This window comes from Cervus elaphus, chromosome 1 (assembly GCF_910594005.1).
Source record: "Cervus elaphus chromosome 1, mCerEla1.1, whole genome shotgun sequence".
Taxonomy (NCBI): Eukaryota; Metazoa; Chordata; class Mammalia; order Artiodactyla; family Cervidae; genus Cervus; species Cervus elaphus.
The window spans coordinates 7,370,852-7,515,030 of record NC_057815.1 but is presented as its reverse complement, the minus strand read 5'-3'; the positions used below and the strand labels follow the sequence as shown (position 1 = coordinate 7,515,030).

The window sequence follows — 144,179 nt, the reverse complement described above, 5'->3', positions numbered from 1 at the left end:
TCACCGCAGCACTCTTCACAAAAGCCAAGACATGTCAATGGATGCCCATCAACAGAGGAATGAATAAAGAAGATGCAGGGTGTGTGTGTGTGTGTGTGTGTGTGTGTGTGCGCGCGCGCACGCGTGTGGACACACAGTGGAGTACTACTCAGCCCTAAAAAAGAATGAAATAATGCCACTTGCAGCAACATGGATGGACCTAGAGATGATCGTCCTAAGTGAAGTAAGTCAGACAGAGAAAGATACCACACAATATCACTTACATGTGAAATCTAAAGTTGAACACAAATGCACACACCTACAAAACAGAAATTGACTCACAGACATAGACAAAAAACTGGCGGTTCCCGAGGGGGAGGCATGGTATGGGAGGGACGGATTGGGAGTCTGGGATTAGCAGATGCAAACTGCTATATACAGAATGGACACCGAGATACAGCTGTGTAGCTCAGGGACCTATATTCAATAACCTGTGATAAGCCATAATGAAAAAGAATACCCCAGAAAAGAATGTGTGTGTACATATATATATATATATAAACACACATATATATGTACACACACATATATATATATAACTGAATCACTTCACTGTACGGCAGAAATTAACACAGCATTGTAAATCAAGTATATTTCAATAAGCTTTCTTTAAAGGAAGAAAGGGAAAAGAACGAGGCAGAGAAGCAAGAGTGGGAGATGAGAATTTCTCTCTTAGCTGGGGTTTATTGAAAAGACCCTGAACTGGAACCTCTTTATTTACATTCTGGTAAAAGGGAATACAGTGTGAGATCTGCAGGGAGAGAGGGTGGTTTCCTATTTGGCCATTGCTCCTGTTTGTTTAACACATATTTGTTTTGTATTAGCTAGAACTTAGCTTGCATGAAGGTATTCCCTTATACTTGTACAAAATGCAAACTTTTTTTAGAGCTAGATGGTAACAACAGTAGATGACTGGGCTGAACTGGGTGACGCAAGCTGCCTGGAACGGTAAGAACCGGCCGCTATTAATGAAGCAGCTTTCTTCTGGTTGTCACTCGGTGCCCTGCTTTGAAGCGTCCTCTGTGGAATGGTTTTAAACAAGCTCAGACAGAACTTGTCACAGTATCATATAACTGCTATTGAACAGTTCTGAGCTTTGAATCAGCCGTGTATCCTCTGTATTAAAAAAAGAAAACGAATCTGTCATAAAAGTGCATGAAAGTTGACAAGACTTTCTCTAATAGCTATATTCTGGGAATACATATTTATGAACATTTTTTTCAACACTAGCTTGGAAAACACATACTACTATGCTCAGATTGTTTAAAATATGAACCCCTGACGTTAACAATCATAACAGCTTACTTTGCAGCTAAACCTGTGGTTTATTCTGACCCTCAAGCTGCCTGTAATGTCCTCCATTAAAGAAAGAGGCTGTGTTTGTATTTCCTTTCAGGGTTTTAAGTTATGATTAAGTATAGACATTATTCAAAATAACTGTCTCAACTTGTCTTAATGTTTATATAATTTCTTTTCAGTATTTTAATTTATGAGTGGATACAGACATTAGTCAAAATAACTGTCTCAATGTGTCTTGTTTGTAAAAATTTCCAAACTATATCAATTATTCTCTAATATTTTCTCATTAAGGGGTTCCTGGTGGCTCAGATGGTAAAGAATCTGCCTGAAATCCAGGAGACCCATGTTTGATCCCTGGGTTAGGAAGATCTCTAGGAGAAGGGAATGGCTTTCCACTCCAGTATTCTTGCCTGGAGAATTCCATGGACAGAAGAGCCTGGTGGGCTACAGTTCATGGGGCCACAAAGAGTTGGACACAACAAAGTGACTAACACTTTCACTTTCTAGAATAAATTGTATCATTGTTTCATTTATGACAGGGTTTATTTCAGGATTCCCAATATGAGAATACACAGACATCTAGAAAAACACTCCACTATGTTATATCCTTAACAAACAGTTATACAATTCCAAGAGTGGCTTTCACATAAAAGACAACCATCAATGTTACCACTGTCCTTTGTGTTATTTGCATAGCCTTCACAATCACATCTACAGTCTTCTTTGTTTTCCCTCCAAATAACACTATTGCCTTTTAACCAGGGTCATCGGGGCGTCCCAGGTAGGTCAGTGGTGAAGAATCCACCTGCCAATGTAGGAGACTCAAGTTTGATCCCTAGGTCGGGAAGATCTCTTGGAGGAGGAAATGGCAACCCACTCCAGTATTCCTCCCTGGAGAATCCCATGGACAGAGGAGCTTGGCGGGTCACATGGGGTCACAAAGAGTCAGACATGACTTAGTGACTAAACAATAACAACATCTGAGGCAAAATGATCTGAAGATAACTTTGCCATCAATTAAGTTTCACTTCCCTGGTAGCTCAGCTGGTAAAGAATCTGCCTGCAATGCAGGAGACCTCGGTTCAATTCCTGGGTCGGGAAGATCCTCTGGAGAAGGGATAGGCTACCCACTCCAGTATTCTTAGGCTTCCCTGGTGGCTGAGATGCTAAAGAATCCGCCTGCAACACGGGACACCTGGGTTTGATCCCTGGGTTGGGAAAATCCCCTGGAGGAGGGCATGGCAACCCACTCTAGTATTCTTGCCTGGAGAATCCCATGGACAGAGGAGCCTGGCGGGCTATGGTGCATGGGGTCACAAAGGGTCAGACACGACTGAGCAAGTAAGCATACAATCTAAGGTTCACTGTAATTCATGAGTTTCTAATTCTTGTACTTAACACTCTGTTTCCTCCCATCTCTGCTTGTGACATTTATTTCAAATGAGACCTAAATACCAAGATTAGCTTACAAATTAAGACCAGAGTCAAATGTATTAGAACATAAAAACATAGATAAGAAACTAGAGAATTTTTGAGCTGATGAAAATGTTAAAAATAATGTATCCAACATTTTAAAAGAAACCGAAGTCCAAGGATGTGAAAAGACTTTCCAAATCTTGCATAGCTAGTTGGGGCCATGAAGCTAGTTGTGAGAATAAGTAGAAAGCAGGCTAGGTACACTTCATAAGAAAATAAACAAAGTCTTGGCAGAAGCTGAAGCTCCAATCCTTTGGCCACCTGATGCGAAGAGTGGACTCATTGGAAAAGACCCTGATGCTGGGAAAGATTGAAAGCAGGAGGAGAAGGAGATGACAGAGGATGAGATGGTTGGATGGCATCACTGACTCAATGGACATGTGTTTAAGCGAGGTTGGGGAGATGGTGAAGGACAGGGAAGCCTGGCGTGCCGCAGTCCATGGGGTCACAAAGAGCTGAACACAACTGAGTTACTGAACAACAGCAACAGCTTTTCACAGTATTCCCAGGGGGTAGCCTCGTCCAGGGAGCAATGCCCGTGAGATCTTCTAGCACCGTTGTGGGCTGTAATGCCCGCTCAACTGCCAAGGCAGCTCCTTCGCCACAAGCCAGAGCCCACAGGTTGTTTTTTTTTTTTAATTTCAGCATCACTTTGAATATATGATCTGTCCCCAAACTCCACAAACAGCATCTACACGGAACTACTAGAGTTAGAACTACTAGACTCCTAAATGTTTTGTCAACAGAAAATACCAAGCTTCCATCAAATGCATGAAGAAAATGTTTTAAATCACGAAGTCCATTCCCTGGTGTTTCTTTAATGAGTCAGGAAGCAGAAGGGGGAGGAAGGACATGTCAGCGAGAGCACCACCTCTGTGACTAAGAAGAGGGGAAAACCTGCTGGTCAGCAAAGTGAAAATCCCCTTCTATTTTAAGGAACACTCTCTCACTGGAACCAATCACTCCAACGAGTAATTCGGGTTGGATCATATCCTCTTGGGAGTGCTAACTTTCCAAAGAATAAGCCTTTGATGCATCAATGAAAAGCGAAAAATGTTCTCTGATAGCTGAGGGGATCACTTGTTTCCAAATGGCCTATGTGTTCTGCTGGTGCGGTGCCGGGAGCAGACGACCCGGCGCTCAGCCAGCTCCCGGCTCAGCTCGGGGAAAAAGCCTCCAGCACAGCTCTCAGCCCCAGCCTCCTCGGGGACTTTTCCCCCGCTGGCCTCACAAGGCCTCCGCTGGCCTCGTCGTGGGGCAGAGGAGTAGATCCGATGGTGCTCTGAAGACTTGGTCAGCTTTCCGGGTGAAATCATGATGGTGCAGTGAATTCAGGCTGGACCGAGACATTCATGAGTAGTTGCTGTTTGACGGCTCACCCATCTCGAGTGCAAACGACCACAGTCTACACTGCAGACATCCTCATTATCCACTCTGCTGCTATTTTTTGCTACGCTCATCCTCTCCTCCATGTCTCTGAATTTATTCTACCACGTAACCCTACTTATGAAAACTCCTACTTGTTTCTTAAATAATTGTGTTGTATATATTTAAAGAGTTGAACTAAAAAAAATAAACCCTTTTCCCAAGGAATGAGGAGAACAGATCTTCATTTCCATATCCCCAAAGACAGTTATAGAGAAACAAACTAACCATAACATCAAGTGGCAGACAACCTATTCATGAAGCTCCGCTGATGGCTCCGTGGAGACAAAGGGGCCCAGCTTTCCTTGAGAGGAGGGGCAACATCACGTCTATCTGGAGTCTAAAACTAATAATAAAAATGTCCTTATTTATCAAACAGACTCCCAGACTTAGAAAACAAATTTATGGTTACCAAAGGGGAAAGGATGGGGGAGGGCTGAATGAGGAGTCTGGCATTAACAAATACACGCTGCTGTATATGAAACAGACAGTGAGGACCTCCTGCGTAGCGCAGGGAACTCTACTCAATATCCTGTGATAAGCTACATGGGGAAATAACCTGAAAAAGAATGGATGTATGATAAGCATAACTGCTTCACTTTGTTGTACAGCTGAAACTAACACAACATTGTAAATCAGCTATACTCCAATCAAATAAATTTTAAAATAGTGCAAGTGAGGATAGGTTGAGAGCAGGACCCTAAAGAGAGGAATTAAAGTTCCTTGATTAGGGCCTAACTCCCTGCCAGGAGATGACTTAATTCAATTTTCTTGCACCTGGAGGAACACACACACACACACACACACACACAGAGTCCCTCTCTGCATAAAGGAGAAGCCCTTTTCCTGGCCAGAAGCCTTGGGGTCTGCCTCGCGGCAGAGTGGGTCCCTTCCCCACCTCCAGCAGCGGCCTCCCTCGGTGCCCCTGACCAGCACAAACCAGATCCCTTCGAGTTGGCTGTTTCATTTCCTTAATCCTCACCTCCTTGTCTATTAAGTGGGCTCTCACGTTCGTCCTGCCTTCTGGACTTACAGGGAGGAGCCAGAAGCCACAAGACTTGCCATGTGCACATACAGTGAACGTTTGGCAAACAGCTTTCTCTATTATTAAAACAGGGAATGTGGAGGAGAGAGGGAAGTTGGTTTTTATTTTTGAAGGGGTTGGGGGTGGGGAAGAGTGGGTGGTTGTAACCGTGTTGAGTTTGAGCATCTTCTAGACCAGTTTCATTTCTTGTGGAGAGAATTGGAAGTGTTAAGTCTGGACTCCACTGGGGGGTCAGGTCGAAAGGATAAATAAAATGAACCTGGAGCAAAATCAATTATTTTTCTGACAACTGGCAGCTATGAACAGAGAAAGACAGGTGAGCTCAGGGGTCAGGTGGGAACTCATGAATAAAAGTTCATGAACTAAAGCTGAGGTTCTCAAAGTCTAGCATTTACCAGAATTGCCTGCAGGCCTTGCTTAAACAGACTGTGGGGTCCCACCCTGAGATTTTTGAACTGGGTCCCAGATGGAGTGCTTGAGGATTTGCATTTCGAACCAATTCCCAGGTGACGCTGATGCTGGGCCAGAGAATCAAGAATGGAGCTGCTGGTTTTGGTTAGCATCCACAGCAGCTTTTATTATTATTCATTTGTTTGGCCGTGCCTGACTGCATGTGGGATCTTAGTTCCTCAACCAGGGATCGAACCTGTGCCTCCTGCATTGAAAGCACAGAGTCTTAACTACTGGACCACCAGGAAGTCCCAGGGCAGCTTTAAAAGGGGGGAAGAAAATTAATTGTTAAGTACCTACTACGTGCCAGGAGGTTCACAGGCCGCATTTAATCTCATGGGCTCAGCACCCATGAGAAGTGAGAGTTATCACCCAAGTTTTCAGATAGAGAAACTGCAACTCTGGGAGCTGAGGGACTTGCCCAAAGCCACCTGATGAGGAGAGCAGGGCACAGCGCTGATTCAGAGCGGTCGGCTCCAAAGCCTGTGTCCTTTCCAAATGCGTCATGCTCTCAGCTTCTCTTTGCAAGGAAGGTCAGGAGGGTTATAGGAAGCTTGTTTGGTAAGAAAGACCTTATCAAACATAAGGAAGTTTCCAGTGAGGTTGCAATTACCATCTAGATGGTAACAACTCGGGAATCTGTCTTTACAGGCCAGACCTATTTCCTGAAACCGAGAGCTCAGCTGTCCACCCGTCATCTCCGACTGCCTCCCCGGGCGGTCAGCGTTCTCCTGAAAGGGGCGCCCTCCCCAGTTTTGCCTTCGCAAGCCCACGGCCGCTCTATCCTTGCAAACGCTCAGCCATGCATCCTTTAATGCGTGGTCTTTACTGGAGGGTAGGTCGCTTTACAGTCTCGTGTTAGTCACTTCTGTACGGCAGAGCGGATCAGTTGTATGTGCACACGTCCCCTTTTTGCGGGATTTCCTTCCCGTTTAGGTCACTGCAGAGCAAGGAGTAGAGTTCCCTGTGCCGTCCAGTGGGTTCTCACTAATTATCTGTTTTATACATAGTGGTGTCTATGTGTCAATCCCCACCTCCCAGTTCATCCAACATCTTTCACCTCCTTGGTGTCCATATATCTGTTCTCTATGACTCTATTCTGCTCTGCAAGTAGGTTCGTCTGTACCATTTTTCTAGATTCCACATACATGGTATTTGTTAACACATGATATTTGTTTTTCTTTTTCCGACTTATTTCACCCTGTATGACAGTCTCTAGGTCCATCCACGTCTCTACAAATGACCCAGTTTTGCTGCTTTTTATGGCTCAGTAATATTCCATTGTATATATGTCCCACATCTTCTTTATCCATTCCTCTGTTGATGCACAGCTTGTTGCTTCCATGTCCTGGCTACTGTAAACACTAATGCAACAAACACTGAAGCGTGTGTGCGCATGTGTCTGTTAGGTTACGGTTTTCTCAGGGCATACTCCCAGTAGTGGAATCTCTGGGTCAGATGGTAGTTCTGGGCTTCCCTAGTGACTCAGCAGTAAAGAACCCACCTGCTTGTAGGAGACTCGGGAAATGCAGGCTTGATCCCTGGGTGGGGAGATCCCCTGGAGGAGGGCATGGCAACCAACACCGGTATTCTTGCCTGGAGGATCTCATGGACAGAGGAGCCTGGTGGGCAGACACGACAGCACGCGCGCATGGTCGTTCTATTTTTCAGTCTTGTTCCACAATGTTCTCCATAGAGGATGTACCAATTTACATTCCCACCAACAGTGTAGGCAGGTTCCCTTTTCTCCGCACCCTCTCCAGCATTTATTGTTTGTAGATTTTTTGATGATGTTCCTTCTGACCAGTGTGACGTGAATCCTCATTTCTCTAACAATTAGTGATTCTACCTTACTTCTTCCTTGGCTCTTTCTGAGCTGTCCCACATCTAATCTGTCAGCAAATCTGATGGTGCAGTCTTTGCTTTTTTAATTCTATCTGTTTTATTGCACTTCACAGGCACTGTGTTTTTTACACATTGAAGGCCTCTGGCAACACCGCATCAAGCAAGTCTCCTGACACCAGGTTCCAACAACATTTGCTCACTCTGGGTCTCTGCCTCACATTTTGGTAATTCTGGCAATATTTTTTTAATTTAATTTTTATTTTATATTAGAGGATGGTTGATTTACAATGCTGCGTTAGTTTCAGGGATACAGCAAAGTGATTCCATTATGCATGTGCATGTGTCCATTCTTTTTCAGATTCTTTTCCCTATAGGTCATTACAGAGTATTGACTAGAGTTCCCTGTGGTATACAGTAGGTCCTAGTTGGTTATCTATTTTATATAGAGTAGTGTTGGAGAAGACTCTTGAGAGTCCCTTGGACTGCAAGGAGATCCAACCAGTTCATCCTAAGGGAGATCAGTCCTGGGTGTTCATTGGAAGGACTGATGCTGAAGCTGAAACTCCAATACTTTGGCCACCTCATGCGAAGAGTTGACTCATTGGAAAAGACCCTGATGCTGGGAGGGATTGAGGGCAGGAGGCGAAGGGGACGACAGAGGATGAGATGGCGGGATGGCATCACCAACTCGATGGGCATGAGTTTGAGTAAACTCCGGGAGTTGGTTATGGACAGGGAGGCCTGGCGTGCTGCAGTTCATGGGGTCGCAAAGAGTCAGACACGGCTGAGGGACTGAACTGAACTGACTGAACTGAGTGTTCATATGTCAATCCCAAACCTCCACTGCCCCCACCCTGGTGCGGGCCACCAGCATCTCCGTATCCATCCTTGCCTCTCTGGACCTCATTTTCAACTCCACAGCCAGACTAATCGTTTTCAGATATGAGCCAGATCACACCCCTTTCTGCTTGACGCTCTCCCACGACTTCTCCTCGGCCCACAGTGAGACCCCGCTCTGACGTGATGCTTGTCCGTGAGCTCTCCCCTCCGTGCATCCTCATCTCTTCCCCACGTTCCTCTCTTGCTGCCGCCCTACGACCTCCTCGCCAGACCTGTGTTGCCCTGGGGAACCTGCACTGGCTCCTCACCCTCCTGGGAATCCCTTCCCCAGATCTCCTGGGTGACTCCTTTGTGTCTTTGTTCAAATCTCATTTCCTCAAGTTTACCTGTTTCATTGCAACCGCTCTTATTCCCAGGAATTCTGATCCTTCTTATTGTTTTTTCTGTTCTTGTTTTCCCTACTTTCCCCCTCATCACTAAAATACTATCTAATTTGCCTATTTGTTATGTTTATTACATATGCTGTGTATCCCCAGACAGACTGCAATGTAAGTTCTAGGAGAAAAGAATCTTGGAGTTTTGTTCACTGATGAATTAGACGGGCTGGCACTGGGCTGGTCACATAGTAGATGCTCAGTAAATATTTGTGGAATGAATGCAGACCAAATTGAGTTCAAAGGAAATAAGAAAGTGGAAAAGATGCAAAGTTAGAACAACCACGTCAGCTTTTCTTACCACTGTCCTCAGAAAAGAAATAGAAAGGGAAAATTGGAAAATAATTTTTTGAAAGTGTTCAAAGTTTCACAGTAACCTTAAAAACATGTATCCCTTCTCAAGTCAATGTTTCTTTACCTTAAAGAAGGATGACTAGGACCAGCTTCTGTCCTAGGAACCCCTGTCATTTGCTACCATTGGGCTCTTGCACTATTTCTGCTTGGAGCAGACGAGCAACAGGGAGAACTTCCCAGGCAGCAACAGAAGAGGACCCATCCACTCTAAGCGTAATTCCAGGGCCTGGGAACACAGAACTCTGTGTGTGGGCAGTAACAGAAGAACCAACCAAGGGGAGAAAAGGAAATTTATTGGCTTTTGGAACATAAAAGTCCATGGTTGTGTTGGTTTCAGGTCTGGCATGATCTAGGCCCACAGGGAATGTTATTAAGAATCTGATGTTTTCTAGCAGTAGACTCTGTTTTTCTCTGGCTTGGCATCACTTCTAGACAGGCTTTGCTAAGATAGGACCTGCAGCATTTATGGGTTTACGCTTTGTCATTTTAGCCACCCCATCAGAAAGAGCCTCTTTGGCATCACTTCAAGATACCCTCCAAGCCGATCTCTCTTGGCCTCACTTGTGTCCCTCTCTAAACAAAGGACCACGGCCAGGAGATGCAGTCCTCTAGTGGTCTAGTCCTGGGTCTTGCACATGTCCACTCACGGAGCCAAAAGATGGACCGCACTTTGCATGAATTGACTAAAGAGAGGAATGAGCCTCCAAAAGAAAAACCAAGGCCCTTTTAACAGAAAATGGGAAAAGAATGTTGAGTAAGCGGCAAAAATCTATTAATGGCTCTTTAGGCTTTTACAGGAGAGAACCTTACTGCTTATATAACAGTGATCTCAGGAATGTGAAAGAAGCAAAGGGCAAAAACCATTTCTCTTAATTTAGAAAGTCCATATTTTTGCAAAAGAAGTTATTTTCAGTAACTGCCATGGTTGAGGACAAGCTTCTTTCTTCCCTGTTTTTAAAAAAAAAATAAAACAACCCTAGACTCTGCTGAGACCTGAATCACTCTTCCTCAGCAGATGTCTGTTATTTCCTAGGTTCAATGTTGTGCTGTGCTGTGCTTACTCACTCAGTCATGTCCGACTCTTTGCAACCCCTTGGACTGTAGCCCCCAGGCTCCTCTGTCCACAGGAATTCTCCAGGCAGGAATACTGGAGTGGATTGCCGTGCCCTCCTCCAGGGGATCTTCCCGACCCAGGGATCGAACCTCAGTCTCCTGCATTGCAGGCAGGTTCTTTACCAGCTGAGCTACCAGAGAAGCCCAGGTTCAAGGCCAGGCACCAGGTGAGCACAGACAGAGCCAAAACGCACTGTCCGGGCCACCACGCCCCTGCCTTTCTCCACCTCCCCAGCCTTCTCTTTTGATCCCATCAAATGGCAGCATCTTGAACCACCTGTCCTGGTCCCAGGCTCTCATAGCTGCCTGTCATCCTGTCCAATCCCACTTTCCAGAAATCTCATCCTTTCTGGGACTTCCCAGGTGGCGCTGGTGGTAAAGAGCCTGCCTGCCAATGCAAGAGACAAGAGACGCAGGTTCAGTCCCTGGGTTGGGAAGATCCCCTTGAGGAGGTAATGGCAGCCCACTCCAGTATTCTTGCCTGGGAAAGTCCATGGGCAGAGAAGCCTGGAAGGCTACAGTCCATGGGCCACAAAGAGTTGGACATGACTGAAGAGCTAACAATTCACTTTTTTTTTTTTTTCAAGGACCAACATTAATGAAAACGTATGTATGTCTGTGTCATGTAGTCATTTTGAGGATGACAATTGACTTTGGCTGACCTTGTCAGATCCAGATGATCATCACTGTTTGTCTGTACCTCCCGAGTTTGTCTGGGAGCAGGAGAAGTGGATTGAGTTCTATTCCTTTCTGGTTTTTTTGGCGGTTTTTGCACAGGATTTAGTCTTCAGTTTCTTGGTAGGAATCTACCTGATCCAGTTGTTTATCTTATAATGGTTCAAGTAGATTTATAATGTATGTGAGCAATTAACAGGGCAACTATAACACACCAATCACATCCTTGGAAACATTCAAATAAGCAAAGATGCCACAGTCAATCCTTCCTTCTAAACATACACAGTTCCTGCTCTTGCCCTAAGACCCCCTCCCAAAGACTGCGGGTAGCACTAAAGGTATCAGGTCACTGTGTTCATCACTGTGCCTACATGCTCAGCTGCTCAGTCCTGTCGACTCATTGTGATCCCAAGGACGGTCGCCCGCCAGGCTCCTCTGTCCATGGGATTCTTAAGGAAAGAATACTGGAGCAGGTTGCCACTTCCTTCGCCAGGGGATCTTCCTGACCCAAGGATCGAGCCCACATCTCTTGCATCTCTTGCATGGGCAAGGGAATTCTTTACCACTGCACCACCTGGGAAGGTGAAAGAAAAGGGGAAGTTCTCACATTTCCTGCCCACGTCCTGGGAAGCCTTCTCTCACTTGCTCTGGGAGTGTGCCCACAGCTGAAGACCCCGAGGCCACCCGCCCTCCGCCCTGCAGACCTGCCCCAGCAGTGGCCAGGCCTCCGGCCCCTTCCCTTCTCCGCTCTGACCTCACGGTCCCGCCGCCTCCCCTTCGCCTTCAGACCCCCGGAGGTTCTCAAGGGGCCCACACCGAGGGGCGGCTCTCCCTTTCTAACTTCAAAATGCACAATTCTGTTGACTTTTCCAGGGCAATGGGGGTGAGGAGGGGGAAAGCAAAGTCTCTGTGACTCGACTGGGAGTCAGCTTTTCAAAGGGTCACTAGACAAAGCCGCAGCCAGAGGGCAAGGATCTGCGTGGAGGGGGTGTCCCTGACGGTAGAGGCAGAGCCCTGCAGGATCTAGGCTGGTGAGAGGAGCCGAGTCCTGCCCGGGTTCTAGAAAAGGATGGTTAGCCTTGCGACGCCAAGGACTGCAGCCCACCAGGCTCCTCTGTCCGTGGGATTCTCCAGGCAAGAACACTGGAGTGGGTTAATACTGGAGAAGATCCCCATGCCCTCCTCCGGGGATCTTCCCGACCCAGGGATGGAATCCACGTCTCATGTCTCCTGCATTGACTGGTGGATTCTTGACCACTAGCACCACCGGGAAGCCCTCAGCTGTTTCTTTACTGTTTTTTACTAAGCAGGGAACTTGGCTTAGATTGTAAACTAGAGGCGGTCCTGCAGTGGCAGCAGGACCTTGTCTCAACCTGGCTTCAGCTCTGGTCCCGTCAAAGCTTTTGGACTCTTTTCCACCTCCTGTCTCCCTGAAGCCCTCAGCCCCCTCTTCATTATTAATAGTCCCTTCTGATTCTGGCACGTTGCAAATCCCCTAAGGTTATCTCATGTGATCCTGCTCACCTCTAGGGAAAAACCTTCATCTTTCTCATCTTTCCTAAATAGCATCACTGACTCGAAGAACTTGAGTCTGAGCATACTCCGGGAAGACAGTGGAGGGCAGGGAAGTCAGGCGTGCTGCAGTCCTCGGGGTCCCAAAGAGTCGTACACGACGGAGTGACTGAACCAAAATCCTCCTTTATTCTGAGATTCTTGATCATTCTTTGCATACTCCAGCTTGCTCTAAACCCCCTCCAAAGGCCACCAACGCTCCTCTCCCCGTTTTTGAGGATATTTCTGTAGTTCTCATAGGGAAATGTATCTTAATTCTGAGTCCAGATGTATGCTTCTCCCGTGTCTTTTTCTGTGGATATCCAGTATTTTGGATTGTCTCACACATGCCTGAGATTTCCTGTTTGTTGTTTCATACTGTACTTTCATACCTTTGTGTACATATGTATGAACAAGAATTATGGAAAAATAAATAAGCAGGGGAAGAATAAAAAATAAAAGTACAAGAAATAACACTTTCAGACATGAAATAAAATATTGAGTGATTTTTATAAGTTAAAAAGGGGTAAGAAGAAAAGTGATAATGTGTAATTTTAGCAAATTTTATCACATGCAAAATGTTGTATGACTCCTACTCTATTTTTCCCTTAACCAAATTTAGGTAACAAATGCTATTTCCACACACTAGTGCCAAAATGGATATGAAATGACACTGTATGCAGATATATATATCCCCATAGAATATACATATGTATATATTCTCTATTTAGCTGTGCATTTAATACATGTATTCTCTATTTAGCTGTATATGTACTATATATATAGAGAGAGAATTTATATAGAGTACTTATACAGAGAGAATAGGTAGTCTATATTTAACTGTGTAGAAAATATACGTACTTTCTGTTTAGTCTAGAAAACTCTACCAATCTACTGCATCATTCTCACAGTCCCATCCCGTGTGTGCCAATGTGCCCCGACACACACATACTGACATAATTGTCGCAAACTGTATTCAGCTAAGAATTTTCATGCAATATTCAGTCTACTCAGGCAGGTAGAATTTCCTCCTTAGACACTTACAGTATCTGTCCTACTGGTGTTCATAAAAATTTTCTTAGGCGCATCTGGTGAGCTACTATTTAACTGTCATCTTTCATGTACCAAGTAAATCATGAGTTATTTTTAAATCTTAAAGTTTGTTTTTTAATATAAACTAAAAAGTTGAATCTGCAAACCCAAGTTGCCAGGTGTATCTGTGCATCACAGTTTGTTCTGAGAATAACAGTTTAAGCCATATCGTTTAGTGGAGTCAATTCTTCCACATCCATCGATTTCTTCCTTAAAACATTCTAAAGAATGAGAGGTTAAAATATTATTTCTGTGCAGATCAAAACTGTACAAAACAATGAGGTATCGCATCACTCCAGTCAGAACGGCCCTCATTAAAAAGTCTACAAATCCCAGATGCTGGAGAGGAGGTGGAGAAAAGGGACCCCTCCTGCACTATTGGTGGGACGGTAAACTGGTGCGGCCACTATGGAGGACAGTTTTAGTTTTCAAAAAACTAAAAATGGAGACTTTCCCTGGTGGTCCAGTGGTTAAGATTCCACGCTCCCAATGCAGGGGATCTGGGTTCCACCCCTGGCCGGGGAACTAGATCCCACATGCTGCAGTTAGGACCCAGCACCACCCCCCCCCCACAGAAAATGATGTTGCCATATGGTCCTAGAATCCCTATCCTGGGTACATATCCAGACAAAACTGTAATTCAGGAAGATACATGCACCCCTATGTTCATAGCAGTACTATTTACAATAGCCAATATGTGAAAACAACCTAAATGCTCAATGATAGGTGAACAGATAAATAAGATGCGGCACATATATACAATGGAATATCACTCCACCGTGAAAAAGAATGAAATAATAACATTTGCAGCAACGTGGATGGACCTAGAGATTACCATACTAAGTGAAGGAAGTCAGACAGAGAACGACAGATACCATGCGGTGTCACTTATATGTAGAATCTAAAATATGACACAAATGAGCTTAGCTACAAAACAGAGAGAGACTCACAGCTACAGCGAATGAACCTGTGGTTGCCAAGGGGGCAGGGGCTGGGGGGAAGACGAAGCGAGAGTGTGGGACTGGCAGAGGCAAACCGGTGTGCACAGAATGGGTAGGCAAGGACCCACCGTGTAGCACAAGGAGCTCTATTTGATGCCCTGTGATAAACCAAAATGGAAACGAAAAATACATCATTTCTAGATTATTCTAACCAAACAAATGATACATGAAGAATAAAACCTCTTTCAGAGACAGGAGACACTGTTTCATCTGAGCTTCCAGAACTCTTTTCTTCTTCATAGGATATTTCATTAGTCAAGTAAGATGACCGCAAAACTCAGCTTTCAAAGTCTTTGTACCATTTCAAAGGACCCATGCGGTGCGTGTTGTCTGCAGCCCACAGGATCAGCCTGAAGCCCCTCTCAAGCTGAGGCCACAGCCTTGTTACCTCCTTTCCTTACCCCATCCTGCTTCCGTGAGCCCATCCTTCTGGGAACGCTTCCTCTGTGAATCATCCAAACCAGAATCCCATCCCAGGCTGCATGGATCTGTGCGAGCCCTGAGCAGGATATTTCTCAAAAGGAACCATTACGACCAGGTTGACCTGCGTTAAACCTCAGAAACTGATGCTATCCTGCTCAGTGCTTTTTTTTTTTTTTTTTTTTGCATATTCAATTTACAGCCTTGTCAAATCATTTTTTAATTGAGATATAATTAACATATAACATTATATGAGCTTCAGATGTACACACAGTGGTTTGATATTTGTGTGTTCTGTGAAGTGATCCCCACGGTAAGTCCAGCCATCGCCTTACAGGTACAAGACCCTTGAGTGTGTGTTGAAAGCCTTTGAGGTCTACTCTTTCAGCAGTTTTCAAATCTGCTATACAGTATTATTAATTCTAATCATCATGTTGGACATTACATCCCCTCAACTTGCTCAGGATTTCATATATAACATGCAATATTTATTTAATAACTGTAATATGTACTGCCAATAGTATTATTAAATATCTAAGATATCAGAGAATCTTAATGCAGCAGTGACCTTCTGGAGAAAGCTGTTACTGGCATTTGCAGCAAAATGTGGATGGACCTAGAGAATATTTTGTTTAGGAAATGAAAGTCAGACAGAGAAAGACAAATATTGTATGATGTCATTTATATTGAATCTAAATATATATATATATATATATATATATATATATATATATATATATATATATATATGTAACAAAACAGAAACAGACTCACAGACCCAGAGAACAGACTAGTGGTTCCCAGTGGGGAGGAGGAATGGGGGAGGGGTGAGTTAGGGGCATGGGATTAAGAGACACAAACTCTGTGTATAAAGTAGATAAGCAACAAGGACATACAGTACAGTACAGGGAACTAAAGCCACTATCATTATAATAACTTTAATCAAGTATAATCTGTAAAAATACTGAATCTCTATTCTGTACACTTGAAACTAATATAATATTGTAAATCAACTAAAATTCAATAAAAAAATCAAGTCGCAAAGCTTCCATGCATACATTTAGAAGTGGGCAACTGTGGTGTTGGAGAAGACTCTTGAGAGTCCCCTGGACTGCAAGGAGATCCAACCAGTCCATCCTAAAGGAAATCAGTCCTGAGTATTCACTGGAAGGACTGATGCTGAAGCTGAAGCTCCAATACCTGGGCCACCTGATTCGAAGAACTGACTCATTGGAAAAGACCCTGATGATGGGAAAGATTGAAGGCGGGAGGAGAAGGGGACGACAGAGGATGAGCTAGTTGGATGGCATCACTGACTCAATGGACATGAGTTTGAATAAACTCTGGGAGTTGGTGATGGACAGGGAGCCTTGGCGTGCTGCAGTCCATGGGGTCACAAAGAGTCGGACACGACTAAATGACTGAACTGAAGGTAGAAAGGATGGGCCAATTAAAAATATTCTGCCTTGAGTAGCAATTAGACTGTATACAAGAGCAAGAATTCAGCTGCTGACAGAGGATCAAAAATAAATCTCCACAAATTTGTAGACAACAGTAATGGTTTCCTAGGCTGTTCTTTCAGTCTCCAGTAGCTTCCAGCTGTATGCTAGCTGTACAGAAACGTAGTGATGGTGTCTGGCCAAGCCAGAAAAATCAGGATGATAATTAATCACCTCAACCTGGACTGAATTTTCAATGTTGTTTTAATGGCCCAGCCTTCCTCTGAGCTATCAAATCCTTCTCCAGAAAGAAAGAAATATGTGTAACCAACTCGACTATTCATGTCACAGATGCATACTGAGTTCTGGTTTTGCTGTGCGTATAGCACTTTGCTAGGCGCCCTGCAGAGCCCGAGAAGGGAGTGATGGGGGGAGCCCAAGGGGGTGCAGAGCGAGCGGCGGGCGCTTGGCTGCAGCGCGCCAGGCCCAGGGGACCCCGACCCACACCCACCTGCCAACAGTCGACCTTCTCTGAGTCCCCGTCCCCTTCAGTTCCATGCTGTCTCACACGTTACCTTCTTGTTCATTTGTTTTACCCTCTCTGCCAAATTAGAGAAACGTGGCTTCTTAAAAAGGCAGCCTGAATTCCTGCTTCTGCTTTCATTCTACGCTTCCTCTCCCTGAGACCCCAACCTCTTCTCTTCCTCCTGTGCTCCCCGGGGCACAAGAGAATATAAATAGAAAGCTATTTGGTCGAAAAAGCCACCATGGATTGTCCAGCCAGGGTGAAATGTGCTACGGCCTCGATGCAGTGAAAAATCACCCATCTGCAAGAAAGCCAAACATTTCTTTTTTTAATTTATTTTATTCAAGTCTAATTGATTTAAAATGTGTTAACTTTTGTTATACAGCAAAGTGATGCTAATATATACACACACACACACACACACACACATATATTTATATTCTTTTCCATTATGATTTGTCCTGAAAGGGAAGTGAATGTGAAAGTCGCTCAGTCCTGTCTGACTCTTTGCTACCCAGGGACTGTAGCCCGCCAGGCTTCCCTGTCCATGGAACTCTCCAGGCAAGAATCCTGGAGTGGGTAGCTGTTCTCTTCTCCAGGGGATCTTCCCAACCCAGGGATTGAATTTCAGGTCTCCCCGTATTGCTGGCAGATTCTTTACCATCTGAGCCAGCAGGGAAGCCCAAGAATACTTGGGTGGGCAGCCTATTCCTTCTCCAGGGGCTATTCCGAGCCCAGGAGTTGACCAGGGTCTCCTGCGTTGCAGGTGGATTCTTTACCAGTTGAGCTACCAGGGAAGCCCAGGGTCTATCCTAGGACCCTGTGCTGTACAGTATCTCTCATTGTTTAACCGTTTTCTGTGTAGCAGTTTGCATCTACTAATCCCAAACTCCCAATACGCCCCTCCTTTCCCTCTCCCCTTTCAAATGCTTCTTTTTACATCCCTGAACTTGGCAACTGTCAAAGAAGGTTCTAGCTCATTGGCAGAATGAATGAGCCTAGTAATGACCCCTTATATTTACCTAGCGTTACAGAGTTTACAAAATCCTTTCACATACATTACTCTAATTTTCACAACAACCTTAAGAAACTAGCCTGTTCCATCAGAGGAAACTAAGAATCAGAAAGGTTAAGTGTGTCCAAAGTCACCTTGAATCAAGTCTTTCGGCTCCAAGCTTTTCAATTATTCCAGTATCACCTCCCTCAAGCTCGTGAGAACCCTAGATTCCTCTAAGTGTTTTCCCTGCCGCTCCCCTGCTCAACTGCAACCACTACATAAACCAGTAATCCCTCAGAAAGCTGGTCTCTGGGAAATTACAACACATTCCACCCTCTGTACCACCCTTCTCTAAAAATCAGACAGATAACATATGAACCACCATTGTATACCCAGTACTTACATTAACTGCATACCTTTGTCTCTCCACTTGGTGGGTAATAGTGCTGCAAGACACAATATTTTACTGACCAAAATGGTCTATAGACCACTTCAGAATTGAGAAAACTGATGTAAGGCATACCTTGCTGCTAGGACTCATAAAAGGTTTGTTTTTTAAAAAACTCTCCAGTTAAGAGGGAGGAAAGAATTCCTTGCATAATAAGACATGTTTGGTTCTCTGAGTTATTTTGGTATCTATTATTTTGCTATCTCTTCCAAGACTTAACTGTTTCATTTCTCATATGAAAAATGAAGGGGAAGGAGATTAAAGCTTTCAGCTTGGACCAGACATTGGAATGACATGGACATTTTTTTTAGGACAGAGATTTAAAGTATTCACCCACAAGGAGTTTTGTATATTGCATCAATATTCTTATGCACTATTCACCGATGAACAGTGCTAAACCTACTATTACTGATAACTATTGCCTGTATTCATTAACTCATTAGTTACAGGATGATGATATTCTAACTCTAATCTTCCCTCTAACAGTAGTCAAAAAACTGGAAAACTCTGAAAACCCACACAGAAAAATGGTATACATGAAAAGTACGTGCACGCACACTTGCTCCGTTGCTTAGTCGTGTGTGACTCCGTGACCCCATGGACTGCAGCCCACCAGGCTCCTCTGTCCTTTGAATTCTCCAGGCAAGAATGCTGGAGTGGGTTGCCATTTCCTCCACGAGGTGATCTTCCCCACACAGGGATCAAACCCTCGTCTCCTGCATCTCCTGCATTGGTAGGACGATTCTCTATAGGACATAATTCTTTTCTCAATTTTCAACTTCATGTAAACCGGGGGTGGCCAGCATTTTCTGTAAACAGTCAAATGGCAAATGTTTTAAGCTTTACAGGTCACACAGTCCCTGTTGGAATTACTCAGCTCTTTCACTGCAGCTTGAAAGCAGCCACAGACAATGTGTGCGTGATCAAAGTCCTTTATTGTGTTCTCATGAAACTGTATTCACAGAGAGAGGCAACAGGCTGGATTTCACCTGAGGGCCACAGTTGGCTGGCCCCTGAGATAAGCCAAAACCTGTGCATTTTTGAACACAATTGAAAAATGTTTTACTTTTTCTAGTGGGCAATTTCAATCACATAAAAAAAGTTGGAAAATCAGTATAATGACTTGGTATCCATCACTTAGCTTCATCAGGTATCAACTTAGGATGAATCTTGTTTCATCTGACTCCTTACCCACTTCCTTTTATCTGAACTATTTTGGGGATTTTGTTTTTGTTCTGGCCCCGCTGCACAACTGGCAGGATCTTAGTTCCCCGACCGGAGACTGAACCCACGCCTCCTACAGTGGAAGTGGTGGGAGTGCCGGGTCTTGACCATTCTGCCGCCAGGGAATTCCTTCTCTGAATTATTTCAGAGCATATCCTAATGTCTTATTCAGAAATATTTACATTCATTTCACCCATGAATATTTCAATATCTCTTAAAACACATCCATAGCATTATCTCACTTAAAAAATTAGCTATCTATATTATTTAATGTTTGTGATCGAATTAGGAGCCAACCAAGATCCATTTTTAATCGACTTTGTCTCTTAAGTCCCTTTTATTCTATTGGGTTTCCCCTCTATCTTTACTTCTCCTCCATCTTTACTTCCCCTCCTTCAATATATTTGCTGAAAAAACTGGATTATTTGACCTATAGATATTCTCACAGTCTGGATTTTCATTATCGACTCCTAATCCTGTCATTTAGCACATTCCTCTGTGGCTCAGATGGTAAAGAATCCACCTGCAATGCAGGAGACCGGGGTTCGATCCCTGGGTGGGGAAGATCCCCTGGAGAAGGAAATGACAACCCACTCCAATATTCTTGCCTGGAGAATTCCATGGATGGAGGAGCCTGGCGGGCTACAGTCCATGGGGTTGCAAGAGAGTTGGACATGACTGAACAACTAAAGAATGATAACAAACCAGCTGCATTACTGCGGCTTGACACTTGCTCCCGACATCCTGGGCTTGAAATACAAACACAGCACTACTGTACTGTTCACAGTACCGTACATAAAGTACCCCAAAGCACAGCCCCTTAGGGGGGTGCACCCACGTGACCACGTACACCAGATGTGTGAACTTACGTGACTGGGCGTGAGATCACGTGTTCGCCTCTTTGAAAGTTCACAGCTTGGAGGTCCATAAGTAGGAGGCCTTACTGTACGTCCCGTATCCGCGTCATCTTGCTCTGGAAGAGCGGTCCTTTCCTACTTTACAGAGCGTTCATGAAATCAACGATCGTTGCTGGTAACTTGGGGAAAGATGAAAGAGATGTTCACCTTTCGTCAGGGTTTTCACCACCTCTGTGGTCGGGAGATAGAGCCATCCTGAACCAGCCCTTGACTCCGTCTGTCCCACAGAACTTTCCATGGTGATGGACATGTCCTGCTTCCCCTCTAATACAGTCATTATCACCACAGCGGGCTTTGGAGCACTTGCGCTGTGGCCAGTGTGAGTGAGAGATTGATTTAACTTTAATAGAAGCATTTATACTTAAATAGCCATACGTGTCTAGTGGCCACCATCTTTATATTAATTATGACTAATTCTGTAATAGCGCAGCCCTCATCCCTTCCCCGTGGAACCGTGGCATTCTGCCCGCGTCCCAGACTCTCAGTCTCCCTCACGCTTCTTACACCTTTTCAGATCTCTCCTTGACTCACGCTGAGCAGTTTCTTTCTACCATGATGCCTTAGCACCTGAACAGCCAAGACTGGATCTCCGCTCAGACAAAATCCTCAGTCTCTGCACCGCAGACTTGCTGCCTCCGACCTAGGGTTGATAACAGTAACCATCTCATTGATTTACACTGGGAATTAAATGAGCTAATATATATAAAGCGGAAAGCATATCCCAAACAGGCCTAGCATGTGCGTGTCAGTCACTTCAATCATGTCCGACTCCTTGCAACCCCATGGGCTGTAGCCCGCCAGGCTCCTGTGCCCATGGGTTTCCCAGGCAAGAATCCTGGAGTGGGTTGCTATTTCTTCCTCCAGGGGATCTTCCCAACCCAGGAATCAAACGCGCGTCTTACAACTCCTGCACTGGTAGGCGGATTCTTTACCACTAGCGCCACCTGGGAAGCCCAGGCCTAGCATAGGACATCCCAAAGAAAGTCATTTTCATATCTGAAATGAATCCTGAGAGTAAATGCTTAGAAGTAAAGTTCTCACTTGTCGCATAATTGTAAGCTGCAGTAGCCATCTGGCCACATGTAGCTATCTAAATTTAAGTTAATCAAAACAAACGTTTAGTTCGTTAGTTGTACTAGTCACATTTGAAGTGCTCAGTGGCCAGGTGTGCCTAGAGATTGTTGCCCGTAGGAAAGTTTCATTGGACAGTGACAAAACTTTGGCACTCCACATCCAGGAACTCAGGAGAGAAGACTTGCCACAGTAGGTTAGAAAATCAATTCAATTAGGGAAGGCCAATCAGCAGTAGAGTGATCAATCTCTGTCATTCTTGCTACCAAATCTGTATTCCCTGAAGAACGTTTCATTCTCCCCTTTCACCACTTCCTCACCCATCTCGACAGTACTAATGAAATACACTTACTAAATATCAATAAAATACTGTTGACCTAATTTTCAATGTTATCAAGAACATGTTCTTCAGAATTTATTTTCTTCTAAGGCTTCACAGCAGAGGAGATTATGTCTTTCTTTTTATTGATACTCTGTCATATCTGGTAAAACACAGGGCATAATCCTATTCATTTTCTGCAGTCCTAACATGGCTAGTCACAATAGATGAGTTAATGAACGTTTTTTACTTTGTCCCATTTGCTCATAGGTTGACAGAACCCAATAAGGGAGGCAAGGACCCATTGTGTGTGAGTGTGTGTGAGTGTGTGTGTGTGTGTTTACCCAGTGTTCAGCTCCCTGTATATCTTCTGTCATTAACTGCAGTGGACTGCAGCTTGTCTAGGCAGCTAATGAACATTCTCCCCTTAAGCTGTTATTGTCCTGGGCATTTGTTCCCAAGGGAAGGGAAATGTTATCATTAGTACATGATGGAAACTTTCGTCCCGGTTACAGAAGCTTATCCTAAGAGCACTCCGTATTGCTCTGAAAGCAGTTCTGAGTCTTGACTGCCAGAATACACCTGTCTCGATCTTGATGGGAGCACAAACAAAGAGACGTGTGCTTTGTAGAGAAAAGTTCACGTGGTCCACCATCCTGAAGAGTATTTAGTTAGTACTTGTTTTCATTAGGAAAATAAAAGTAAGTAAATAAATATTGTTATATACTATTCAATAATGAAAATAAAAGCAACTCATTACTGATCTTCACAACTAAAACTTAACCAAACATTGTGGGTGTTTTATGCACAAATGGAAAAGAATCCAGATTCAAACTTAGGTGGGGTCAGACTCTCGCTCTTTAGCAGGTTTGTGACCCTGGGCAAGCCACTTCTCAGAGCCATTGTTTGCAGACATCACTAAACCCTGGAGTCCAGGCATTTCTTCTCTCTTTGGGGTGAAGAATGTCTCAGGTCCGCTTCCCCAGGAAACAGGCTTTGAGATAGTTTCCCCACCATGAGTTTTATGGAAGAGTGCCCTTGAGACCACCTGTGGGGACTAAGAAAAGCAGCGTGGGGCAGAGGGAGAGACTGGGTCACAAAGAGTTGCTGCAGAGTCCTCAGCTGACGGGCCAGGAGCTGTGAAATTGGACTAGCTCTGCAGAGGGGTCCCACAGGGAGGCGGGGAGTCTGGCCTTTGAACTCCCACATCGAACAGGACTGCCGTGAGGGCGGGCCTTTGCTTAATGGTGGTTCCCAGAGAAGGACGTGAGCTGCCAGGCTTCCCAGCCGCTGGGGACGTGGGTGCGGGGGGGAGGGGGGGGGGACGTGAGCGTGAGCGGGGGGCGTGGGTGGGCGGGGGGGACGTGGGCGCTCAGGGGGGTGGGTGCACGTGGGTGCGCGAGGGGGGGGCGTGGGTGCGCGCGGGGGGGTTCACGTGGGTGCGCGGGGGGAGGGGGGCGGAGTCGTGCACGTGGGCGCTTGGGCGGGGGGGGGGGGGGGGGGGGGGACGTGAGCGTGAGCGGGGGGCGTGGGTGGGCGGGGGGGACGTGGGCGCTCAGGGGGGTGGGTGCACGTGGGTGCGCGAGGGGGGGGGCGTGGGTGCGCGCGGGGGGGTTCACGTGGGTGCGCGGGGGGGAGGGGGGCGGAGTCGTGCACGTGGGCGCTCGGGCGGGGGGGGACGTGAGCGCTCGGGCAGGGGGGACGTGAGCGCGCACAGGGGCAGGGGCGGGGGCGTGGGGGGGGGACGTGGGCTCTCAGGGGGGTGGGTGCACGTGGGTGCGCGAGGGGGGGGGCGTGCACGTGGGTAGGGGGGGGACGTGGGCCCGCAGGGGGGTGCACGTGGGTGGGGGGGGACGTGGGCCCGCAGGGGGGTGCACGTGGGTGCGCGGGGACGGCGGGGGGGAGACATGGGTGCGGGGGAGGTGTGGGCGTGCGGGGTGGGGGGGAGATAGACGTGCGGGGGGACCTGGGCGTGTGGGTCCTGGAGGAGACATCTGGGCGACCTTCACTCTCCAAAGGAAAGCCCTTCTCCTTTCCTGCTCCAGCGGTGGTCGTCGCTCTAGTCCGCTGTGCAGCCTGCCCCGCAGTGACCCAGGCAAGGGCCCTGACAAGGATCTGCAATGAACTGCTTGTGTGAGGAGAGGTTCCCTAGAGAAAGACCCTGACATGAAGATTTAAGTGATTTGTTAGGAACTGTTCCCAGAGAGCAGGAAAGGAAGGCCAGCACGGTTAGCAAGCCGTGTCGTGCCCCGCTCACTTTGGCTCAGTTCTGCAGGGGAGCTTGGCTGATAGTAGAGGTACTTCGTCAAAGCTGACCCCTCAATGGGCAAGGAAGGAAGCTGTCATAGCTATACCCTCATACCCATCAGGGAAAACTTAAATTCTTAGGCATCCCAACTCCCCAAGTGCAGGCAAATTGAATTCCAGTCACTGGGGCTTCCCTGGTAGCTCAGTTGGTAAAGAATCCGCCTACAATGCAGGAGACCCTGGTTCGATTCCTGGGCCGGGAAGATCCCCTGGAGAAGGGATAGGCTACCCACTCCAGTATTCTTGGGCTTCCCTGGCGGCTCAGCTGGTAAAGAATTCACCTGCAATGTGGCAATGTGGGAGACCGGGGTTCGATCCAGTCTGCATCTGCTGGGTGGGGAAGATCCCCTGGAGAAGGGAAAGGCTACACACTCCTTTCTGGCCTGGAGAATTCCAGGGACTGTAGAGTCCACGGAGTCACAAAGAGTCAGACACCAGAGTCACAAAGAGTCAGACACGACTGAGCAACTTTCACTTTCACTGGGGCAATCTTTCAGCAAAGATAGTGTTGCTGGTTTTACTGGGAACAAAAGCACGCAGGTAGCTCGTGTCCATTAGCACGGTTAGTGGATGGACGAGGCTGTGCATGGAGAACTCAGAGCCGGAAGTCTGGGTCGGTCAGCCTTTAATAAGCTCACGGGGGACTCACTCAGACTGCAGCTGAACCTGACCGCTTCACTGCTTCATCACCGTCTATCCTTCCGTGTGGGAAGGGGAAGTAATCAAACTGGCTAATCACTCCTTTCTCAGCGTGATGACGCGTTCTCTTATAAGCAAATGCTTACAAAAGAACACAGACATTCACCCTTTTCCTGAGGACAAGCAATGATTTTTTTTTGGATCATGACAATCCTAAAGTACCGATAGATGAACAAAACACAGCGTCGTTGTCGTAACGAGAACCAATCCTAGCTTCATCCAACAGTTTTACAGAATGCATCGTCTGAAACACGGCACTTTTAAAACCCACGGATGATGCTATTAGAGAATGTCTCCTAATTCCCATATGCTTATTGGCCCAACATTGGCAAAGTTTCTTTTTAGTTCATCTTGTAAGTGGATGCACTGTAAATGCGTCTCCTCAACGCAATAACTTTATGAATTGCTTTTCAGGGTAATTTTAAAGAGCTTTTACAATGATACCCAATATGAGTATTTGTGGAGTCATACTCCCAGTAATATTAATAGTAATTATTGCAGTGTTAAAAGTATTTATCTTCTTTTAAAATTTTTAGCTTGTTTCATCAGGTGACTCCTGTCAGCATCTAAGGCTCATGTGAAAGAGAATCATTTCAGGCTAACAGCTGATTCCCAAATAGTATTTTTTTGTTCGAAATTTTAAAATTGAGAGCGACCCTCATAATAGGAGAAACACCATTAAGGCCTTGGGTTTTAGGCAATCCCCCCTTTTATGGGCAACAATTTGAGGGTGCAACCCTCCTCTTATAATGGTAAACAAAACAAAAGGAAGCCAAGTTTTATCACACTTAAGTGTTGGTTCCCACACACAGATATGAAGAGGGCGCTGTTAGGCAGACAAATAGCTTTATTACACCTGCTATAAAGAGGCATTCTTCACCTTTTTCTAGGGTCTCCTATAACTTTATTGATCCTGTCTACAAGGATGATACTGAACACATTTCTTTACAAAGGCTAAGGAAAGGGGTTTTTTTTTGTTTTTTTTAGGAAAGGGTTTATTCTCTTCTACCATATGACCATTTTGAAGAAAGGACTTAGGTTATGATACCAAGTAGCAATGTTGATGTCCCACTGAAAATGAAATGCTCTGTTGATTATTCTCTTTATCCTCGTAATTTACTTGAAAAAGAAGTATCTGTGTATTAAGTGTGCAATGTTCTAAGTGTCTAGATAAGAGATCTACATACTTTTTAAAACATTTACTAAAAAATCATAGACCACTTAAAGGCAATTTATAAAGTATTTTGCAAAGACTGTTTTATGAGGCCATCGGGTTAGAAATTATTGATGAACAAACTGTGGGAAGCATAAGTATATTGACATTTGGTCAGGGACCTAGAGTTTAATAGTATTCAGGGATTTTAAAAAAAAGTCACATTCTAAATTGGAAAGTATATAGGATTACCTGTAATCTGTGGCGAATTCACTTTTTGCCTTATTTTGCTAACATTCTGTTATTGGAATATTTGCTTTGTTTTGAAATAGCTTATGACTGTTTATAAATTACTATGATGCACAAAAAGCCTCTAATCACTAAAATACTGCAGTGGGCTCAGCAATTTGACCCTGGTATAACTCAAATTTCTTATCTGTGGAAAGAAGAGACACAATGTCTTATCACCTGTGTTTTATCTGATTTTGACTGGGAATTCCAGCTATGTTTCTCATTCTGTTGAAGCATCCTGAAACCAGACAAAGGATCTCAAGGTAAAGAACAGGAAACGGGTATTGATTTCCTTTATCCACCCAGACTTTTGTATCTTTTTGTTTTGTACTATGATGGATTAGGGGAACAGGCCAGCAAATGCTTCACATTTGCTACAGATTGGATGGGCTTTGGGAAAAAAGGATTTGAGGCACGTGCTAGTAAAGAAAATAAACTCTAAAGCAGGTCTGGGTCAGTGTGATAAGTAGTGGGGTATATGTTTCTATGCCAGGAGACTCCCAACCCCTAACCTCTCTCTCAGCGCATTCAGCATTCTCTCACTATGCATGCGTACACCGGGCAAACATGTACCCTACTGAGATAGACACTGATGCTTTCCTGAATCTACGGTTCCTTTTGGCCATTTTTGTCTTTCCTTCCACTGGAGGGACTACAGTTATCAACATGATGCTTTCTCACAAACATGGTTACCAAAGGGGAAAGGGCTGGGGAATAGATTAGGAGTTTGGAATTAACATATACGTACACTGTGTATGTACTCAGTTGTGTCCAATTCCTTGTGACCCCATGGTTCATCAGGCTTCTCTGACCATGGAATTTTCCAGGCAAGAATACTGGAGTGGGTTGCCATTTCCTTCTCCAGGGGATCTTCCTGACGCAGGGTTCAAACCTGAGTCTCTTGTATCTCCTGCATTGGCAGATGGATTCTTTACCACTGCGCCCCCTGGAAAGCCCTATATACACACTTGTTGATGTTGTTGCTCAGTCGTCCAGCCGTGTCTGACTCTTTGCGACCCCATGGACTGCAGCACGCCAGGCCTCCCTGTCCCTCACCATCTCCCAGAGTTTGCCCCAGTTCATGTTCATTGCATTGGTGTTGCCGTCCAGTCATCTCATCCTCTGACGCCCTCTTCTCCTTCTGCCTTCAATCTTCCCCAGCATCAGGGACTTTTCCAATGAGTCGTCTGTTTGCATCAGATGACCAAACTCCTGGAGCTTCCACTTCAGTATCAGTAACACTGCACTGTATAGAAAATACCCAACAAGGACCTACTGTATAGCACAGGGAACTCTACTCACTATTCAATATTCAATAACCTAAATGGGAACAGAATTTGAAAAAGAATTGGTACATGTTTATGTGTAGCTGAATCACTTTGATGTACACACCTGAAACTAACACGGCATGGTAAATCAACTCCAGTCTAATAGAAAATAAAATTTTTTTAAAAGCTTGCAGATCACTAAAAAAAAAAACAAAGACACTTTCTCATTCTCACCTATAACAGGCCAGGTCAGTGTTTTTCGAAGTATCATCCCCCGAGAAAGTGTATCCAACCATAAAAGGCAGACCCTACATGGGTTGAATCTGCATTTCATCACCAGAGTCTTGTGCACATTTACATTTGATAGCCACGGCTACGGTTTGTTACACAGGATATAAATGCTAAATTAACGACACTGAGGTACAGCCCTTCCCAGAGCTACTGGACACACTCATGAAAAGAAAATAATTACGTCGAGGTGGCAGGCCCGCTCTGGGACCTCTAAGCACCCCAGCCCCCATCTCCCTACCCCTATAAGGACTTTGCATTCTTCTTTCTCAGCAGTAAATTCTTTACAACATAATTAAGCAATTAATCACGTCTGAATGTTTCCGGGCCCCTCACCCTATCCCACCCACCTTTCTGTTTCTCCCTGACCTTCTCCTTCTCATTCCCTTAAAGAGAGTAAGTTCAACAAACGGAAAAAGGAAAGACAAAATAATGCGCATAGAAATGTAGCCATAGAATGAATGACTCTCCAACAGACACCAGCGGGGCAGATATACGGCAGGCAGTCTCTTTTTTTTTTTTTTTTTTTTTTTTTAATTCATTTTGAAGCTGAGCGACTTGCGTGCGGGCTAGGTCACTTCAGTTGTGTCCGACTTTTGGCGATCCTGTGGACTACAGCCCACGGGGTTCCTCTGTCCATGGGATTCTCCAGGCAAGAATACTGGAGTGGGTTGCCATTTCCTCCTCCAGGGGATCCTCCCAACCCAGGGATGGAACCCGTGTCTCCGGCGTCTCCTGCATTGCAGGCAGATTCTTTACCGCTGAGCCACCGGGGAAGCCCTTTTGACAATACACACCTGTACAAATTTCTCCACACTCAAGATACATATGATGACCCCTCGCCCTCAAAATGTCCCTCCTGTCCCCTTTCAGTTAATTTTACCCCACTCCTGATCTTCCAGTCCCAGGAAACCACTGACCTGCTTTTGGCCACTACAGATAAATTTTGCCTGCTCTAGAGCTTCATAGAAATGGACTTATACCACGAATATTTTTTGTGTCTGGCTTTTTTTTCTCTAAATAGAATGCTTTTGATATTTATTGATGTTATTGCATGTAAGGATATTGCCCTATTGAGGGACTTTTCTGCTGTTTCTACTTTGGAAGTATGATGAAGAAAGTTGCTTTTACTGTGTACAATTTTTCTTGGGTGTATATTTTAATTTGGGGAGGAGGCAGGTAAATACCTTGCTTGCTCCTTGGAAGGAAAGCTGTAACAAACCTAGACAACATATTAAAATCAGAGACATCACTTTGCTGACAAAGGTCCATCTAGTCAAAGCTATGGTTTTTCCAGTAGTCATGTATGGAAGTGAGAGTTGGACCATAAAGAAAGCTGAACGCCTAAGAATTGATGCTTTTGAACTGTGTTATTGGAGAAGACTCTTGAGAGTCCCTTAAACAGTAAGGAGATCCAGCCAGTGCATCCTAAGGGAGATCAGTCCTGAATATTCATTGGAAGGACTGATGCTGAAGCTGAAGCTTCATTACTTTGGCCACCTGATGCGAAGAACTGACTCACTGGAAAAGACCCTGATCATGGGAAGACTGAAGGCAAGAGGAGGAAAGGGCAGCAGAAGATGAGATGGTTCGATAGCATCACCAGTTCAATTGACATGAATCTGAGCAAGCTCCAGGAGATAGCGAGAGACAGTGAAGCCTGGCATGCTGTAGCCCATGAGGTTACAAAGAGTCAGACACGACTTAGTGACTGAACAACAACAAATACTTTGGAATGGAATTACTGTGTTTAATTTTACAAGGAGCTGCTGAACGGCTGTCCTAAGTGGTGGTTTCACTGACATTCCTCCCAGCAATGAATGAGCGTCCCGCTTGTCCCACATCCTCGTACACTCTCTTGCCAGTGTTTTCAGTTTTAGTCGTTTGGATAGGTGTATAGCCATGTCTCATGGTGATCTGATTTTGCATTTCTCTCTTGACTAATGATGATGAGCATTTTTTTGTGTGCTTTTTATTCCCATTCATATAGTTTCTTTTCTGAAGTATCTGCTAAAGTCTTTTGCACATTTTAAATAGGTTATTTGTCTTCTTGGGCTTCCCTGGTAGCTCTGCTGGTAAAGAATGCACCTGCAATGCGGGAGACCCCAGTTGACTCCTGGGTTGGGAAGATCCCCTGGAGAAGGGATAGGCTACCCACTCCAGGGCTCTTGGGATTCCCTTGTGGCTCAGTTGGTAAAGAATCCGCCTGCAATGTGGGAGACCTGGGTTTGATCCTTGGGTTGGGAAGGGCATGGCAACCCACTCCAGTATTCTTGCCTGAAGAATCTCCAAGGACAGAGGAGCCTGATGGGCTACAGTCCATGGGGTCGCAAAGAGTTGGACATGACTGAGTGACTAACCATGCATTTGTCTTCTTAAACATATGCGTGTGTGTGCGTGCACACACACACACACACACACAATGCTCCTGATACTGAGCTTAAGGGGTCGATTTTGCTGGTAAGGATCAGACTGAGTGGTAAAGGCTGGAGTCTTGTTTGTGTATGGGACATGGACTTTTGTCCCATCGAAGCTGCAAAGTACTGGAACCTAGGATTAACCCTTCCCTTGCTTTGTTTTGGAACAGCACAGAGATTCGGTGGGTAGGCTGGAGTCAAGCCACGTGGGCTCCAGCACTTACTATATGTATGGCTTTGGACAAGGTGCCAGATTAAGCTGTGACTCAGTTTTCTCTGCTGTTAAATGGGGCAATGCTCACCTCATAGTGTGCTGTGATATTTAAATGAGATTATTTAGAGCCCTCTGAACTGTCCCAGTACAGAGTGAACCCTCAGTAAATATTGGCTATTATCAATCAGGGTGAAGAACCTGAGTAACATCATTAATGTACTCACCCAACCACATTCTTTCCAGAATCCTTATCTATACAGTATCATCTCTGTCCTCCAGACCTCACCTGTGTTTCTACAACTGTTTTCTAGACAAGCAATCTCTGGAGACATTTTCTTTTTGCCTGCAGGTGATTTTCATAAGTGTCGGTAGAGAAGGAGGTAGATTGAAGGTAGGTTTTACCCGATTAGGTTTTAAATTTTATATCAATTTATACCCATTTGCTCCTCGGAAGTCTAATTCTTTTTATAATATTTCAACAAAGACCTGAGATAACTGAAAGTTCAAGAGAGGGAAGAGAAACTAGACTTACCCCAGCAGGAGGCTGGCAGGAACATTTGACAATTAGATTCTTTTATTTCAAGGTAGAAAATTAGTTGCCTCCAAGACAAAGAGAGGAAGTGAAACTTTAACAGCTTTTGGCTTTGAACTTCAGGAAGCCCTAAACATTCCTGATGACACAGAGTAAATGGGGGGAAAAAAGAAAGAATTCTGATGTATTAGATCAATAGAATAAAATGCAAAAACCACATGATCATCTCAATAGACGCAGAAAAAGCATTTGAAAAAAATCCAACATTCCTTCATAACAGAAACTCTGAAACTATGAATAGGACTTCCTCAACCTGATAAAGGACATTATAAAAACCCCACAGCTAACATCACACTTAATGCTAAAATACTGAATGCTTTCCTTCTCCGATCACAAACAAGGCAAGGATGTCTGCTTTTGCCAATGCTATTTAACCTTACACTGGCTTCTATAGTGCAATAAAAATTTTCTTTTTAAGTTAGGGACATCCAGATTGGGAAAAAAAAAGAAGTAAAATTATCTTCATTTGCAGATGGCATGATCCTGTATGAAAATCCAGAACAATCCCCTCAAATTTTACCGGAACTCCTAAAGAACTTTAATAAGATTACAAGAGCAATGAACAAAAATTAATATCTCTATATGCCAGCAATGAAAAATCAGAAATTGAAATTAAGAAAATGATTCCTTCACAATAAAAGCAAAGACAGCAAAATATTTAGGAACAAATTTAACAGAAGAAATGCAAGCCTTGAACCCTGAAAGCTATAAAACATCATTGAAAGAAATTAAAGATCTAAGTAAATAGAGGGCTCCCCTGGTGGGGGTAAGCTCAGACAGTAAAGAATCTGCCTGCAGTGCAGGAGACTTGAATTCAATCCCTGGGTCGGGAAGATCCTCTGGAGAAGGAAATGGCAACCTACTCCAGTGTTCTTGCCTGGAGAATTCCATGGACAGAGGAGCCTGGAGGTCTCTAGTCTGGGGGGTCACAAAGAATCAGACACAACTCTTTGACCAATAGTTTCACAAGTAAATGAAAGGGCGTTTCACGTTCATGGATTGGAAAGCTAAACACTGTCTGGTCAAGACGGCCGTTCTCCTCTTGCTGAACTGTAACTTCAGCATGCTGCTGCCGCTGCTAAGTCACTTCAGTCGTGTCTGACTCTGTGTGACCCCATGGACGCAGCCCACCAGGCTCCCCCATCCCTGGGATTCTCCAGGCAAGAACACTGGAGTGGGCTGCCATTGCCTTCTCCAACTTCAGCATAAGCCCTGTCAAAATCCTGCCAGAGAGGACTGCCTGTGAGCTTGGACAAGGGGGCAGATGGCAGTCCACCACCTGCTCTTTTCTCTTTCCATGAAGGGGGTAGGAGGAGCTGTGTGTGTGTGTCTGTGTCTCTGTGCATATCTGAGTGTGAGTGTGTGTGTGTGTGGTGTGTGTCTGTGTGTATGTGTGTGTCTGCCTGTGTGTGTGTGTGTCTGTGTCTCTGTGTATATCTGAGTGTGAGTGTGTGTATGGTGTGTGTCTGTGTGTATGTGAGTGTCTGTGTCTCTGTGTGTGTGGTGTGTGTCTGTGTGTGTCTGTGTGTCTGTGTGTGTGTGTCTGCCTGTGTGTGTGTGTGTGGTGTGTGTCTGTGTGTCTGTGTGTGTGTGTCTGCCTGTGTGTGTGTGGTATGTGTCTGCCTGTGTGTCTGTGTGTGTGTCTGCCTGTGTGTCTGTGTGTGTGTGTGTGTGTGTCTGTGTCTCTGTGTATAACTGAGTGTGAGTGAGTGTGTGTGTGGTGTGTGTCTGTGTGTATGTGAGTGTCCGTGTGTCTGTGTCCGCCTGTGTGTCTGTGTGTGTGTGTGTGTGGTGTGTGTCTGCCTGTGTGTCTGTGTGTGTGTCTGCCTGTGTGTGTGTGTGTGTGTGTCTGTGTCTCTGTGTATATCTGAGTGTGAGTGAGTGTCTGTGTGGTGTGTGTCTGTGTGTATGTGAGTGTCCGTGTGTCTGTGTCCGCCTGTGTGTGTGTGTGTGTGTGTGTGGTGTGTGTGGTGTGTGTCTGCCTGTGTGTCTGTGTGTGTGTGTGTCTGCCTGTGTGTGTGTGTGTGTGGTGTGTGTCTGTGAGTGTCCGTGTGTCTGTGTCTGCCTGTGTGTCTGTGTGTGTGTGTGTGAGTCCCAGCCCACGGCTATAACTTCCAACCTTTCCTCTCCTCACCCGTCACAGACAGCTTCCCTTTGGCCACCCCTTCAGCCACTAAAAACAAAATCCCCTTTTAGCAGCACAGAGAATAAACAGCTACAGAGGAGAAGCTCCGTCTGAGCCATTTCAGGAGGAAACGGCTCTGCTCCCTGGAGGCAGCGACATGGGCTCCCAGGCCCTCAGAAGGAGCCAGAGGAGTCCTCTGAGACAGCCCCCCAGATTCTAACATGCAGACACGGCACCGGGGATCCTGTTAGAATGTGGATTTAGGGGTCGCGGGGCAGGCGCGTGGCGCGGCCTCCCTGCCAGCATCCCGGTGACGGCTGCGCCGGGGCCGCGGACCACACTGGGGGCGCCGGAGCCGTACACAGGGGCCCAGGTCACCGGCCCGCCGAGGGCCCACGGTCAGAACCCACTGCGGCCCGAACAGGAGACACGGCTCGGCGAGCGGCAGGCCGCCCAGGCCCATGGCGCCTTCACCGGCCGCCGGGCAGCTGGTGAGGGCCGACAGGGGGCCAAGGACCGCTGTTTGCGCTGCTAGTTCCTGAGGGGCTCAGAGTCCCCCGCGCACGTTAGATACAAATAAAGAACTGCGGGGCATTGGACGACGAGGAGCTGTCGGCACGTGTGTGTCGATGACACAGCAGAGGTGAGTGACATCTGGGCAAACCTTGAGGGGTGCACTGGGCTCCGCAGAGAACACAGCGGGAAAGGGGATTCACAACGAAGGGGCTGATGCATCTGTGGTAGACTGCATTTTCCAAAGAAGGCTGCAGCAATATCTCTAGCCTCATAAAACCTTCTAGAAGTTTCCACTCTCCTATCACGATGTGACATTTAATTCCCTTCCCCTTGAACGTGGGTGGATTTATGAATGACTTCCATGAATACAATATGGAGAAATGACACTTAGTGACTTGAGGTTAGATTAAAAACCAGCATTTAGTTTTTGTCTGGTTTTCTTTGGCTGCTTGCTTTCAGAACCAAGCCACGATGCTGTGAGGAAGCTAAGAAGGCCACGGAGACTCTCAGCGGCGCCAAACCGAGGGCCCACCTATGAGTCTTGTTGAGCTCAGAGCCAACAACCAACACCGACTTGCTAGCCACGTGAATGAGGCATCAGGAAAACAAGTGGTCCAGTCTTCAGTCAAATTGCATGGAGCAGAGATAAGCCAATCCCCCAACCCTGGCCAAATTTCAGATTCATGAGCAAAAGAAATGATTTTTGTTGCTTACCAACTTTCAGAGTGGTTTATTTCACAGCAGTACGTTTCAGGAATAACATGCAAAGGTAAAGAAGTGAGAATCATCCTGGTGTTTCAAAACATGACACAAATAAAGGCATGTTTATATATACAACTCAGCTATTAGAAATGGAAACAGAAAAGTATGGGAAATGTTTGGCACGTTGAATTTGTGATGTGGAGGGGGAAAGTTTCATCAACAAAGTGTTAATAGTGTTAGTGTAATACAGTTGTCTTTGCAGTCAGCCACGCTTGGATTAATTATTCATGGCTCTGCCAGAAGATGTTCTGGATGTAAGTGTATTTATCCAACAAATTTTCTTGCTGGTAAAAGCAAATTCTTGTTGAAAAGAAAATAATAATGATCTGCTATTGTGTGTGCTCTGGAGATGAAGCCCAGTGTGACAATTTCAAAAGAAATCAATTTATAGTTTCTACTACTAAAGTGAAAACATGATATTAACATAATTTCAAAAAATTACAATCCTATCTGAAATCTTCTAAGGAGGCTACATCCCCACATTCTTGGGATAAAAGGACATCAGTCCCATTGCTTTTCCTCCTTGCATTTCTAAGATAACCAACCAAGAATCTCTGAAAGAGGTAAAATGTATCACTGTTCTTTAATGCCAAGAATCTTATTTTCTATAACCCTATGGTGGGTGCATGCTAATTGGAGAGAAAAAGATTTAGAATGTACTGAATTGTTTCCTGGGCTGTGGGTGTCCCGAATTAAAAAAAAAGTTTTAAATTCTTTTGACCCTAATCTAGCGTTTAGTTGAAAAAGCAACATCCTCAAGCATCAGAAGAATTTATACTGAGTGTAGGAGTTTGGAAGTGTAGGAGTGTAGGAGTTTGGATTCCTGGGTTACAAATAGCAGATGACATGTACCTTCCTTCTGCTCTCAGCTAAGCAGCCCCTCCTGGGATACTGGGTTCAGTTCCTGACAATATGTTGCAATAGGAACATAGACAAGTCAGGGTGTGTTGGGAGGAGAGGGACTTAAATGGTGGCGGAACATAAACCTGTGTCACAAGATGAAGAACTGGAGAGAACAGGAATGTTTCCGGGGAGGGGAGGAGACAACTCAGCGGGCACGTCGTGTGCTCAGGCGTGCAGTCATGTTCTACTCTTTCCGACCCCATGGACTGTAGCCCACCAGGCTCCTCTGTCCATGAGGTTTCCCAGGCAAGAATGCTGGATGGGTTGCCATTTCCTTCTCCAGGGGAACTTCCTGACCCAGGAACTGAACCCACGTCTCTTGCAGCTCCTGCATTGGCAGGTAGAGTCTTTCCCGCTGCATCACCTGGGGAGCCCATGGGCATGTTGTTGTTCAGTCCCTATGTCGTGTCTGACTCTTCGCGACCGCGTGAACTGCAGCACGCCAGGCTTCCCTGACCTTCACTGTCTCCTGGAGCTTGCTCAAACCCATGTCCACTGAGCTGGGGATGCCATCCAACCATCGCATCCTCTGTCGCCCCCTTCTCCGCCTGCCCTTTATCTTTCTTAGCATCAGGGTCTTTTCCAGTGAGTCGGCTCTTCACATCAGGTGGTCAAAGTAACGGAACTTCAGCTTCAGCATTAGTCCTTCCAATGAATATTCAGGGTTGATTTCCTTTAAGATGGACTGGTTTGATCTCCTTGCAGTCTAAGGGACTCTCAAGAGTATTCTTCAGCACCACAGTTCAAAAGCATCAATTAGACCCTCAGCCTTCTTTATGGTCTAACTCTCATATTCATATTGATTACTGGAAAAACCATAGGTTTGACTATAGGGACCTTTGTCAGCAAGGTGATACCTCTGCTTTTTAATACTGTCTATGTTTGTTATAGCTCTTCTTCCAAGGAGCAAGCATCTTCTAATTTTATGGCGGCATGTTAGCCACTTTTAAATAATGAAAGAGCTTTCTTGCAGGAGAGCTGGTAGCATAGCTCTATAGTCCCAAAAGCACAAGAGAAAAGAATTGGGGAGCAATTTAGGGGTGAAGAGAGTGAAAACTGTCCAAAGATGAAGTTGGCTATGGGGGAGGTAGGAAGTCCCATCTCTAGAGACATTCAAGTAAATTATTTTGAAAGAATTCTAAGTGAGGTAGGAGTTGGATGGGACATCCTGCAAAATCCTCTCCACCACTGAGACTGAGCTGGACCCTGGGGGCTCCTGGGCTCGGGAGCCTTGCTGTGTCCTCTGTTCCTTGTTTGTAAGGAGTAGACTCCATGGCCTTCCCTGAGTTCCAAAGAGCAGGTTCCAACTAAAGCTAATCAGGGAAAGAAGGTGATGTGGAGACCAGGGAGGCACAGTCAAGAAACAATAGTGCAGCCTTGGGGCAGGGCCCTGGTTCCCCTCAAGGGATACGCACAACAGTATCTTTGGGCTCTTTGGAAGAAAAGCTATGACCAACCTAGACTGCATGTTAAAAAGCAGACACATTGCCAACAAAGATCCACATAGTCAAAGCTACTGAAACTCCAAGACTTGGGTCACTTGATGTGAATAACTGACTCATTGGAAAAGACCCTGATGCTGGGAAAGATTGAGGGCAGGAGGAGAAGGGAACGACAGAGGATGAGGTGGTTGGATGGCATCACCAACTCGATGGACATGAGTTTGAACAAGCTCCAGAGGTGGTGATGGACAGGGAGGCCTGGCGCGCTGCGGTCCATGGGGTTGCAGAGTTAGACATGACTAATCAACTAAGCTGAACTGAACTTGAGCTCTTTACAGAACTAAAACCCCCAACAAATGGAAGAGACCACCTGAGGCCAGATTAAAGGAACCAGAAAAGTGTAACAGGAGGTCACGGAATGCAGGCCCTACACACACCCAGATCCTTATCGGTAACCCCACCCTTGAGCCCTTAAACCACTGCTGTAAAACTCCTCACCAAATCCTCCCAGGTGAGGACACACGGTTTTTCAAGGCAGTAGCCCAGTGTGTCCTCCTTTGCCCGGCAAAGCAATAGAGCCATTCTTTTCTACTTCACCCAAAACTTTGTCTCTGAGATTCGGGTCGGTGTTGGTGCAGAGAGGCTGGGTTTTCAGCATCACTATTGCCACGAGCTTTGAGCTGCTTCAGAAGCCCCATCCCATCCTCTCAGGGCATTATCGGGTATGTTCCCACATGTACTCGTAACAGAACCCATTCTTTCTACTTCTGAATCCTGTCAGTGGGACACTTCCTGACGCCTCAAAGCCTATGAAATCCTGGTGGTAATTGATGGTTTACCCCTGCCAGCTCCATGGAGGCCTCCCTGGGCCACAGCTGCCCACTGTGCCAAGCCATCGTCCCGCTGGTCCCACATCCACTGCTCTGACAACTCCCTCAACATGGCAACACCTCCCTCTCTTGCGTTCCACTGTGCAATGGTTGTCAAGCCAGGGTCCCATAGTGTTGAACAGAGTTTATGGGCAAATAGCTGTTCCTGTTTTCTTCCTCTTGGACTTCACTAATAGTTTCCAGAGACTGAGTTGGGATAATCAGAGAGCAACAGATTTTGGTCTGGCTTAAAACTGCCTTTTCCCAGAGGGATGTTCTCATCATCCTTGAGCAGCATTCTAAGTCTCCAAACCCTTTTTCCTTATGGTCAGGTCTTCTTAGGTTGCTCCTTGGTCCTTCGTAGTAATGTCTTCCCCAAGGGCTTGCTTTACCAGCAGGCACACACCAGACATTCTGAATCCTAGGCTGGGCAAATGAGACTCAAGCTGGGGCCTTGTCTTCTTCCCTTTCCCCTATCTTCCTCTATCCTCTGTGATTCTATGAGGTGTGAGAAGAGAGGAAGAAAAAGATAACGGGAACACATGCTTCATGGTAGGGGAAAGGAGAACTATGCGGTGTGGATGGTGTAATTAGAATTCTTTTCTGTTTATTTATTTATATTTTATATTGGAGTGTAAATTGATTTACAATGTATTAGTTTCAGGTGTACAACAAAGTGAATCTGTTATATATATATACACATATATATACAAATGTCCACTCTTATTTCAGATTCTTTTCCCAAATAGTTTATTACAGAGAATTGAGTAGAGTTCCCTGTGCTATACAGTATGTCCTTGCTGGTTATCTATTTTAATATATAGTAGTGTGTATATATTAATCACAACCTCCCAATTTATCCCTCTACCCCATCTTTTTAAGTGAATTAAAAAAATTTCAGTGTGATGTTTATACTACTAAGTAGTGGGACTAAAAGAAGTCCTCATATAATTTAGCAATTTCAAAGTGATTGGTCAACCTGCACAGAATTTCACTGCAGAAAATCTAGTCTATGTCTCAGGGGGGAAAAATACTCAGAAACTTGCTGATAGCATTTGCAAAACAATTTTTATTACTCATCCAATAGTAATTACAAATTTTGAGAGATCAACTAAGAAAAATTTGTATATGCTCTTTATAAAGATATTTATGTACACATCTGTCTCAACTGATACTCTCTAACTTGTGGGTTAAGATATAGGGTGCTGTGAGTTTTCTTGGAAGAGCTATGGATGGTGGAGAAAGAGGATGTCTGCCATTCACTTTGAACAGGCAGAGGAAGAACTCTATTTAGCTCTTCCAACTGAACCTTCCTTACAGGTGAATAACTCGGTTTTGGTACTTGTCAGAAGGGAAAACAAGCCAATTCTTTGAATTCTTACATATTTCTTCAGAGCATCCTTCAGTAGGTCCTTCTCTCTTATCTTTAAAAAAAGGGATGCATGCACAAATCTGTGTTTTTAACACTGGACTCATGCTGAAGTGTCCTGACACTCATTAACTCTGGAGCCAAAGTGCTGATTGCAAATCCCAGCTCTGCTGTGTGATTGGCCGAGTGACTTCACTCCCTACCCTTCGGTGTTCTCATCTGCACAGGGGGGTGAGTGAATGACACCACCCTTACGGGCTGTTTGTGAGCTAGTATATGTATAAAGTGCTGGAATTTTGCCTGGTACCGGTTAAGAACATGTTGCATGTTAACGTTATTAATGAAGAGATTAGAGTAATGCCTATTACACCAGCAACCGAAAGAGGTCAGTTTCATTCTCTCAACCAGTATTATTGAATATATATAGCAATGACCCCCAGCCAATGAAATCCTTCTTCCCAAAGTGCTTATATGAGGAGGGGAGAGGGACAGAGGAGCAGAGGAGGAGGGGAGGACTAAAAGAAATAAGCAAAAAATATATTATTTCATATATTATTTCAGATTTATTATGATGATCTAAAAAATAAAGCAGCCATATTTAAAATGGATAACCAACAAGAACCTACTGTGAGGCACAGGGAAGCCTGCTCACTGTTGTGTGGCAGCCTGGATGGGGGGAGTTTGGGGGAGCAAAGGATACATCTATATATATGGTTGAGTCCCTTTGCTGTTCACCTCAAAGTATCAGAACATTGGTGGTTAATTGGCTATGCTCCAATACAAAATTTAAAACTTTTTTTTAAAAAGAAAAATAAAGCAGAGAAGGAAGATAATAGATGTTGGAGGAGGAAAGAATACGACAGAGCAAACTCTAAGTCAGATGTCTTGAGGTCGGGTAATGTTTGGTGTGGTCCATATGAGCAAGGAGGCCAGAGTGGCCAGAAGGAGAAAAGAGAGGAGGAAGCCACACTTCATGAGGTCGGAGGGGTTCTGGCTGGGGTGGCAGGGAGATCCTGGGGTGGCTTCAGCCACTGTCGCCATCCGTTGACTGGTTTAGGATAAGAAGCCACTGGAGGTTTTGAGAAGAGGAGAGAAATAACCTCACCTATACGGTAAAGGATCACTAGGACTGTTGGGTCGGCCGTGGGGGCTGGGGTGTGTGGGGAAGTGGGTGGGCGAGTGGAAAGATCAAGTCAGAGGCCGTTATTGAGAGATGCTGGTGGCTTGGACCAGGGAATCAGCTGTGGGGAGGGAGATGGCAAGAAGTGAATACTTCCAGGTATATTTTTGAAGGCAGATCTCACCAGAATCTGCCAAGGAATTGAATGCTGTGTGTAAAGGATAGAAAGGCTCTGAGAGGACAGGTATATTTTTCTCTTTTGTTCAACGTCACGTCCCGATCACCTAGATAGTGCCTGGTGCTCGATAAATATGCCTTGAAATCAATGAAAAGGGTAACTCTGATTTGTATTACGATGCCCTCCTTAAACTCAGCGAATAGTAGAAAGCAGCTAAAACATCTACAGACATTTCTCCAGAGAAGACATGCAGATGGCTAAGAGGCACATGAAAAGATGCTCTACATCAATAATTATTAGCGAAATGTGGATCAAAACTACAATGAGGTATCACCTCCCAGCGGTCCCCTGGAGAAGGGAACGGCTACCCACTCCAGTGTTCTTGCCTGGAGAATTCCAAGGACAGAGGAGTCTGGCGGGCTATAGCCCATGGGGTTGCAAAGAACTGGACACGACTGAGTGACTGACACAGATACACATACTTATACACCAGCGTGTGTAAACACATAGCTGGTGGGAAGCTGCTGCTTAGCACAGGAGCTCAGCTTGGTGCTCTGTGATGGCCAAGAGGGATGGGACAGGGGTGGGGCGTGGGAGGGATACTCAAGTGGGAGGTGTGTATACATACAGCTGATTCACTTCCTCCTACAGCAGAAACCAATAGAACATTGTAAAGCAACTATACCCCAATTAAAAAAACAAACTACAGATAAATGAAGTCCTGTAGTAACTACAGTTTCAGCATTTAAGCAACGAAGCCTCTTCCTTGCTTGAAGTTAGAGGTGGTCACTGCTGCATGCCTGGCCCTCAGCTGCCAATGACCAGGACTGAAAAAGGCTTGAGTAACTTTCTGTAATAGAAGAATACTTTATTACAAAATATTCATTGTGAACAAACAGAAACCAACAGGAAATACACCTTCGAGTATAGGAAAGACTAGCTTATTTGGAGAAAACAGAGAGACCTAGGAAGTGGGGATTCTGTCGTGTATCCTCACTAGACAACTGCAAAACATACTGAAACACAGTCAATAAAATGAGAGCATTAATACCCAAGGATTTCATGAGGTAAAATAAGTTATGTACCACATTTCAGACCATCTATGAAATGCCTTATCTAGGTCATATTCTAAATATTAAAAAATACAATGCATTTTATTTCATCTTTTCCTATTAGTATACTGCAGCATGTGAGAGATAGATGGCTACATAATTGATGATAAGCCCAGGATATGGTGATTTCTAATCCCCCAATATACATTTTAGAGTTTAAGGGTAATCAGGTTTGTTGATGTCCTTGAGTGATACATAGAGTTGGTATACAAGAGCACACCCACGTTTTGCTCTGTAGTGATTCATGGAGACTAGAAGCAATCTTCAGGATATTACAAAGTACCTGTCAGTTCTTAAAGATGACATTTGATAAAAGGGTGTTCCGTTCCAGACCTATGTACAGGGAACCTCGACTTTCTCCTGTCCTTCGAGTCACCCCGCGGGGCTGTCTTCAGGTCTGCTGGGCAGGACACTGTCCACAGACAGCTTCAGGGTCTCTATTCAGGAGATGTTTAGGGGCAGCCAACAGCCGTCAGCCCGGAAGAGGGCCTGCGGCGAAGGTGGAGGTGGGGGAATAGTGTGGAAGCAGAGTTTGCACAGCAGACAGAGGTTTGTGCTTTTCTAATGGTTACTCCCCTGGGTCAGGAAGATCCCCTGGAGAAGGAAGTGGCAGCCCACTCCAGTACTCTTGCCTGGAAAATCCCATGGATGAAGGAGACTGGTAGGCTACAGTCCATGGGGTCGCAAAGAGTCGGACACGACTGAGCAACTTCATTCAATGGTTACTCAGGGGACCCAATGACTTCCGTGTGGCTCAGATGGTAAAGAATCTGCCTGCAGTGCAGGGGGCCTGAGTTCGATCCCCGGGTGGGGACGATCCCCTCGAGGAAGAAATGGCAACGCAGTCCAGTATTGTTGCCTGGAGAATCCCACGGACAGAGGGGCCTGGGGGGCTACAGCCTGTGGGGTCGCAGAGTCGGACACGACTGAGTAACACACAAACACACACGCACACACACCCCGTGTCGTGGGGTCACCCACAGCCCCGCTCCTGTTCCCAAAGCTTCCGCCTGCCCCCGCCCCCACCCGCATGGACCCCCCAGCCCCGGCCCCAGGGGCGGAGGGCCCGCCGCGCCGCAGAGCCGGCCGAGGAGCCCGCCTCAGCCCGGGCCGCTTCGCCGGCCGGCGGGAAGTTTTCCACCCCCGGGCGCGCGTGGGCATCGCGCGTCCGGGGTGAGTGCCCCCGGGTTCGCGCCGCAGCCGCCGGGAGAGAGCTCCGAGCCGGGGCGTCGCCAGGGCGGCAGAGGCAGGCGGTGAAGCGCCGCTCCTGCCTTGCCTCAGGGCGAGCCGCACCCGGCAGCGCGTCCCTTTAACGCGCGCGCCCGTCAAGGTGCCCGCGGCCCTCCCGACCGGCCGGCAGCCTCCCTCCCGCGTCTCGCGGGCCCCGGCGCTCCGTCCCGGGGGGCGCCCCTCGCCCGCCCCCGCCGCCGTCCGCTCGCGGGGCTCGGCTGTCACTTCACTTTCCCTCGGCGCCCCGCGGGCGTGCGCGGCGGGGAGGGGGCGGGGCGGCGCGGGGCTCGCGCTCTCTCCCGGGCGCGCGCGCGGACGGCCGGGCGGCGGCGGCGCACGGCGGCGGCGGCGCACGGCGGCGGCGGCGGCTCCACTTTCCAGGACTCAGGGGCGGCGACAGCGCCAGCCGCGGGCAGCAGGCTGGGCAGCCGGAGCTGGAACGGCCGGGCGCGGCGGCGGCGCCGGGGGTGAGTCCGGCCGGCACAGGCGTGGCCGGGCGGTCCGCTGTGCGGGGCGGGGGTGCAGGTTCGGAGACCGGACGGCCCGCGGGGACGCCGACCCCCGGGGCCTAGTCAGCGCCCCTGCCCCCCGCGTCCCCTCAGCGTTCTGTCCCCGGGCTGGGGCTCGATCCCGCGACCGCGCGGACGGCCTCGCTCAGGTGCCCGAAGCCCCGCGCCCCTCCCCCTCCCTCCCCTCCCCCCGGCGCCCCCTCCCCCTTCGGACCTCGCGTCCCGGTCTTTCGCCGCCCGCCGCCCCTTCCCTGTCCAGCGCTCCCGGAACCAAGTCTCCGGGAAAGTGCAGGACGAGTGTCACGGGGAAGTGCCGGCCCGGCCGCACGCGGGGTCCCTGCGGATCTGCCCCCCATCATCGCCGCCCGCGGAGTCCCTGCGGGTCCCTCCTCCACCCGCGGCCGGGGGCCGTGCGGCGTCCGCCCTGCGGCGGGCCGTGTGTTGTCCCCGCTTTGTGAAGCCCGCAGTCCGCGGTCCGAGCCCGTTTTCCTGGTCTCGGTCCTCCGCAGCCCCGCTGGCTCGGTTCGAAGCCGGGTTCCACCCCCAGCGCCCCCCTTCCGTCTACTCCCGCCGTATCTCCTCGCTCTCTGGGTTTTCATCCTCTTGCCCTTTACTATTTCTAATGAAGATGAAGCGGAGCTTCTTGTGGCTTCGCCCCCCGCCCCCCCACGACCGACCAGAAATGTCCAATCCATCTTCTCTTAAGGAAATTAAGGCCGCTCTGCAAGGACCCCGTCCTGGCTCGGTGGCTGTTAGACCCATTTGCATGTTGCCCAGATTCACCGTTTTGCATTGTGTATTCTTGAGCGTGTACGCAAATATTTTTTTATTTAAAAGTGCAGAAGGAAATGGTAGGGTTTACCTTAAGAGTATCTTGCCATCTCGCCCTTCAGAAAGATTTTAAATTCTTCTTGGTTGTTGTTTTGTTTTTTTTTTTTAAAATCTTCGATTCTTAAAAAAGTATGCTTCTGAATAGGTGAGAATTCGTTCTGGACCTTGGGAATCTAAAAATTTGTGTTGACTCAGTTTGGATGCCCTTTGGCTCTGGAGAGTTTTGTCTGTGGGCTGATGCCAGTGATGGAGGGTTTGCATATAATGTCATACCCCATTATAGAAAGGTGCTCACCGCCACACCATAGCACCTTTTCCTCAAATCTTGGGTGTTCCACTATTATTTCCTGCATAAATATCCTTGCAGGTGAGTTAAAGGTAATATAAATAATTTAATTTTACATTTTAGAAAAGTTTAGAAACCCGACTGGGAAGGCAAGTGGCAAGAAACAGGACCGAATTAAGCGTTTTCCTGTTGTGAAAGCTCAAAGGAACACTTGCTTCTGCAGTCTTATACTGCGAGTTTTATACAGTTTTATACCGTCTTATCTGGACGGTAATCCGGATTCACGGAGTGACTATAGTTGTTTCTATGTTATCGATAATATTTATCACCAAATCATCTCATTTCTATGGAACATGTGAGTTTATTTTCATATGTTGCTAATTTCCAGGACTGTAATTTACCGTATAGAATACATAGCTAATTCCCTTTTAGATAATTTTTGAGTTGAAGAAAGAACAGTATTCAGACTTTTAATCTAACACTTCTTTGAGGAAAGTTCAATTTTACTATTTTATGTTTAGAAACTGAGTATTTGAGTGCAAAGTAAAAATCTTAATATCTTTGAAACTATCATGGAAGAGTAGCTCTGTGTTTATAACCCTGGGATTCCAGTTTATCTTCACTCTAGATTAGATAATTGGATCCAATTAGGTATTTAAGAATTCATCTTAAAAGTAAGCGCTGATTTAGAAGATAACATTCACTTCCTGTATTTCTCTTTTGTCTCTGCCCTGCCGCTTGTGGGATCTTAGTTCTCTAACCAGGGATTGAACCTATACCCTCTGTGCTGGGGACGCAGGAGTCCCTTGAAGATAACATTGAGAGAGTTTTAATTCAGGAAATTAAAAAAAAAGTGGTTTATTTTTGGCTGTCCTGAGTCTTGGTTTCTGCAGGGGCTTCTCCCTCGTTGCCTCGAGCCCGGGCTGCTCTGCGCTGGTCTTTTCGTCGGTGGCGGAGGAGCCCGCGACTCTAGGGCGCGCAGACTTCAGGAGATGGGGTGCAGGGGCCTAGTTGCTCTGCAGTATGTGGGATCTTCTAGACCAGGGATTGAACCCTGCATGGGCAGGCGGATTCTTTACTATTGAGTCACCAGGGAAGCCCAGAAAGTTTTTTTTTTTACTCATTTGTACTTTAAGAGAGACAGAACACCAGTCTTGCAGCTAATTAAAATGTGTATAGACTATTTTTTCTTCATAAAAATTAGTTGCCACCTAAGTAGTGCAGTAATTTTTCCCCACACTGTTTCTGTAATTAGACACTCAAAAACTATTAATAAAACCCACAGAACTTCCCCTTACTCTTAGTATTTGAACAGGATATGAAAACTTTGTTTCTGAAAGCTTCTTTTATAGTGGTTATTTGTGGCCTTAGGTGAATTTATCATCCATAGGTTGATTTGGATGAAATAAGGCTTCTTAGGTCAAAAGTGGAAATTTTTTTTCCTTACTGTGAAACTGTAGAAATTATACATCTATTTGGGTATTTTAATAGTTCCCTAGTGAGACTAATTTTAGTCTTCTGATACTGTGGGGCAGTTTATGAAATGTGGATTTCAGACTGTGGCTTAGATTATATCACTGAGTAGTCTTTTAAGTAATTATATATGCTCATGGCATTATTAGATATTATGTAATTACACATAAATAAGAATATTAAGATGAATATGTAGCTTTATAACTAGTGTAATATGCAACTGAAATTCTAGGCATAGTTTATCAAACTAAAACTGGAGCTTCAGTAAAAAAGAATTTTATTCCATTTAGGTTTTCATGTATTTGTCAACTAATGGATTGCTTCCAGTTTAAGACATATAAAAGGATTTCTCACTCGTTTCACATATCTCAAAATATTGCCAGCAGCGTTTTGCTGCATGTGAGGGCCTTTCTCTAAGAATTACTCTCTTTCTTACTCCCATGCACAGCTGTTCTCACAGGCTCTTATGTACATACTTACAAGGGTTTAAACTCATATATATATATATATATATATATTTTTTTTTTTTACTGAAAGAAGTAAGCTGAAAAAAAATTCAGCATTAAATCCAAGGATGAGAATTTTATGTGAAATAAAAATTAAAAAAAAAAAAAGAAAGCAAGAAATACGTTAGGACTGTTTGAGCTGGATGTGGAACATGCTGATATAAAATCTCGGGATTCTGTTAAGTGACTCGAGTGCTCCTAGAAGATGCTCCAGCTGAGGAGACGGTTGTGCTCGTTTACAGGGGAAAGCCATCGCGTTCCCTGCTTCAGAGCTGCCTGGGCAGACCTCTCTTTCTTTGGCGTGGAGGAAGGGAACTGCTGAGGGTGATGGGGCTGTGTCTGGTGATGCCTTAGTGAAGGCACTCAGGATTTCTGCTGGCTCCTCACCGGCTCTGCTTCCCGCGTCCTCACTTCTCCTTCAGGTTTGTCTTAACCTTTCTCATTTCAACCACTTCAAGTTCTGTCTCATGAAATCACTTTGATTTAGAGCAAGCTACAAGTGAAATAGAGCGAGCTATAAGTTAAATCTTCAGTGAGGAAGAATTTTAATTATGGTCAGCTAGCTCTACATTTGGACCAGTTCTGGTAATCAAACAGTGCTTTATTTGAGGTATCTTTCTCTTACATATTAAGTCTTATTTTTGATCCAGCAAATACAGTTTTAACTCTTAATTTGACTAAGAGTTACATAGTATCTTTTTCAAAAGGAATTTGTTCCCATTTATTTGTGGTTCTTAAAGGGGTACTTTGTGGTGTTGATGTCACTCCTTAAAGGTAGTTCTGTGTTTTGAAGAGAGGCGCCCCAGAAGGTAGGTGTACCAGCTCCGGTAGTTATGAGGTGGCAGTAACATGGTGAGAGTGTGGGCATGGGTTTTATCAGTTCGGTTTTGGATTTGTCAGTAAAGTCTAAGCTAGTTGGGTCACAGGGGATGTACTCATGGTAATCAGGCTCAGAAATCAATTATGATAGAATGATTGTTAGCAAGAGAGAACTGGAATTTTTTTGTGCATTATCTAGGTTGTAACAGCTTACCCATGTACCAAGATATTGAGAAGATTGAGTTGGTAATCAGAGTTGCTTGTGGAGCAAAGGGACTTTGAAAGCCTCGAGGTATGTTTCATCCAGACCGTGGGGGGAAAGACAGGCCCCTAATGTCTCCATACAGCCTTCATCTCCTGTGGAACCTGGTTGCTTGGTAAATTGTTGGATCAGGGCTGGCACCGTCCTGCAGTTCAGCTTCTATTTAGAATCACGGAGGCCTCTGTGTTCTTCTGTTATCACAAAGGTTAATTAAAACAGTTGACTGACTTAGAGGATTTTAATTGTAGCCCAGCCGGAGGATGTATTCATGTGGTATTGGTGCCAGCATTTGCTCTATCCCTGTGTTCTTTGGCCATTTTTACTGACCTCTGTTACAGCCCCTAGCAAGTAGTCTTACCCACTGAATCAACTTGCTTATCCTAGGACTCAAGAGCCCGGCACAGTGCCTGGTGGGTAGCGCAGTTTTTTTTCTTTTTCGATGACGCTTTATTGACACATAATTCATGTATTGCAAAATTCACTCTTTTAAAATGTATAGCTCAGTGGTTTTTAGAATATTTAGAGCTGTATATCACCATTATCTAATATAAGAACATTTTTATCACCCCACAAGGAAACCTTGCACTTCTTAGCTTTGTACCGTTCCCATTCTTCCCTCACTCCCAGCCCCTGGCAATCACTCACTGACTTTTCTGTCTCTGCGCACTCGCCGATTCTGGACGGTTCGTGCCATTTGCGGCCCTTTGTGCCTGGTGTCTTTCACTGAACATCGTGTTTTCAAAGTTCATCCACGGTGTAGCTTGCACATACTGTACTCCGTTCCTTTATGTGGCTGGATGGCATTCCATTGCTTGGATATCCCACATTTGGTTTATCTGTTCGTTGTCAGCTGGTGGGTATTTGAGTTGTTTCCTCTTTTTGGTTCTGTGAATAGTGTTGCTGTGAACATATTGTGTATATATATTTGTTTTCATTTCTTTTCTCAATACATTTTGAATGGATGAAGGAAAAGTTTTGGCAACTCCCAAAGCTGTTAGGTAAAGTGAGCAAGTCATTCATTCTATAGTGAGTTTTCTTTGGTTCCTGTTAAGATTCACTTTCTCTCTGTTCTCGAGCGACCTTTCTGCAGTCCTTCCCCAACTGAATAAATGATTTTTTTGACTCTTTAATCCAGGATCTAAAATGTCCACTGAGGCACAAAGAGTTGACGACAGTCCGGGCACTAGTGGAGGAAGCTCCGATGGAGACCAGCGTGAGAGTGTCTAGTGGGAACCAGAGAGAGAGCAGGTTCAGCCGAAGAAGAAGGAGGGGAAGATATCCAGCAAAACAGCTGCTAAACTGTCTACTAGTGCTAAAAGGTACCTCAGTTACGGGAACTTCTTTGCTTTTAGTATCAATTTATCACCTTAAGTCTGACTTTCTCTTGCATTTAATCATTTTTCTGGGATATGGACCATGAAGTTCATGGATTTTTTCTTCTTCAAGGTTATTTCTTTTTCATGATCTTAGTTATATGCAATATGAACTTTTTGGTATTTAAAGTCAGTTAAACAGCATGGCAAAATTATAAACTATGTATCCATAGTGTGTGTATATGTATTGTTAGGTGACTATGAATAGGAAAGTGCATGTAAAAGTGTGATAATTTGTTTTATGGTTCCTTGACCATTACTATTTTATTTTATTGAGCAGCAGAGAATAACAGTGGGAGTCTATTGAAATAGTTACTGGATGATTATTTACACTCACTGTTAGTAAAGTGAGAAATGTGGGAGTTAATAACAATAGAATGGGAAAGACTAGAGATCTCTTCAAGAAAATTGGTATCTCTTCAAGATACTAAGGGAACATTTCATGCAAAGATGGGCACAATAAAGGACAGAAACAGTACAGACCTAACAGAAGCAGAAGATATTAAGATGAGGTAGCAAGAATGCACAGAAGAGCTATACGAAAAAGATCTTCAGGACCCAGATAACCACGATGGTGTGATCACTCACCTAGAGCCAGACATCCTGGAGTCCAAAGTCAAGTGGGCCTTAGGAAGCATTACTATGACAAAGCTAGTGGAGGTGATGAAATTCCAGCTGAGCTATTTCAAATCCTAAAAGGTGATGCTGTAAAAGTGCTGCACTCAATATGCCAGCAAATTTGGAAACCTCAGCAGTGGCCACAGGACTGGAAAAGATCAGTTTTCATTCCAACCCCAAAGAAAGACAATGCCAAGGAATGCTCAAACTGCTGCACAATAGCACTCATCTCACATTCTAGCAAAGTAATGCTTGAAATTCTCCAAGCCAGGCTTCAACAATACGTGAACCCTGAACTTCTAGATGCTCAAGCTGGATTTAGAAAAGGCAGAGGAACCAGAGATCAAATTGCCAACATCTGTTGGATTATAGAAAAAGCAGGAGAATTCCAGAAAAACACCTACTTCTGCTCCATTGACTACGCTAAAGCCTTTGACTGTAGATGACAACAAACTGTGGAAAGTTCTTAAACAGATGGGAATACAGACCTCCTTACCTGCTTCCTGAGAAATCTGTATGCAGGTTAAGAAGCAACAGTTAGAACTGGACATGGAACAACAGATGGATTCACATGGAACAATAACTGATTCCAAATAGGGAAAGGAGTACGTCAAGGCTGTATATTGTCACCCTGCTTATTTAACTTTTATGCAGACTACATCATGAGAAATGCTGGGCTGGTTGAAGCACAAGCTGGAATCAAGATTGCCAGGAGAAATATCAATAACCTCACATCTGCAGATGACACCACCCTTTCAGCAGAAAGCGAAGAATAACTAAAGAGCCTCTTGATGAGGGTGAAAGAGGAGAGTGAAAAAGTTGGCTTAAAACTTAACATTAAAAAAACTAAGATCATGGCTTCTGGTCCCATCACTTCATGGCAAACAGATGGGGAAACGATGGAAACAGTGACAGACTTTATTTTGGGGGCTCCAAAATCACTGGAGATGGTGATTGCAGCCCTGAAATTAAAAGACGCCTGCTCCTTGGAAGAAAAGCTATGACCCACCTAGATAGCATATTAAAAAGCAGAGATATTACTTTCCCAGCAAAGGTCCGAGTCAAAGCTATGGTTTTCCAGTGGTCATGTATGGATGTGAGAGTTGGACCATAAAGAAGACTGAGCACTGAAGAATTGATGCTTTTGAACTGTGGTGTTGGAGAAGACTATTGAGAGTCCCTTGGACTGCAAGGAGATCCAACCAGTCAACCCTAAAGTAAATCAGTCCTGAGTATTCATTGGAAGGACTGATGCTGAAGCTCCAATACCTTGGCCACCTGATGGGAAGAACTGACTCATTGGAAAAGACCCTGATGCTGGGAAAGATTGAAGGTGGGAGAAGGGGACAACAGAGGATGAGATGGTTGGAAGGCATCACTGACTCAATGGACATGAGTTTGAGCAAACTCCGGGAGCTGGTAATGGCTAGGGAAGCCTGGTGTGCTGCAGTCCATGGGGTCACCAAGAGTCAGACACAACTGAGCGACTGAGCTGAACTGAAGAACAGATGCATGTCGTTTTCATTATATCAGGCAGTGGTTTAGTCTTGATAACAGATTTTCTTTTCCTCCAGAGAACAGGTAGATCTGGAAGCAGGATATTTTGGGTGATTCTTTGCTGCCACATCAGTTGCTTAGGGTGATTGGCATGTCATTGGACTCAGCAGAGGGAATATACACTTTAATACTGTTACATTATAGAATATCTCTTGGTAAATAATCTAAAGGTGAATTGAATCTAGTAGTCTTTCCTGGCCCTGTGATGTACTGTCTGAGAATTTGGGGCCTTGTGGACTGACCGTTGAGTGACAGCTTCATCCTTTACTGTTGGTGTGGATGAGGGAACCCATCCCAGAGGTCGTACCCGTGTGGGCTGGAGGAGCTTGCTTCTCTCTGGTCGAGTCAGTCCACAGGTTGGGAAGACCTCTGTCAGGCCCCCTGCAGGCCGTGCCTTTCTGGGGAGAGTTGTTAGAGTGCGCCGTCCATTCTAAGGGCCTCGGGTAGCCAGCTTCCCTGTCCTGGAAGCGGGTTGCGGATGCCCGCCCTCTGCTGAAGGAGCCGTGAGAAAGTGAGACGACCTGGGACTTGAGGCCTTCTAACCTCTGTATTGGACGGCGGGGAGGGCCCCATGCGCTCCTGCGGGCACAGCGCAGCTCCAGGGGCCTCGGCTCAGGGCCCGGCCAGCTGCCCGGTCACAGCGCAGAACGACCGGCTGCAGGGAATGCCGTGGACTAGGGTGGAACGGAGCGGGGATGGAGAAACAGGACGTTTAGAGGAAGGAAGGGAGGTGCGTGGGTGTGCGTGGGCAGGAGATCCTCAGGTACAGACTGCGGCCCGCCTAACTGAGGGCGTCCCTGTGGCTCAGACAGGAAAGAATCCGCCTGCAAAGCGCGGACCCGGGTCGGGGAGATCCCCTGGAGGAGGGTGAGGCAGCCCACTCCAGTGTTCTTGCCTGCAGAATCCCATGGACAGAGGAGCCTGTGGGGTCGCCAAGAGTGGGACACGGCTGAGCGACTAGGCGCACACAGCCCCTGAGAGTGAGGGTGCTGCGGGGGCCGGGGAGGACGATCGTCTGGGAGTGCTCCCCACCGGCGGGCGCCCCGTGGAGCACGGCCGGGCATCGTGCCGGCGTCGGAGCAAGGCCCGCAGTCTGCCGGGGGAGTGGAAACTGGGCCATGTGTGAAAGCTGGGATTGGGTGAGGCTTGTTCGGTAACAGTCATTCTTTACTTCGTTTTCCCACAGTGTGTACAAAGTTGAGATTACGTATTCAAACCTAGTTTTCCTTTTCCCCACTCTTTAAATTGGGGATAAAGTTTATTTCTGAGTGTGTGTGTGTGAAGAATCCAGGACAGTGTCTGATGGGCACATGATAGGAATTAGTAGTACGGCATTGGGGAAAGTAAGAAATGCCTTTTAAGTTGCTTCCTGGCTGAAAAAAAGTCACTCCGTTGGCAAATTTATTCTTGTGAATCTGTGATTTTCAGACTGTGACTGATGACTTTCCTCTACACAGTTTCTGGGTGGCTTATGGTTGAGTGTCTGAGGGGGTTTAGGCATTTACTATTTTTTTGAATATAAAATGCTGCTTCACGGCAAATTTTCAGGTAAAAGACAAAAACCCAATACTAAAAAGTTGAACTCTGTTCCTTTCCTTCTCCCCAGTCTAGTTGATAGTGGAAGTTGATTTTGTCCCCCATCTCTGCTTTGGGTTCCTTTCTTTTTTTAAGTAGGTGTCTGTTTTGGCTGCACCAGGCCTGAGTTGTGCATGCGGGATCTCTGTAGTCACAGCAGGTGGGTCTGGTTCCCTGACCAGGGGTGGAACCCAGGCTCCCTGTTGGGAGTGTGGAGTCTTAGCCACCGGGCCGCCAGGGAAGTCCCTCTGTCTGAGCTCTAACAACTGAGGAAAAACATTGGGAATCTTGATGACAGGGACTCAAAACATAGTTTTAATTCACCATGTGCCTTGCATAGTAGGGTCGTATTTATTGACTGATTGCCTTAGAACCTAGGGTTTGTTGTGAGGCTTGGATCTTCCCCAGAGATTAGAATCCTAGTACTGATATGTTCAGAAGATCAAAGGTGGAGGTAGTTTCACAATAAAATTCTCATTTATTATTATTGATAATTGATTTTTATGCAGATGAGACATCTTTTCCAAATAGTGTCATTTTGTGGGAGAGTTAATCAGCAGTGCAGAGCTTGCACTGGAGAGACAGAATCTGGGTTAGACCTAATGCTAGGTCCTGGCATTTAGTTGCTCTGTGATATTAGAAACATAGTTTAACATTTCCAAGCTTCACCTTTCTCATCTGTGAAATGGAGACAGAAATAGTCCCATCTTCGCAGGGCCAGCGTGAGGATGGAAAGTGATCAAGCTGTTATTTGGCACACAGAAAGGTTTCATACACTGATGCTGTCGTTCTTAGACTTTGTGCCAGTTAAAGCCTACAATAGTATTTTACTAAGTCCATGTGATAAATTTTAGAAAAATGAAGTTTGTGTTAATGCTATGAGGACTTAGTGCTTTTTGTTAAAATAGTAAAGCTCAGATGCTGTAATTATATATACATTTTATAGTAACTCAAGAAAAGTACTTTGCACATAGGTGTTCAGTTGCATAAAATATGCTGTAATTGTAGAATTAATCATTAGGTGTAGAAATGTGTTTTCTTGCAAAAAAAATCTCAGTTTTCAGGTGTTATGGCAAAGTAATATTGGATACAGAAAATATTAAATTGGAATTTTATTTAAACAATGGTATAAATTAATTTTTGTCTGTTTCAGAGTTAAGAGGGAGATTACAGTTACTTCTTGATGCATTTTTGCTCTTCTTTGGCATGAAATTATTTCTTAAAAAATCGGAATGCTTTTAGCATGGTCTGTTCTCTTCATAATTTGATGTGATTTTATTGGATACAATATAATACTGTCCTAGAAATGATATTTGGTTTTAGACTCTAAATTGTTGTTAGGTTGGGAGGTTGATTTCAGTATATTTGACTGTGATATTTTGTTATATGGGCTAATCTGTTTCTTTTCCACATGAGAATGAAGTACTCTTTATAGATAATCTTTTGTAATTATTGTATTTTATTGATTCTGAATGTTCATTTAAGTTTTTAATGTTCCTGAAATCAGGATGCAGTTTACAGTTGATGTGCAGAATCATTAATTTAGGTTGTCTTAAAAATCGAGCAGTTGTTTGGAGTCATAGGTGCACAGTATGTAGCACCACTCAGAATTAAACTCTGGATTTATTACTTGCAGTGGCCCTGTGTTTTCTAAGTTAATTCAGAGATTACTTTGAGATTTAAGAAATTTTAGTAACTAGTTACATGATGTTTTCTTTTGAGAATGAGTTCATTTTGGAAGGTTTTGAGGAATGCAGACCATAGGGGAATGTAGAAAGTCATCTAAGTGGATGAAGTTTTTTTTTTAAATAACTGTTAAGAAAATACCTTTGTGAATCCCCAAGTCCATATATTCATGTTCTACTTGGCCCTGAGTGAGTTACTGAATTTTCTTTAAGCTTGAATATGTGTTTGTGTTTGAGACACGTCGGTATATATACTGCTTCATTTTTCTGAACCATTAATCCAGTATGTTAGTATTAAAACGAGTGCTTCATGTCTTCACCACTTGGGTTCAGTTTTGTCGCTGTGGTCTTCAGTTCAGTCTGAATGAGTCATAATTATCTCCCCTTCCCCGCCCCCCACTCCTCTTTCTTTTTAGCAGATGACAGTCACATGTAAACTCCTACCGTTCCTGGAACATTTAAGGTTTCAGGTGAAGTCGTACAAACTGAAATTTAGTCTGCATTTTGCTTCTGACTTGTTTCAGTAACCATGTGCAGTTGCTGACTTATGTATCATGACAACCAAGGAAGTGGCACTGCTGGACAGAAATTGGAGATATAGACAGTTGTCTAGTGGATTTGTTTCTAAAGAAATAATTTTGTCTTAAAAGTTCTCATAAGAGAGAGGAGATGTTGTTTTGTTTGTTTGACTTAGCAAGATAATTGCTTGTCTTTTCACCTTAACAGCATGCAGTTACTAGCCTGAGTTTCCTAAATGGGAACTGATAAAATGGTAGTACTTAAAGAATTCTGTGAGATTTATTTAATTCACTTTTAATAGCCTAAGATCATCATGTAAAAGGTGCATTGTAAGTGTAAATTACTGATACTTTTTCATTTTTCCTCACCCTAAGGGACAGTGCCTGAAATAGCTGCCTTCCTTATTACCCCACATGTCAAGACTGAGAAACTTAATACATACCATGATCACAACTTTTGAGATAGAATTGAATTGCTGTCATTGAAAACAGCAGGACATCTTGCAACCGTTTAAATAGCAATTCTTAGTATAATCTTTTCTGTCAAGAGAAATACAGCCATTCTTTGGTAGCAGTGGCTCAAAATATATTGTAATGCACTGACTCACTGTTCCAAATTGTCAAGTTTATCAGTAAATTGCTTTTTGTATTGAATAATTAGATTTAGAATGATAGACATCTAGAGGGGTTTCAAGTTCCATTACAGAATTCTGTGACAAAATTATGACATCAATTTTTTAAACCAAAGGGACAGTATAAGCATAAAGCAAGATGAATTATTTGAAAATCCCTAGGAAGTTCTTTTACAGTAAAATTGTTTTCTTTGACACTGTGAGCATACTGTTTTGAATCCCTGTTCTTTTGGTTTTCTGAGTTTAAAAACAAGAGTATGTGTATGTATACACACACAAATATACACACACATATTCAGATACATATATCTGAATCACTTTTCTGTATACTTGAAACTAGCACAATATTGTAAATCACCTATGCTTAAATAAAAAAATGTTTATAAAAGTTTTTCATGTTCCCGCTGGCAAATTAAACAGCACAGAGACATTTTGATTACAAAGTAGCAGTTTTCTGTTGAGATACTTTCCCTGTGGCAGTTCCTGTTAGCTGACTCTACCTGACCTTAAGTAATAGACTTATACCTACTTGTTGAATTGTTAAATAATACCTTTTGTCTTCTTGCTGTGAATTTTGAGGATGTTCACCAGCTTGTTCACCTGTTTTCTTTTCCCGCCTCCCAGTTAATGATATTCATATTTTTTAAAAAGTACTGGAGGGATGGGATGGGGAGGGAGGTGGGAGGGGGGTTCAGGGTGGGGGACACATGTACACCTGTGGCTGATTCATGTCAATGTATGGCGAAAACCACCACAATATTGGAAAGTAACTAGCCTCCAACTAAAACAAATACTTAAAAAAAGAGTGTTGGCTGTCTTTCTAAATGAAGTAGTATATTTAAGCCACTGTTGCTCGTTGCTTCACGTTTCAGCAATACTCGTTGGTTCCTTACTTTGTAAAATGAGGGTATTAATACCTTTGTTCTTCCTTCCATCTACTCACACCCCCCCCCCACCATCCACTTTTAGTTGGTTTCTATTAGCTACACTTGATTTTACATCTTCATGGTTAGTAGTATTTCCATTTTGTAGTGTGCAACTACAACTTGTTATCTGTGCTTTATCTGTAATAAAAGGCCAATAAACTCTGTATAAGTTTACCTGTTTAGTGCCAGACCAGACGGGGTGTTAGGATTAGATTTCCTATAGGTCCAGTGTTAGGATCTCTCAGTGATCAATGCAAAGCAGTAGAGGAAAACAATAGAATGGGAAAGACTACAGATCTCTTTCAAGAAAATTAGAGATACCAAGGGAACATTTCATGCAAAGATGGGCTCAATAAAGGACAGAAATGGTATGGACCTAACAGAAGCAGAAGGTATTAAGAAGAGGTAGCAAGAATACACAGAAGAACTATACAAAAAAGATCTTCAGGACCCAGATAACCATGATGGTGTGATCACTCACCTAGAGCCAGACATCCTGGAATGCTAAGTCAAGTGGGCCTTAGGAAGCATCACTACGAACAAAGCTAGTGGAGGTGATGAAATTCCAGTTAGCTATTTCAAATCTTAAAAGATGATGCTGTGAAAGTGCTGCACTCAATATGCCAGCAAATTTGGAAGACTGAGCAGTGGCCACAGGACTGGAAAAGATCAGTTTTCATTCCAGTCCTAAAGGCAATGCCAAAGAATGTTCAAACTACCTCACAATTGTACTCATCTCACATGCTAGCAAAGTAATGCTCAAAATTTTCCAAGCCTGGCTTCAACAGTACATGAACCATGAACTTCCAGATGTTCAAGCTGGATTTAGAAAAGGCAGAGGAACCAGAGATCAAATTGCCAACATCCGTTGTATTATTGAAAAAGCAAGAGAGTTCCAGAAAAACATCTATTTCTGCTTTATTGACTATGCCAAAGCCTTTGACTTTGTGGATCACAACAGACTATTGAAAATTCTGAAAGAGATGGGAGTACCAGGCCACCTGACCTGCCTCCTGAGAAATCTTTATGCAGGTCAAGAAGCAACAGTTAGAACTGGACATGGAACAACAGACTGGTTCCAAATTGAGAAAGGAGTACGTCAAGGCTGTATATTGTCACCCTGCTTGTTTAACTTATATGCAGAGTGCATGATGAGAAACGCTGGGCTGGAGGAAGCACAAGCTGGAATCAAGATTGCCAGGAGAAATATCAGTGACCTCAGATACACAGATGACACCATCCTTATGGCAGAAAGCAAAGATGAACTAAAAAGCCTCTTGATGAAAGTGAAAGAGGAGAGTGAAAAAGTTGGCTTAAAGCTCAACATTCAGAAAACTAAGATCATGGCATCTGGTCCCATCACTTCATGGGAAATAGGTGGGGAAACAGTGGCAACAGAGACTTATTTTTTGGGCTCCAGAATCACTGCAGATGGTGACTACAGCCCTGAAATTAAAAGATGCTTGCTCCTTGGAAGAAAAGCCATGACCAACCTAGACAGCATATTGAAAAACAGAGACGTTACTTTGCCGACAAAGGTCTGTCTAGTCAAAGCTATGATTTTTCCAGTTGTCATGTGTGGATGTGAGAGTTGGACCGTAAAGAAAGCTGAGCGCCGAAGAATTGATGCTTTTGAACTGTGGTGTTGGAGAAGACTCTTCAGAATCCCTTGGACTGCAAGGAGATCCAACCAGTCCATCCTAAAGGAAATCAATCCTGGATATTCATTGGAAGGACTGATGCGGAAGTTGAAACACCAATATTTTGGCTACCTGATGTGAAGAACTGACTCATTGGAAAAGACCCTGATGATGTGAAAGGTTGAAGGCAGGAGGAGAAGGGGACGACAGAGGATGAGATGGTTGGATGGCATCACTGACTCGATGGACATGAGTTTGAGCAAGCTCTGGGAGTTGGTGGTGGACAGGAAGCCTGACGTGCTGCAGTCCATGGGGTCCAAAGAGTCGGACACGACTGAGTGACTGAACTAGGATCTTAAAGCTACGCAATGAATCATAGCATTTAGGCAAAATGCCTCCTTTTTATCCCTTAATATCTGTTACTGGATTGAAAGTATTTTATGTTTTAGTTTCGTGCCTGTTCTATCTGTGATTTTCTTACAGAGTTGTTTCTCTTGTGGGATTTGTGACTGTTTTTCTCCCTTGAGTGGTGTATCTTTATTACACCCTATATGCTCTGTGCCCTCTGGAGCGTCTCAACCTGTTTGATTCACAGCATGTACTTTGTCTTCCAAATAGAGTGGAATTCCTCCGCCAGTGGTGACCACCCCTGTCTCTGTCCTTGATCCCTTTCTGCCCTCTGTGTGTGTGCCCCGCCGTCACCTGGGGCGCTGACGGGGTGGAGGGGGAGTGTGTGCTCTCAGCTCACTGCCTTTAACCTGGACGTGACGCGTTGTGCCTCACAGTGCCTGTTTTATTTACACTTTTGTGTGGAATCCACAAAGGGTGTTCTCTATCAGATATTTGAGACTTCTCTTGTTTAGTTATGTGCCATATGTACTTTAAATGCACATGAACACACTATAGAATCTAAGAAGTCTCAGTGGGACAGCTGAATTAATAGGTTTTTTATTTTTGGCTTTAGATTTGTTAGTCTTGGTCTGTGTATTGATGTGAGAATTGGACGGTAAAGAAAGGTGGATGGTAAAGAAGGATGAGCGCCGAAGAGTTGATGCTTTTTGAACTGTGGTGCTGGTGAATACTCTGGAGAGTCCCTTGGACTGCAAGGAGGTCAAACCAGTCAATCATAAAGGAAATCAATCCTGAATATTCATTGGAAGGACTGATGCTGAAGCTCCAATACTTTGGCCACCTGATGCGAAGAGCCCGCTTATTGGAAAAGACCCTGATGCTGGGAAAGATTGAAGGCGGGAGGAGAAGGGGACGACAGAGGATGAGATGGTTGGATGGCATCACTGACTCGATGGACATGAGTTTGACCAAGCTCCGGGAGATAGAGGACAGGGAAGCCTGGTGTGCTGCTGTCTGTGGGGTCGAAAAGAGTCAGACAGGACTTGACCAGTGAACAACAAACACCCATTTCATAACGTCTTCCCCACCTTGAGTCACACGACTTAGAGAAGTGATAGTTGTATCTGTATCAGACATTTCATTCGGGGCAGGATACTGAAGTGGGTTGCCGTTTCCTTTACGGGATTTTCCTAGCCCAGAATGAAATCCACGTCTCCTGCATTGGCAGGTGGCTTCTTTACCACTGAGCCACCAGGGAAGCCCATATAGGGGGTTAGGTGAAGTAAAACATAAAAGATGAAAATAACACATGAGGGTAAAAACAGGTTTTTAAAATAAAAATTCTTTTTTCCCCCTTTGCAGAAGGCATATGTGTGCTTAGCGTTAGCAGTGGTTTGAGTTTCCCTGGTGGCTCAGCTGGTATAGAATCCGCCTGCAATGCAGGAGACCCTGGTTCCATTCCTTGGTTGGAAAGATCCCCTGGAGGAGGGAGTGGCCCCCCACTCCAGTATTCTTGCCTGGAGAATCCCATGGACAGAGGAACCTGGGGGCTACAGTCTCTGGGGTTGCAAAGAGTTGCCTGAGTGACTAAGCACAGCACAGCAGTGGCTTAAAGTTTTGATTTAAGTCGTGCTGTTGGTGAGAGATGGAGGCACAGATAGCGGCCGGTCTCCTCTTTGTAGATGCACTGTGGAAACTGTGGCAGAAATTGCTACTTTGTTGGTACTGTGTATGATGATTTATACAGTGATAGTATTTCAAATTAAAAGTGCACAAATAGGAAAGATTAGTGTAAAAGTGTAAAATTTAATGGAATATTAAAAGAGTAAAGACATTTTAATGTAACTTTCTTTGTCTTTATTTTCAAGAATTCAGAAGGAACTTGCAGAAATTACGTTGGGCCCACCCCCCAACTGTAGGTAAGTACTTAATGGATTTTTATTTGTATCTTTTGCAGAAGGTGTAATCGAACTATTGCTGTGATGTCTCAACTATTGTTGTTGGAGCCTGATTAATTAGCGAAAACATGGTTCTGTTTTGGACTTAAGTGACTGTGAAGACAGTGGTTGTGGTGGTCTCCGTGCAGAAATGGAATCTTCATGAATCTGTTTGTAATGGTAGATGGAGTTGCCAAAAAAAGAGTAATGCAATAACAGTAAGATAATGGAATTATAGGGTAACACATACAATGATCTTTTAGTGGAAGAGGTGTTGGAGTTTTAAATGATTTCTTTCATGATAGAGTAATACTGTGGCTAAAATATTTGCTGTTTGATAATTTATTTAGTTGTTATCTTGCTGAAAATTGATTTTTAGAAGTGCTGGAACATTAAACAGTGTTTCTTCATGGTTTACATTATTTCTTATAGTCCTAGGTTGTGGTGATTGGAGGCGGTGAGGTTAAGTTTGAAACACTCTCTCCATTATGACCACATACCCTCAATCTGGTCTGAGTTTACTGATGGGAAGTTAAAGTGCTTGCTTGGAGTTGATTAATGATATATGTAGAGTAGAAGGAGGGAAGTTAGCTTCTGCTGTATCTTGGATCTGGTACAGTAGTCGGAAGATGGCTGTTTGACTCCTTGAAGAAGTTTGTGTTTTGATGTCAGTTCAGTGTTGGAACCAAGCCACTGCGGAGTTGTGTAGTTTAAATGGGAGCGCTGTGCGTCAGAGGCGAGAGGACGCGCTTCAGTATTGAGTACATTGTTGGTGTGATTTCTGATTTAACTGAGCTTGTTTTAATATGAAAGCAAAGATAACAGCTCTAGGTATTAATGGAAGTGAAAAACCTGTAGGTGGCTAAATGGCTAATTGACAGCCATTTTTGTGTAGGAAAGATTCTAATAAGACTTAATGTTTGTAGTGAATTTATTGTAGTTCTTTACACGGGAGTCACATTTATAAACTTGTAGTAATAATGTTCGAAGAATATTTCACTCAACTAGAACAAATCACTTCTTGGTTAGGAGAAGCTGTTGGGTAGTCAGGTGTTTTTGTCACACTTAGGCTGTGTTACCTTAGAGCTGTTTCAGACGTCACATCTTTGTTTAAGCTTTGGTGGCCAATTCGTGTAAATGGATTGATTTGTGGAAAAACTTCAGTTTGAATTAAACTCTCTTGTTTCGTAGGGTAGTATTTGTTTTAATGTTTGAATCTTTTTTTTTTTTTAATAAACTGTGTTTACCACATATATTATTCCTGTTACCTTTCTTTACAAACAACTGAAATGGTACAATATATGAACTTAGTTTATATACTTTGAAAACTTTGTTTAAACTTTGAAAACAGATTATTGGCAAAATAAATTAATTGCTTTGTTTTAATGAGCTTGTTTAGGGCTCCTTTTTGATGAATGTAATCCCTGTATAATATGTGATGATTAGAGTTTGCAGTTTTGCTATCAGATATATTATTTCCTGGTGCATTACTCTAATTTAGTTTTGACTTATTACAGATAATAATTTAACTTAGATTAAACCAATATATTATAAATGTGCATGGAAACTGAAAATTCTGAGGAAGAAAATTACATGATGTTTATTCCTTAAATAAACTAAAATGGTTAAATCATAGTTCTGTTTAATGTAAAAAAGAAATGTTTTAACTATGGAAATTTGGGGGTTTACTTTTTCATTGAGCCTTAGTTAAAGTGTACTGGTTGTGCAAGCAAAATATTTCTAATAGTTTTTCATTAAAAAAATGTAGATGTCACATATAATTAGCTCCTCAGTTTCAAGAAAGAAACCTACTCAGTTGTATTTTTTCCCGCCAGTTTTATTGAGATACTGACATATAACATTGCAGAAAGATAGCTTGTTCGGTGGATTTGCTGGCTTATGGAAACTTCCACTGTAATCCTTTTAACCATGTGAAGATTGGATAGCTCACATTGCTTCAGAACAAGGCCTACGGGTGCAGCTTCTTTGATCCCTAGATAGCTGATGGACTGATCAGACAGGGACGAAGGTCGTGCCCACCTTCATGTTCGTGGCTCCCCTGTTGCATAGGGTCTTCTTTGCTGCGCTGGTGTAAGTGGGGGTTCCTGCCGCCCCCTGCGGGCCCTGCCCCTCACGTCAACACCCGCTGCGGGCCCTGCCCCTCATGTCGACGGCCATGTGGGCCCTGCCCCTCACGTCGATGCTCACCGCGAGCCCTGCCCCTCACGTCGATGGCCATGCGCTTGCTAAGGGGTTTACCGTAGGCCTTGGATTTTCTGTGGGTGTGTCGGGTTAGAGATGGGACCTCGGAACTTGAGTGCATCTCTTTTAAGATGCCCGCTAAGCGACTCTTGGGTTCATATTACAGGGACAAGCATGTGTTTGTCTTCTACTGTAGTATTGTTGAAGGTCTCCCCTGCCCCCCCCCCAGGTTTTCCTATTTTCAACAGACTTAAATCTTTTAAGAGTATGCGCAAAATATTTTGATGATCAGTTAAATTATTTCTTTGTATAGGTAACATCTGCCTATACAGTTTCTAGGTATCTTTTCACTTTTTTGGGTCATTGTTGTCTTTGAGGTAAAAGTGCAGTAATCTTTTTTTCTTTTTAGGCTGGATTAAGTTAATTCTTTTATAACATTAGAATTAATATTTAAAACCAAAACTTTATGATTTATCTAAGAAAAAAGTTTCTATTCCCAGAATGGTAGGGTCTGTGGGATCATAGGCATAGGAAAGTGCACATGATCTGGGTGGGATTCGGTTATATACATCGAGTATTCTCTGTGGATAGTAGAGGTGCTTTGCTGAGTCTCGGTGTGCGGTGAGAACGTAACTGGCCCGTGGCGTTTGAAGGGCTCTCTCCGAGGCCTCTGCAGGGGCCCGCGTGTCGGTCCCGCTCTGAGCTGGAGGTGCTGCCAGTGGCCGCAGCTGCTCACTGCCTCAGTGACCTGCACACCAGCTTAGCTTCTAGACGACTATGCTGCGGCTTTGGGGACTCCACAGAGCCGTCAAAAATGCAGACTCAAAATCTGTAAATGTGCTGGTGTGCTCATTCCTATTTCCTCAATGTCAGTGGGAAACTGGCAGCTAGCTGGAAAAATTTCTGAATTAAGATACAAGTTTCTGTCATCCTGAGGATAACCTGTGTCTCTGATTGCACAGAAGCTAGATTCAAATTCTGTTATGGTCTGATACTGCCCAAATTTATATTAGCTTTATAAGCATGGAAATGACAGAGATCCTTGCTACTTTTTAAAAGTAGAGACTGTGGTAAAATGATTTGCTTGGATTTTGATTTTTTATTTACTATTTGAGCAAATGAAAGGAGAAAATACTTAAGAGGATGTAGTTCAGTTATATTAGCAGTTTTTACTTTTATTGCTATGTTTCAATTATCTACTCGTTGAACACAGACTCTGCTTTATTTTTTAATTGTAACAGCTTTATTGAGATGTAATTTGAAGTGTAAATTTCAGTGACTTTTAGTGTCTTCACTGCTTTATATCTGTCATAATCAATTTTGCATTCAGATCACCCCAAAAGATACACCATACCTTTTAGCAATCCTTTCCCATTTCCTCCCAATTTCACAACCATCCAGCCCTGGGCAACCATCGGTCTACTTTTGTCTCTATAGATTTGCCTTCAGGACATTTTGTACAAATGGAATCATACAATATGTAGTCTTTTGTGACTGGCTTCTTTCATGAAGCATAATGTTTGCAAGATTCATCCATGTTGTAGCATTCATCAGTACTTTATTTTTGTCTCTGAATAATATTCCATTGTGTGGCTATAGTACATCCTATTTATCTGTTCATCAGCTGATGGAAGATTGGGTTGTTTCCACTTTGTGGTTATTGTGAATAATGCAGCCATGAACATTTGTGTACAAGGTTTTGTGTGGACATTTGTTTTCATTTCTCTTGGGTATAGATAGACCTAGGAGTAGAATTGCTGGGTCAAACACTAACTGTGTTTAACCTTTTGGGGAACTGCCGGACTATATTCCAGAGTGGCTGCACCATTTTACCTTCCTGACATCAGTGTATCAGAGTTCCAGTTTCTCCACTGCCTTAGCAACTGTTATTGTCTGTCTTTTAATGATGGCCCTCCTTGTCGGTGTGAAGTACTGTGTCACTGTGGTCTGGATATTTCTTACCCTGCTGTATAACAATCTTGATGACTATCTTTTCATATGCTTATTGGACATTTTTGTATCTTGTTTAGAGAAATGTCTATTCAAATTCTTTGACAGTTTTTAAGTTGTTTTGTCTTTTTTGTTGTTGAGTTGTAAGTACTATTTATTTATTTTGACTACAAGTCCCATATCAGATATATGGTTTGCAAATATTTTCTTTCATTCTGTGGATAGTGTTTTCACTTTCTTGATAGTTCCTTTTAAAGCATAAAAGTTTTAAATTTTGATGAAGTCCAGTTTATCTATTTTTTTGTTACTTTACACACTTGCTGTTATTTCTGCAAAACCATTGCCTATTCCAAGATTAAGAAGATTTTTGCCTACATTTTTCTAATAAGACTTTTTTAGTTTTAGCTTTTATATTTTGGTGTCTGATCCATTTAGTATATGGTGTGAGCTACAGGTCCAACTTCATGCTTTTCTTGTAGATACCCAGTTATCTCAGCACCACTGCTACAAAGACCCTTTTCCCCAGTGAATTATCTTCATATCCTGTTGAAAAATCAATAGATCATAAATGTGAAGGTCTATTTCTGAACTCTCAGTATTATTCCATTGATCTATGTCTGTTGTTAGGCCAGTACCACAGTCTTGATTTTTGTTGTTGAGTCACTAAGTCGTGTGTGACTCATTGCAACCCCATGGACTATAGCCCACCAGGCTCCTCTGTCCATGGGATTTCCCAGGCAGGGATACTGGAGTGGGCTGCCATTTCCATGCCCAGGGGGTCTTCCCAACCCAGAGATGGAACTCGTGTCTCCTGCATTGGCAGGAGATGCTTTACCACTGAGCCCCCTGGAGCTCTGTGGTAAGTTTTGAGTCAGAAACTTTGGTGTGTAAGTCCTGTAACTGATTCACTTTTCACTGTTCTAACTCATTAGTTAAGGCATCATCGGAATGGATGAGACTGGGACTGGGCGTACGCCTTACCACTGTTTCCTCCTCCTGTTGTTGAGAGCCACTGACCAGAGGAGGGTCTGTTTGCCAGACCCTAGTAACTGAGACAGTGTGTGGGGAAAAAGTGTGTGAGTTAATGCTTTCCAAACTGTATCATAGAACAGGAAGGCATTGAGATAGAAACTAGGGATTGTGTCTGTATAGGTGTGATTTCTACAGAGAGCCAACAATGTAAAAATCTGTTGTCGTTAATTATTTTCCTTTTATTGGTCATTATAATAATATTTGTGCAGCATTTTGTAGCTTTTAAAGGATTTTTATGTATGATGCAGTTTAGTCTTTTTCTGTGAGACTCCTGGAATTAAGTAACTTGCTCAGGATTGCATGACTAGAAATGGTTGATTTGCATTTAAACCCAGGTTTTCTGATCATTCATCCTTTATTTTTCCAAATGTGTGAGTAGATAGAGAAATAAGTTAAACATTACATTTGTGGCTAGGTACATGTGGTTTAGTTAAGGAGAAAAAAAAAAGAAAAAATCAACATGCAAGGCAATCCAATATATTGTAGGTACTATGCTTGATTTAAATTTCTGAATTCCATGAAACAATAGTTAGTTGGAACACTCTGAAAAGTAATTATTTGAGTAGTGTGATTTCTGTGACACTTTTCTGTCGTGTGTGTGTTTGTATGGGTGTATATGTTCGTGTTATGTTGTTACTGGCACTGAGCCAGGTAAAGGATATTTTTTTACATTTGGCAGTTTGCAGTTCCATGTCTGCACTTTTAATGCCAAATTGTTTTTCCCTGTTCCTCAGCCTGATTCTCCGTCATGTTCCCCTACACCTCAGTATTCACTGAGGGCTTCCTGTGTTAGATCTGTGGTAGGAAAAGTGTAGGTTGCAAGAAGGTAATCAGATGTAGTTCCTAATCCTGTAGATACGGTTAAAACTAACTGAGAGAGAAAACATAAAATGCTTTAGGACCAAGACCAGGGAAATGATGGTGCTGTTGGCAGAGACTGCCGGTATCTGTAGACTGCGGGTCTTAAAAGGGATCTGCTTCCCTCTTTACCCTGTGACCCTAAAGCCGATGGCCTTGTGTATTCTTCAGCATTAGTAATTAGCTGCCTTTTTTTTCATTTATTTTTATTAGTTGGAGGCTAATTACAATATTGTTGTGGTTTTTGCCATACATTGACATGAATCAGCCATGGATTTTCATGTGTTCCCCATCCTGATAATTAGCTGCATTTTGTAGAAACCTGACCTCTGGTTCTGTTTTATTTTCTTACTCTTTTTCTCCACCGTGTGTCTTCTCAACACTTTGTACTCTTATACTGTGTAAGTTTTTTTCAAAGCCACCTCAGTCTTTGGAGCAAGGCAGATTATTAGTAAATAAACACTGGATAACTGAAAGGTGATGTGAACACCTTTTTGTTAGCAGAATGCTGGAGTGCCTCTTCTGAGGAGTCAGTCGTGTCCAACTCTTTGTGACCCCGTGGGCTATAGGCCGCCAAGCTCCTCTGTCCATGGGATTCTCCAGGCAGGAATACTGGAGTGGGTTACCATGCCCTCCTCCAGGGGATCTTCCCAACCCAGGGATCGAACCCAGGTCTCCCACATAGCAGGCGGATTCTTTACCGTCTGAGCCACCAGGGAAGTCCAGGGAAGCAGAATGCTGGAGTGCCTCTTATGAGGAGTCATTAACATTGACAAAATTTAAGTATATGTTGAGGCCCTGTGATGCTGAATTTTTCATATGCATGTCTCCTTTCTTCAGTAGAGATAATAGAAGCATATTTTTCATTCACTCCTTTGAGTTCTGGACTCCATGGCTGCAGTGTTGCGTGGTTTTGCATAGACTCTCCGAGGACAAAAGTCTTTGCTGACATCTGGGTTGCTGGAAGTGCAACCCTGGAGCGCGTGCGGGGGCCTGGGCCGGGGGCCGAGGGGGCATGGACGGCGCTGCAGCCCTGGGGAGCATGGTCGGCCCGGACCTTCCCCTGGCAGAGCTGTGTCGGGAGCCTCACGCCTGTTTGTATTCTTGCTTCTGTACCTTCTTTGACATTCATGGTGTGCGCTTTCATTACCACGGACAGTGCACGTGTGCTTCTCTTTTTGCTTCACCTCAAAGCTGACTTTTCACCGGACACAGCCAACACCGCCGCGAGGGGCCCTTGCTGCAGACATCGTGGTCCAGGCGCAGTCGTTTGCTGCCAGCACCTTTACTTTAAAACTGAGCTTGGGGAAGACGTCACTGTCTCAATAAGACCCTGGAGAGATTCCTTCCTTTCTTACTCCAAGATGTTACTTCTTAGCATCTGCCTTTAACCATAGATTTTTAAAGTATTTATTTCATAATAAGGGAAAATGTTGAGTGATAGAGTTTTGTACCCATTATTTGTGACTTCTGATTTTCTTTTTATTTTTTTCTAATCTTTGCTGCTTTAAGAACAGTATAAGAATGTCTGAAAAAAACATGCATTAACTGATCACAAAGGGATTATACTTTATAACAGCAATAGAACATTTTATCATTTATTTTAGTTTGCCTGGTTTTATAACTGGTTATTATTTCAGATTTATTACTTAAGTACTTTTGATAGAAAGTGTCATGTTACTGTCTAGCAGGTAATATTTTAGTTCACATAGCTGTTCTGTCTTTAAGATGTCCTGAAAGCTATTCTTTAGTGTGCCCAAAGCATTTTCTTTACAGTGATTATTACTGTTCATTGGCTTCAATATCTTTTATCAACTAAGCATTATTGCAAATAGCAAGTCAAGCAATATTTATTAGCATTTTTTATTTTAAGAGCAGTGTAAGTTTTGATTTTTTAAATTTAATGTTACCACCGTTAGCTTTCTGACTATGCTTTTTGTAAATGTTCATTTAGAACTGTTTACTTAGAATGTCTGTGTATTTTAAGTTAGGGACTTAATAGGATCCTTTAAAGGTATAACGAATTCCATACTTGGGTGAAGTGAAGTGAAGTGAAGTGAAAGTCGCTCAGTTGTATCCACCTCTTTGCGACCCCATGGACCATACAGTCCATGGAGTTCTCCAGGCCAGAATACTGGAGTGGGTAGCCTTTCCCTTCTCCAGGGGACCTTCCCAACCCAGGGATCAAACTGGGGTCTTCCTGCATTCCTGGCAGATTCTTTACCAACTGAGCCGTCAGGGAAGCCCTTATTTGGGTAGAAGCAGCATATTATTCTGGTGGCTCAGCCGTTAGAGCATCTGCCTGTAATGCAGGAGACGCAGGAAACATGGGTTTGATCCCTGGGTCAGGAAGAGCCCTGGAGGAGGAAATGGCAAACTCATTCCAGTATTTTCGCCTGGAGAATACCACGGACAGCGAGCTTGCCAGCCTACAGTCCGTGAGGTCACAAAGAGTCAGACACGACTGAAGCAACCGAGCCCACACGTGCACCGACTCGCTTCTCCCTCTCTGCACGTGAAGAGGAGGCCTGGTGGTGATTCCGAACCTTCCGGGGCAGAGGTGGGCCCTGGTGCCCGGGCCAAGTCCCTGGCTTGCTTCCACCCTCGAGGGGTCCAGCCCCCTGCCTCCCTCAGCCCCCTGCTCTCAGGTCTCCCGATGGTATGACTCCTTTGTCTGACCTGCCCAGTTGGGTGAGAGTTCTTTCTTTAATCTCTGTACTTCAGATCTTGGCACTCATCTGACGTTTGGTGGACCGCGAGGGCACGGATACACTTGCTGTCCTGGGAAGCTGGCATCTCTGGATGCTGCCAGTGTTTGCGGCGGTGTACCGAGGCCTGTCATTCAGCAGCGTTGTCCCATTTAATCTTCGTGACCCTCCAGGAGGGAGGCAGTGGTTGTGGATGGTGTTATAGGTGGGAAGACAGGCTCAGACAGGTGAGCCCGCTTGTTCAAGGTTGCAGAGCCAACGGTGCAGAACTGGGATTTCAGGCTTTGGAGCCCAGGTGATTGGAGCCTCTGCCGCGCTGCCTGCCTTTTGCGGAGTGGACACAGGAGAGCGGTCTAGAATGGCGCTGACCCGCAGGACTTCCTGGTAGGACGGAAGTGGTCTGCATCTGGCATCCTGCGCAGTAGCTGCTTAGCACTCGAAAGATAGCTAATCTGAGTAAATTAATTTGTAATTTGACTAAAATTTAATTTAAATTTAGGTGACCATATGTGACTAGGAGCTACTGTGTCCCATAGTACAGACTTAGAAAAATGAACATTTCTCAAGCTTAAATTTATGCTTTAACGTCAGGTGAGACTAAGCTAGCAGGTCATTTTGAGTTTTTAAGGGGTACTTACAGTTATGCATTTGTCTTTCCCCACCCTTCCTACCAACCACCGTTATTTTCTAAGAGCCAGCGACCGCTAACGTATTTTTTAGAGCATCACACAAAATGCCCTTAATTATGTAAAAGACCCATATAAATGTTAATATTATATAGTATGGTTAAAGGTGTTTCATTTCTTTTTAACAAAGTGAAAGTGGCATTGAAAGCATTGTTTTTATGGACTCAGGATTTTGAAACGGGAAAGCGTGTGGTCTGGCCTCCCTCCAACCAGAGAGAAGCCCGCGCGTGGACAGGGACACGCAGTTTCGTGACGAAGCCCAGGCCAGCATTCAGTTCTGAGAGTCGATGTGTCGCTGATTTCATCGACAGAATGGATGTGTTTTATACACTTAGGAAATGTAGATACCGTTAATATAAACAAGGAAGATTGGAAGTCTTCTCTGCGATCAGAAAGGACATTGGAAAGGAACTGGAGTTACCTTGTCTGGGGGAGTGAGGGGGCACCATGGCTGTGTTTAACTGTTTTCAGAGCCAGAAAACGGAAGAGAGATTCACCTTACTCCATGGGATGTCAGGGTGTAGAACTAGCACTGCCGTATTAAATTAGAAGGAAACCATTGCCTTCTTGATACAAAGTCTTCGTCTTCGTCCAGAGCTGTCCAGAGAAATAATGGACAACTCGGGAGGTAGGTAGTGTGTGCCCCTTCTCTGGAGGAATTAAAAATGACTCTGTTTGCTTATTTCAGAGGAGTGTTCAGGTCTCAGCTGCATGGTCGTGCTGGTGGACGTGTTTCCCGGCCGCTGGACTCGGCTTCGTCTTCTCCTCTGTGGGTTGCGAGTCAGTTTCTCTCTCTCTCCTTTGCCTTCTTGGAGCCTGTGGTTCATAATTTGTATAGTTTATTGGCCTAGCTGGTTTATTTAAAACAGATAGTTTATTTGTTGTAAGTTCTGTATATGAATTAGTAAATGAGGCTTTTATTTGTCTATTTATAACTTTCAAATTTATAAGAAAAGGATGATACATGAAGAATATTTGTGTAGCAGACCTATTCCATTAATTACATGAATTAAATGGGAAATTAATAATTTCCTGTGTCAATCTAAGGTGAAAATACACCATTTAAGAACCATGGAGTATGGATTATAGATAGTATTTGCAATAATGTATAAAATGTTTTAAGTAATAAATTCAGGGTAGCCTCCCCAAATATGCAAATATGGGTGTGGTGACTGTCTAAACAAGTGGTAGCTGTCTAATTGATTCTTTCTCCTTTTTCAAATTACATACAAGCCAGATGTGTCTAACTTTAAAGCAAGGAGAAATCGTTGAACAGTTCTTCCCGGTTTTGAGCTTGCCAGAGGTGTGTGTGGGTGGACTGGTCACTGACAGAGAAGTAAAGCTGTGTGTGGTTTCTGACGTCATCACTCTCCATTCTCAGAATCTTCTGTCACTCCCCTGTCTGCCATCGTTTTAGGAAGTAGGGGTTTGCCTGGAGACATGACCAGATTTCGTGTAGCTTTGTAATCAGTCAACTGGGGACTCCTGACAGTGGATTTTGGAGATGGTAAACTTAGGTTGAGCAGGTTTTTACTCTTCTGTGTGGAAGGTAGTCAGAGATGGATGTTCAGTTGGACACATAGATGTAAGTGCACCCAGTGACCTTCCGTTCCTCCGTGGTCAGAGCCCATGAGCTGGGAGGTCCAGCTGGGGAGTTTTGACTAGTCTACAAAGCAGAGATTGAATCTGAGTCAGCACGCTTGCCTAGGTAGGAGATCAGGCAGGCTCACATGGATGTTTGTGTGCTTGCAACATTCACTTCATAGGTGGGCGTAGTCAAGGACTGGCATGTTGCTGCCCTGTGGTCTGCTGGAGGCTTGGGAAAGAGGGGGTCTCCTCACACCCTGATCCCTGCAGCTTCAGATAAGTGCTTATTGCCATGCACATTGCCGTGTTGTTAAAGAGTAAGAGTTTGTCACAGGGATAAGAATAACCTTCATGTTTGATAAAGCACCCGGCCAGAGATTAACAGGCAAGCCTTTGAATAGGCCCAGAATGGTATCGGTGCCTAGAAACAGCAAAATAAAATTATGTTCCTGAATAAGAGTGTGTAAGGTGCTGTTGTATTCCAAAAATAGCTGTTATTAGGTTAAGTGAGTAATAGAATAAGCTGAGTAGGGTGTATTTTGAAATTAACAGTCGTTTGAGTGCCAAGTTGCTCAGTTGTCTCCGACTCTTTGCTGCCCGGTGGACTGCAGCCCGCCAGGCTCGTCTGTCCACGGGATTCTCCAGGCAAGCATCCTGGAGAGGGTTGCCGAGCCTCCCCCAGGAATAGTCGTTTAACGCCAAACAGATGTTTTCTAAGAGCCCGTTGTGTGGTCAGCACCGTGCTGGGGCTGCGGTTCGTCCCAACAAGACGCAGGGGTGTGCAGCCCGTGTGGCGCTCGCGCGTTGCTGCGAAGGCAGCCAGGGACGTCGCTGCAGAAGTCCAGGCCTGCTCGGGAGGGGGCAGTGGGCAGATGAGCCGCGCGCGGGGCGGGGCTCAGTGTGGGGCCTGCCTGTCCTCTGGGCTCGGAAGGCCTTTCTGAGGAGGTGGCGTCTAAACCCAGGACGGGAGGGGACGCGGTGTGAGTTCCCGAGGTGAGCAGGCCCCTGGCCGCGGTGGTGTCGCAGAGGTGCCGCTCTGCCTTTGGGGGAGCGGGCGGGGGTCCCCGGGCGCTGAGGAGCCTGCCTGGGATGGGGGGGCCCAAGGTGCGAGTGCAAAGTGAGGCTGGCGAGTTGAGCCGGGTTGGTTCTCATGAGGCTTCTGGGCTGGAGGCCGGCTGCTCATCGCTGGGGAGGCAGGACGGCGTTCTGGACGGGCTGGACTGGGCCGCTTCTTGCAGGAGAAGTGGCGGACTTGGGGGGTGATGGCAGAGGCGGGGATGTGGGAGGCATCGGTTTGGGATTGAGTCTGTTGGGGAGAGGGAGGCACCTGTTCCTGGGAGGACGGTGGAGGGAGCGGGCTCGGAGGCTTCTTCTGGCCTTGCTAACTGGGAGCGGCTTAGCACTTCCAGGTGGAGACGTCAGACAGGCGGCCAGACATGAGGTGGAGTCCGCGGAGAGCTGGAAATACCAGTTCAAAGTTGTCATCGTAAAGATATTTAAATCCATGGAAGTGGAGGCCTCTGTGTATGGCAAGGGTGTGGGGAAAGAAGGGGACCCAAGGCCAGGCCGTCTGGAACCACGGGTGTGGAGTCGGGAGCTGGCCCGCAGGGAGCCGGGTGCAGGGGGAGGTGTGTCAGGCCGGGGCAGGGCGGGCTCAGTTCCTGGTGGTCCTGGGGGCTTCCCAGTGGTCAGGATGCCACGTCCATTGCCAGGGGCACGGCTTTGGTCCTGGGTCCTGGAACTAGGATCCTACAGGTGACTCAGCCATAAGGAAAAAATTAAATTGATGATGAATGAAAATTTTAAGTGAATGAAAAGTGGAGTAACACTGGGCTTCCCGATGGCTCAGAGGTAAAGAACCCTCCTGCCAGTGCGGGAGACACAGGAGACACAGGTTCGACCGCTGGGTCGACAGGATCCCCTGCAGAAGAAAATGGTAACCCACTCCAGTATTTTTGCCTGGAAAATTCCATGGACAGAGGAGCCTGGTGGGCTGCAGTCCATGGGATCACAGAAGAGTCTGACAGGACTTAGTGACTAAATAGCAACAATGAAAATTGTAATTACTTTTCCCACCAGGAAAGTAATGGAATAAAGACTATCAAGTTGCATTGAGATTTCCAGAGGAATTCTTTTATAATTTTCCAAGATGATTCGCATCACCTTTTCACGCAGAGTCCATAATTGGGCTCAAGAAGGCATGCCTTTTCCCTTTGGGGGTGCAAGGTCCTGCCCATCTGAACGCTGGCCGGTCAGGCTCAGGGACCATTTAATTAGGAAGCCATTGCTGGCGGCCTCTGAGTGTGCATGTGGCTGGCGCCCATGCTCTGGGAGCACAGAGGGAGCGTGGTCAGCACGCCCTGGCCCTCGCTTCCGTCGCCGAGAAAGAGCCGTCAGGGCTGCTGTCCGAGGGGATCGGCACGGGCGGCTCCTGGAGCGCGGGTGGCGGAGCCGGCCTCACGACGCTTCCTGTGGGTGTGCGCTGGCCTGGCCGGTGGCCGCCGCTGCCTGCGCCCGGGTGAGCAGGACAGCCGTTCCCACCCCGGCGCCCGGCGCGGCCTTTTCCCACGTCTTCTCCCTGGACCTCGGGGCCTCGCTCAGATGTCCCTTCGTTCGCTGACTCTCCGCCCTCCGCACGCCCGCAGCACGCGCTGCGTCCGGTCAGAGAGGCATGCTGCGCAGCCCTTTCTGCCGCAGGGACTGCCTGGGTTTATAGAGTCGTCCTCTCGGTGCAGTTACGTGGCTTCCCTCGGTTCCCTTACCTGTAAAACGCCATGAGTCTGGGAGGATTGTGTGAGTTGTGTGTGTAAAGGACTCAAGAGTAGGACCCGGCTCATAGGGCTCAGGAGTTGTTAGCTGTTGTGCAGTTATCATTATTTATAAGGGTTTTATGCATTTACTGTCCTCATTTGTTTTGAGGATGGTGAAGGCTTATGACATGTAATTCACTATCTTCTCAACATGGTATACTGTGTGTAAGAGACACTCAATATTTTTTGCAGTAGTAAATTATTAAGGCAGAGAACTGAATGTGTTGTTTTTGTCTAGAATACTAGGCATACACACGGATGTCTTATGTGTGACCCTGAATACTTGGTGGTCAGTATCTCTTCCATGCAGTGCAGTTAATAAACAGAATTTAATGCATTTGTTAAAAATATATATATATACATACACACAATTTTTATAATATGAACCTGAGCTTGGTTTTAAGCACTCATACAGGTTCCTGTGAGGAGAGGGGAAATCTTTTTTTAAGATAAAAATTTTTCAGTGTTTTCCAGTTTGTTTTTTCTCATGATAAGCTCAGCAGCCGTGTCTGTATGACTAAATTCGGTGTACACAGGCAGCTTGGCATTTTAATCACCTCATCTCCAAGGGGTCAGTGCACTGGGGATGTGGAATTCTTCAATTTCAGAGATTAGAATCTTAATTGTTGAAATAAGACCGACTCACTTGAAATAGAGAAAAATATCAAATGGTATACAAAGGAAGTGTGATGTTATTAAAATAGTAAGATAATTCATCTAGCAGTCTTGTTTGTTGTTCACCAAAAGCCTTTTGAGCATCTCTTTCTCACTGGATTCAGAACCTCTGAATTTTAGCCCAAGATCTGCCACTGAGAAGTTGAACAAGTTCTTTGTCTTTACTTGGTCTACTTACGCACAGGACGATAAAAAGATCAAATATGATGATGTGTATGAGCGCTCTTAGAACACTGAAGCATTGTGCAAATATGAAGAGTTGTATAGTGTTAAATTGTCAGAGGCAGACCATATGTATGGTGACAGTTAAAAGAAATACCAATGACTGTTGGGATAGTCAGGGTGAACCTTAGGGGTGGGTCTGATTGTCCCCAGAAAGCATCAGGGGAGAGACTGTTTTTAAAAGCCAGTACCCTGGTGGGAGGGGACATGGGTAATGGCTGATTCATGTTGATATTTGGTAGAAACCAACATAATACTGTAAAGCAATTAATCTGTCAATTACAAATAAATAAATTTTAAAAAGCCAGCACCTGGAATTGGTGAAGTAGTTGGGAAGAGAAGAGCACGTTGGGAAATTGTCCAGCTGTGTTTCATTGAACATGGAGTGAACTGCCTGACTGAATTCGTTGAGCAACTGGAATAACCTTTCACATTATCAATTTTCTAAAGTGGATTTTGCATTTTCCTCCTCTCCAAAACAGGATATAACGAGTTTAATATTTTCTTATTCGTTTAGGGCCTTCCTCTGCCATGCAGGGGTTGGTGAAGAACTGGAGTCAGGGCCTTCCTCTGCCGTGCAGGGATTGGTGAAGAGCTGGAGTCAGGGCCTTCCTCTGCCATGCAGGGATTGGTGAAGAGCTGGAGTCAGGGCCTTCCTCTGCCGTGCAGGGATTGGTGAAGAGCTGGAGTCAGGGCCTTCCTCTGCCGTGCAGGGATTGGTGAAGAGCTGGAGCCAGGGCCTTCCTCTGCCGTGCAGGGGTTGGTGAAGAGCTGGAGTTAGTGAGGTGTGTTTGGCTTTTACCTCATGCCTTCAAAGGATCTCTGGAGACTGTCTTTTACTAAATTGACATATGCACCCTTTTGGAGAGTGTAATCCAGTAGTTTAGTGTATTCATGGACTTGGGCAGCCTCAGCCCTTAGACTACTCCCAGAGTGTTTTCATCACCCACAAGAAACCCGAGTCCCGAGAACCGACATTCCCAATCCTCCCGCCGCCAGGCCTGGCAACCACTGACTGACTTTGTCTGTGGCTTCTCTGCCTCGGACATTTCACCCACATGGGATCCTACAAGGTGTGGCCTTTTGTGTCTGGCTTCTTTCACTGAAAACATTCAGATTTAGAATAAAAAAATGCTAGTCAAATTGATTGAGTGGAGTTGGAAGGAAATTTAAGAGAGCCCGTGAGAGGAGGAAGGTGAACCAGGAGGAAAAAGGACGAGACCAGAGGAAGTCCAGATTCTCTGAAGTGTCTGTGAGCTTGGCACTGGGCTGAGTTACTGGGCGGTAAAGCAGAGGCGGTTCTGAAAGGTGTGCTGACACTTCCTCCCTGGTTGGTGATAATTGGATTTTGAAGAAAGAAGTAATATCCTCTTAATGTGTAGAAGTGCTAAATGAACCCTTTGGAAAGGAGTTGGATAACAGATTATTACTACAGTCAACCTTTGATTAGTATGATTTCAGCTTTTATTCCTCTTTTTTTTTTTCATTTATTTTTATTAGTTAGAGGCTAATTACTTTACAATATTGTAGTGGTTTTTGTCATACATTGACATGAATCAGCCATGGTTTTACATGTATTCCCCATCCCGATCCCCCCTCCCACCTCCCTCTCTACCCGCTCCCTCTGGGTCTTCCCAATGCACCAGGCCCGAGCACTTGTCTTATGCATCCAACCTGGGCTGGTGATCTGTTTCATCCTAGATAATATACATGTTTCGATGCTGTTCTCTCGAAACATCCCACCCTCGTCTTATTTCTCTTTTAAAGTATAATTCCCGCTTCTTCCCAGTTTCCATTTCTTGAGGTATATAGAGTTCTTGCTCCATGATGCCAGCCTTATCCTTGGTTTATATGTGTGTGTGTGTGTGTGTGTGTGTGTGTGTGTGTGTGTATAAATTAATGGTAGAGCAACCAGTTAAATTTTTCAAATACTGACTGGGAGAGTAGACATCTCAGTAATTTCCCTTTATACTTTATTGCTTAATATTTAAGGTTAGGATAATTGGCTAAACATCCATATTTTATTAATTGGTGAAAGTGAAAGTCGCTCAGTTGTGTCCAACTCTTTGCTACCCCATCGACTGTAACCCACCAGGCTCCTCTGTCCATGGAATTCTCCAGGCCAGAATACTGGAGTGGGTAGCTGTTCCTTTCTCCAGGGGATCTTCCCAACTCAGGGGTCAGACCCAGAGCTCCTGCATTGCAGGTAGATTCTTTACCAGCTGAGCCAGCAGGGAAGCCCAAGAATATAGAGTGCCCACTCCAGCCTATCCTGTCTCCAGGGAATCTTCCTGACTCAGGAATTGAACCGGGGTCCCCTGCATTGCAAGCAGATTCTTTACTGGCTGAGCCACCAGGGAAGCCCTTATTAATGGATAATTCCCATTTTTCATTTACTTCATTGACAGTCTTATCTCTCCCCATGTCAGTTAACTTAGTGATTCTTACAGGGTTTGATTGTTTGTTTTGTTTTAAAGTTGTGCAAATGCATTAGCCTTTATAACCAAAAAAAATCTTGTCAGGTAAACGGCTAACTTGGGTAATGCTTGAATATGGCAGTGTGTGTAGCTGCATAGCAATATTCTTATTTGACATCAATACTCAGTTCTGATTGTACCATGTTATCCTTAATCAACAGGCATGATCCAGTTACTTTGTTGAGGGAGGAAACCTGTCATTAAATCGTTTTGTTTCTTTGCTGCACAATAGCACTGTTTACGACGCCGTTAGAAATCTGCAAGGCTCACTGTGTCTGCAGTGAAAGATACGGACAAAGCCCGACAGGGTCTTTGGGCATTTCCACCTCTAAGCATTATACATCTGCTCCAGGGCCAAATTAAGCCTTCTGTATTGTTGAGCTGTGATTATTAAAGCTGACTGGATAGCCTTAGTATTTTCTCTGTTTGCCCACATTCACTTTTCATGTAACCTTTATTGATGGAGCATTACTTGGATATATTAAATGAAGATTAGTAATAGTGAAAATTTATTATATTGATTAGTCAAGTTGATGTTAAGATTTAATCTTGTTTAAAATTTATTTTTGTTTAGCTGCCTCTAAAATAAGCTCTATCACTTAAATTTTAACCTCTATGTCTAGCTGCCTGTTCAGCGTTCCATTTGAATATTTCTTAGTTACATCAAAAGAGGAACAGGTCCAAAACTGAACCCCTCTTTTCCAGTCCAAGTCCAGTTCACCCACAGTCTTCATCTCAGTTAACAGCAGCTCACCATTCCAGTTAGCAGAAAACCCTAGAGTCATCCTAGATTTCTCTTCTCTCTCTGTCTGCATTCGTCCTGTCCGCACATTCTTTTAGCCCTGCCTTCAGAATGAACATACCTAGAGTCTAACCACTGCTCCCTTCCTCGTCGTCTGAGCCATCTCCGTCTCTTGCTTGAATCAATTGCCATGATTTCCCACCAGCTCTCCCCACTTCTCTCCTCCCGCGCAGTCTGTTCTTGGTACGAGAGAGCAATCCTTTTAAGGTGGAAGTCAGACGCTCTCCTGCTGGGACTCCCATCACAGGGGCCTGTGAAATGCTAAGTGGTCAGGGCCCACTCCTCTCCCTGACCTCACCGACTCTCGCCTCCTGTGGTCCTTTTGCAGGGGCTCTTTCCTGTCCTTCAGACGGGCCAGGCGTGCGCCCCCCGGGTCTCTGCGAGCCTCTGTCCTTGGCCTGGATGGCTCTTCTTTCAAAAGCTGCCTGACTGGCCCCCTGATCTTCGTTCTTTCTCAGCTGCCGCACGGAGCTGCTCTGACCACGGCCTCAGCTCACCCAGCCTCCTTCACTCTGTCCGACACTGGCGTCTGTGGTGTGACTGTGATCCCTGGTCTCCCATCAGCGTGTTCGCGTCCTGAAGGCCCTGATGGTTTACGTGTTCAGGAAAGTGTATGATGTTGGCAGCAGGACATTACTGGTACCCTAGGAGCCGCCCCTGTTTCCCCTTCCGTCACTCTGCTCCCCAAGTCTGATAGCCTTTAACATTGTTTTTAGTTCATTGGAGGTCGTCTCCCACGAATAAAGGTCAGCTGCCGATGAGAAGTTTCTGCGCAGAGCCTTGCCCCTCAGTGAGGCCGGAGTGACACTTGCTCCACCTTGCCTTTTCCGGTGTCTCCTGAGCAGTCCACAGAGCTGAGACGCCCTTTGCAGCACCAAGATTGTGTTTAGAGTTTATGGAAGTGCGTTTGCAGTCCTCTTTGCTTATGAATGCAAATGTCACAGGGACAGCAGCCTTTGCCACTTTGCTAGATCTCTGTGATTTAGATGAAGATAATTTTATTCTGTTGACAGTGTGGAGCACGTTGCAGGTGAATATCAAGGTTAATTGTCATATTGAAAAGTGAAGCAGTACATTCTACATCTTTCTGTTGAGAAAAATGGAATTGTTACCATTAAAGTGATTTTAGGTTAATAAGTTGGTTAATAAAAGCAATTAAAACCTGATTTTCTTACAACTTGCCATAAGTGCTTTGCTTGAAAATAGTTATCACTGAATGGATCTATAAAAAAGATCAAATGACTGGTGAAATAAAAAAAAGAGAACTGCAAGGAAAACCTTTAATGGACAGTATTTTGATTTGGGCATTTGGTGAACAAAATTATTCTTCATGTGCTGCACAAGATCCAGTAATATGAACAAACAATTTAGTATTATCATTTGTTGAGCACTTATTATGTATTGGTTCTCATGCTTTTTTATGCTTCCAACAGTTTTATAATGGCAGATACTACAATTTCACTTTTCTAAATATGTTTTATTCAACTTCCAAGCCTCAGTTTTCTTATCAGACCTCAAATACTGAGCTCCTTATCCTACATCCTGTTTCCCCTCCCCCAGCTTCTACCTGACTCTTTATTTTGTATTTCCTCTGAATTTCCTCTAAAGAGCAGCATATACTCATTTTGAAGTTAATGGCGTTTTTTAAGGAAATAGTTTATTTACTGTTAATTTTTTTTTTTTATTTACTGTTAATTTTAACATCCTTCTCTGCCTCAGCAAAAACATTATTCTGCTGTTCAGGCATAATTATTGTGGCAAGTTTATGGCATCTTTTCAAGCCTTGGTTAGGCTAATTGAACGTCTGAATACCTTTATGGTATTAAAATTTTTTCTGGTTCTCTATAACTGGGTTTCTTTTTCTTGGCCCTTAAGGCTTTCTTGGAGCTTCCCAGGTGACACTAGCAGCAAAAGAACCCACCTGCCAGTGCAGGAGACGTAAGAGAGTCGAGTTTGATCCCTGTGTCAGGAAGATCCCCTGCAGGAGGAGATGGCCCCCCCAGTCCAGGATCCTTGCCTGGAGAACCCCGTGGACAGAGGAGCCTGGCGGGCCGCGGTCCTGGGATCACAGAGAGCCGGGCTGAAGCGACTCAGCGCAGCACAGCACGGCTTTCTTCCCGATAGTTCTCTTCAGAATACTTAAGTGTGATAAGATGCAGCAGATTTCCTTCCACCTAATGCCAGTTTAGAGAATATTTGCGTTTTTATGAGAACTGTGTTGCTCCGGACTTTTCTTTAGGCCCGTTTGTTCGTTTTCACTTGCTGGTTTAGACGCCGCTGTGTGTCTGGCGCAGCCCTGACGGCATTTCCCTGCTCTGGCCAGGCTTTTTCTTTTAACTCGTGCAGTTTTCAATCTCGTTATTCTTGTGTTTATTAAGGGCAATTTCATAGAAAACATATACTCTCAGTTTTATATGGAAAACAAAGTATATTGTTACAGGGAAAAATGTTAAATATGCCTAAGTTTGATTTTTGATTTTTTGGAGACATACCTAGGAGAAACTTAAGATGAGTATGCCTTATGCAGAAACTTTAACTAAGAAAGATTAAATGATCTTTAGTAATGGATTCTCACCATATGTTGACAGGTTCATATTTGCATATTTGTATAATCTGTCCTGATTTCAGATACTCCTCCTTATTTTCTCTTTATTAAAGACATTTATAAATGAAAATACTCTTTGGGCCTACTTATGGTCTAGTAATGTGCTTAGCCAATATTTAAGGCACTGTGGGGATACTCACAAAGGAGGTTAAGATAGTGAAAGATACTGAGATCACAGTTCTATTTACATGAGAATCGAGGGTCCTAAATGAAAAAAAAAAAAAAACCTACTGAGTATTTGCTGTCTGGTAAAAGAGGATATATAACTGGTAGTGATAAATAGTTTATACATTGTTCTGTTTTTAGCTTTGTGGAAATTTTATTTTCTCATATACGTTCTCCCTTTTAACAAGTCACATGACTGTGTAGTCTACTTTCTCAGAATTAGTGTTCATTAGCCTCCTTAATGAAGATTTTTACAGTCAGAGTGGAAGAGGGCCAACTTTTTATTGTTAGTGCACAGCATAATTAACCATACAAGGTTTGTTTATTATAGCCGAGAACTAGAACAATGCTTCAAAGAGGAAAACACACAGAAGATTAGTGAAGAACAGCAGCGTGTGAGGCTGGCCAATTGTAATAATACCTTCAGTGGGTAGTTGGTAAATTTGTAAGCACATGCTTACATTTTCCAGATAATAGGAACTAAAATGTCTGATTTTAATTGCCATTTCTGTTACACTGTTGCAAGGAAATAATGGAAATTTTGCTTGGAGAAATGATTGTATTGGAGAAGTGTTATGTATAGTTTGATTCTGAAAGCCTGAGCTCTTTACAAATGGGTAATGTTACAAAAGTAATGAAATTCACTCTAAGGCACAGTTTTTTTTGGGGGGGAGTGGTTTCTGATTTTATTGAATTAGACCTAAAGAAAAATGATATATTCCAATAACTAAATAATAAATTTGCAATAGATAGTGTGCAGAGAATTTAGGGTTTTGTTCAGCCTATGTTTTCTGGGGAAGTCCTGATTTCAGATACTCCCCCTCATTTTCTCTTTATTAAATACATTTATAAATGAAAATACCCTTTGGGCCTACTTATTATGGTCTAGTAAATGTGCTTAGCCAATATCCCGACAAGGCACTGTGGGGATACATAGAAAGAAAGTTAAGATAGTGAAAGATACTGAGATCACAGTTCTATTTACAGGAGAATGGAGGGTCCTAAATGAAAAAAAATAACAAAAAACCCTACAGAGTATTTACTGTCTGGTAACAGAGGAAATATAACCGGTAATGATAAATAGGTTGTACACTGTCCTAAAACGGGTACACGGGAAACCCTGAGTTCTCACATGTGAGTACGCAGAATACCGTGTTCTCCCTCAGATAATCTGCACGGCGTCTGTCTCGGGGGTGTCTGCACCCTGTCATTTTGTTGTGGAGACTGAGTTCCGGAGAGCTTACGTTGTGGAAGCGCACACAAAGCCAGAATTCAGATCCTAACTTTAAATCCCATTTTCTTTCCACTAAACCCGAATAAATGGCTAGATACCCTCAAGGGACAGAATTTCTTCAAACTTGAGTCGGTCGGCACGGTGTTGGATGTCATCAGTGAAATGCTCAGACTGAACTCATCAAAGAAGGAATCGGCTAGGCCTTACCTGGCTCCTGACAGTACCAATCCAGGTGAGGAAGGGACTCTTGATATTCATAATAATAGCATGAGGGATTAAAGTCGTCAGAGTAAGCAAGTAGTTCTGTTCAGAAATAATATATTGAATTAGAAAGGCACTTTATAGTTTTAAAGGACACTTCCATATCTGTTACTTGAGCACCTTAAACCTTTCATTAGATCTGCTGAATGATTGGTTTTGTTCCCTCTTGAACCTTTCTCAGGTAAAGAAGAACCATGCCTCTTTAAGTCCAGAAATTGTCTTTGCGAATTAACATACATGGATCTTGTTGGGCAGTTATGGATAAATGGATGGCTGAATGAATAAACAAAAGGACAGGACTCAAAAGGAGTAACAAGATGCTTCCAGTTGTTTAAAATAGACAATAAAATATATTTTGAGCATAGACTACCTGGTTATATAATCAGTTAAAAATGAGGCACTTCATGAAATCTTCTGAAACCGTAGTGGCACACATCCTCGCCAAGAATTACACGGGAGGGCGTGACAGCGCGCCTGGGTCGTGGCCCGGCGCTTAGAGCGTTCAGTCACTGCTGTTAAGTGAGGAGGTGACCACAGGGGAGACTTCTAGTCTTACTCCTTTTTCCATTTCTCAAAAAGCCGCTTCCCAAAGAATACAAAAAAAAAAAAAAAAGAATCTTTTAATTGCCGAAATATTATACAACTAGACTAGTTTTACACGTTATTGTTCTGGTGCTGTATTATCTTGTTCTTTATTGTCTGATGTTTAAATCAGAAAATAACCTGGTTATGTATTACTTATATCTAAGAGTCTATCATCTTTTAGGCAGAGATGTTTGGGCCTGAGGAGGAAGAATTCTTCCAGGGTGTTGGAAAGGCATCTTCACGACAGTGAGTTGAACATAGAGGTTCCTTTGCAAAGGCACTTCCCGTCTCAGCTCTCTCCCAGAAATTAGCTTGTAAAACAATTCTGCTGACATTTACTCCTTCTCCCTCCTCTCCCCGCTTTAGGAAGAGAAACAATAACTTGTGAAAAGTCACTAGTAAATTCAGTTTGGTTTTCCATTGTGCCCAAATAGCGACCCTAAAACTGTAAGTTGTAAACGTCTTAGTGTTGGATTTAAAAGAATAGTATTGCTGTGCAAAACGTTTGATTAACGTAAAGCTTCAGAAGAGCCCATTGTGTGTGCCAGGCAAGTGTATTTTGTCTCCGGTTCCCAGTTCTTACAGATTTTGTTCTTACTTCTCTCTATTGCAGAAGCATAGATCATGTTGCTGTTGTGTGTGTGTGTGTGGTTAAATACATTTTCTTCCATTAGCAGAGCGATCATTGATTGACCTGATATGGCCTGGCCTCACACATTTCTGTAGATGATTCCATTAGGTGACGGCCTTAATGACAGGGATCTGATTCCATTTTTAGACATGGGAATACTCACCAGGCAGTGTGGTCCGAATTGCCGCACATCCTTACTGGCGTTCCTCTCACTTTTATAGAAAGGAAAGGAATTTCTGTGGAATTTCCTTGAGACTTCAGCTTAGTTTTATACTATAATCCCTGACTGAAGGAAGGGTTAAGGGGGCCAGGTGAAATTTGAAATTGTTCCTCAGAATTTGAATTCTGTCAGCTAAGTGGAATATTGAAAGTTTAGAACATTCAGCACAAAAACATCTGACCAGTTTGTATATGGAAATCTAAAAAAAAAAAAAAAAGTGCCACATTATATGGCTAAGTTAGAAATGTTGAAATTGTATGGCATCCGAACTATTGATGCTTTTAGAATTTTTAGTGCAAACATTGTCTCACATCATTGTGTCTTATTTAACTTTTGTCAATCCAAGTGTTCATCCTTAATCTCCCTTGAAGAAAAGAGAGCGTGCTTGAGGGAAGGGTTGTTTAAGGAGACGAGGTGAGCGTGTGGGGCCTCTGCTGCCTCCTCGTCAGCGCGTGTGTGTCCCTCAGTGAGAGACGAGAGACGCTCTTCCCTTCATCCGTTCGCAGCAGGACGAGCCGTGAGCCCAGCAGCACTCAGGAACACGGGCTCTGCCGGCCCAATGGGAGGACGTCACTTTACCGGCTGGTGTAAGGAGGTGGTGGTTGTTTAGTTGCTCAGTTCTGTCTGACTCTCTGCGACCCCATGAACTGTATAGCCCACCAGGCTCCTCTGTCCATGGGATTTTCCAGGCAAGAATACTGGAGTGGGTTGCCATTTCTTTCTGGTTTAAGGAGGTACTCAGAGGTAATTTTTTGACTGTGTGCAATTTTTTCCTTTTATGATGACTTTAGAATCTAATTCTGGAGTAAGGTGTGATTTTGCTGTAATTTTATGTGCATTAAAGATTAACTCTACCAACAGAGCTGAAGCCAAATGGAGGCATTTGAGAACAAATGGTTTTGAAAAATCCTGGACATTCGGTGAGATACTCATAGAGAAGTAAGTCTTTAATAAATCTGTTTTCATTAAAAACTGCTTAGTATATTTTCCCTGATGCTAGGAAAGATTGAAGACAGGAGGAGAAGGGGACGACAGAGGATGAGATGGTTGGATGGCATCATCGACTCAAGGGACGTGAGTTTGAGCAAGCTCCAGGAGTTGGTGATGGACAGGGAAGCCTGGCATGCTGCAGTTCCTGGGGTTGCAAAAAGTTGGACATGACTGAGCGACTGAACTGAACTGAGTAGGTTTTCCAACTCCTTAAAACTTTGACCAGAGAGAAAAAGTGGGAAGCAAGAGATTGATTCAGGATAGATATAGATAAATTAGCTACGATTAGGGATTGTAGTGACCTTAACAGTAAATGTATACATTAAGTAAAAATCAGACCATTTAAATTAAATCTGCCTTAAGTTAAAACGGCTTCTATAGTAACCTAAAGTTTTAAATATATGTATTCTTTTTTTAATGTAAAGTATTAATTTGTTTTCAGTTTTTAATTATTTTTTCACCAACATAACATTTCTAAACCATTTCAGACTTACGGTCCATATTTATACTAAATCTACAGCCTGTCATGTTAAATAAGTTGTAAATATATATATATATATATATATATATATATATATTCTTGAAGGATTATTTAATAGCTGATAAGAAACAAATGTCAGACCCTGCCAACCCTGTCTAATCTTCACAGTTCTGAGTGGGTCAAGAGACCCTTTTCAGGAGCTTGTATGTATTAACTTATTTCTCAGCAGCTCTGTTGAGAGTGAAAATAGTTGTTATTACAAGCTTGTAGATGAGAACCTACAGTGTAATCACAGGTAGAAAGTCACACAGCTGTTAGGTACGTGATCGAGGGTCCCACATTCAGACTGGCTCCATTTCCTGCACTCTTAACACGTCTTCTGTGCTGACTCTTGATTGTTATTTTTGTGTCATTTGTAAAGGTCTCAAATGCCCACTTCACTGTGGGCAGTGCCTACTTTAGGGGTCTAGACTAGGCCTTATTGCTGTTGTTCAGCCCCTCAGCCGTGTCTGACTCTTTGTGACCCCATGAGCTGCAGCACGCCAGGCCTCTCTGTCCTTCACCATCTCCTGGAGCTTGCTCAAACTCAGGACCACTGAATCAGAGATGCCATCCAACCATCTCATCCTCTGTCGTCCCCATTCTCCTCTCGCCTTCAATCTTTCCCAGCATCAGGGTCTTTTCCAGTGAGTCAGCTCTTCACATGAGGTGGCCAAAGTATTGGGGTTTCAGCTTCAGCATCAGTCCTTCCAATGAACACCCAGGACTGATCTCCTTTAGGATGGACTGGCTGGATCGCCTTACAGTCCAAGGGACTCTCAAGAGTCTTGACAACATCACAGTTCAAAAACATCGATTCTTCGGTGCTCAGCTTTCTTCACAGTCCAACTGTCACATCCATACATGACTATTGGAAAAACCATAGCTTTAACTATACAGACCTTTGTTGGCAAAGTAATGTCTCTGCTTTTTAATATGCTGTCTAGACTAGGTCCAGACTCTGAAAATTTTCTCATTTTGTATCAGAAGCTCTAATGAACATGAGGCTGGAGAGTGGTGACATCACCTCATTTCTACCTTATGTCAAACTAGATTATCAGAAAGCTGGTTAGGTCTATATTTTAGTACCGTTCCCTAATATCTTACCAGTCTTTCTAAATGCAGTTGTATGGTAAATACTTCTTCGTCTGTGTCTCCCGTGACACGGTCTGTTCAGGTGTTCGGCCATCCTTTTGTAAGAATTCACATAGCAGATTCTTCAAGGATTTGGTTTCAAAGGAAAGTTCTCTTACAGACGGGCACATCTCCTCCTGTCAGCCGCTGACAATTACTTAGCCTGTTGTGCTTTCTATTAATATTTGCTTTGGCTGCAAGGGAGCTTGGGGTTATAGTTCATTTTAATTACAGTAACTTTCTTAACCTAGGCTTTTGATGGGGTAAATTTCTCCTCTGGCTCACTGTGGCTGGAGGTTTTAAGCTGTCCTCTGTGTATCAGCTTCAGGGAGTTCATGAACCCCTTTGAAATGATAGGAAAAATTATTTGTATGTTCAGCTGGGAACCTGGGGGAGTTTCCTTGGTGTTTATCAAAATTTCAGTGACCTCCACCTGCTCCCCAAAAGTGAGGAACCATTGTTCTCTGGACTGGCTATTCATTTTATATTTTAATGGTCTCACAAACTCTCTTGTTATAATCTGCTTATAACCTTTTTGGCAATAGGTTGATTGTAAATCATACCTATACATTCAAATCATTATCCTGTTTCTCAATTTTGTCAGAAAATTCTCTGACAAGTAAGTTAATTTTATCAACCGGTTCTCTGTAATTTTAAAAGACACTCAGTCTTAGGAGCTTAAAGAATAGTTGATGTATTCATGCATATCATGTACCTACTACATTTATTTTCTTTTAAAGGAGCTTTTCCCTCTTAATTTATTGCCTTAAATGTTGTTGTTCAGTAGCCCAGTCATGTCCAACTCTTTGTGACCCCATGGACTGCAGCACACCAGGCCTCCCTGTCCCTTACCATCTTCTGAAGTTTGCCCGAGTTCGTGTCCATTGCATCGGTGATGACATCCAGCCATCTCATCCTCTGACACCCTCTTTTCCTTCTGCCCTCCGTCTTTCCCAGCATCAGGAACTTTTCCAGTGAGTCGGCTCTTCACATCAAATGACCAAAATACTGGAGCTTCAGCTTTAGCATCAGTCTTTCCAACAACTATTCAGGGGTAATTTCCCTTAAGACTGCCTGGTGTGATCTCCTTGATTCAAGGGACTCTCGGGAGTCTTCTCCAGCCCCACGGTTTGAAGGCATCGGTTCTTTGGCATCCCGCCTTCTTTACTGTCCAGCTCTCACCACTGTAGGTGACCACTGGGAAGACCAGAGCCGTAACTGTATGGATCTTTGTCGGCAGAGTTTTTTGCTTTTCAACACACTGTCTAGGTTTGTCATCGCTTTCCTGCCAAGAAGCAGTCATCTTGTGATTCCATGGTTGCCGTCACCATCTGCAGTGATTCTGAGCCCAAGAAGAGGAGCTCTGTCACTGCTTCCACCTTTTCCCCCTTTATTTGCCATGAAGTGATGGAGCCGATGCCATGATCTTAGTTTTTTTTAACACTCAGTTTTAAGCCGGCTCTTTCACTCTCCTCCTTCACCCTCATCAAGAGGCTCTTTAGCTCCTCTTCACTTCCTGTCGTCAGAGTGGCATCACCTGCGCTTCTGAGGTGGTTGATGCTTCCCCTGCCTCTCTTGACTCCAGCTTGTCACTCACCCAGCCCGGCATTTCTCATGCTGTGCTCAGCGCACAGGTTAAACAGACAGGGTGGCAGCAGACAGCCCTGCCGTACTCCTTTACCATGCCCTTAAACAGCGAATAGTAAAGTATTTGTAAAACGATGAATTAATTTATATTTTGAATTAACATTTTAAGCAATTACATGTACAGCCAAAATCTATACATGTAAACAATATTCCTTCATCTTCTTCCTTTGTTTTGTGGGTAAACAGAAAAGATTCTAGCCATTCTAATCATTTTTCTGGACTGTTTCTATTTTAGGAGAAACAACTCCCAAAATACATAGGGTAGAGTTACCAGCCATTTTTAGCTAGACCTGTGCATTGATAGGTAACAGTCATACCCATTGGAGGAAAATAAAGCCTGCGCTGCCAACCTCACTACTCAGATTAGTTTCCACAGCTGTCGTCTTAAGTGTTTTTTATAGTTTTTCAAATGCAAATTGTACTGACAGGTACTCTACAGAATTGTGCTATAATCCAAGGGGGCACGTGTATTATGTTTTTGATTATAGAGGCTTTTTGGTCTAATTGAGTGTTCTTTTGCAACAAAATAAAATTACAGTTACTCAAGTTGGAAAAAGGGAGTAAAGCCATCTGCTTTTCACTAGGCGATGTCTTGGTTGTTTAAATCTATAAGTTGTATGTAAATACATATTTTTCTCCTGAAGAGTTGATGACTGACAAAAAGAAATACTACTACCAAAGTGTCATTATAATAAAAGCGATTGTGTCTGTGAATTATATAGCAGTGTGAGTTATGGTGTGGGTTATAATAAATGACTCAATAGTTCTTCACTCCCTGGTTATAGAACCCTGTGAGTAACAGAGATCCAAGGTTGAAGACTGAGGAAAATGAATCCCACACTACCATCCAGCTTGCTACTCTGCAGGCTTGGTATGTGGAAAAAGAATTTGTATGACTTAACCACACTTAACCACACACATTAAAATTTGGTGTGCCAACAAAAACAGATTTCCTTAAATGATATGATTTATATTCCCGCAATAGAGAGAGCAGATCTGCGGCATTGTCTTGTCCCTCATTATAAAGTGTATTCTGCTGTTTTATTCATATTGTATTCATATATTCTATATATAGCCTATAAAGACACTGGTAAGGTTATAATAATGGGTAATATTTTCTACATTTTATCTCTTAATGAGGAATATTTGAACATTTATTGAATGTGAATGGCATGTGAATGGTTCTGAAGTAGGTTTGTGGGAGCTGGCAGAGACGACACCTACTTCTTACCACTGTATAAATGAAAAAAGCTTAGAGGAAGATGTAGCTCTAACTGAAAACATGTTGGTTGTGCTTCAGCAGCAAGAGAAATGTTCATAACCTTTGATTCAGTAATTTAACATAAGGGACCCTCGCTTATGGAAAATAATTAAAAATAAGGACTGGGATGTGTAATAATGAAATGTGAAAGTAAACAATGTTATGTGACGAGAAACGGCTAAAGTTAATCCTTCGGATGGTTATGTATCCAGTGAAAACAAATGGGCAAACTATATAACAATATGAAAAGATGCATGTAAGAAGGAGTAGATGATACTATATATCATAAATGATAAGTTTATAAAATGTACATATTTTAAATATTTGAAAGGAAAAGAAGAAAATTTAATTTCTAATAAATTAATTAATCTGGGTTCAAGTAATGAGGTTACAGATGCTCTCCTTTCCTCCCTTCTGGCCTCTCTGAAATAGTATTATACTAATTTAAAAAATTAAATGTAGATTTACATTTTTAAGACAGTCTAGTTCTTGTTCTCGAGGAACTGCTAGTCTAGTGGGTTAGAACTACAATAAAAAGAAATAAGTTATTGGCATGAGAGAAACTTAAGTGCTCTGCGAAGACTCTTGAAATTCAGTTTTCTACATACTGGATTCTTGTAAAGTCAAAGGAACCTTAAAAGTTAATATTTCTTAATGAAATAAACTTAATTTTTAAAGGCACTGAAAATGTCTAAGAATCTAAAACTATCAATGAGATGCTGTTTCTTCTATTCACATCTTGATGGTAGAACCATTAATTTGCATCCGGTACTATTGTGCTGGGAATAGTCAGCTAGGTATTTATTTAAATACACTTGTGGCATGCTTATAAACCCTCCTAGGCATGTATCTGGGGGTGAGGATGAATGAAGAATGTGGTCCCAGCTCCATGGGAGCTTTGTATCTGATTAGGCCCTGCTTTCAGTCACACTTTATTAAATGCTTCCACCAGTGTTTACATTAAGAATGACTTGAAACCATGGGAAAGAGGGAATTTTGACTGAGGGATGCAGGGAAGACTTCCCAAAGGTTATATAACAGGCTGTGAGCCTTGGAGGATGATGAAAGGTCACGAAATAAGCAGTATTTTTTTCATGGATCCTTGGAAGGCAGCAGAGGATCCATGAAATAAATAAAAGGAAGGAACATGGAATAAAATGAGTAAAGGCACAGAAATATCCTGGGTTTAAGGGACATCCAGGTTGCCGCGTGTTTCTGGAGTTGTAAATAAGTAGGTGCGCGGGGCCAATGAAAGGAGGGTTGGTGGCCAGTGTTTGAGAAGCTGGCCCCTGCTGGTTTGTGCGGATGCCTTAGTGAACAGACGTGAAGGTGGCTCTGTTCTCAGGGAACATGTAGTCCAGTATGGGGAACGAGAATTAACTAAAAATCCAGTGTATTGGTTTAAATTTGTTCATGAAGATTTTGGGGGGCTTTATTAAAATTCCTTTCACGAAATCCCGATTCCAGACAGTGTGGTGCTTTTTGTTCTAAAGGAAACCATCAGATGTTGTAGGACTACAGCGGGGGAAGGGGGCTCTGATTCTGCCTGGGAAGGCGGCTGGAATAGTGACCCGGGAGGACTTGCTATAGGAGGCTGTAAGTGAGCCTGGCTTGAGGGGTGAGTGGCAGTTAGCGGGCAGGTGGGAGTGAGGAGAAGAGCAGTCTGAAAAGGCAGGTGTAGCCCGGTTATTAAAGGGATGCAGGTGGCTCTGTTGGCTTCTTTAAGGCATTTTTGCATGTGCATCATATGTCAGTAAATGAATCACCACGTTTAAAAGAAGTTTGATGATGAGAGGGTTAAGCCAGTGCTGCCTAGGTGGTCTGTGATCTCACATGACTTGGCCAGCTTCGACACATCTAGAACAGTTTGTTGGGAGACAGTAAGGACAATTTAAGCTGTGGCTTTTACTTAATTTTAAAACAGCACAGTTTAAAAGGTAAAAGTTTCCTATTTATTAATGATATGCTATATGAGCAGAAAGCAAGAATTCAGGAATTCAGGGAGGCAGCTAAAGAGAGTTGAGAAATACAGATATAGAAGGAGCTACAGTAGGGAGAAGTGACGTTCCCAAGGAATGGATACGTTCCCAAGGAATGGTCTTGGTGGGAAGTGGTGGGTAGGTCTAGGAGCTCTCCTTTTTCTGTCTCACAGAAGATGAGCTTCTGAATCCTTTGCTTTTTTTTTTTATTACAAATAGGGTCTTTGTTATCATTTTCAGCAGATTTAGCTTCTTTTAATCTAAACTGTTTTCAGTGTTGGGTAAATTTCCCAGTAGCTGCGGTTGAGATACTAAAGCACAGTGGCTTTTGAGAGAGTACTGGTCACTAAACTTACTTTCCCAGGCCAGGCTTTGAAGTTAATTCAGGAAAAGTCAGAGACACTGCCCATCCTTATCCTGTGAGGCAGCCGTGGAGGTCCTTCTGTTTGTCTGCTCTTAGGAACAAAACTGGCATGGGGATCATGCCACCTGACTTTGCCTTTGTTCTTATACATTTCAGATTACAGAGTTCCGTTCGCATACGTGTACTTGCAGTGTGTATGCTAAGTGAAGTGAAAGGCGCTCAGTCGTGTCCGACTGTTTGCGACCCCATGGACTGTACAGTCCACGGAATTCCCCAGGCCAGAACACTGGAGTGGGGAGCCTTTCCCTTCTCCAGGGGATCTTCCCAACCCAGGGATCGAACCCAGGTCTCTGCATTGCAGGAGGATTTTTTACCAGCTGAGCCACAAGGGAAGCCCAAGTATGGTAAATACTTTGCTAAAATGAATAGGATTGCATCTATAATCATTTCTAATTAATATAATAGTTTATTTTAGCTATTTAAATATCTCATGTTGAATGCTTGGAGACTTACATTACTGTTTTTATTAGTCTTTTATTTTAAAAGATGTTCCATAACTGGATGTATGTGCCTCTGTGCATTTTTATTAGTAATATACACTAAAATAACTTCTTGGACAAGAAACAAGTTAGTTTAAACTATATTCCTGAAGGATATGTTATTTTATCCAAGAGCATTTTAGTTCTTAGTTACAAACTCCGAAAAGTGAGGAAAGTATGATTTATTGAGGTTAACGTCAATTTCTTTTAAAGCAGTTAATAAACTCCTTTTGGAGTTAGTGGTGTATGTAAATTCTTCATAATAATGTTATTACTAAATTAGGTCAGTGCCTGGCTGCCTGTTTTGATCTGAGTTCTTTCTGCTTTTTAATGCAGTGCATTAGATATTGCTTTGATATTTAGTTGTTTACTTAGAATCTTTATATACTTGTTCTAAGGCTCCTACATGTAAACGCGCACACACACACTCTCAGACTCTGACACCACCCCAGAATCACTTTCTCCGTATTATGGTCCACGTCCACTTTATTCCTCCAGAGGTTGCTAGCATGGCCTCTGGTCTAGCCTGAGTAATATGCAGTTTGTTTCAGTTCTGCTAACGCATCTGCATGTTTTGATAGAACATCAGGCACTTAGAAAAGAGTAAAAATCTATCTGTCTGCCCGTTGTGACTCAAGCAGAAAGTGGCAGCGAGTTATTTCTCCGTTTCCCTCGGTGTTTGGGCGATGGTTTGGATGGGCCTTTCCTTCAGGTGGACACGGCCGTGGGAAAGCTGTCGGTGAGTCTGAGCCACGGCGCCTCTGTGGGTCTCCACCTTCCAGGAGAGGCCGGGCCAGAGCTCTCCTGGCCCCAGTGTCATCTCAGGGGGGCGGACGCGGTGATGGTCCTGCACCCGGCTCCGGCCAAGGCCCGTCTCGGTGACCGTGCCCACCAGCTCTTCTGTGTCGGCGCCGGCCGCCCTGCACCCTGCCCCGGCAGTGAACGGCCCGAGCCCAGCGCCGGTGCGCCCGCTCCGGTCTGAGGGCCCGGCTCCTGAGGGCGGTTCTGGACGGCACAGCGCTGCTGCTTTGCTGCACGCCTTGCCCCGCTAAAGGGAAGGAAAGTTTCATGTGTTAGGACTCTTCTGGCTTCTTACTTTTTCTTTTTAGCTTCAAGGTACATTTGGAACCAAAAAATACTCAGTGTCTAGTACTAAACATGTCACCGTCACTTTCGTCTCTCTGTTTTTAATTTGGAGAAAGTATCAGTATTTTGTAGAAAATGTGCAGTATACAGACTGGCATTCACCTCATCTTTCTTCATCCTCCAGGACTGCAGGTTAATAATCATAAAGAAATCTACCCCTGATGTAACTCCTATGTTCTGTGTTTTTGCTTTTCTTTATTCAGATCTGCTTCTCATGTGTTCAGCCACTGCCATGAAAAACAAATCCCTTCCTAGGAGAAATGAGTGTTAGAAATGGATCTAAAAAGAAAAGGTTAATGAGGAGAGCTGACAGTGCACATAACCGTGTGATTGCTCAGTAAATCATGCGTTAATTACACGATGAAGGAGGCCAAGCCGGCACCGGACGGATGGGGTGTCAGCAGGGCGGGGCAAGCGGACGCCCTGGAGATATGGCGGGCCGACGCGTGGATGGGAGGTGGAGGCGCATCAGGGAGCGGAGACCGTGACTGCGGGACGGAAGCGGGAGATGTCACCAAGGGTAGACTGGAGCACGAGAGGGGATGAGTCGTGGCCCTGGGAATGGTCTTGCTGAGAGAGGGGTGAGCAGTGATAGTAAAAAGGAGAAAAACGGCTTAAGCTGATTCATGGTCTATCGAAAAAAGTCACCTATTAATGTACTGCTTTTGAATGGCCACTTTAAAAGAGCTTTGCCTTTCTACAGTATTCTTTATTAATAATGACAGTAAAGCTACGAAAACCCAGATCCTTATGTTGATTTTAACAATCACATTTCTTTTGGTGGTGGTCTTCTAAACATGGCTCTAACTTCTGGTAAGAATAAGGTATTTACCATGATATTTTGACTTAAACGCAGTAAAAGACTTATCCTGAAATACGGAGAATCTTTGGCAACTTTAAGGTACCATTTTAATACAAGTGAAGTCTGGGGTGGTGTTTGGTACCTGCAAATTATTTTTTGAATGCGCCTTATTTTTAGAGCAGTTTTAGCGGAGATCTCCGTGTACTCCCACACTGGCAGACCGTGGCTGGGGGTCCCGTTGTCACAGCTGACACACACTTCCTCTCCGAGCCCGGGGTCCACTGCGGGGGGCTCGCTCAGGTCCTGGGGCGGAGGCGCGTGTCTCCGGAATGGTTTGTTCGGAGTGCGTTTCCCTGAGGCCGGCGTCGGGGAGGCGGAGGCGGCCGGACGGCCACACGCGCCCTCTCTCCCGGCGGGCGTGCCCCGCTGCCCCCTCTGCAGAGTCCGGCCAGGACGGCCGCCGCGCTCCGCGGGGCTGTGTGTGCGGGCACCTGCCACGCAGCCTCGTGTGAGACTAGGTGTACAGTTCTATCATGGAATGGTCAGTTAGAAAGACACGTTTATTTTAAACAAAGTAGCTTGGTTGAGTCTAAGGCCAGAGGTGAATGGCTTTAGTGGTGGAGGGGGCTCGTGACACGGCTGCCCTGCGGCCGCCAGCGCTGGGCGTCGGGCGCTCCGCCGCCAGGGAGGCTCTGGGCCGGGGCCGGGGCGCCCTGGAGGCCGGGAAGGGCTGCGGGGCCAGCGTGTCTTCACGGCCTTGCAGGACTTCTGACATCTGTGTTTCGTTTTTTAATGAATGAATTTATTTTAATTGGAAGACGATCCCCGGAGAGTATTGTGGAGGCCTCTGACTTACATCCGCGTGACCCCTCCCTCCTGAACCCCTCCCCACCCGGCCCTGCAGCTTGCCAGGGAGCACCTGCCCTGCGCTCCTTGCGGGTACGTCACACTCCCATGGCTGCTACTGTACCTGTGGCAACACACATGTTCCAGCGCTCTCCTCTCCAGTCGTCCCGCCGTCTCATCCAGCCGTGTCCTAGAGACTGTTCTTACATCTGTGTCTCCTTCGCTGCCCTGTTTGGACATAGGATCGTTGGTACCGCCTTTCTAGATCCCATATATGTGTGTTAATATGCGATATTTGTCTTTCTCTTTCTGATTTACTTCACTCTGTATAATAGGCGCTGGGTTCATCCGCCTCATTAGAACTGACTCAGATGCGTTCCTTTTTATAGCTGAGTAATAGTCCATTGTGTATGTGTACCGCGACTTCCTTATCCATTCATCTGCTGAAGGACATCAGGATTGCTTCCATGTCCTAGCTATTGTTTGTAAACTATTTGATGATGGCCATTCTGCCCAGTGTGAGATGATACCTCATTGTAGTTTTGATTTGCATTTGACATCTGTTTTTAAAATGAGTGTTGCAGTGGGCAGAAAGTCATGAAAAGGTACTTTAGATTATGGGAAATATGTAGAACATGAATGTTATCAACCAGTACCTCTGTGGGGTTTTATGAGTGATGGCTGGCCCACTGAACGGCTGTCTCCTCTCTCCTGAAAACACAAGGCTCTAGATCACTAGATCACTGTCTGTGGGATCTGTGTGTGTGTGTGTGTGTGTGTTGGGGGGGGTGGCTTGCACACATGCATGTGCACACACTACTTGTTAATATTTGTAAGTATGTGTGTGTATTCACTTATGATCCCAAGATCTGCTAATTTTTGTAAAGTAATATTTAAGTTATTTTGGAGGCATGGTTTTCTAAGATATTAGTTTTTTTCCCTTTTCTCTAAATAGTTAGTGAAAATGTTGCATTGTTACTGTACTATTTCTTCTCACGAAAGAACAGTATTATTTAAAAAAAATCACTCAAATGCTGAAATGTTTTTTTAGAGTAGAATTTGATGACCAAAGCTTATTGCATGTGTATGATTGCATGTAGAAAAATTACCTTACATCATAGCTACCCTGTGGAAATTGCTTGTTGAATGATTTAGCATATTTGAAGAGATTCATGGTGATCCAGTTCCTTATAGGGAAGATTTCTGTGAAAGATTTCAGGATAAAGTTATGTAGAGAACTTTCCCAATTCAGAAATAAAATTCACTGATTTTGTTTACCTTTTTCTGCTTTATAGTATCAACAAGAGTTACAGGTAGAAAATATATGGAACTAGGTGGATAGATTGCAAAATCCATCTTACATTCATTAAAGATAATACTTGCTTTGAATTCTCTTTTCTTTCAAAAGTATTCCCTAGACTTCTTTTTGTAGAAACAAGTTGTCAAACGGAGAAGAGAACTAGGGCCCAGAGGACACAGAGATTGAAGGAGAATTTAAATTTCTTTATGAAAAGCAATTCACTGTTGCACAAAAGTAAAAAAAAAAATTTTTAATTAAAATGTTATTCTTTCCTTGATATCATTTAGAATAGAATCTGTGTCCTTGAAAACATCTGAGTTATGAAAGTGGTTTCTGCTCTGCTACTCCTGTTTTGTTGGAAGCCCTTGTTTTGTTTAATGAATCATTATACATATGGTAAGCTCAATGGGTATGTTATAAAATTTGAAGACACTATTATTAATCCACATATTATGTATGTTTATAATGCTCTTTTTTTTTAAGAATTAGAAAACAAAAAAGATTTAGAAAACAGTTGTAAATTGTAAGCCTGTACCAAATTGTTGTCTGTGGCAACAATTTCATAGTGTAGTTTTAATTTAAAAAACAATATCCCCAACTCGGTGGTTTGCCTTAACTTCTACATAGACAGAAGTCTTTTCTAATATCATACTTTAAAAGGGACTTTCAATGATAATTTCTAAAGTTTTTAAAGGATTCTACAACACCCTTACATTGCTTACTAGTAACCAAATACTGAGTTCCTGTAAATTGTAGCAATTTATCACATATGAAATATGATCTTTTTTTTAAAAAGTCAGTTCTTATACATGATGATGAAAGAACTCATTTTCACATCTTTAGAAAACCACCAGGATGGTCATACTGTTTAAACCTTAGCGTAGTCTCAAGTTTCAGTTTATAAAGTCTTTAGTCTCAGAAAGACATAAAACTCTTAAGAGTTGTGCTAGTTTGTTTTCTAAGTGTGCAGAGGACAAGAACTTCCTTCTGATGAGTAAAAGCAGGTGTGACGTAGGTGTTGTGAAACAGAGATCTACCTCCTGGATTAGTGTCCCCCCTTCCGTGATGAGGATGGGAGCAGAAACAGTTGGCTTGCAGGGGAGAGGACACGTGTGGCTGGGATGCAGCGGTCTGTTGGCGCCTCACATCCTGAGCCATTGGGACAGCTGGGGTGTTCCGACAGCCAATTGAGTTAGGTGAGCAAACCATGGTTTTCCATCTTTCCATCTTTTACTCATTTTCCTCAGGCATTAGTTCATAAAGTCAGAAAGATACCATTTACACAAAGATCTTTAATGTGTTTAAGTTCAGCTTCTTAAGTAAATGAGTTAACATGTGGAATAGAATTTCTGAGGAGCATCTGCCAGTTACCGTGTGGTATTGGCTTTGGGATAATTGATATTTGGCTGCTCTGACAGTAATAGACTACCAGATCAGCTGCTTCTTGAGTCTCTCTTTGGAACATGCTAATAGGGTCATCTCAACAGAGTGGAGGATGCTTATCTTTTAAAGCGTTTATAGTTGGGTGGGGTCTTTTGTTTAAGAGCTGTAATGATATGTGAGTCAACTTAAAAGGAGCACTCAAAGACCTGACTTTATACTAATATTTATACTAATATTATAAATTTTGGTCTAGATATTTAGGACTCAGGGTAAGCTTTTTAAAACATACACATATTTTATAAAATACATCATTATATCTAAACAATACCAAAGTAGTGTTGTATTTAATCCTTTTTTATTAAAGTTTTGGTGAAACAGCATAGATCCATAATAACTTAGAACAGATAGGCTTAAACCTCCCACCTCCCTGTTTTGTCTGTTTTCTTCTTCAGTAACAAACCTCGAGATTGGGCACGCCAGACTGCAGTTTATTTGTGCGTCTGTGCTCCTGTCTCCGCACAGAGGGTTTGCGGTGAGTGATGATAGCCACAGCACCAGCAGCGACAGCATAGTTAGCATTTGTCGGGTGCTCCCTGTGATCTAGGTGCGTGTTTCTTACACCAGCCGTAGGAGGTGGGGACTGCTCTTACCTGTGTTGTGCACTTGAGAAAGTGATGCTTACAGGAATTGAGTAACTTGCCGACATTTAACATTCTGGGAGATGGAGGTAGAATGCTAGCCTCAGAAGTCTAACCTTTGCTCCCAACCTCTACAGAATCAGTAGGGGTAGAGGAACAAGACGGAAACATTGAATATTCATGTCTTCAAGTCCCACAATTCTTGGGACTCAACCATGAATTTGACTCTAAATTTCCTATAGCAAAAGAAAAAAAAAAAGTGGGAAGGGTGAATGGGGTTTGGGAGAATACCATTTAAAATCTTTTTCTTAGGACTTAATCCTCAAATAGAGCCCCCTTGTGGGTGCCTCCAAAGGAGACTCACTGGGATCAGATGCTGGAAATGATTTCTTCATAACACTGCCTATAGTATATGGGTGATGGGTTTAATAGGATTTTTTTTTTAATCCCACAACAAACCATAAGGCCAGAATGCCCAAGCATGATCTGGGCAGTGAGATGCCAGAGAGCTCAGCTGGTAGAGAATCTGCCTGCAATGCAGGAGACCCCCCGGTTCAATTCCTAGGTCAGGAAGATCCCCTGGAGAAGGGATAGACTACCCACTCCAGTATTCTTGGGCTTCCCTTGTGGCTCAGGTGGTAAAGAATCGGCCTGCAATGGGGGAGACCGGGCTTTGATCCATGGGTTGGGAAGATCCCCAGGAGAAGGGAAAGGCTACCCCCTGGAGTATTCTGGCCTGGAGAATTCCATGGACTGTATAGTCCATAGGGTCACAAAGAGTCAGACATGACTGAGCATGCATGGAGTGGCTTGATCCATTTGTAAGATCTAGCCTACTCCCTCAGAATGGAAGCAGATACTTGCAAACAAAGCAACAGATAAGGGATTAATCTCCAGAATATACAAACAACTCATGCAGCTCAGTATCAAAGAAACACACAACCCAATCAAAAATTGGTGAAAGATCTAAATAGACATTTCTCCAAAGAAGACATGCGTATGGCCAAAAAAACATGGAAAGATGTTCAACATCATTAATTATTGTGTACATGCATGCTCAGTTATGTCCAACTCTTTGAGACCCCATGGATTGTACCTGCCAGGTTCCTCTGTCCATAGAATTTTCCAGGCAAGAATACTGGAGTGGGTTGCTGTTTCCTACTCTGGGGAATCTTCCCAACCCAGGGATTGAACCTGCGTTTCCTGCATTGGCAGATGGATTCTTTACCACTGTGCCAGCTGGGAAGCCCTAATTATTAGAGAAATACAAATCAAAGTACAGTGAGGTATTACCAATTAGAATGACCATCATCAAAAACTCTACAAACGATAAATGCTAGAGAGGGTATGGAGAAAAGAGAACCTTCCTTCACTGTTGGTGGGAATGTAAATTGGTATAGACACTATTGTGAACAGTATGGAGATTCCTTGAAAAGCTAAAATAGAGCTATTACATGATCCCACTCCTGAGCATATAGCCTGAAAAAACTATAATTTGAAAGGATGTATGCTAGCCACATTATTTACAGTAGCTGGGACATGGAAGCAACCTAAATATTTATTGGCTGAGGAAGGGACCAAGAAGAAGTGGTATGCATATACGGTGGAGTGTTACTCAGCCGTAGAAAGGATGGAATAATGCCATTAGCAGTGACGTGGATGGATCTGCAGATTGTGATACAGAGTGAAGTACGTCAGACAGAGAGAAATACCATATAACGTTGCTTATACATGGAGCCTAGAGAATTGGTACAAGTGAACTTACCTGCAAAGCAGAAATAGTCATGGACGTAGGGAACAAACTTCTGGTTCCCGTGGGGAGGAGGGGGTGGGCTGAATCGGGAGGTTGGGATTGACGCACAGACACTGCTGATGCGCTGTGTGAAGTAGGCAAGTGATGAGGACCCGCCACGCAGCCAGGGAACCCTGCCCGGTGCTCCAGGATGACCCGGATGGGAAGGAGGTCTACAGCAGAGGGGACGTGTGTGTGTGTGTGTGTGTGTGTTACTGACTCACTCTGCTGGGCAAGAGAAAGTAACACAGCGTTGTAAGGCACCTGGAGTTCAGGAATTTTTTTTTTTTTTTTTTAAATCCGGAATACTGAGAGGAATGACATAGATGGCTGCACATTTGCCACTTAATCCGGGTCTTTGTGTCTACTTCAGAAGCACCAAAGTATACTTTGTGTATACTTCAAATGAGCAGATCCTGGCTGACATCTCTGTTTTGAAAATTGAGAAGGGTAAACAAGAAACGGTGACAGTTGTTCATTTTATTAAGCTCACAATTGAGTGGGTAATTATCCCAGGCAGGGGGACTGTCATGGAAGCCAAGAAGTTGAATTTCCAGTAAGAAAGCGTTTTTTCAGGTCTGTGGAGTGCGCAGAGAAGTGCCAGGTCAGAGAGGACTTTAGTGTCCACTGCGTGGCCACAGGCCCCGGGTGCCTCAGCAGGGGCAGCGTCGGAGGAGTAGTCACCCTCGGTGCTCTGGGCTGGGGAGGAGTGCAGGGCGCAACCGGAGCTCCTTGTGTAGCCTGCGCCCGTGGGTGCATGCAGTCCTGGGGAGGAGAGGCCCGGTTGAAGGACTTTTGTATAAGGAACGGAGGAGGCCTCAGGCCGTTTGCACGTCTAGGGGAGGAAACCAGTGAGGAGGGAGAGGGAAGGTGAAACGCAGAGCCCGACGGGGGTTGCACCTGGGCATCTGGGGCGCGGGTGACGGGGCTTAGAGATGCTGGGGCTCAGGTCGCGGCCGCAAACGGTGGCCAACCGATCAGCCGTCAGAGAGGTGCTCTCCCCCACCACTGCCTGCCCTCCGCTGTCAGGCAGCGCCGCGCACATGCGGATGAGGTCTAGGACAGGGGGGTGAAGGCTGGGGGCCAGTCACGAGTGGTGACCCGCCTGGAAAGGTGACTGGGCCAGCAGCGGCGCTCCCCTGACCCTGGAGATGGAGCTGTCATGGGAGTGGGAGTTAGGCGAGCCAGCGGGGAAGGCGGAATAGGCTGGAGGGCGACACAGAAGCGGGCACCCTGGTGAAAACCCGCGTGCTTCCTTCCACTCTCCTCCCGGCGGCTGACTCTGCTGTTGCCCTGGGCGGCTCCGGGTGCCCCGGTGCTTCCTCACCCAAGGGGACGCGTGTGCAGGGGGCCGGGAGCCTCCCGAGGAAGCTGCGTGCTCCGCTGGTCTTAGAGGGCGCTGGTGTCGGATGGCCATGCCCGGGAAGCCCACCTAAGGTTGGCAGGGAGAGTTAAAAGTAAAAGACCAAAGGCCTTGGGGCTTAGGGGCCTTGTGTTTTGAAGTAGTCTTTAGTCATTGTAAACAAAAACAGAATAGAAAAATCTCTCAGGATATTATCATGGGATACTATTTTACATTGTGAGCATTTATATTTTTGTTGGTCTTTATTTCTAATCGTGACTGTGATTCCGGGATTATTTCATTATATAAACATCGATAAAGAAAAAGTTAATCATGGTATTAATATTGTTACAGAATAATTTTTTGTATTGACCTAAGGAAGAAATAAAGAAGTTTTGTTCTTTTAAAATTCTTTTCAAAACAAAGCAAAATAAGGCTAAGCTACTTTAAGCGGTTGCAGTGTCCTGGGAAAACAAAAGCTTTGGTGCATATGCTTTTGATAGTAGACACTGTGACCGTATTATGTGCGCTTTCCTAATAATGTCTGATGTTATCAAATTGATTAACTCAACATGGGGACTCATCAGATTTAACTGTGGTTGGCAGCTGTACACTAGAAGAATAGTAATACAGAAGGGGAATGAAATTAGCTTTTTAATCAGCTGCGTTAAATACAGAACTAAAAAATGTATCCAATGTGTTCATTGTTTCACAGCAACGTGTGCGACTGTAGTATTCACAACAGTAGCCTTTCCATTATCCTTCCCAATAAAATCCTGACTGGTATTTTCAAAGATTGGCTACTGCCAAAAGCTGGACGTGCTAATTAGATTTTCATCTGATAATTGATAGTGTGGGTTTCAAGCATTTATGATTTCCTGTGGGCTTCAAAAGTCAGCATTTGTATCCATAGATTATATTTACTGTGTAAACCTCAGACTAGTCAACTCATCTAAGAACTAGAACCTGAACCACTGATGACTCCTCCTCGGAGCAACATAAATATTTCTCTGAGAAATTAGTCATTGCGAAAATAATTATTTTCCTTTTTGCTTTTAAAGATACAAGCATGAAAAGTTAATAAATGATACCTAAGGAGGAGCCCTCAGTTAAGGGGTCAGGGTTGATTCTGACTCTGCCCGTAACTGTAGCTTGAGCCGCGGAGTGCTGTAGACAGTGACTGCCTGCTTTGCGCAGGTCGCTCAGGGCGCTACCGTTCTGACAAGAACAGCAAAGACACCAGCTTCCTTGGAAACACCGTTTGGATGTCCTGAGAATCTCTCTTGAGGGCAACAGTCATTAGTTAAGCTTTAAGGACTAATTTTCAACTGTTGAGAAATAAGCGTGACAAAACTAGCCTGAATCTCTAGATTGTGTAGCATGAAGTGTGTGCAGAGAATTTCCTCTTCCGCTAGGTGTGACACCCAGCTTTTAGTCTGTGTTCTAAAGCTGTTGAGCTAGTAAAAATGTGAGTATTCAGATATTCCCCAGTCAAATGTTATCATCTGGAATTAAGATAACAAAATAGCTGATAAGTGACTGAAAAGATATGCAGATTATGTGGGACAATTTTCACCTCTGGGTTAGAGATCAGTTTTCCAAAAAAAAAAAATACATTAAAGTGTTCTTAGATGCATTGTATGTTAACACATAATCATGTTAAATGCATGTATGAGGAGTAGTGTATATTAAATTTCTCATGTCGCTTCAGATTTGTAACTTAATTAGTACAGTGTCATGACTAGTTTTAATTCAGAGAGTTAAATATATTTAATTTAGGGGGAAAAAGCAATATTTGTCATTTAAAGAAGATACAGTATCCCCAATAGGTCCCCATTGTGAGAGAATGTAAATTTTACAGGTTTGATAAGTCCCTGAATATGTTCGGTTAGATAGATAACTTACTCAAATGTAATCTTAACTATAATCTTGCAGGTGAGAGAGTATAAATATTTCAGGTTCAAGAGGGATTATTTTGAGGAGTTTTAATTGCCAGTGAGCAGGAGTTTATTGTGATCCATACAGTCAAAGGCTTTGGAACAGTCAATAAAGCAGAAATAGATGTTTTTCTGGAACTCTCTTGATTTTTTGATGATCCAGCAGATGTTGGCAATTTGGTTCCTCTGCCTTTTCTAAAACCAGCTTGAACATCTGGAAGTTCACGGTTCGTGTATTGCCGAAGCCTGGCTTGGAGAATCTTGAGCACTATTTTACTAGCGTGTGAGATGAGTGCAGTTGTGCAGTAGTTTGAGCATTCTTTGGGATTGCCTTTCTTTGGGATTGGAGTGGAAAATTCTGAAAGAGATGGGAATATCAGACCACCTGACCTGCCTCTTGAGAAATCTATATGCAGGTCAGGAAGCAACAGTTAGAACTGGACATAGAACAACAGACTGGCTCCAAATAGGAAAAGGAGTACGTCAAGGCTGTATATTGTCACCTTGCTTATTTAACTTATATGCAGAATACATCATGAGAAACACAGCTGGAAGAAGCACAAGCTGGAATTTAGATTGCCAGGAAAAATATCAATAACCTCAGATATGCAGATGACACCACCCTTATGGCAGAAAGTGAAGAGGAACTAAAGAGCCCCTTGATGAAAGTGAAAGAGGAGGTGAAAAAGTTGGCTTAAAGCTCAACATTCAGAAAACTAAGATCATGGCATCTGGTCCCATCACTTTCATGGGAAATAGATGGGGAAGCAGTGGAAACAGCGGCAGACTTATTTTTTTGGGCTCCAGAATCACTGCAGATGGTGATTGCAGCCATGAAATTAAAAGATGCTGACTCCTTGGAAGGAAAGTTATGACCAACCTAGATAGCATATTAAAAAGCAGAGACAGTACTTTGCCAACAAAGGTCCGTCTAGTCACGGCTGTGGTTTTTCAAGTGGTCATGGGTGGATTTGAGAGTTGGACGGTGAAGAAAGCTGAGCACCTAAGAATTGATGCTTTTGAACTCTGGTGTTGGAAAAGACTCTTGAGAGTTCCTTGGACTGCAAGGAGATCCAACCAGTCCATCCTAAAGGACATACATTAAAATATGTACGTCCTGGGTGTTCATTGTAAGGACTGATGCTGAAGCTGAAACTCCAGTACTTTGCCACCTGATGCGAAGAGTTGACTCATTGGAAAAGACCCTGATGCTGGGAGGGATTGGGGGCAGGAGGAGAAGGGGACGACAAAGGATGAGATGGCTGGATGGCATCACCGACTCAATGGGCATGTGTTTGTGATGGACAGGGAGGCCCGGCCTGCTGCAATTCATGGGATCGCAACGAGTCGGACACGACTGAGTGACTAAACTGACTGACTGAGGTTGGTCATAACTTTCCTTCCAAGGAGTAAGCGTCTTTTAATTTCATGGCTGCAATCACCATCTGCAGTGATTTTGGAGCCCCCCAAAATAAAGTCTGACACTGTTTCCACTGTTTCCCCATCTATTTCCCATGAAGTGATGGGGCCACATGCCATGATCTTAGTTTTCTGAATACTGAGCTTTAAGCCAACTTTTTCCCTCTCCTCTTTCACTGTCATCAAGAGGCTTTTTAGTTCCTCTTCACTTTCTGCCATAAGGGTGGTGTCATCTGCATATCTGAGGTTATTGATATTTCTCCCGGCAATCTTGATTCCAGCTTGTGCTTCTTCCAGCCCAGCGTTTCTCATGATGTACTCTACATATAAGTTAAATAAGCAGGGTGACAGTATACAGCCTTGACGTACTCCTTTTCCTATTTGGAACCAGTCTGTTGTTCCATGTCCAGTTCTAACTGTTGCTTCCTGACCTGCATACAGGTTTCTCAAGAGGCAGGTCAGGTGGTCTGGTATTCCCATCTCTTTCAGAATTTTCCACAGTTTATTGTGATCCACACAGTCAAAGGCTTTGGCATAGTCAATAAAGCAGAAATAGATGTTTTTCTGGAACTCTCTTAGCCCTGCTGCGTCCAGGGAATGAAACCCACCCTTGGCCCCGCCCCACCATGACGCAGGCGCACGTGACGCGCGCCGGCGCGCGCTGTTTCCGGAAGTCGCCCCCGCGGTCTCTGCCGTGGCTGCCAGCGCTGTCGCCGCGGAACTTCGGGAGTGGAACGGTCCAGGCGGGCCCGGGCGGGCCGGAGGCCTGGCCACTCCGCAGAATGGAGATAATCAGGAGCAGTGCATGTCCGCTGTACACCTCCCTGCGTCCTCGTGGCACTTCCTCACCCGGCCTGCTAGGCCCTCACCGCGGCAGGTCTACTTGACCCGGCCTGGGGCAGAGGCAGTCCCCTCAGGGGTTTGCTCCCCTTTTGCGCTTCTTGGGGCCTTGTTCGCCTTTGGCCCGTGCACCCCTCGGGGCTTATATCCCTCCGGTCTGTGCACCCCTTAGGGACTTGTCCTCTCATCCCAGGATCCTTGGCAGCTCCCCTTCCCTCCTTCCCTATCCCCCTAGTAACCCGTGGGCAGAAAGCCAGGCCACCAGTTCTGAGCCTCTTCTCGGTTTCTCCGCAGATTTTCAGAGTAATCTCCACAAAGTGTACCAGGCTATAGAGGAGGCCGACTTCTTCGCCATCGATGGGGAGTTTTCAGGTATCCCTCGCTTGCAAGCTCGAGGCTGGCACCCTGCAATGCATAGCCAAGCCTCCTCCTGCCCGCCACCCCCACCCCCCACCCCCGCGCCCTCCTGACCCCTGGCCTGGGCTTATACCTGCTGGTCGCTCCTCCCTGTTTGAGTTTTCTGGGTCAGGTTGCATGAGTCTCCACGTTTCCTCTTAAACGTTTCAAAAGCACGAAAGAGGTGCGGTGGGTTTCCTGATTGGGTTTGTGGTTGTTCGAACTCTGAGGGTTGCAGATAAGAGACTATGCTTTTGATGCTGCTTAAAAACAGCTGGACAGGTGTGGGACAGCGCTGGAGAGTTAGGGTCAGGCCTTTTTTGATGTGTGGTGAAATACACATAGCATAAAATGTATCCTTTTAACCATTTTTAAGTGGTTTTAAAGTTAAGTGAGACTGTAACACTGGAGTGCCACCATCCCCACCGTCCATCTCCACAGAACTTTTTCATCTTCCAGGACTGAAACTCTACACATTGAACAGTAATTCCCAGCTCCTCCCTCCCCTCTGCCTCTAGCAATCATTGTTTCTGTCTCTATGAATTTGACTAGTTTAGACATTTGCTCTAAGAGGGCTCATACAAGATTTGTGCTTTGTGGCTGACTTTAGGGTTGGACTTCTGCAAATAAATGAGGGTATTCCTTTAGGCATTAGTGAACGTGTTCACTGCCTGCCTTGGCGTGGGTGTACACATGTATCTAGTACTTAGATTAGTGTAACTAACAGTTATAATTGCAAGGTTCTTTTTTTTCTTTTGGATCAGAGATATCCAATTTTTGGTAAAGATAGCCGTTTTTGCTACAAGTTGTGCTTGTTTCAAAGACTTCAGCTCTTTCTAAAGGAATCCATGCTGGGCATAACTTTGTTTTTACTGGGCATAATCCATTACTGGATTATAATTGCTTAATTATATACATATAGTTATATAAATAATGGTATAGAATTATAATTACTGAATTATGATCAACCAATTATGTCAGTTTCAAGTGTATAACACTGATTTGGTATTTTTATACATTATGGATTGATTACCTCGCTAAGTCTAGTTACCATTTGTTACCATACAAAGTTCTTGTCAGCTATATTATTGGCTATATTCTCTGTGCTGTGACTGACTTATTTTATAAGTGAAAGTTTGTACCTCTTAAACTCCTTTACCTATTTGGCCCCCCCCCCAAACTCCCCTCCTTCACTCTGGCAACCATCAGTTTACTCTCTGTATCAATAAGTCTCTTTCTGTTTCTTTTCTTTTCTTTTTTTTTTAAGATTTTATCAGTAAATGAAATCATCAGTATTTGCCTTTCTTTGTCTGACTTATTTCACTCACTTAGCATAGTACCTTCTAGGTCCATCCATATTACAAGGTTGTTTTTTTTTTTTTTTCCTTTTTTATGGTTGAATAATATTTCTTTACACAAATTCTTTGCAATCCCATGGACTGGAGCCCGTCAGGCTCCTCTATCCGTGGAATCCTCTAAGCAAGAATACTGGAGTGGGTAGCGATTCCCTTCTCCAGGGGATCTTCTCAACCCCTGGTCTGCCACATTGCAGGCAGATTCTTTACCATCTGAGCCATCAGGGAAGCCCCATGTATGCATATATATGCATGTATACACACACACGCACACATACTCACACACATTTATAGCATCTTTACATATGTATAGAATCTTTATCTTTTCATTTATCCTTGGACACTTAAGTTACTTCTATCTTTGCTATTTTAAGTAATGCTGTAGTGACCTAGGGATGTATATATCTTTTTCAGTTAGAATTATTGAAGAAAAAATAATTTTTGTTTTCTTCTGATGAATATCCAGAAGTGGAATTGCTGGATCATATGTTAGTTCTATTTTTAATATTTCGAGGAAGCTTTATACTGTTTTCTATAGTGCCTGCACCAATTGACATTCCCGCCAACAGTACATGATAGTTTTCTTTTCTCCACATCCTTGCCAACATTTGTTATTTCTTGTGTTTTTGAGAATGGCCATTCTGACAGATGTGAGGTGGTATCTCAAGATTGCTGTGGTTGTTCGGGGTCTTTTGTGGTTCTATACAAATTTTAGGATTATTTGTTTAGCTCTGTGAAAAATGCCGTAGGTATTTTGATAGAGATTGCATTGAATCTATAGATTGTTTTGGGTAATATGGGCATTTTAACAGTATTAATTCCTCCAGTTCATGAGCATTTCTGTTTTTCATGTTTTCTTCAATTGCTTTCACCAGTGTCTTATAATTCTCAGAGGACAGGTCTTTCACCTTGGTTAAATATAGTCCTAGGTGTTTTATTCTTTTTGATGCAATTGTCAGTGGGATCGTTTTTATAATTTCTCTTTTTGATGGTTTGTTATTAGTGTATAGAAATTTACAGTGGATTTCTGAATATTAATTTTGTATCCTGCAACTCTGCTGAATTCATTTATTAGTTCTAATAATTTTTTGGTGAGATATCTATAGGGTTTTCTTTATTTGAAATCTGTTTTAGATACTGAAACTGTCCATTCTCAAATTGAAACATTTGTATCTCTGAATTCTCTATTACAGGGTTTGGCTTGTTAGCCTGCGAAATTCATGCTAATTTTGAAAAAGTGAAATAAAGAGCACTTCCAGTTAGTTTTAATTCATAAAAATAAGAAATTATAGAGCCATTGAATAGTTGACTGACATTTTCTGTTAGCATTTACGAATAGGTTAAAATTTTTTTTCTTAAAATCTAGGAATCAGCGATGGACCTTCAGTCACCGCATTAACAAATGGTTTTGACACTGCAGAAGAAAGGTATCAGAAGCTTAAAAAGGTAAGTGGGTGTGCTAGAAAATCTCATTTTTTTTTCCCATGTTGGTCTTGCATATGTTAAATTATAGAGGAATAAAATTGTCAAGCTTGCTTATTAAGTTCTCAACCCCAGCTATGAATTGATATTTAGTGGTATTTAAAACAACAGCAAAAATAATTGTTTGCTGGAAAACATTTTGGGGAAGGTTTAGTATTTTCATTGTTAATTTCATTTACAGGAAATATGATGTGGTTATTTTAATCATTTGGAAATAGGTTTACTATGATGCTCTGGATGATGCATAAGTGCTTAGTTGGGAAAAATAGTAAGAAATATTCATAAATTAATAATGCTCCTGATAGATAATCTATAATCGGTTTGGATCAGAAGTATTCTGCCAAAGTCAAGTAGAATAATCAGAAAACCTACCTGATTGCAAATACTGTTGCTCATGTCGACTATACAGCATTGTTTTGACAGATATTTTATTTCCCTTTTCCAGCATTCCATGGACTTTTTGCTGTTTCAGTTTGGCCTTTGCACTTTTAAGTATGACTACACAGATTCAAAGTAGGTTGTTTTAACAAGTGGTGGGAATTCTTTTGTCATGGCATAATATAACACCCTAAGTCTCCTTTTATCTTATTTTCCCCAGGTATATAACGAAGTCTTTTAACTTCTATGTTTTCCCGAAACCCTTCAATAGATCCTCACCAGATGTCAAATTTGTTTGTCAGGTTAGTAGTATAACTGAGTTGTTGTTCCTTTTTTTTCTGTTACGAATCCCTGATGAAGCTGTGTGGAAACGTGGAATCAGAATTCTCTTTAAAATTTGGTTCTATAACCAACTTTGCACTTCGGGCAAATCACTTTACCTCACTGACCTTCAGTTTTTGGATTATAAATAAATTATACTCTCATCTTTCCTTTGACCTGAGAGTGAATTAAGGAATAAGATGTAAGAGACAGGCAGAGGGACATGGGAACATGAACTTTATTATAAGTAGAGCTGAATTTGAGACCATGACTTCGTACTGTGGCTCTTTGGGGGATGTTTTTTATTGTCTTACCCCTGAACTGAACCTACAGATTAGGACCTGCAGGTTTTTTTCCCAACCCCATTTTCACTGCACGCCTCTTCAAGGGTAGACCTTTATTTTCTGGAGGAGCAGAGTATGTGTGTATGCTCTTTGAAAAGAGCAAACCTAAAAGAGAAAGTGAAAGTATAGTCACTCAATTGTGTCTGACTCTTTGCAACCCCATGAACATAGCTCCCAGGGTCCTTAGTCCATGGGATTCTTCAGACAAGAATACTGGAGTGGGTTGCTGTGCCCTCCTCCAGGGGATCTTCCCAACCCAGGGATCGATCCCAGGTCTCCTGCATCGCAGGCAGATTCTTTACTGTCTGAGCCACTAGGGAACCCAGAAGGGGCTAAGTTACATGTGCTCGGTTTCTTTTCCCAAGCTTACCAGTTAGGAAAGAGGGTAGAAAAAGACCACTGGTGCCTCCTGAGGAGGAAAGGGCTGACTTTATGAGCCAAGGTGAGGATTCAGGGAGGGTCCCCTTTAGAACAGCCAGTTCAGAGTTGTAGCTGATCTGGTGGACATTCGATGAATGTCAGCTTCCCCTTTCTGCTCTCTTAATAATCTGATTAACGAATAAGGAGATCATTGATCTCTATTGATAAGGACAGTGTGAATTAGTGTCTATCATATGGATATGTGATGAAACCTGAGTTTTGGTCTTCTCTTCCTTATAATCTTATGTCTGAGCTTCTCTCCCTGGAGTAACATTAGTTCCTTTGAGTCTTCCCATCTGTCCCTTTTCCTGCATCTAAGTAGTACTGCAGTTAAGAAAGCCTGGAGGGTAGGCTTCTGAGTGATTGAGTCATGTCAGATTCTCTCTGTAATAAGGCAGGATGTAAACAAATGAAGCAGCATTCATTGTATGTCGGGAGCTGGAGAGAAGGTAATTTTACTCTTGTATCCAGTATTTTTCTTAAATTAGCAGATAAACCATAGTTGATATTTCTTTACTTTGCAATAAGCTCAGTTCAGTTGCTCAGTCATGTCTGACTCTTTGCAACCCCATGGACTGCCACACGTGAGGCCTCCCTGTCTATCACCAACTCCTGGAGTTTACTGAAACTCATGTCCATTGAGTCGGTGATGCCATCCAACCGTCTCATCCTCATTTAACAGCTATTTACCAGTCACATGAGTATAGAATACTTCATTAAATGGTATTTGTAAATTTTCTCTGAGAAAGATAGGTTCAGTTTGGACATTTGTATGGATGTAGTTTTCCAGTGGTAGCAGGAAAAGACAGTTCCTTAAAGTGGATTCCATGGTTTTAGCCAGGAATTAATCAAATGCACACAGTGGCAGTGAGACATCTCAGGGATGACAGTATTTTCTAAAAGACCAACACAAACACAACTGGAGACAGGTCGGAAGAACCCTACCCATCACACAAAATCATCCTGTGACTACACCTGGAACACTTCATGCAGTCCTGATAGCCAGCCACTCCTTAAAAAAAGGAAAAACATCATAGACTTGAAGACAGGCCAGAGATTAATGGGCTCAAATGGTGCAGTTCTCTGTTCTGGAAAAACAAAGGCAGGGAAGAGGTTGAGACTCAGTAAGTAAACTTGGCAATTGTATGGATAAGGTAAATGATAGTATCTTTGGATTTTTTTCTGGTCCTCCATCTAAGGTGGATTTTGTCTTGTTTAAAAATCTATGCCTGCAGCAGAGTCGCGTCTTTAAAGGAACTTAGCTTCTAGAGTCGGCGAGTAGGGTGAAGATTGTGTCTAGTGAAAAATTGATCTTGAAAAGCTTTTATTATCCTTAAAGCAGGGAAAATTGGGGGGCAAGACAACTTCCTGTGCTGTGTGAAAACTAAGTATCTGTACACACAGTGAGCCACGCACACTAGGCAGGATGTGGAGGAATGACGCCCTGAGAGCCATGCACACGCCTGCAGCGCGTGCCCGTCCAGGTGAATTGCAAGGCGTCTTCATTGTCTTCACTTCCTGTTTCTTCTGTTCTTCTTTTTTCTGCCTGAACATCTGTAGTGGAGTTCATGGAAGAAAATACATACATGGCCGTGAAAAGTCAAAACACTGCTGCTGTCTATAGAGTAAAAAATGTTGTTTTTAAATCCCCTCTTCCCCCATGCCACTTCTTTCCCCATTTCACTCCTTTTGTGCCATATATACATATGCTCCTGTGTTTACATATATATACACACACACACACACACAAACACAGTTTTAGTTTTTTGCTTTAATATACACAGAATCATAACATTCATATTTTAAATAACTTGCATTTTCCATTTAACACAATGTCTTCATATTTCATAATACAGGTGTATTATAATTTATCTAATTGGAATTGGAAAGTTTTCCAGTGGCTCCCTATTTTAAACAGTGCTATAGTCAGTGTCCATGTGCATGTGTCTTGGTTGTATATAGGAAATTTTTTTTTTTTTGCCGAATCAACATATGTTTTTAAGCTATTTTTTAAATTTATTTTTAATCGGACGATAGTTGCTTTACAATGCTGTGTTGGTTTCTGCCGTACAATAACATGAATTAGTCATAAGTGTATATATGTCCCCTCACTCTTGCACCTCCCTCCCCTTCCTCCCCCACCCCATCCCACCTCTCCAGGTTGTCACAGACTAAGTTTCAAGTTGAACTCCAGGAATGTTTTATAGGATAGCTTTCCTATGAGGGGAATTGATGAGTCATAGAACTTATAGATTTAAAATTTTGATAGATGCCTCAAATTGTCCTCTCTAATATCTATGCTCATCTTTTGAATCCTGAAAATGGTACATTTAGAACAAACCAAAGATAGTGTTTAGTATATTATAAATAAAGTTTGTTGGTTTGAAGTGTTTTCTCTTTATTATGGTAAAAAAAAAAATCCATAACCTAAAATTTACCATTTTAAGAGGCTTTAAATTCAGGGGCATAGAGTACATTTTTTTTTTGCAGTCTAAAGAGTATTATTTGAGTAGAAAATAAATAGTTTGAAAAAGGGGATGCGTGATCTCTGACTCTGATTTTTAAAGAAGAAAGTTAGGATGGAGTCTAGTGATAGGAGGGGTAAAAACGCCTTTCCATAAGCCATCTTTTGTTGTCTCTGTCAGTGATGGGTATTAGGGGAGCAGAGTTAAGAGTACTCAGGCATGGAAGGTAGAGGGGCTTGTGGCCCAAGTCAGAAGGCACTGGGTCTTATTTCAGAACAGGATGAACAAGGAAGATATAGGGGAAATGGTTGCTTATTTCACATCACAGAAAACCTGGACATGATAGAAAATGATGTGTCTGTATCTGTGTGTGTGTGTGCATGCATGCACATACCCATGTATATTTGACTAGGTTGCTCATAGTTTAAAAGAACTGGTGTCAAGTAATAAAGATACATAAAGTACATAAAAGTATATATAATATATAAAACCTTTTAACCTAAGATTAAAAATAAGTAAGTGAAAAATTGGAAGAAAAGAAAAATGAGGGTGTGATTACTGTGTTATGATTAGAACACAGAATTCATGCCAAAGAAAGTCTTACCTGCTTGTCTCTGAGCTTCCTACCAGCCAAGACAAGGGGGAAACACACGGTCAGTTCTGTGGTCCAAAGGATCAAAATGGACCAGGACTTAGGACCAGTTCAGCTTTCCTCAGATTAGAGACCCCAAGACATTTCCCTTTCTGTTATCATGGTATTTGTCGCTCAGTCATGTCTGACTCTTTGTGACCCCATGGACTGTAGCCTGCCAGACTCCATGGAATTCTCCAGGCAAGAATACTGGAGTGGGTAGCCATTCCCTTTTCCAGGGGATCTTCCTGACCCAGGGATTGAACCCAGGTCTCCTTAATTGCAGGCAGATTCTTTATCATCTGAGCCACCAGGGAAGCCCTCTGTGTAGACGACGTTGTCTTCAGCAGCATCTCTAAAGTGGATATGGTAATGAGCTTATTGGAACTGGCAGAGCATCCTCAGTCTAGACTGATGGTGTAACATCAAGTGCGACTCAGGAAGGGCTGCTCTATAAAGGGTCAGATTTAACTGTTCTACCTTCAGTTACTTCAGGAATGTCCAACTCTTTGAGACCCCATCGACTGCAGCATGCCAGGCTTCCCTGTCCATCACCAACTCATGGAGCTTGCTCAAACTCATGTCCATCGAGTCGTGATGCCATCCAGCCATCTCATCCTCTGTTGTCCCCTTCTCTTCCTGTCTTCAATCTTTCCCAGCATCAGGGTCTTTTCCAGTGAGTCAGTTCTTCGTATCAGGTGGCCAAAGCATTGGAGTTTCAGCTTCAGCATTAGTCCTTCCAGTGAATATTCAGGACTGAATTCCTTTCAAATGGACTGGTTGGATCTCCCTTGGACTTGCTGTTCAAGGGACTCTCAAGAGTCTTCTCCAGCACCACAGTTCAAAAGCATCAATTCTTTGGCACTCAGCTTTCTTTGTAGTCCAATTCTTACATCCATACCTGACTACTGGAAAAACCATAGCTTTGAATAGATGGAACTTTGTTGGCAAAGTAACGTCTCTGTCTTTTATTTTATTTATTTATTTATTTTACATCTCTGCCTTTTAATATGCTGTCTAAATTAGCCATAACTTTTCTTCCAAGGAGCAAGTGTCTTTTAATTGGCTGCAGTTATCATCTACAGTGATTTTGGAGTCCAAAATCATGGGACTGGATGCCATGATCTTCGTTTTTTGAATGTTGAGTTTTAAGCCAGCTTTTTCACTTCTCTCTTTCACTTTCATCAGGAGGCTCTTTAGTTTCTTTTTAGTATGTTAAAAAGCAGAGATATTACTTTGCCAACAAAGGTCCGTCTGGTCAAAGCTGTGGTTTTTCCAGTAGTCATGTATGTTTGTGAGAGTTGGTCTATAAAGAAAGCTGAGCACTGAAGAATTGATGCTTTAGAACTGTAGTGTTGGATAAGACTCTTGAGAATCCCTTGGACAGCAAGGAGATCCAGCCAGTCCATCCGAAAGGAAATCAGTCCTGAATATTCATTGGAAGGACTGATGCTGAAGTTGAAACTTGAATACTTTGGCCACCTGAAGTGAAGAACTGACTTATTGGAAAAGACCCTGATTCTGGGAAAGATAGAAGCGGGGAGGAGAAGGGGATGACAGAGGATGAGATGGTTGGATGGTATTGCTGACTCAATGGACACGAGTTTGAGTAAACCCCAGGAGTTGTTGCTGGACAGGGTGGCCTGGTGTCCTGCAGTCCATGGGGCTGCAAAGTCGGATATGACTGAGTGACAGAACTGAATTGAACTGAACACAGTCAAAGGCTTTGGTGTTATCAATAAAGCAGAAGTAGATGTTTTTTCTGGAATTCTCTTGCTTTTTAGATGATCCAACAGATGTTGGCTATTTGATCTCTGGTTCTGCTGCCTTTTCTAAGTCCGGCTTGAACATCTGGAAGTTCATGGTTCACATACTGTTGAAGCCTGGCTTGGAGAATTTTGAGCATTACTTTGCTAGCGTGTGAGATGAGTGCAATTGTGCGGTAGTTTGAATATTCTTTGGTATTGTCCTTCTTTGGGATCGGAATGAAAACTGACCTTTTCCAGTCCTGTGGTCACTGCTGAGTTTTCCAAATTTGCTGGCATAATGAGTGCAGCACTTTCACACATAATCTTTTAGGATTTGAACTAGCTCAACTGGAATTCCATCACCTCCACTAGCTTTGTTCGTAGTGATGCTTCCTGAGGACCACTTGACATCACGAATTCTAGGATGTTTGGCTCTAGGTGTGTGATCACACCATCGTGGTTATCTGGGTCATGAAGATATTTTTTGTATAGTTCTTCTGTGTATTTTTGCCACCTCTTTTTAATATCTTCTGCTTCTGTTAGGTCTGTACCATTTCTGTCTTTTACTGTGCCCATCATTGAATGAAATATTCCCTTGGTATCTCTAATTTTCTTGAAGAGATCTCTAGTCTTTACCATTCTATTGTTTTCCTCTATTTCTTTGCATTGATCACTGAGGAAGGCTTTCTTATCTCTCCTTCTTATTCTTTGGAACTCTGCATTCAAATGGGAATATCTTTCCTTTTCTCCTTTACCTTTAGCTTCTCTTCTTTTCTCAGCTATCTGTAAGACCTCCTCAGACAACCATTTTGCCTTTTTGCATTTCTTTTTCTTGGGGATGGTCTTGATCACTGTCTTCTGTACATGTTACAAACCTCTGTCCATAGTTCTTCAGGCTTTCTGTCTGTCAGATCTAATCCCTTGAATCTATTTGTCACTTCTAGTGTATAATCGTAAGGGATTTGATTTAGGTCATACATGAATGGTCTAGTGGTTTTCCCTACTTTCTTCAATTTAAGTCTGAATTTGGCAATAAGGAGTTCATGATCTGAGCCACAGTTGGTTCCTGGTCTTGTTTTTGGTGACTGTTATAGAGCCTCTCCTGGGCTTGCCGGTGGCTCAGTAAAGCGTCTGCCTGCAGTGTGGGAGACCCGGGTTCGATCCCTGGGTTGGGAAGATCCCCTGGAGAAGGAAATGGCAACCCATTCCAGTACTCTTGCCTGGAAAATTCCATGGACTGAGAAGCCTGGTGGGCTACAGTCCATTGGGTTGCAAAGAGTCAGACACAACTGAGCGACTTCGCTTTCACTTTCTTTCATAGATCCTCTCCATCTTTGGCTGCAAAGAATATAATCAGTGTGATTTTGCTGTTGACCATCTGGTGATGTCTGTGTGTAGAGTCTTCTCTTGTGTTGTTGGAAGAGGGTATTTGCTATGACCAGTGTGTTCTCTTGGCAAAACTCTATTAGCCTTTGCCCTGCTTCATTTTGTACTCCAAGACCAAATTTGCCTGTTACTCGAGGTTTCTCTTGACTTCCTACTTTTGCATTCCAGTCCCCTATGATGAAAAGGACATCTTTTTTGAGTGTTAGTTCTAGAATGTCTTGTAGGTCTTTATAGAACCATTCAACTTCAGCTTCTTCAGCATTACTGGCATAGATTGGATTATTGTGTTATTGAATGGTTTTCTTTGGAAATGAACAGAGATCATTCTGTCGTTTTTGAGATTGCACTCAAGTACTGCATTTCAGACTCTTGTTGACAGTGAGGGCTACTCCATGTCTTCTAAGGGATTCTTGCCCACAGTAGTATATATAATTGTCATCTGAATTAAATTCACCCATTCCAGTCTGTTTTAGTTCACTGATTACTAAAATGTCACTGTTCCCTCTTGCCATCTCCTGTTTGACCACTTGTAATTTACCTTAATTCATGGACCTAACAGTCCAGATTCCTATGCAGTATTGCTCTTTATAGCATCAGACTTTACTTCCATCACCAGACACATCCACAACTGGGCATTGTTTTCTCTTTGGCTCAGTCTCTTCATTCTTTCTGAAGTTATTTCTCCACTTCTCTCCAGTAGCATATTGGACACCTACCGACCTGGGAATTTCATTTTTCAGTGTCATGTATCTTTTTCTGTTTTCATACTGTCCATGGGGTTCTCAAGGCAAGAAATTAGAGTGGTTTGCCATTCCCTTCAGTGGACCACGTTTTGTCAGAACGCTCCACCATGACCCTTGCGTCTTGGGTGGCCCTGCACAGAGTGGCTCATGGTTTCATTGAGTTAGACAAGGCGGTTCTGACTTAAAACGAAAATAAAATTAGAGAAGCTCAGTGAAGTTTCCCACCTTCAGTCAGTTGAGTAAGGACTTTGTGAAAATGTTCCCATTCTTGTGTATAATTACTTACTTGATATTTTTTCTACATTTACGTATATATTTTGACTTTGAGATATGTGTTTAGTAAGTCTCTTTACTGGGAATTTTTCTGTACTATGATGTTGAATGTAAAGAACATCCAGTTAAGATTTTGGGCTTCCAGAATCTAAGTTGAAGTGAATATTGATACCTTATAATTTGCACATTTTTTCCCTTAAATTTGAACCTGGGGTGAGATAATAGAAATACATTTAATTTTTATTCAGCAGTTTCCTGCCTCTTGGGAGAATATATGTTCACCAAGTAAGATTTTCTTAAATGTTGGGTAACAAAGGATATTTGTCTTACAAACTATAAGGGAAAAGCCCAGATAGTTGAAGTGAATGAATGGACAGTTCAGCAGCCGTGGAGTAGAAGCCCCTTGTTCTCTGACCCGTGGCATGCTACCCCCTTGCCTGGTTGCCTTCGTTTACTCCCCAGAGTTCTTTCTCTGCTTATGTTCACACACCTGCCATGAACATCACTGAAATGCATGTTCTATTTACTCTTGTTTCAGAGCTCAAGCATTGACTTTCTAGCAAGCCAAGGATTTGATTTTAATAAGGTTTTTCGCAACGGTAAGATTACACGTGACCTCTCTTCAGAGCTTGTAAATCTGGACTCGGTTGAGAATTATCTCTCTGTGCGTACTGTCTGAGACAGGGTCTCGGATTTCCATTCCAGCCTGTGCAGCCGTTAGAGTTTTTATTGTGCCCCGCTGTTGAAGGCCTGGTCCAGCATGAGTGGCACAGGAGAGGCGCTGCTGCCTCCTTTAGCTCTGATGAGGCCTCTCGAGCCCCCAGAGTCGTTGGGTGGGGCTTGTGCTGTCACTGGTGTGACTCAGTCGCCTGGCAGACTCCCTGTGGGGTATGTGTCCCTGTTGTCTTCCACTGAGACAAGTGGTCCAGTGTCGCATTTTCATAATCGGCCATGTTTCAGTAATACTGCGATGGTCTTTGGAAGAAAAAATTCAGTTCTGATGGCTAACTTGCTGGGTGATGTGCTGACCAGCAACCTGGTGGGGTGGGGGGACCAAGTCCGAGTCCTTGTCCCCAGCGTAGGGCATGATCCCTCAGAGAGGTGATTGTTAAATATTTAATTAATGAACACTGGACGTTCAAGCACATCAGAGTGGTTTTTTTTTTCCTCCATTCATTTACTTCCCTAAAAGTGCCTGGGAAAGCCTCTGTCGTTCCCAGCAGTATTAAGTGCCTGCTGCTCTAAGGTCAGTAGCTACTTTTCACTTAATTATTCTTGTAAACTGCTTTCTTTCCCATGGTGGATGTGTTACTGAGTGGGGTAGGGAAGGAGATATTTCTCAGCAAAGGTTCCAGAACATAGACTTCAGCTACAATCTCTTTCCCTCAGCATGATCTCCTTGTAGGGTCTTTAGGACCATGTCATGTTGGTTGTTTAATTGCTTCAGTGGTGCTGCATCCTCATATCTACTGGTGCTTTTGATATTTGGAAATGCTAAAAAAATTTTTGAATCCAAACTGCTTAACCTAGTGGGTAAACCTGCTGGGTAACACAATTTGGGTATAACAAAGTAATTTTATTTCCTGTGGCTCATGCTTGACTCTGAAAGCCACTATAAAATACAAATTCCACATATAGTTAGAGTACTATGATGGAATGTGTGCAGTTTTTTTTTTTTTTTTTTTTTTGGCATGTGGGATCTTAGTTCCCTGACCAAGGATCGAACTCGTGCCCCCTGCATTGGAAGCATGGAGTCTTAACCGCTGGACCATCTGGGAAGTCTTATTGCAGAAATGTTTTGAAGGAACTACTTTAACCAGATTCCTATGAATGTGTAATTTCCAGCCTGATGGTTTTATTTTCATAGAAGGAGAGAAACAGCTTCATGAAGGATGCTTCATTTTCTAGTTTTGTAGTCAGACCTTGAAGTATTTTAGTCACAACTGCATCAGGGCTCCCAGGCCATCTGTTATTACTGAGACTCTTATCCCTGTGCTTTAAATCTGACCCGGACCTTTATTCCTCTTCCTTATTAAATCTTTGCACTCTAGGGTTTGCACATGCTAGACCCTTTCCTCCTGGCAGCCTCCTTGGACATACCTCTGACTTCCTTGTCTGAAGTGGAACCAGGTGACTGCCGTCACCATTCTCCCAAGCACAGATGGTTTCAGCTGTCTATGCAGCCGGGCGGTAGGCCTTCCACCTCAGTCCAGCTGAGTTCTTCTCAGGAGCCACGGCTCTTCCCAGGGCTGTGTAACCAGCTCTGCCGTCCCCCTTCTGCTGACGTCCTGGGTGTGATAGAACTGGGATTCTAGTGCAGGCTGTCTAACACCTGAATTTATGCTCTTTAACCTCCAGGTGGAATCTGCATTCCTGCAAATGTTCCCCTCTCTTCACCCCAGCCTCAATTATTTTAGGTTCTGTTTGCAAGGACACCAGAAGCCTAGACTTTGGCTCATCTTTCTCTCTATTCCTACCTCTCTCCTCCTTCTGGGTTACTCCAGCATCCACATGGAGCACCTGCAAAAGCTCTGTCGTGTCTACTCCCAGGGGGTCAGCAGTCCTCGCTTCTGCCTCCCCTTAGCTGTCCACTCCCTTAGTGGCATCATGGGTCTTATCAGGAGGAACTGTGCCCACCTCCATCATTTCTCCTTGACAGCGCCTCCTCTCGTCCTTCACATCCACTTGGCTACCTCATTTCAGCAGTTGGTTGATCTCCATTGCTTTCTCACTGTCAGTTACCTCCTACTGTCTGGTCTTAACTTCGCTCCTTGTCCGCCTGGTCCATTATTATCCTTTCTTCTTCCTCTTGCTCCTCTCCACATATTGAACTCGTCTAGCTAAGTCCCAGCCTTAGTTGGTTCTGATCACTCACTTTCTCTCTTCCTGAGCATCTGAGTATTGCAGTAAAATGGAACATACCTGAGCTCATTTGTCACTTTAAATGCATGAGCACAAGCATCAAGTAAGGACTCCATCATGCTCAGAAATCCTACTTTTCTGACTTAGAAATTCCCTTTCTGACTTTCTACGATATCAGTATTTTTACTTTCTCTCTCCAGGCCTCCCTCTCAGCTGCTGGTCATGACTCAATGAAAATAGAAGCCAGCAGGCAAGAGCCAGTTTGTGTTCTTACCACCAGACCCACAGGTCTCCCCGCCGAGCCTGGGCCCAGCCTTTTCACAGGTGTTCCTTAGAAGGCTAGTCCCTCCCTCTGTGTCAGGCACTGGCCCTTCCAGTTTGCCCTTCTGTCTGCTGGATGTTTTCCCTTCTCTGCTGATCATTCCATCAACCTTTGTAAACATTCTTTTAGTGTTGCTGCTGCTGCTGCTAAGTCACTTCAGTCGTGTCTGACTCTGTGTGACCCCATAGATGGCAGCCCAACAGGCTGCCCCATCCCTGGGATTCTCCAGGCAAGAACACTGGAGTGGGTTGCCGTTTCCTTCTCCAATGCATGGAAGTGAAAAGTGAAAGTGAAGTTGCTCAGTCATGTCCGACTCTTTGCGACCCCATGGACTGCAGCCTACCAGGCTCCTCCATCCATGGGATTTTCCAGGCAAGAGTACTGGAGTGGGGTGCCATTGCGTTCTTCGTCTTTTAGTGCAGAGCTCCTTAATCTAGTCCAGAGGCTGCTTTCCTGCTATAGAGTGAGTTCTGGAGTCTGAATCTGGGGAAGGTGGTGATGAGTTGACATCTATATTTTGTCTAACCTTGAACTGAATTTGTTCATTTCTTCTGTTAGGAATGTAGGCAACAACCCAGCCACCTTAGCAGTAGCAGGAAGTTTGTCCTCAGTGAAATCCTAGGTATCTTCAAGTGGCATTTTTGTTGTGGCAGATATCTTGAATATTGTTTACCTTCGCCAGTACTTTGAAATTACCATCATTAATTCACCTGCCAGTAGGTCTTTTAAAAAAAATATTTATGTATTTAATTTACTTATTTGGCTGCACCAGGTCTTAGTTGCAGCGCTTGGAATCTTCGATCTTTGTTGCAGCATGTGAACTCTCAGTTATGGCATGCCAGATCTAGTTCCCTGACTAAGGATTGAACCCGGGCCCCCTACATTGGAAGCGCAGAGTCTTAGGACCAGTGGGGAAGTGCCTGCCGTTAGGTCTTCTTATTTAATGTGTTGACCAGGAAGCTGGTATCTTACATTACTATATCATAGATATAAAAAAAGTTCTTGGTAACTATTTCAGTATAATTACTTTCCTTTATAATCTTGTGTATTTTATTTTATGCATTTGAAAACGTCATTTTGAGGTAGGGCCTGTAGATTTCACCCGACCACCAAAGGAGTAGGTGGCACGTGAAGATGAATCACGCCCGTGGGGATCTGTCTGTCTCAGAATAACACTGACCAAGCACACCCGCCCCTCACTTGATTCCACATCCCCAGCGCCACTTCTGGCCTGCGATGCTCCCACTCAGAGGAAAGCATCTTGAATGAGGGGCTTGCGCTTGCCATTCCTGCCTCTTCCCCTCTAGTTTTCTCTTTACCCACCTGAGCCCGTTTGCTGTCCGCAGCCCTCCTTGGACTTGAGGTCGGGTCAGACTGCCAGGATCTCACACCTTGTGGATCCTTCTTTGTCCTCACTCCGCCTTTGGCGGAATTTGACTGGGTCGATTGCTCCCTCCTCCCCTGGACACTCTCCCCTGGCTTTTAGACTCTTCGTTCTGTGCTTTTCCTCCTGCCTCCCTCTGGACTTCTCCCCATTCTGACTGTTTCGTCTCCTCTGGCTTCAATGTTAGTCTCATATATTCCATGGTTTTATTTACTTTTTATTATTAAATTCTTATTTTGAAATAATCTCAGACTTTATAAATGTTGCCAAAATACCTCAGAGAATTCCTGGTACCTGCCCTCCAGTTTCCTGAATGTTGGCATTATACTGTTTGCCTTGTCATCCTTTCTCTCATTACATGCTTGTGTATAATTTTTTCCCCCCAAACCATTTTAGAGTAAGTTCCAAACATGACATTTCTTTATTCTAACTACTTCAGTGTGCATTTTCCTAAAAACAAGTACCTTCTCTTACACAGTACAGTAATCCAAATTAGGAAATGGATGTTGCTCTAGTACTGTTACCTCATTTACAAACCTAATGTATATAAGTTTTGCTACTTAGAGTAAAAGAGAAAAACAACTTCTCCCCATCCAGATTCACTCTGGGCTCACACGCTGCATTTAAGCTGTCATATCTCTTTGCTCTTTTACAATCCAGAACAATTTCTCAGTCTGTCTTTGATTTGAGTACCTTGACAGTATTTTGTAGCGGAGGCTAGTTTGTGGCATGCCCCTCGATTGGGACTTTTTTGATGTTTCCTCAGCCAAGTCCAGTACTCTTGCCTGGAGAATCCCATGGACGGAGGAGTCTGGTAGGCTACAGTCCATGGGGTCGCTAAGAGTTGGACATGACCGAGCGACTTCACTTTGACTTTTCACTTCCATGCATTGGAGAAGGAAATGGCAACCCACTCCAGTGTTCTTGCCTGGAGAATCCCAGGGACGGGAGAGCCTGGTGGGCTGCCGTCTATGGGGACGCACAGAGTCGGACACGACTGAAGCGACTTAGCAGCAGCAGCCAAGTCCAGAGGCATCGATTCGTCTCGGGCAGAGACACTGCAGATGCGTGCTGCTCAGTACATCATATCAGGAGAACGTGACACCAGTGAGCCGAGTTACTGATGATTATCGCTCTTCTGTTTACTTTTAGAAAAACACACGTACAGTACGTCATCTGTTAACCATTTCTAAGTATACAGTTGGCTGGTATTAAGTACATGCATATTGTTGTGCAGCTTTTGGTGTTTGGAATGTTGATCAGACTTCTTCAATTAGGTTTAGCATCCACTGATGAGTCTTGCTTGAGACAGTTATTACTGCTGACAAATGATGATTTTCTAACTTCATCATTGGTTCCACAGTTTGTTAACTGTCCCATGACTTGTAATGCCCCCCTTTATCCTGATGACACCTGAATTTGTATCTCAGCACCTTTCTCCTAAGCTTTAGCCTTTTATTTGTAGCTCTTCATTTATATGTACATCCCTAGATGATTTAATATATCCAGGAGGTAGCTTTTGGCTTTATTGGGACAACTGTGTCCATTTATTTTACTCACTGTGTGTGGCTGTTTTCATGTTACAAAGATGTTGAGATCTCATGTTGCCATAGAGATCTCCATATGGCCCATAAGCCTAAAATGTTTCTTGTTTGTCTCTTTAAGGAAAGGTGTACTGATCTCTGATCTAAGCGGTTATCTCCTGCCTGGACAACCACAGTGAACAGTTCCTTCTGGCTGACCTCCCTACTTCAGTTCTCATAGAAGTCCAGATGGTCTTTTAAAAACATGGAGCAGGGCTTCCGTGCTGGTCTAGTGGTTAAGAATCTGTCTTGCAATGCACATGGGTTTGATCCCTGGTCCAGGAAGATTCCATATGCAGTAGGGCAGCTAGCCCGTACATCACAGCTACTGAACCTGAGTGAGCTCTAGAGCCTGTGCCCGCCATAGCTAGAGAGTAGCCCCTGCTGTCTGCAACTGGAGAAAGCCCGTGCGCAGCAGCAAAGACCCAGTGCAGCCAAAAATAAATAAGTAAATAATTTTTAAAAAGTACATGAAAATAACGGAGCAGATAATGTGATTATTGTGCTTAAAGCCTTGCAACAGCATCCCGTTGTCCTTAGAATAAGTAAATTCTTACCGTGGCCTCTAAGGGCCCGTGTAATCCTGCCCCATCCTCTGCAGCCTGACATTATTCCGTTCTCCTGCTTACAGCTTCCTTCTCTGGAACTGTTTCTGGAACAGTCCAAGCCATTTCTGTCCTCTGGGCATTTATGTCTGTTCCCTGCCTGAAATACTCTTCCCCCAGTTCCTGCGTGTCTGATCCATGCTCACCTTTTGGGTCCTCCTGCCTGGTGGCCTTCTTTGGTCGTCCTAAGGTTGTTCCCTTCACTACAGAGCAGGACGCATCTACCTTGTTCATCATTAGCTCACCGGCACCTGGTATGGTGCCTGGCACAGTGTACATGCCAAATTACAATTTATTGAGAGATGAATGAACGAATGAGCACATGGAGTGAATGAAATAAGACACATACATTTCAAAATCACTTGCTGTTTCCATTGATTTTTTTTTTTTTTGAGCTGTAGTCAAATATGGTCTTTCCCAAGTATTTTAGACTCTGTGGTTTGTTACAAAATTTTTTATGATAAACAGTGACTTCTGCTAATACACGCTTTTAAAAATTCTGTTCAGGAATTCCGTACTTAAATCAGGAAGAAGAAAGACAGTTAAGAGAGCAGTATGATGAGAAGCGTTTGCAGTCCAACGGCGCAGGTGCTCTGTCCTACACATCTCCTAACACTTCAAAGTGTCCCGTGACAATTCCTGACGATCAGAAGAAGTTTATTGACCAAGTAGTGTAAGTTCCTAAACTGAAAGCAGACGTGTGATGAGACGTGTGTCTTGGGGCAGGATCGATGCCTGTATCTCAGGCTTGTGATACCCACACACAGCGCACACAGAGGGTGATGTGAGGGCAGGATTTAATTGTGGCATACCTGAGTTTGTGTTATATGTTGTTCAATCGCTGAGTTGTGTCCGTCTCTTTGCGACCCCATGGACTGCAGCATGCCAGGCTTTTCTGTCTTTCACTGTCTCCTGAAGTTTGCTCAGACTCATGTCCATTGAGTTGGTGATGCCATCCAACCATCTGCTGTCAGTTGTAAATGGAGTTTTGTGTACTGTGCGCAGAATTGCCATGTGTCACCAGGCCTGAGACTGCCTTGGCAAGGGGGCAGACCTCTTGTGTGGACCACAGGCCTGACAGCCACTGTTCCCCCAGAGGCAGAGGCCCATCCAGATATTGCAACATATCTGTGTTTTTTTTTTTTTCTGTTGTGGTGAAGTTCTGACAAGCAAATGTGCCACGGGAGGAGCGTCTGGTTTTGCTTAGTTTAGTTATCAGTATAACTGCTGACTCATTGGAAAAGACCCTGATGTTGGGAAAGATTAAAGGTAGAAGGAGAAGAGGGTGACAGAGGATGAGATGGTTGAATGGCATTACTGATTCAATGGACATGAACTTGGGCAAACTCTGAGAGATGGTGAGGGAGAGGGAAGCCTGGCATGCTGCAGTCCATGTTGTTGAGACGTGGACATAACCTGGCGACTGAACAACAGACTACTTGGCGACTGAATAACAAAACTACTTGACTAGGAAAGTAAAAATGTAAATCACTTGTATCAATGAATCCTTGAGAAGTTGTCACTGACTCATTAATAACAATGACAAAAAGAATCTGCCAAAGTAAAGTATTTTAAGCCTTACTGAACTAAAAAGTTATGATTTGGTAAAATTACATTGTCATATGTTACTGCTTTTGAGTATGGTGGTTCTTTTGATTGATGACTTCGTTCCTTAATGATGCTGATGGTCATATTTTTATTCTAATTCTTCAGAAAGAAAATAGAAGATTTATTACAAAGTGAAGAGGACAAGAACTTGGATTTAGAGCCATGTACTGGGTCAGTTGCCTTGAATATTTTCACTTGTTCTTTTTTGGGAAAGGTAGATGATTTCTGGCATGTGCTCTTCTTGGTCTCTTAAAAACATTCATAAATAGTCTTTTTATTATAGGTATGATCCCAAGATTTCAGCACTAACTTTAGTGTTAACACAGTGGGGAGCATGGTATATTGAGACACTGAATGAGTGCTTTGTCCTGTCCTGGAGGGAAGAAAACTGTTATGCACCTCTGCTTTAAGACATGCTCAAGAGTGCGTAATTATTGTAGCCTTGATGTGTGCTTCATACAGAAAGACTTCAGAAGAGCCAGAGTCCATTGTTAGGCTATTTCTGTCCTTTTCATTTCTCTCTGCAGTAAAAAGCATCGGTGTTTCAAAGAGTCAGTAATTGAAACAGCCTGCTTTCCTTCCTTCTCCTTTGTGACTAGCTTCAACAGAAGTGTTTTAATGCATCTGTCTACTTAAAATTCTCTTCATACAGCCACAGGAGGTAATATTTTGGTTTGATAAGGACTTCTGCCTCTTTTATAAAGGCAGTATAATAATAGCAGTGATAAAGAGCATTTTCAATTCATTAGTTCTCTTGGAGAAGGGAATGGCTACTTCAGTATTCTGGCCTGGAGAATTCCATGAACTGTTCCATGGGGTCGCAAAGAGTTGGACATGACAGAGCGACTTTCACTTTCACGTTCAGTTCATTGATTCGGCTGTGTCGGGACACAGTTGTGGCACACGGGCTTGTCTCGCAGCTTGTGTGGTGTGTGGACTGAGTTGCCCCTTGGCATATAGGATCTTAGTTCCCCGACTAGGGATCAAACCCGAGTCCTGTCCATTGAAAAGTGGATTCTTAACCACTGGACCACCAGGGAAGTCCCAGTAAAGAGCATTTTGATGAAGAAAGGTGGTGAGGAATCCTCCCACCTCAAGCATCCTCTCTGTTCTTTTTTGCATGTTAACTGTCACTTCTAATGAAGCCTCTTTTAAAACTTATGTGGTCTTTCCCAACCAGTGCTTGGTCAGTTTGAATTTTGCTTCAATGATTGCAAATTAATACCTTTTCATTTGTTTTCGTAGGTTCCAAAGAAAACTGATTTATCAGACTTTGAGCTGGAAGTAAGTGTTTATATTATACATGAGGGCTCTGTGAGGGACCCAGGATTAAAAAATTAAAAGCAGTTTTTTAGCCTTTATTTCATTTTTGATGTTCTGCTGGTTTTGGTGACTTGACCATACTGTGTTCTTGGGCAGTGCTTCATTTTGTTACTGTTTTCCCCCCAATTTCTTAAGTTAAATACCCGCTTAATTTATTTGCTCTTGCTTCTTAGTAGCTGCTGTAAAGGCTTTACAGTTTTCTTTTAATGATCGATTTGGCATATCCTAAATTGAAGTATTATTTGAAGGTATATGAAGGTATGTGTAGTACCTTTGAAGGTATATAATAAAGTTTGGCTTTAAGACCTGGGAAATACTCAGGTGAATGGTCTTTGTTTTTCTTTTTTGAAACAGGATAATTTTTACTTAGATTCTTGTCATTTAATTTATGCAGCTTAAAATATTTAATTATATTAGGCTGCCTTCTTTACTATATTTCAGTAGCATTGTACACAAAATTTTTAATTTCATACTTTTGCTGTTTATAAGAAATACTGAAATAAAGTAGATTAAATGAAAGGTGAATGCTTTTTCTAAAGCAGGGATTAGACCATGGGTGGGTTTCAGGAGGCCTGTGAATCTCCTGAAATAATGTCCAAAATTTTGTATGTGTTTTTTTCTGGAGGTGTTTCCATTAGTTTAGTTATATTTTCAAGTAAATCTCTTAACTTAGCAGTTGAAGGTCAGGATTGGAGAGATGGATGTTTGCACTTGACTTTGTTTGGGGTTCTTGTTCTTTCGTTAGAATCTGCCAGTGAATTTACTTTGACCAGACCAGGAAAAGGGCCATTATTATTTGATCAGGCTCCTTTCTTCTCATGTTATCCTTGCAACATACTCCCTATGGATTCCAGATTCCTCTCCTTGGCAGATGCCAACTACTGTGCAAGCTTACCACAGAGTTACTCATCTCAAACCTCCCCTGTGTGTGCCCCAAACCATCTAAAGAGACCTTCAAAATTTCACTTAGGAAGTAAGCATTGTGACATTTAGAAGCAAGATTTGACTGTGAAGTAATGTGTTGACTGTATTATATGATGCCTGACATTTCAGAAACTGTCTAAGTCCTAAAAACTTAATTTGAAATGAGATACATTGCTGTATTCTAAGAGCAGAGATAGGGAAACATTTGGAAACTGAAATATTATGGAATAGGCTTACTCTACAGTCTTCCTGTAGTGATATTTATTGCATACTTAATAAAACTGATGTAATGAAATTATAGCTATATAGTTGTTTTAAAAGTACTTTAGGGTCTTAGCTGTCATTATCTCATCTATTGATAAGCACGTTTTCTTTCTTTTCTTTAGGTATCCCAAAGGCATTCATGTTGAGACTTTAGAAACTGAAAAGGTAACCCCAAGGCTTATCCAGGGCCAACATTAAATGCACTGAACCAGTGCCATAGTAATCAAATACAAAGTGCAGTCAGATCAGGAAGTTGAAAATCAGAGTTGACTCCCATACGCATGAGCTGGGCGACATTGGACAAGTCATTTCCCCGCTGCCAGCCTCAGTTTCCTCATTTGTAAATCCACTCATGAGCATGGTGATGATGAGCTCTACTGTCTCACGGCTTTTTAAAAAGTAGTGGATGGAACTGAACTTTGTAAACTTGAGAGCATGCAAATGTTAGTACGTGTTCTCATCATCACAGAAAGCTGGTATGCATGGTACTCCTGGAGTAATTGCTTCTTGTTACATGGGCCACTAAAATTAGGTTTTAGAATCTGGGGCATAAGCATGCTGTCATCATGTATTCCCAGAGAGCAGTGATAGAACCGAAATGGGTAATGGTGGGCTGATGGTGGGTTCCTTTGACGGAACTATAGAATTTTAGAATTTATTTCATTTCTGTAACAGTTGATATCTGGCTGTCCTTTTTATAATGCAGAGTGAGAACTTTTCCTACCGTGTCTGATAAATGTTGTCCACGTTCCATTGCCAAGAATGTGTTGTCCAAAATGCCTGTTTAGTTTTTAAAGATGGAACTCCACCCTTTGCTTGGTTTTAAGTATGTATGGAATGTTATGATAGGAATAGTAGTAGTGGTGGTCAGACAGATGGAAATGGTGCGGAGACAAAAATATACATGTGAAATAAACTCAGTATTTAAAAAAAAAAAAAAAAGAATTTGGTTCTTGTTCTTAAGTGAGATGTATAATTAAGAGATTATGTATTAAATCTTGCTAGAAGATAAATCTCAAACTTTGACACAGGAGATTTTGTGGTGTTTGATTGATCCAGAATGCAGTGTGAGAAAGAAGATGCTAGTTACCCGACAAGTTACTGGAAAATCCAGGATTTTTCTCTTATGTTAATAAGATACAATACAGAAATTTTTTAAATTGAGGTAGGGTTGACTTACAGTATTAGTTTTAGGTATATAATATAATGATTTAAATTTATATGGGTTACATAGAATTTTTATTTTAAAACCAACTATTTTGAAATCCATGTTCAAGTACAACATCTTAGTGTCCATTATGGAGTGTCTTACTCTCACAGTCTCTTGATATTTATAATTGACTCTGTTGGGGTGAATTAATAAATCATAGGAAAATGTCATGGAAACATGGAGATGAGTTCTAGTTTGTAAAGCAACAACTCAACTTTGGTGGCATTTCAAGATACTTTGAATGTGTTTTTCCCCTGAAAGACTGTGCACTGATAAAAAATTATAACTTCTAATGGTGGCAGAACCTGAATTTCAAGAGGGTGAGGCGGGTCGGGTAGCTTCCAGAAAATTGAATATCTGCCTTATGTCTTTTAGAAAGAGCGATACATTGTTATCAGCAAAGTAGATGAAGAAGAACGCAGAAGAGAGCAGCAGAAACACGCTAAGGAACAGGTGACTGAACTACACTCATTTCCTTTGGGTGAGAAATGCCAAGAGAATTGTAGAGCTTTTGTTAGATTCAATTTAGTGAATCATTTTCTACCATAGAAGAGTTGAATTCATAGCAAAACCTGAAAGAGAATGAGGGTAGGTATTTAGATGTAGCCAGCAAAGTGAGGGTGGCATTGTGGTGGACTGTCTTCACCTCCGTGAAGCCATCTCAGAGCAAGAGTTAGTGGCTATCATTCAGACTTTGTGTCACTGAGCATCTCAGCCCATTAAGTGATCTCACCGTGGCTAAATTCAGGCCCGGTTAACTAGTTTTCCTAAAACAAAGTTGAGACGATATGGGCCTACAGATGCATGCTCATAGTTAACGTTGGAACCTCACTCTAGTTGTCCTCTGGAGAATGGTTTCGAGCAGGAAGACTAGTTAAGCTGAAGAGTAACCAGCTAAGAGACACCAGTGGCCTTAAACAGGAGAAAGTGAAGTGGAAGTGTTAAATGGTCTTTCATGTCCAACTCTTTGCGACCTGATGGACTGTAGCCCACCAGGTTCCTCTGTCCATGGAATTCTCCAGGCAAGAATACTGGAGTGGGTTGCCATGCCCTCCTCTAGAGGGGCTTAGCTTTGAGAACAGGTTTTTTTTTTTTCTTTTAAAAAAAATATTGTCTTAAAAAATTTAATTCTGGTAAAATATGTAACATGAAATTTACCATCTTTGCCATTTTGAAGTGTTCAGTTCTGTACTGTTAAGTACATTCACATTGTCCTACAACCATCACCACCATCCATCTCCAGACTATTTTTATCCTGCAAAATTGAAACGCTATACCCATTAACTAGTAACTTCCCACTCCTCCCATCCCCCAGCCTCTGGTACCCACCGGTCTACCTTCTGTCTGTGAATTTGACTCCTCTCAATGCCTCACATAAGTGGAATTGGATAGTATTTGTCTTTCTGTTACTGGCTTTGTTCATTTAGCGTAATGGCATTTTGGGTTCATCTTTATTGTAGCATGCATCACAATTTCCTTTCTTTTTGAAGTCTGAATAATATTCTATATACCACATTATGTTTGTCCATTTACCTGTTTATGGACTCTTGTGTTGCTTCTGTCTTTCGGTTCTTGTGACTAATGCTGCTCTGAACATGGTTGTCAAGGACTCTCTTGAGTCCTTGCTTTCAATTCTTTGGGGCATATACCCAGGAGTGGAATTGCTGGATCATATGATAATTCTATTTTTAATTTTTTGAGGGACTACCATGCTATTTCCCACGTGACTGTACCACTTTTCATTCCCACCAACAAAGTACAAGTGTTCCAATTTCTCCACAAAACCACCAGTGCTTTTCAGACTCAAGAGTAGTTTAAGGAGGTAAACAATTTCAGTGAGGGTGAAGTGGGAGAGCAGGGGGCTTGCAGGTTCCTGGGAATTAAACTGGACCTAGTGAATTTTTTTTGTTTTAATTTAAATTTTTGACCATGCCACACAGCATGCAGGATCTTAGTTCCCTGACCAGGAGTAGAACCCATGCCCGTTGCAATGGAAGCACAGTCTTAACCCCTGGACCAGGGACATCCCAGGAGAAGAGTCATTAAGTAATTTAGCTGTGAAGAGATAAGGAGAAGGAGAATGGTTCTCTAGAGTTTAGAGTTAAGGAAGGGATTTCAAGATAGGAAAGAAATTGAGTCTGTTTAAGCACCGTCATGAAGAAGACAGGAGAGAAGAAGCTGAGTGGGAATGCGTCTCAGTGTGATGCTATAAAAATTTTGTAAAAATGCATTTGACCAGGAAAAAAGACAGCGGGGTGGTGGGGTGGGGGGGCTTCCCTGGGGGCTCAGTTAGTAAAGAATCCTTCTGTAGCGCAGGAGGATCCTTGGGTTGGGACAATCCCCTAGAGAAGAGAATGGCAACCCACTCCAGTATTCAGTATTCTTGCCTGGAGAATTCCATGGACAGAGGAGCCTGGTGGGCTACAGTTCATGGGGTCAAAAAGAGTCTGACACGACTGAGCAACTAAGCACTCACTCAGGAAAAAAAAAAAAAATCAGAGAATTCTTGATTAACAGATGGTCTGAGTGGTTCTCCTCAGAATGGAATGCAGTATTGATTTGGCCAGCAGGTGGCAGCTTTTAAAAGTCCCTGTTTATAAGACAACTTCTCGTTTAGTCCTTAAGTTGTATCAGACTCTGCAACCCTATGGACTGTAGCCCACCAGGTTCCTCTGTCCATGGGATTACCCAGGCAAGAATACTGGAATGGGTTGCCATTTCTTCCTCTAGGGGATCTTTCTGACCCAGGGATTGAACCCATGTCTCCTGCATTGGCAGATGGATTCTTTACTGCTGAGCCACCAGGAAGCCCCTCAAGGCAGCTTGAGGGATATGGAAATTTCAACAGTTGATTGGAAGTGATGGGTATACCCTAGCACTGTTATCTTAGTAACTAGTGAATAGTTTGCCACTTGCTCAGCCCTCTCTCTGAAACAGAAAAATGGTACATGCAGAAATCATTTCCAACACACTTGTTTGGGGGTGATGGACTCAAAGCAAACAAAAGTCATCTAACTGGATATAAAATTTCAGTCTCTGGTTTTTTTTTTTTTTTTTTTTTTGCTTAGATTCAATAAAGAACTCATTCAAATAAGGAACATATATATTTCAATAGTTGGTGTTTTGTTTTGTTTTTAAATTAGGAAGAACTGAATGATGCCGTGGGATTTTCTAGAGTCATTCATGCCATTGCTAATTCGGTAAGTGAAACACACTTTGTAATTAATTTCCTGGACATAACATTTACTGTGAAATGCCAAGTTATCATTGCAAATCCATCATCTGGTCACATTGATGTTAGAATGTTTTCCTGGTCTGGAGGGAGAAGTTAGAACTTCATAAAGATAGCTTGTTGTCATAATGTGCTCAGTCTGATATTGTAATTGCTGAATTACATCCAAACCATTTTTTCAGAAAGCATTTCTATTAAAATGCAGAAGAGGATTATACTGTGATGGCCTTATGTGGCTCCATGAAACTGATATTTATTATTCTCAAAACCAACAAGAAGCAGAATAGCAAACTAAAGAATATGAGGAGAAATAATCCAGTGTTTGAAACCTTGTATTCCTTCATTAAAAGAAATCTAGAGGATAAAAATAATTGTGTTGAATTCTTCCACTTAATTGAATCTTGTATCTTTGTTTTTAAAATAATCTTATTTATTTATTTATTTTGGCTGTGCTGGGTCTTTGTTGCCGTGAGGGCTTTTCTCTAGTTTCAGCGAATAGGGGCTACTCTCTAGTTGCGATGCGCCGGCGTCTCATTGCGGTGACTTCTCTTGTTGTGGAGCACAGGCTCCAGACCACGTGGGCCTCAGTAGACATGGCACATGGGCTCAGTAGTTGTGTCTCCTGGGCTCTAGAGCACAGGCTTGATGGTTGTGGCACACGGGCTTAGTTGCTCCCCAGCATGTGGGATCTTCCCGGGCCAGGGATTGAACCTGTGTCTCCTGTATTGGCAGGCAGATTCTTTACCACTACCCCAGAGAAGCCCTGAATTAATTATATCTTGATAACATTTGATGCATTTAAAAAATGTGTCAACTGTTTATGTAAATGTGCTGGAGGATTCTGTGATAGATATAGTAGATATTTTCCCTTGTTTCTTACATCCTTTAAGAAAAGAAGCACACCCATCTTGCAGAGAGAAACTGGGTCTTGCTGCTGGTTGTTCTGTTGAGTTACCCATCCAAGTCACACTGCTTGCCTGATGCTAAACTTCCTGGAGTCCGAGACTTCCTTGTCCTTGAGTAGCTGGCCTAGGGAGAAGGATTTGTCTCCCTGGAGGAGTCATCTTGTCCCTTAAATGCTGAGCCCTGCATCGGGGAAGCTTGAGGGCAGTGCTTCAGGAGTCCGTGGTTGTCTCAACAGTAGGTGCAGCCTTGTCACACAGGAGCACTTTTGGGGAGGCAGCCACTGGCCCTGGGAAGGGGTAAACAGAACTTAGACCTTGAGAGAGAGAAGGGCTGGCTCCTCAGGAGCTCTTTCAAGTAAATGATATTACTGGAACAGAATAGAACCAGGGATGAGCCTGGAGAAAAACAAAGGTGTGGGTCTCTTGAGAAGTAGCCAAAAAGCTAGTTTAGAACTCAACATTTCAAAAAACTAAGATCATGGCATCTGGTCCCATCACTTCATGGCAAATAGATGGGGAAACAATGGAAACAATGACAGACTTTTTCTTGGGCTCCAAAATCACTACAGGTGGTGACTGCAGCCATGAAATTAAAAGACACTTGCTCCTTGAAAGAAATGCTGTGACAAACCTAGATAGCGTATTAAAAAGCAGAGACATCACTTTGCCAACAAAGATCCATATAGTCAAAGTTACGGTTTTTCTAGTAGTCATGTATGGATGTGAGAGTTGGACCGTAAAAAACGCTGAGCACTGAAGAATTGATGCTTTTGAACTGTGGTGTTGGAGAGAAGACTCTTGTGAGTGCCTTGGACTGCAAGGAGATCAAAGCAGTCAGTCCTAAACTAAAGGAAATCAGTCCTGAATATTCAGGGTCTGAAAAGACCCTGATGCTGGGAAAGATTTAAGGCAGAAGGAGAAGAGGGTGACAGAGGATGAGATGGTCAGATGGCATCACTGATTCAATGGACATTAACTTGGGTAAACTCCACAAGATGGTGGGGGACAGGGAAGCCTGATGTGCTGCAGTCCAAAGAGTCAGGATATGACTGATCAACAGCAACAAGATTGTGTGTATCCAGAGAAGCAGAGAGGGCTTCCCTGGTGGCTCAGTGGTGAAGAATCTGCCTGTAATGCAAAAGTCTTGGGTTTGATCCCTGGATTAGAAAGATCTCTTGGAGAAGGGAATGGCAACCCACTCCAGTATTCTTGCCTGGTATATTCCATGGACAGAGGAGCCTGGTGGGCTACAGTCTATGAGGCCACAAAGAGTTGGACATGACCGAGAGGCACACACACCCACACAGAAGTAGAGGGGAGTTTCTGGTTGTGTTTGCTTACATTATACACACTTAACCAGCCGTTTTCAGAGCAGTGGTGGATTGACTGAAGCTGTCCCTGAAACAGATGTGGGGCAGCAGTTGGCTTTGAGCTCCCATAACCAGCATGATGGTTTAGGGGGCTTTTCCAAGATGGGGGCATTTGTTTGCCTTGTACAAACAATTCAGATCCTTGAGCCAGCTGTGCCTCTATTTTTCCTCTCTGTGGTCCCTCTTCTGCAGAGTGATTCATGGCAAGTTGTGGACCATTCGTAGTGCGTGTCACAGAGCATACCGTGATAAAAATTTAGCCCTGTTTATTAGTGATCCAGACATTTAAAATTTAAGTCACATACAACTACTAACATAGTTGAGCTCTGTATAGCCAGTGAACAAGTAAACACTCTGTATTAGACCAGATTCTTTCCCTGTCATTCTTAGTAAGGAATCTGTTTTCTCTAGTTTTAAAAAAAATTCGTATTAATTTTTCACCCACAGAAAAACTGGTAGAGGATTTCTATACGCCCGTCACCTGGCGACACCTGATGTTACTGTCTTGTATAACCACACAGTTGCAAAACCATGAAATTAGCCTTGGTACAATATTATGAGCTAACTTGAATTTAACCTGTTTTTCCTCTAAGTCCTTTTTCTATTGATGGTTCTATCTAGGATCCCACATTGAGTTTACTTGTTATTTCTCCTTACTCTTCTGCAGTCTGTAGTTTACTTTGTCTTTTATAACCTTGATGTTTTTAAAGAGTATTGATTGATTGTAATTGTGTCAGGTGTCCCTTGGTTTGGATTTGTTTGATCTTTTCTCACGTAGGATTGAAGACACAGTTTTGGCAGGCAGACCACAGAAATGATGGTTCATGACGTTGACCCCCATCACTCAGTTCAGGTGGTGTCTGCTGGGTCTATGCACTGTAGAGTTACTGTTTTCCCTTTTGTAGTTAATAAATATATTGGGGGCGATATTTTGAGATGCTGAAAACCCTGTTTTTTCTTGAGCTTTTGCCAGTGACAGCATCTGTCGGTGGATCTTGCCTGCAGCCATCATTACTGTGGTATTCTAGTGGCGAGTTTGTGTTTCCCTCTTTCTCCATTTGTTTCTGGAAATCTTCTAGAAGAGCCGCCCCTGCTCCCCTTCTGTTAATCCTTTTTTTTTTTTTGGACTCAGAGAAACTTATTTCATTCTACATATCTTTAAACAATTTGTTTATTTGGCTGCAGCAGGTCTTAGTTGCAGCGTGCAGGCTCTCTAGTTGTGGCACACAGGCTTAGTAGTTGGGGCTTGCGGGATGAGTTGCTCCAAGGCATGTAGGATCTTAGTTCCCTGATTAGAGATCGAACTGACATCCCCTGCAGTAGAAGGTGGATCCTTAACCACTTGACCACCAGGGAAGTCCCCATTGTATAGATTTATCTCTTAATTTAAAAACATTATTTATTTATTTATTTGTTTCTGGCTGTGCTGTCTTCATTGCCGCCTGTGGGCTTTAGTTGCAGTGGAGCAGGGGCTACTTTTCTCTGGTTGCGGTGCACGGCTTCCCGGTGCAGTGGCTTCTCTTGTTGTGGAGCATGGGCCCTAGAGATGCAGGCTTCTGACGCTGTGGCACACGGGGTAGCTGCCCCATAGCCTGTGGGGTCTTCCTGGACCAGCGATCGAACCGTGTCCCCTGCATTGACAGGTGGATTCCTAAGCCCTGGACCATGAGGGAGGTCCCTCTACAGATTTTAATCTAGTGTTCTTATCATTTATTTTGTTGCTCGGATGGTACCACATGGGCCATTGGTGCTTCTTCAGGCTGGCTCGCCTGTAACAAGCCCCTTCCTTTTCTGAGCACCTCCTTACTTTCTGACGTCACAAGATATTCCACACTCATCTTGTATCTTCCTTTCCTCAGCTCTAGAATCAATGACTTCTCCAAGGAGCCCGGGTTCCTTTTAGAAACCAAGTTCTGGTGCTGGGCTGCTGTGGTGTTACTACTACTAGTTCCCCTCCCTGCACAGAGCTGAGAATGATACATGTGTGTGGCCACGCATGTTTACACACGTTGATATTTCCGTGTCTGACTTACATGCATATTTTAAAAAATGAATTTATACTGATACACGACAGATTCTAGTCCAGTACCACAGGGTTTACTTTTAACCTACTCTCTCTTCTTTGTAACTTTTTTCCCTCCAACACTGGGAATTGCAGTTCTTGTTATCTGCTGTGTTGATGTTACTTCTGTTCTTCCCAGCCACCTTCAGTATGGTCGAGGGCTTCATTTATAATACAGTTAGGTTTATCTTTTAGGGCTTCCATTTTGGGTTTCTTCCTTCTCTGTGGTTTCGATCAATACTTGGTATCTTAGCACTGTGTAGATATTCAGAATGAGAGGATAGCTCATCTGTTGGATTTGGGAGATTTTGTATAGAATTATTTATTTCAGAGGATTATGCTTACCTTTGTGAGTCAAGGAGTATTGCTCTGAAGGTCCACTGGGACATAGAGAAAAGCTCCAGATGCTTTATGTTAAAAATGCTGTCACCTGGCTAGCTAAATCTAAATTGATGTTCCATTTTTGCAGTTTAATTTTTATCAAAATGGACTAATTTATTGCACATATATTGTACCTCGTTGGTTGAAGAGCAGTGAATTTCATTGGAAACAATATTTCGAAACAAGCCCTGTGGAATTTGGCATACATGATGAAGGAAATGGAAACATTCTATTTAATAAAGTTACTTATTTTTTACCTTCTAGCATTGTTATAAGTGTGTCTTTTGAAAATAAGTGAGTTGTTTTGAAGAATACATTTCTGAAATAGATATTTGGAGTTTGTTCACAAATTATTTGACAGTTCAAGGTATCTAGCATTTTCAGTTACATTTTTGAGCTCTTTAATAAAAATTTTGCTACTTCTGATTCTTGTGTTAGTAAAAATTTTACTACTTCTGATTCTTTTGGGTAGAAAATGAATAAAATCAGAGAAAAAGATCAATGAAATCAAAGTCATTTGGAGCTTTTACTTTGCATTCTGGATTTTACACCAGAAGAGGAATGAAGCCAGCCCAAATTTCTTTATTTGCATATCTTTATACATTTTTTTTTCCCCTTAGTGTCAAAAAGTAAGTTTAGTACAAAATCCTCATGGAACCAAGCCATACATTTCAAGATACTTAGCATTTTCTGTTTTTTTGAGCTCTTCAATAAAAAGCCCTGATAAAATTTTGCACCAAGGAGTCTTTCCTAACCTTGACTTTTTTCAGGGGAAGCTTGTCATTGGACACAACATGCTCTTGGATGTCATGCACACGGTTCATCAGTTCTACTGCCCTCTGCCCGCGGTGAGTGACCTGTCAGCCTGTGTTAAAAATTCTCATCTTCAATACTGAGAAAGTGTTCTTTGTGGGGTGCCGTTCCCTTGTCTGCACCTGTCCCCGAGGGACAGTCTCCTGCACTTGGTTGAATGTTTTTGAAGAGATTTTAAAGGATCTTCGGACATCTGCCATTGCTGGAGCGAGGTTAAACATTTGTTTCGTCTTGATGCCGGAGGTTTGTTTGCTCAGTTAGTGCTGAGCAGGGGTTGCTGAGCCGCAGATGTGGTCTCCGGGTTTGATACTGCTAACGTGAGCCACAGCAGGGCGCTGAAGCAGGGGTGGCTGGGGTAGGGGTGGGGGGCGGGGGTGGGTGGTGGTGCTAGAGGTCTGTAGACTGGGTCAGGTTGTGTAAAAGTCTTGGTTGCTTCTTGCAAGGTAACCCTTAGATTCTCTGTGGACCGTGGTGTTTTGGGACTCTTGGAGCCGTGCGGTCTCAGGGCACCAAAGCACAGAGTCCGGGAGAAGGGCTTCTCTCTGTCTCCTCCTCTTCGCTCCCTGACTGCCTAGGGCCTCATCTTACTGCTGCTCATCACTGCAGTGCCTTGCCTTCATTTACTCCCCCTGTTTTCTGTCCTTCAGTGACCTCACCCGCCTTCTAGAACTTCAGTTGGAGACACCGACATCTTCCTCTCCAGCTGGCATCTCTCCTCAGATCCGGTCACAGTTTACGCTGACCCCGCACGTCTCTACCTGGGTAGCTTTCAGAATGAGTGGGGTTTAAAATTCATGTGTCGCAAACAGGGTGTGCAACTTAACGTAACCTTTCTCTCCTTCTGTCTCCAAACCCGTTCTTCCTCCTGATTGCTTTACTGTAAATGATACCCAGTCACCAACATGGTTTTTAACATCCGTTTTGGCTCTTCCTCTGTCCCCCAGATCTGGCCAGTTAGAAAATCCTGGCAGTTTTGTCTCCAGGCTGTCTCTCACATCTGGATTCTTTCCATTTCAAGTAGCAAGTAGCCTTATTCCTCATCTGAAGATGGCAAACTCCAGGCAGGATTCCCTGCCTCACTTTAACCTTCAGCCCATCCTTTAAACAGAGGTTGGCAAACTTTTTCTATAAAGGGTCAGATAGTCAAATATTTGGGGCTTTCCGGGCTGCCTAGTCTTTGTCAGGACTCTTAAGATGGTCATTGTCACCTGAAAACTGCTGTAGAATGCAGTGTGTCAACAAATGGGTATGACTTTGTCCCAGAAAAATTTTATTTAAAAATAGGTGATAGGCCAGATTTGGCCTGCAGACCGTGGTTTCCAGCCTCTGCTTTAAACTATCATACCGCCAGATTTTTTTTTTAATTGGAAGATAATTGCTTTTCAATATTGTGTTGGTTTCTGCCATACAACAACTCGAATCAGCTATAATTATATATATATCCCCTCCCTCTTGAGCTCTCTTCCCTCCCCCGACCCTATCCCTCTAGGTCATCACAGAGCACCAGGCTGGGCTCCCTGTGTTACACAGCAGCTTCCCACTAGCTAGCTGTTTTGCGCATGGTGGTGTATATATGTCAGCGCTACCCAATTCATCCTACCCTCTGCTTCCCCCGCCCTGTCCGCAAGTCCATTCTCTACTGCTGTGTCTGCGTATACCACCAGATTCACCTTTTATGGCTTCTGGATTGGATGATACCTACTTTAGAGTTCAGTGTCGTTTATACATCTGCAAAGCCTCAGTTACTTCACGTTTCTCACAATGCGTCGTTCCTTCAGCATCTTGATTACTTTTCTTTGGAAAATTCCAACACTGAGTACCGCAGGTCTATTGGGAAGCCTGTTCCTATTTCTGCAGCCTTAAGATTGTCGTTGCTTTTCATAAAAACTGCATCACCCTCAGGGACTCAAAGGCATCATAGTTGTGAGCCTCAAAACAAACATGATGGGTGTGAATTTGCATTGTGTAAATCTAAAGGGCTAATGTTAATTTCAGAGCTGTCACTCCTTATTGACTGAATAGTAGTAGCCTTTCTCACGGCTTTTTGACCTTCAGAGCAGTGAAGTTATCTGTAAGGAAAGTGTATTTAATGCTGTGTTTATAGGTGTTTCAGACACCAAACAGAGCTTGGCTTGTAACAGGCATTAAGTACTGATTTAACATATGAGTGTCTTCCAACTGTGTCAGCTTTGTAATCTCCTGATGTATGGCTCTGTCCACATCACTGACCCTGAGTTAAATTCTGAGTTAATCCCATGTTCTTTGTTTTTCTATACAGTTGATTCTTTTTAGCCTGGCATTATCAAGCCTTCTGTGATCTGGCCCAACCTTCTTGTGTAGTCTGGACCCGTTTTTGTCCTTCCTCCCAGCCAGACTGGCTCATTTTTCAACCCCCAGAAAACGTGTGCTTTTGCATGTCTGTAATTTTTGGTATATGAAATCCTTCAACTTGAATTTCCTCTGGCTTTTCTCAGTGTTTGCTATTTACGGCTTTACCCATCTTACCCAGGTCCAGTGTGTGCCTCTTTGGGTGTACACCTTTTCCCTGCTTGCTGCCTTGCCCAAGAGTGATCTTTCCTTTCTCTGAACTGCCAGAGAACCGTGTACCTCTTCTGTTGCATAAATGTTGCCTTTACATCTTATTCCACTTTTCTCTCTAAGTGATTCCCTCCTTGGACAGGGAGTGTGACCTTTTTATTATCTGTGTCTAAATGCCTAGCATAGCCTTTGTATGTAAGGACTAAATAAATGTTATCTTGCATGTAGCTAGTTTTCAATCAAATTCTACTGGAAAGAGAATATGACTTATTGCAAAGTAGAAGGTGGGTTAGGGTAAGTGGTTTTTTTTTTTTTTTTTTTTTTTTTTTAAATCATCTGGTTACATGCTTTATTTTTTTATTTTTTTTAATTTTTTTATTAGTTGGAGGCTAATTACTTCACAACATTTCAGTGGGTTTTGTCATACATTGATATGAATCAGCCATAGATTTACACTTATTCCCCATCCCGATCCCCCCTCCCACCTCCCTCTTCACCCGACTCCTCTGGGTCTTCCCAGTGCACCAGGCCCGAGCACTTGTCTCATGCATCCCACCTGGGCTGGTGATCTGTTTCACCATAGATAGTATACATGCTGTTCTTTTGAAACATCCCACCCTCACATTCTCCCACAGAGTTCAAAAGTCTGTTCTGTATTTCTGTGTCTCTTTTTCTGTTTTGCATATAGGGTTGTCGTTACCATATTTCTAAATTCCATATATATGTGTTAGTATGCTGTAATGTTCTTTATCTTTCTGGCTTACTTCACTCTGTATAATGGGCTCCAGTTTCATCCATCTCATTAGGACTGATTCAAATGAATTCTTTTTGACAGCTGAGTAATATTCCATGGTGTATATGTACCACAGCTTCCTTATCCATTCATCTGCTGATGGGCATCTAGGTTGCTTCCATGTCCTGGCTATTATAAACAGTGCTGCAATGAACATTGGGGTGCACGTGTCTCTTTCAGATCTGGTTTCCTCAGTGTGTATGCCCAAAAGTGGGATTGCTGGGTCATATGGCAGTTCTATTTCCAGTTTTTTAAGGAATCTCCACACTGTTTTCCATAGTGGCTGTACTAGTTTGCATTCCCACCAACAGTGTAAGAGGGTTCCCTTTTCTCCACACCCTCTCCAGCATTTATTGCTTGTAGTCTTTTGGATAGCAGCCATCCTGACTGGCGTGTAATGGTACCTCATTGTGGTTTTGATTTGCATTTCTCTAATAATGAGTGATGTTGAGCACCTTTTCATGTGTTTGTTAGCCATCTGTATGTCTTCTTTGGAGAAATGTCTGTTTAGTTCTTTGGCCCATTTTTTGATTGGGTCATTTATTTTTCTGGAATTGAGCTTCAGGAGTTGCTTGTATATTTTTGAGATTAATCCTTTGTCTGTTTCTTCATTTGCTATTATTTTCTCCCAATCTGACGGCTGTCTTTTCACCTTACTTATAGTTTCCTTTGTAGTGCAAAAGCTTTTAAGTTTCATTAGATCCCATTTGTTTAGTTTTGCTTTTATTTCCAATATTCTGGGAGGTGGGTCATAGAGGATCTTGCTGTGATTTATGTCGGAGAGTGTTTTGCCTATGTTCTCCTCTAGGAGTTTTATAGTTTCTGGTCTTACATTTAGATCTTTAATCCATTTTGAGTTTATTTTTGTGTATGGTGTTAGAAAGTGTTCTAGTTTCATTCTTTTACAAGTGGTTGACCAGTTTTCCCAGCACCACTTGTTAAAGAGGTTGTCTTTTTTCCATTGTATATCCTTGCCTCCTTTGTCTTAGGAGTATATCTACCTAAAGAAACAAAAGACCTATACATAGAAAACTATAAAACACTGATGAAAGAAATCAAAGAGGACACAAACAGATGGAGAAACATACCGTGTTCATGGATTGGAAGAATCAATATTGTCAAAATGGCTATTCTACCCAAAGCAATCTATAGATTCAATGCAATCCCTATCAAGCTACCAACGGTATTTTTCACAGAACTAGACCAAAGAATTTCACAATTTGTATGGAAATACAAAAAACCTCGAATAGCCAAAGTAATCTTGAAAAAGAAGAATGGAACTGGAGGAATCAACCTGCCTGACTTCAGACTCTACTACAAAGCCACAGTCATCAAGACAGTGTGGTACTGGCACAAAGACAGAAATATAGACCAATGGAACAGAATAGAAAGCCCAGAGATAAATCCACGAACCTATGGACACCTTATCTTTGACAAAGGAGGCAAGGATATATCTTTTCAAATTATGGTTTTCTTCAGATACATGCCCAGATGTGGAATTGCTGGATCATATATGGTATTCTTAGTTTAAGGAACCGCTTACTGTTCTCCATAATGGTTTCCCTGGTAGCTCAGATGGTAAACAGTCTGCCTGCAATACTGTAGACCTAGGTTCAATCCCTGGGTCTGCAAGATCCCCTGGAGAAAGAAATGGCAACCCACTCCAGTATTCTTGCCTGGAAAATCCCATGGATGGAGGAGCCTTCCAGGCTTGGAGGGCTACAGCCCATGGGGTCGCAAAGAGTCAGACATAACTTTTTTTTTTTTCTCACTGTTCTTCATAGCAGCTGTACCAATTTATATTCCCACCAATAGGGCAGGAAGGTTCCCTTTCCTCCACACCATCTCCAGCACTTATGGTTTGTAGACTTTTTGATGATAGCCATTCTGACCAGTGTGAGGTGATACAAAGAAAATCTTTTCCAAGGTTATACCTGTTCTCTGGAGACAGCTCACAATTCAAAGACAGATCAATATGTGTATGTATATGTGAAGGGGAGGGTAGTGAGAGGTGTATAAAGTCATGGTTCCCTGAGATCAGGTGACCTGAGGAGCCATTCTAGTTGGGAGTTACTGAAACCTTCCTTGTCACTACAGTGCATTCCAGCATCTCCTT

General features: G+C 43.5%; 1 protein-coding gene across 1 annotated transcript; it reads left to right on the top strand.

Annotated features, from left to right (window-relative positions):
• Positions 1 to 37,395: 37,395 nt before the first annotated feature.
• LOC122681552 lies at positions 37,396 to 139,070 on the top strand. Its single transcript, XM_043883795.1, has 20 exons — positions 37,396 to 37,428; positions 37,616 to 37,699; positions 41,957 to 42,174; positions 42,629 to 42,907; positions 42,956 to 43,322; positions 48,677 to 48,860; positions 60,285 to 60,335; positions 82,461 to 82,598; positions 106,237 to 106,314; positions 109,060 to 109,139; positions 109,621 to 109,688; positions 109,774 to 109,855; positions 118,423 to 118,483; positions 125,148 to 125,313; positions 126,354 to 126,419; positions 127,494 to 127,532; positions 128,882 to 128,924; positions 130,345 to 130,422; positions 133,113 to 133,169; positions 138,690 to 139,070. Exons 1-20 carry the CDS (start codon positions 37,396 to 37,398, stop codon positions 138,813 to 138,815), a joined length of 2,298 nt encoding a protein of 765 aa, XP_043739730.1. The 3' UTR covers positions 138,816 to 139,070.
• Positions 139,071 to 144,179: the final 5,109 nt, after the last annotated feature.

Excerpts from the sequence above, each read along its gene's own strand:
- LOC122681552 (XM_043883795.1), top strand. The coding sequence starts at position 37,396 with ATGCAGGCCCTACACACACCCAGATCCTTATCG. Across the intron at positions 109,689-109,773 it reads TATGACTACACAGATTCAAA|GTATATAACGAAGTCTTTTA; the intron begins GTAGGTTGTTTT and ends TATTTTCCCCAG. Across the intron at positions 125,314-126,353 it reads AAGTTTATTGACCAAGTAGT|AAAGAAAATAGAAGATTTAT; the intron begins GTAAGTTCCTAA and ends CTAATTCTTCAG.